The 137,727-nt window shown below is 48.8% G+C and overlaps 3 protein-coding genes across 7 annotated transcripts; 2 read left to right on the top strand and 1 right to left on the bottom strand.

Moving 5' to 3' along the window:
* Window positions 1-18,198: 18,198 nt before the first annotated feature.
* Window positions 18,199-30,991, top strand: NATD1 (N-acetyltransferase domain containing 1). Of its 2 annotated transcripts, XM_064582167.1 has the most exons (4): window positions 18,199-18,424; window positions 20,865-20,994; window positions 25,901-26,019; window positions 27,894-30,991. In XM_064582167.1, the coding sequence occupies exons 1-3, from the start codon at window positions 18,319-18,321 to the stop codon at window positions 26,016-26,018; spliced, it is 354 nt and encodes a 117-aa protein (XP_064438237.1). In that variant the 5' UTR covers window positions 18,199-18,318; the 3' UTR covers window position 26,019; window positions 27,894-30,991. The 2 variants fall into 2 exon arrangements, with proteins under 2 accessions (XP_064438237.1, XP_045745646.1); XM_045889690.3 differs by lacking the exon at window positions 20,865-20,994 and having other exon boundaries at window positions 18,216-18,424.
* Window positions 30,992-38,323: 7,332 nt separating this feature from the next.
* Window positions 38,324-58,290, top strand: TMEM11 (transmembrane protein 11). Its single transcript, XM_045889689.3, has 2 exons — window positions 38,324-45,029; window positions 57,404-58,290. Exons 1-2 carry the CDS (start codon window positions 44,824-44,826, stop codon window positions 57,918-57,920), a joined length of 723 nt encoding a protein of 240 aa, XP_045745645.1. The 5' UTR covers window positions 38,324-44,823; the 3' UTR covers window positions 57,921-58,290.
* Window positions 44,945-129,816, bottom strand: DHRS7B (dehydrogenase/reductase 7B). Of its 4 annotated transcripts, XM_045889685.3 has the most exons (9): window positions 94,923-95,488; window positions 92,882-93,025; window positions 89,307-89,485; window positions 84,025-84,134; window positions 75,917-76,133; window positions 75,216-75,308; window positions 64,461-64,613; window positions 60,006-62,794; window positions 44,945-50,817 (listed from the first exon to the last, which is right to left on the bottom strand). In XM_045889685.3, exons 2-8 carry the CDS (start codon window positions 93,001-93,003, stop codon window positions 62,589-62,591), a joined length of 1,080 nt encoding a protein of 359 aa, XP_045745641.1. In that variant the 5' UTR covers window positions 93,004-93,025; window positions 94,923-95,488; the 3' UTR covers window positions 44,945-50,817; window positions 60,006-62,588. The 4 variants fall into 4 exon arrangements, with proteins under 4 accessions (XP_045745641.1, XP_054366982.1, XP_045745642.1 ...); XM_054511007.2 differs by lacking the exons at window positions 92,882-93,025; window positions 94,923-95,488 and adding an exon at window positions 129,680-129,816; XM_045889686.3 differs by lacking the exon at window positions 92,882-93,025 and having other exon boundaries at window positions 94,923-95,487.
* Between the last annotated feature and the right edge of the window lie 7,911 nt (window positions 129,817-137,727).

Genomic DNA, 137,727 nt, shown 5'->3' with positions numbered 1-137,727 from the left:
CCATTTCTGGCATGGTGGCTGGACGCGAGCGGGTCACTTTATGGCGTCCTGGGCAGAATCAGCCCCGCTCTCTACTCCTCCCCCTCTTCTCTTTGCTTCCTGCCCCCAGTTCCTCCACCCAGTTCCTCCACCCTGCAGCCCGAGAGAGCCTTCCAAAATACAGAGCGGGCCGTGTTCCAAACCCTGCCAGGGCTCCCTAAGTGGGGAACTTCCCCAGGCGTCATCCCACCGCAGCCACTCCCAGCCCAAGCTTTCCTCCCTGAACCTTTGTTTGCAAAGGCTGTGCCCTCAGCCAGGAAGGCCCTCCCTGCCTTCTCCACCTGACTCAGTCCTACCCCCCTTCAAGGCCCAGGTCTGAAATCAAGTGGGGAGGTTTTCCCTGACACAAAGCCCCAGCATCTCCAGCCCAGCCCTCTCCTCGAGGACCCCGGCTCTGCCTGCCGGCTGCACCCACATCTGCCTCCTCTCTGACCTTGTGCTCCGCCAAAGCAGGACCAGCTGGACGCGGAGCTCTGAGCAGGGGGAAGGCACTCGGGAAGAGCGTGGCAGCAGGTGGGAGCCTCCTCCTCAGGATCAGGCTCCGAAGTTGTGGTGTGCGGAGGAGAAAACCGAGAGGGAAAGCAGGGGCTCGCCTGCCTTATTTACATTGTCACCACTCTCAAGTATCAGAGGGCGAATCCATCCAAGCTAGATGACTCTGCCAGCGATTTTTGGAGCCCCTACTATGTGCTAATCCCTCAAAACACATCCTCTTGTGGACTCACTGTGGTGCAAGGTGCATGCGGACAGTGACTGCTTTGTCATTGCAGTGTCCCCTGCGCCCAGCAGGCGCTCAGTAAACAACTGTGGATTGGAGAAAGGCTCCGAACAGCCCAGCAAGAGGCATGTTATTATCACCACGTCCATTTACCAGAGGAGAAAACTGAGGCCCAGACAGATGTCTAAAGCAGCTAGTCATGGCAGAGCTATTGTTGAAACTGTCAGATGGAGACGGTTTTCTCCGCCTTTTTCTGCTGAGCTTCCATTAAATGGTGTGCAACATCCTTCTCCTGAGCAAAACAAATTGTCCCTGAGCTCCCGCCACTGCTTTCTGGAACAATGCCAAGCTCTTGCTTCTGACGGAGCCCTTGGGTCTGTCCAGCCCAATATTCTGCAGGGATGTGCTCAGAAACCCTGAGGCTGTCCCAGGAACACGTCCAGGGGCCCAGTCCAGAGCCCGCCTGTCCCCAGGTCCTCACACATGGCCTTGCCTGCCCAGGAGGCAGGGACCGGTGTTGACTGACATGTGTCACACTCCAAGGCTGAGCTTCGCGTGACCGGTTGAGGTCAGTGTGGTCAGACCTTCATCTGACAGACAAGGAAACTGAGGTCCAAGACATATTCTCACTGCCAGGAAGAATGAAACCAGACTTTTAACCCACATCATCAGAACAGGCTACTATGTATCAGGTATTTTCCTAGAAGGCTCATGCTTGTTATCCAGAAGCCAGGACCTCAGAGTTGTCCTTATCACCCTGGTATGGTGTTTGTGCCAAGTGCAATAACAGGGACCAACAAGTTGCCCAACTAGACCAAGGAAAAGAGAGGCAGAACTGCATCGCGATCGGGCTGATTCCATGGCCAGAGCACACCCCAATACCTGCCCACAAAGAGCTGTTTTCGGATCTAAACGTGGCCTGGCTTCCCCAGGAAGTAGCTGAGTGACTTGAGCCAACCACTTGTCTCAGCCAGGCCTTGGAGCTTAGCACACCCGTGCCCTTCCATGCTTCGGTAACCTTTCAGCCATCCCCAAGCCTCAGTTTCCATCCTTCCCATGACAGGGGTCTCATTCCCTCACTAGAAGTGTCTTCCATTCCCAAGTGACCATTACCAGCTTCTTTCTGAAGTTGTGCTGAAGTTTGCCTCTTGGAGATCCCAAGCTCAAATCCATCCATCCATTCAACATATATTTCCTTAGCATCTTCTTTTGCCTGACACCGTATTAAGTACTGAGGAACAAGGTCCCCGCCTTCATGGAGCAAACCTCTGGTAGAGGCTGAGAGGGAAGGCAATATGTCAACGAAGTAAATACATAAAATAATTTCAAAAAGGGAGGGCTGTGAACAAAAGTAAAGTACGGTGATGTGGCAGAGAGGCACCATTAGACAGGGTAGTCAAGGAGGGTTCCTGGAGGAGGTATCTTCTGAGCTCAGACTTGGGTGAAAAAAAAGAGCCATGTGAAACTGGAGGTAGGAGCTGACTTCAAATAGTCCATGGTACCCAGTAGGTGCTCAGAGGAAAAGGCGAACGGGATTCTAGTTAACCATGAACCAAATGTGGATACTTTTCTCCCTTCCCTCCCCAAACACCTCTAAAATGACAATAAAATAAAATAAATCTTTGGGGCACAAACTCACAAGGACAAGGCGACAATGACAGGAGAAGAGGAATCCACCACATTTCTGAAGCTAGCAAATAAAAAATAGTAACCAACTTGGAGAGTGGAGGAAGGTGAAAGCAGGTCTGGAGGAGGAGGGGACCAACCCCAGGCCAGACTACCGACCTGACAGACCCTTAGAAACACTCAGCCTGGGAGGCACCAGGTCCCTCTGGAGGAGGAGGGGCAGTGGGCATGGAAACAAAACGAGCTAAGAGTTTGTAAAAGGAGCATGAGTTATGCCTCCCAACTTCCCAGAGACATAAGTCATGAGCTTCCAGCTTGAAAGGATCCCCTGAGTGCCCACCTTGACACAAAAAGGACAAAGGTCAATTGTTAACTCCCAGCAAAACAATTCACACAAAATAGAGAATGTAGTCATGAAATACTGCTCAGCTCAGCTGGGAACAGTATTTCCATAATCACAATACTGTAAACACCAAAGACTGATGTAGCCACACAGTTTGAGGACATGAGATTGGGCACCTGGGGGAGGAGAGGCACAGGGATTGCAGGTAAGAGAACCAAATCCTCATCTTCCCCCCTAGGAAGCTATCAGATACTGTCCACAATTGAAAAGAAAGACAGAAATGGCCATCTAAGCATGTGATGGAGAAATAAGGAAGGAAGAGCTAAAGGGGTTGCAGGCAGTCATACTAGATTATCAACTGCGGGGAGGGGGGGGACACTTGCTCTGTTGGGGACATCACGGCGTCCCCATTGCCCAGAACAGAGCCCGGCACACACCGGATGCTCAATTCCTGTTTATCCGGGGGTGGGACCAGGCAGCTGCTGGGTTGTCCTTGTTCTTCTTGCGGGGCTGGTCATGCTGTTTGCCTTTCCACACTGTGCACATGCATTGCTTTAAGAAGAACTAAAAGTCGACTTGAGGGGAAAATAGACAGGCCGGGCATCTAGAGCATAGTTCCAGCAGGAGGGGAGGAGAGGAGAGGAAGGACATGAGGTTAGGAAGGCCACAATGGAATCGGTGTAGAGGACCTTCAGTCACTCCAGACACTCTGGCCTGCCCGCCACACCCTACCCCCCCCCGCCCCCCCGCCGAAAAGCCACAGGCCCCTCCGCAGAGCCGGGTGCTTGCAGACCCCACCTGGGCCTCCGTGGCCGTGCTGCAGCCACGCCCACCGCTGAAGAGCCCGGCGCCGCCGTTCTTCCCGCGGCCTGCCTTCAGTGAGTCGGGGCAGCCCTTCTGCTGGGCTGTGCCCTGGTCTGCGGCCCAGGGTGGGCTGGGGCACCAGGGGCTGGTGGAGGCGGCTCTGCCCCGGAGGGAAGAGTCACATTGGAGAGACCCCGGGCCAGGGTCCACTGCAGGGCTGGCCAGAAAGGGACACAGGTGCCCAGCCGGGGGGGCCCTGGGCAGGAGAGGCCAATGTGTGGTGTCTGGCTGCCGGCCCAGGCCTTGACCAAGGGCCACTCTGAGGGACCCGCTGTGGGGAAACTGGGACAGTGCTGCCGTCCAGCCCGAAGCCAGGCCCAAGATCTGTCCCGGCCAGCCCCCCGCGTGGTGCTGAGCGGTGCCCCTCTCCTCGCACAGAGAGGCCTCAAGGGAAGTCCGGCCCAGCTGTGCCCCGTCCAGGCCCAGAGCCAGGGCACTGCCTGCAGCCCTGCGCTGGGGAAGCTCCCTGGGTGAAAGGCCCTTGGCTACAGCCCCGAGCCTGCTCTGCTCAGAGTCAAAGGCTCAGCCATCCCATCCTTTGAAATGTTCTGTGTCCGGACCCTTTTCAGCAACCACAGATCTTCCTGGTATAAGGGGAGAAAGGGTGTTCAGGTAATCCATCTTGGGAAAACTTGTCATTTGGAGGGTTGCAAACGTTCTTGGGTGGAAAGAAGAATCTGTCCTGGGGGGAGGCCCCAGCGAAGGACCGAGATTGATTCAGACATCTGGTGGGCAGGCAGACACGATGCCCCCAGCATGCTTAGACAAGTGGCTTGCTTTGCCTTCCTCCTAGGGAGAGGTTTCCACTGCCCTGGCTCCGGAGGTTATTGCTTGTGCTTGGGGATGAGAGAGCCAAGAAGTAGCCGGAAGGAGGTTCTGTCTTGCACACTCAGAGGTGCCCCCCACCCGCCCCCCACCACAAGGTGGTGTCCTGTGAATGACTCAGATCTGGGGCCGCTGCAGAGGGTGCTGCGGTGATGACCTTGTCCTTAGGGGCTGTGCAGGGCAGGGAAGGAGGGCCCCGAGCCACATGCCCCAAATATGGCCTCTTCTGGTGTGGTAGGAGCCCTCCCTTCTCCCAGCTGGTCTCCGCCTTGCTTGAGCCATCGCGAAAGTTTGCTAACAGTTGCCGCCTGCACCAAGCTGCTCAGAGGGAATGTAGGAAATACTCCCAGCAGGTCCGCCAGGATGATGTCTGGGCGAAGAGATCACGAGGAATGTGTTTGTCTTCTTTATGCTTTTCCGTCAAACGTTTCTGTAAGAACCATGTGTTATTTTTAATATATATTAAATATGTAGTTGTTTGATCTGTTAATAAAGCCAATAAATATAATTAACGTTTTTTGATTTTTTAAACATTTTTTTAGAGAGAGCATGTGCAAGCAGGGGGGAGGGTGGGGGGCAGAAGGAGAAGGGGAGAGAATCTTAAGCAGGCTCCACGGCCAGTGTGGAGCCCGACGTGGGGCTTGATCTCACAACCGTGAGAGCGTGACCTGAGCCGAACTCAAGAGTCGGACACTTAACCTACTGAGCCACTCAGGGTGCCCCTATTTGATATTGTAAAGTAAACAAACAAACTGTCATCATTTTTAACTCTGCCTGTTCTTTACAGCTCAATCCTGCCTCTTCCATGCAGTCTTCCTCAAATATCCAAGCTGAGAGCCCCACAGGACTTGACACCCTCTAGTGACTCAAAACTCCAGACTCCGGGGTGTCAGGGGCTGGGTGTGTGCAGTGCTTTGGGGGAGGCAGAGGGTCACACCCAAAGTTCCCTGGCTCTAATCCAGCCCGGTTGTTTCACAGAGGAGGTGTAAACAGCGCCTCTAGGGTCTGACCCGGGCCCAGTTTCAAGCCGGCGCTGTCTCCCCAGCCCCCTGTCCCTCCTACGCCCCAACAGATACGTATTGAGAAAGCAATGATGGTCACAGACAGGGAAAGTCACAACCCACCCCCCCCCACATATTTCCTGCTGAGTTTCGGACCCCCCTAAACTCAGCGGTGACAATTCACTATTTTATCGTGCTCACAGCCGGGGTGGCCTGGCTCTGACCCATGACATCTGGGGCCTCAGTTGCAGTCACGGGGAAGCCCCCTCAATTCGGTGTTGGGCCCCGGGGCCAGGAGGGCCACAGGGCTGGGTGCAGCTGGCTCTGTGGACTGGAGCACGTACACACAGCCTCTGCCGCTTGCCTGGGCTCCCTCAGCCTGGCAGACGGAGAACCAGGTGGAAGTCACATGGCCCTTTCCGATGCAGTGTCAGAAGTCACACAGTATCACTTCTGCCTTACTCGATTGGTCAAAGCAGCCCACCCAGTTTCAAGGACAGGAGACACAGACTCTGCCTCACAACAGGAAGAATGTTCGAGAACTTGCAGCCATTTCTTTAAAAGCTCCACAGCCCTTCGGCAGTTTTCCCGTGGACAGTGACCCTTCGAAGAGACGCCCCCCATACTTCCCAGGGTGTCAGCATCTCTTAGGGCAGGGCCCCTGCCAGGGACTTCCTCCTCCAGTGAGGAGGCCGCGACCAGTCCAGATGGGACAGGACTGAGGAACTTGGTCGCAGGATCTGAGAAAGATTCGGAGGCCTTCGTGGCTGGCGGGAAGGGGGTGGAGGCCGAGGGAGGAGGCTGGAGTGATGAGGTTTCAAGCCTCCTATGGGTTCAGGAGAAGGGTGCCAATCACAAAGATAAAACTGGGCCAGGCAGTAGGTGTGGGAAGACACGATAATGAGCTTGGTGGGGAACATGTTGAGTGGAAGGGTTGAATAGCCCTCTCATCTTTCTAAGCCGAGTGCCACGCCGCCTCCCCCAAGAAGCTTTCCCTGCTGCTCCTGATGGAGTTAGTGCTCCCCACTCTGGGTTCCTGACAACCCTGTGCTGCCCTCGTCATGATAGAATGGAGCCCACCAGCCCGGACCTACTGCGTCTTTGGGTCCCCAGCCTCACCCAAGGGCAAGAGAAAGGCACCTCCAGGCTGAGCGGCCTCTCAGCGGGGGGAAAAACCACACATGGCCCAGATCCCTCAAAGGGCTGCCAAGAGCCTCTGGGATGGAATTCTGGCTCCTCCGTTTACCAGAGCATGAGGCCAGGCGAGTTAGGGGATTTTGTAACTGCTCCGAGAGCCTCAGTTTCCTCCTGTGTAAAGAGGAGGGTTTACCGGTACTCACTTTAAAAAGTCGGGGGGGGTGGTACTAGAATGCACTTAGCACATAGTCAGAGCTCAACCAGGGCTTGGCCATGAAATCAGCCCACTCCTGAGGCCTGTGGGCAGGAGAAGGCCTCAGGACCCGGGCTGACTCAGTGGCCCCCTGGGTCTTGAGCTGGATGTGTGGGTTCCCCTGAAGGATGTGCTTCAGCCAGGCCCTTCCCTCGGGGGCACCCAGTCTGATCCAAAGACAAACAAGTGATGGGCAGTGGAAGGTGCCTCCCAGGACCTGGCGGGGAGCCCAATGTAGAGACGGGCGGGGCCCATCCCCGACCTCAAAGTCACTCCTTAGAGTAACACCTCAGGTGCTGGAATCAGAGGTGGCTTCCCAGAGGAAAAAATTTCAGTTCCATAATCAAAAGTGATGAGGTATGAGAGTGACAAGCGTCTCCATTCCTGTCCCCCAGCCACCGGGACTCAGCCCCTCAAGAGTCCTAGCAGGGACAAGGCAACATCGGCTTTTTCTCACCACCCTGCACATATCTTCGAGACTTAACACCCCCTTAGACCCTGCGTGCCCTTCTGTCTCAGCCCACGGAGGGCACCCTCATCCTTTCTGCAGCTGCAAAGAATCCGAGTGACTCTCCCATCATGCATTTAGCAGGTTCCCTGCTGAGAGGCATTTGGGTGCCCTCCGGAATTTCCCATCTACAACCAATATCCTGGGGCAAACTCCTTTCCCACCGTGCAGGGGGATCTGAGGAAGGGAGTGTCCCAGAAGGGGGATGGCAGGGGCGAACGGCACGCGCATCCTAACATAGCCAGGTCCTGCCACAGGGCCCTCCCCGCGCTGGGGCCCCTGCAGGGTGTCTGAGCCAGCCTGTTCCCGCCAGGAAGGTTTTAATGAGCTAGGGCGATGCTTGGGAGGGGGAGGCAGTCGGAGAAGCAGCACGCATGGAGAAGGGTACGGAGATGGAGCGGCAGTGAGCTTGAAGGGAGAGGGGAAGGGGCCTGTGACAGGTGCAGTGGGGATGGCCGGACGGACTGCCCAGCGGTACTGTGGTGGTCAGTGGGGACGCACACACACCGGGCCTGGGAGCACGGACAGCTGGCCACACAGCATGGGCAGGTCCCACGGAAGGGACAAAGCCTGCGCTGCCACTCCTGTATCGAGTGAGTCACTGGGTCTCTCCAAGCCTCAGCTTCCTCATCTGTAAAATGGGACAATAACAGCTACTCCCGCGAGTGGCATAACTCCTGCGGGCCCAGTGCTTGGCACCGACGAGGCGCTCCGTAAACAGTCGCTCTTTGCCTCCGATTGTTGTCCGCTCAGCCTGGCAGAGTGCGCGAGCCGGGCGGGTGGTCGGTGAGCGTGTGTGCATGAGCCCAGGGTGCGCAGGAGAACCTGCCGTTCTCCCTCGGTGCCACCCTTTCTGGGCTGGGGGACTCTGGGTGGCCATATGGGCTCTCCAAGCCTCGGTCGTCTGTTCTGGCAAACGGAAATCAGATCCTGGATGTTGTGCTGAGGCTCAAAGGAGGGAGCACGTCCATGCATGCCCAGCACCCCGGAGTCAGGGCTGTGGGCCGGGAGATGGGGAGGGGTGTGGCTTTGCCCTGCAGGCAGGGCAGGGAGGGCGAGCTCATCTCCGAGGTCTCCTCTGGGCCACCCTCCCCTCCCAGCAGCAGCCCCAGCCAAGCAGCCTAGGCCAGCTGGTTGGTTTTGATAAGTGAATATTATAAACAACAAACAACACAGAGATGTTCTGGGCTCCAGAGGAGCCTGTGTCTCCCTCAGAGAGTCCCTCAGGGGGACCTGAGTGTTGGGCTTAGAGGCCCAGGGGAGCCTCCCTTGGCAGACTGGCCTAAGAGGCATGAGGTTTTGTTCTATCCACAAGGACCAAATAGAGTAATAAAGCAAGAGTAGCAATAAGAATAATAATGATAAAAGCACCCACTTATTGAACATTTATGGTGTTATTGAATCCTCAGAACAAGCCCAAGAGAAAATATTTGCAAAACACATCTCTGATAAAGGGCTTGTACCCAGAATATACAACGCAAAAATAAGAAAACAAACAACCCAATAAAAAATATGCAGAAGATCTGAACAGACACCTCACCAAATAAGATATACAAATGACAAATAAGCACGTGAAAAGATGATCAGCATCATGAGTCATTAGGGGAATGCAAAATAAAACCACAACGAGGTTTACTACACACCTATTAGAACGACTAAAATTTAAAAGACTGACAATTCCAAGTGTTGGCCAGGAGGTGTAGAAACCTTGCTGGTGGGTATGCAAAATGGTATGACCACTCTACGAAAGAGCTTGGCAGACTTATAAATTAAATATACACCTATCTATGAGCCATTCCACTCCCAAGACAAATAAAAACCTGTGTTTACACACACACACACAACGTCTGTGTAGGGGCACCTGGGTGGCTCGGTCAGTTAAGTGTCTGACTGTTGATCTCAGCTCAGGTCATGACCTCGAGGTTGTGAGTTTCAGCCCCATGTTGGGCTCCATGCTGGGCATGGATCCTACTTTAAGAAAAAGAAAAAAAAACCTGTATGCAAATATTAATAGTAGCTTTTTTCATGATAACTAAAACAGGGAAAGAACGCAAATGTCCATGAACTTGTGAATGGAAATACAAATTACGGTACATCTGTCCGTGGAATACTACTCAGCAATGAAAAAGGACTGAGCAACACCATGGGCGACTCTCAAGAGCATTATGTTGAGTCAAAGAAGCCACACTAAAAAGGTGACATCAGGTATGATTCCATTTGTGTGCCGTCCAGAAAAGTCAAAACTACAGTGACACAAACAGATCACTGTGTGCCAGGGACTTGGGGTGGGAGGATTAACTGCAAAAGGGCATAAGGAAAATTGGGGAGTGAAGGAAATACTCTATAGGATGCTTGTGATGCTGGTTACGGAGCTGTATACTTGGGTCAAAAGTCATCAAAGTCACACTTACCATGTGAATGTTATGGTATGTAAACTATACCTTAAAAGCTTGGTGGGGGGCACCTGGGTTGCTCAGTCAGTTGAGTGGCTGTCTTCAGCTCGGGTCATGATCTGGGGGTTCTGAGATCGAGCTCTGCATTGGGCTCCTTGCTCGGCGGGGAGTCTGCTTCTCCCTCTCCCTCTGCCTGCAGCTCCCCCTGCTTCTGCTCAGTCTCTCTGTCTGTCAAATAAATAAAATCTTAAAATAAAAAAATAAAGCTTAGGGAGGAGGAGGGAAGCCAGGTCAATAAAACACTAAGACCTGAGCCGCACAGTGCGGGGTGGGGGTGGAGGGAGGGCTGGGGGGACCTGATGCTCAGAAGGGTGATGTCATGGGTCCAAGCCTTGTGCCAACCCTGAGAAGAGGAGACACACAGAGAGCCAGGGCGAGGCCTGGGGGGCAATAGCAGCTAAGTGGGTCTGGGATTGGGGAAGAGAAGGGCTGGAGTCGGGGAGCAATGGGTCTTTGGGGCAGGCTGGGTGGGTGTAACAGCTGGAGATTCTGAATTTCAGGGACTGCAGGGACAGAGGGACATGTGACGGTGCCAACCGTTCACAGGGCAGCAGATCAGGAGCCTTCTCACCCATCACCTCATTAATTCTTCACCCCAAACTATATCTCAGAGAGGTTAGGTCAGCCTCCCAGGTCACACAGCAAAGCTGGTGGCAGAGCCTGGCGTGGTGACTCCAAAGCCAGTGTTCTCGCTCTAGGTATAGAGGGAAGACAGGAATCCCTGAGGACCCGCTTCCCTCCCCAACTTGATGTGCAACTCAGTCAAGTCACTTCCCCTCTCTAGGCCTCAGTTTCCACCTCTGTAAAATGGGACTCTAACAGAACCATTCTCATAGAGCTCTAGTGGGGGAGAAAGAAAAGACCAAGGGACAGGAAGTGCCCTGTCGCCACCAACCCAAGCGCCCACTCTCACACAAAGGTGAGGAAAAGGAGTTAGGAAGGTAAATCAGCAGTAAAACAAACAAACAAACAAAAAACAAAGGAAGCTCCTTCCTTCTCCCTGGGCCTCATTTTCCCCATTTGGCATGGGAGTTAATTGAGCTACATGATAGGTGGCAAACAGGGGGCCATTTCAAGCACCCACATACATTTTTTTTACCCCCAATTTTTATTATGAAAAATTTCAAGCACACAAGAAGTTGAAGGCTGGGATGGCCATTGTTAATGCTTAGCCCGCATGTTTTCCTCTCTTTCCTCCTCTCTCTCCCTCCCACATGTAGGTATACACTGTTTCCTGAATCATTTGAGGGTAAGTTACTGCCATCATAACCTTTCGCTCCTAAACCCTTCAGCGTGAAGAACAGGAACATTCTCACTTGTAACCACAATATGATTATCACATCAAAGAAAAAACTGTGACTCCATCTAATACACGATCCATGTTCCAGTTACCCCATTGTCTCCGAAATATCTCTTATGGCTGGATTTTTTGTTTGAACCAGGATCTAGCCCAGAATCGCTTACTCTATTTGGTTTGGTCTCTTCTTTTCCCTTAATTGTTTTATTCTGAAAAAGTCTACATCTCCAGAAAAAAAAAAAACAAAGAAACGGCCGGAGCTGCACGATGAATGTGCACTTGACCTTCACCCGGATGCATTGCTCGTTAAGCTCTCCAGACCCTCTCTCTCCCCGCCAACCATTTAAGAGTTAGCAGCAGACACACATAGTTGTGTTTTCTAACCAGTTGCCGTCATTTATACATAAGAGGACCTCACTGTATTATTTGATCTCCAGCTCTTACTGAAAAACCAGGACAGGGCGCCTGGGTGGCTCAGTCGTTAAGCGTCTGCCTTCGGCTCAGGTCATGATCCCAGGGTCCTGGGATCGAGCCCCGCATCGGGCTCCCTGCTCGGCGGGAAGCCTGCTTCTCCCTCTCCCACTCCCCCTGCTTGTGTTCCTGTTCTCGCTATCTCTCTCTCTGTCAAATAAATAAATAAAATCTTAAAAAAAAAAAAAAAAGAAAAACCAGGACAGGTGCCCCACGTGGGACAGTCAGCCGAGCCAGAGCGAAGAGCAGCCGCGCCTCTGCAGGGGGCAGGGCGTCCGCACTGTGCCACAGTCCACACTGCTCCCTTTTGTCTGACACGCAGCCCCGCTCCCTCCATCACGTAGCCTGCCTGGGCCCCGAGGCCACTGCACTTTCGAACCCGATCTACTCCAGATGATTTCTGAGAGACTCGGTCTTCTCGGGAGGGAGCCATCCTTGCCCTTGGGAAGGTCCTATCGGACCCATCTGGTGGCTTGTCCTCTGCTTGGGGAGTCAGACTCTGGACTCAGCCTTCCCTGGGTTTGAATCCCAGCTCACTCCCTACCACTGCGAAGCCTACGGACAGCTCTCAGCCTCTCCAAAGCCCGGTGCCCTCATGGGTATGATCCCTGCTGCCCCGGGTGAGGGTGAGGATTTAAGGGGATCACACACGTGCAGCACTCAGCACAGCACCTGGCATTGAAGAGCGCTCCAGAGATGCTGCGGGGAGCAGAAGTGTTTTTGTGAAGATAGTTGCAACGGTAGGCAAAAACATCTGTACAAACATTTTCGTCGATGCAGTGAAAAATTGGAAGTTGTCCTAAATGCCCAACAACAGGGAACTGGTTAATTACTGTCTCCATAAGATGGAAGAATCAGCAGTGGACACAAAGATGCTATATTTAGAAATGACCCAAATAGCCATCAGTAAAGGACTGTGTCTAAAAGAATGGTTAGGGTCTCGTCATCTGCTAGTGACATCATGAGATGCCATCAATGGAAGACTGCACAGCTGTGGAGTGGGGACACCAAGCTGAGCCAGCATAGCTGGCCTCGGGGACATCCCAGCAGGTGATACGCCACACTTCAGGGTTCTATGCTAATTTGGATTAAAAATGGGAAGAAAGAGGGCGCCTGGGTGGCTCAGTTGGTTGGGCGACTGCCTTCGGCTCGGGTCATGATCCTGGAGTCCCTGGATCGAGTCCCGTGTCGGGCTCCCTGCTCGGCGGGGAGTCTGCTTCTCCCTCTGACCCTCCCCCCTCTCATGCTCTCTCTCTCTCATTCTCTCTCTCAAATAAATAAATAAAATCTTTGGGGCGCCTGGGTGGCTCAGTTGGTTAAGCGACTGCCTTCGGCTCAGGTCGTGATCCTGGAGTCCCGGGATTGAGTCCCGCATCGGGCTCCCTGCTCGGCAGGGAGCCTGCTTCTCCCTCTGACCCTCCCCCTCTCATGTGCTCTCTCTCATTCTCTCTCTCTGAAATAAATAAATAAAATCTTTTTTAAAAAAATGGGAAGAAAGAGTATCTACTTGTATGTACTCAGGTGTATGTGTGTAAAGTCTGGACAAATTCGTAAGGAACAAGTAAAACTGCCTGTGTGTGTGAGGCGGAGAATTGGGAGCTTGGAAAACACAAGCATCGGGTAGAGGGTTCCTGGTTGCCTGGATGTATTTTGCTTTAGTTTTTCACACATGTGAACATACTGCCTAGTCAAGAAGTAAACGTAAATACGTTTTAGGGTGCCTGGGTGGCTCAATCGGTTAAGCGTCTGTCTTCGGCTCGGATCGTGATCCCGGGGTCCTGGGATCGAGTCCTGCATGGGGCTCCCTGCTCGGCAGGGAGTCTGCTTCTCCCTCTCCCTTTCCCCTTCACCCCAACTCGTGCTCTCTACTTGCTCTCTCTCTCTCTCAGATAAATAAATAAAACCTTTGGGGGAAAAAAGTTCTTAAAAATGAGCTGTGGTTTCCATATATTAACAAAGGAAAATGCTCACAGTATATTGTTAAAAGGAAAAAAACCCACTACGAAACAGTGAATATGATTTGATTACATTTGTGTTAGAAAACAGTCTGTGTACAGAGCTCCAGGCGAGCAGGAGTTTCATCTGCCTTATTCATGACTGGTTCGCAGAATCCAGAACACACAGCAGTGGCTCAATAAACATTGAATGAGCAAGTGAATGAATGAGTGAGTGAAGGCCGGACGTCTAGGACACACAGCCAACCCGCGAACAGTGGTAGACTTTGGAGATAGGTTTCTGAGGGGCTTTTATCCTGTTGATTTTTTTTTGTTTATCCTGAAACTTTTAAATGAGCACCCTTTGTGGGAAGAAGGGAAAGGCAGGAAAGAAGAACAGTAAAGGCATTAAAAGGAAAAGTGAAGGCTCTGTCCATGGGCGTGGGGGCAGCTGGGGTCCAGATGAGGTAAGAGGGTGGGGGCTCACTGGGAAGAATGTCGGGCTGGTGAGCAGGGCAGGCTTCCCACCCACCACGCCCATGCTCGTTCCACACAGGCCTGGCAGAGCTGAGGTCCTGGGGGGTCAGCTAGGGCTGCAAGAGGGAAGGCGAGGCCCAGAGAAGACCCCTTCTGGCCTGGGGTCTCACAGCAGGGCCAGGATGGACGAGCCAGGCCTGCTTGGGTCTCAGCAGGAAATCGGGATGCTTGGTGAGGTTCTGCAAACCCCTTAACTCCATTTCACAGGTAAAGAAACTGAGGCCCAGGGGTATAGAGCTAGAGGGGCTAAGAGCACAGGTCTGGAGACAGACTGGCTTAGATTCTAAATCCGTCACTTTCCTCCCCAGGGAGCCTCCTCCTCACGAAGCTTCAGGTCCCCTGTCCTATCTCATGCATTTCTGCGACAACTGCAGAGCCCAGGACAACAGGCATTGTCCATTGTTGTCCCTGCTTGTTTGGAGCGGTTGCAGGAGTCCCCTGCTTCTCGGCTTTCCTTTCCACTAAGGAGGCAGAGGGATCCTCACAGCCGAGGTCATTACACAGTTCCGTGCAATGCTATGGAACCACAGATAGGAGCCGACTGCAAGCACCCTGGGCACATCACAAAGACCCCGTGCTGATGGAAGGAGGCAGACACAGATAGCCACATGCTGCATGACTCCATTTCTAGGACATGCTGGAAAAGGCGAGACAAATCAGAGGTGGGATGGGGGAGGGTTAAAAGGGGCTCAAGGGACTTGGGGGGAGTGGATGATAAAACTCTCGTAACTTGGTTGTGGGGCTAGCCACAGGAGGGTATACATTTGTCAAAGCTATGTGCTGAAAGAGGTCATTTTTACTGTATGCAAGCATGACCTGAAATGTTTAAAATTTTTTTAAAAACCGCCAAATGAAAAGTTCAACCATGATGGGTACATTGGGCTTCATTTTACTATTCAATGTATTTATATATACTGTATATTTGAAATTTTCCAATATTAAAAAGAAAAAACAAAAACGTAAGATTGCATCTGTGATCTGCTCAAAACCTTCCCATAGCTCCCTCCTGGCTCAGAGTCAAAGCCAAAGGCCCCACTGTGGCCAGCGAGGACCCTCAATCTATCCCCCGGGCCCCTCAGTCTCACCCCTCTCCCCAGCTCACTATGCGTCAGCCCCACTAGCCTCGGTGTGTTCTTTAAACAACCACAGGGCCTTTGTACTGGCTGTTGTCTCTGCCTCGACCGCTTTTCCCCCCACAACATCTCCTGACTCACTTTCTTACCTCCTTCAAATCTTTCATTAAAAGACCCCAAGTCAGTTAAGGTGTGTCCTGGCCACCCTGGCTGAAAGTTCTTCCAGAAGCATGCCCCACATTCCCCCTGGCTGAATCTCTGGGGCATTTGTCTCCATCAGATGGACCATGTGTGGTCTTTCTTTGCTTATTGTCTCTCTCTCTGCTAGAATGTAAGCTCCTGAAGGACAAGGAGCTTGGTCTGTTTTGTTGTGTCCCCTTAGAATAGTGCCAGGCACACAGTAGGTGCTCACTACATATTTCCTAAATGAATTACTAATGGACTGAATGAATGATATCCTTAGAGATAGGACCTGGTCTCCATGTGGCCCCACCAGGTCCCAGCCATAGGGGCTTTGAGCACCCAGGGCTCACCTACCCAGTTTTGCTTTCTAACTTCTGGGGTCACACAGTCATTCAGCAACCCATGTGCAAGGTCTCCTTCATGGCCAGCATGCTCTGGGGTGAAAAGATAAAGCAAATCCATTTAGCTTGGTGTATATTAATTGCTCACTGTACCTTTTTTTGATCTACTGCCTTGTTTCACAAAGGGTTCTTGCAAGTTTTAAAAACCTCAGCAAGCTAATAGACATTAAAGGCTAGGAGAGAAAGAAAGGAGTCAAAAACAGGGAGGATCCTGGGCTCTTCCGCTAGGCCTGGTGTGCACTGGACTCTGCCAGGGACTCATTCAGAGAGGAATCTCCCCCGGACCCAGGTTGATTGGGAAGCATCAATGAGGGCTTCCTGGAGGTGGTGATGTTTGAGCAACAACACAAGCAAAGGGTCAGAGTGGGAAACAGAATGGCCTGTTCATGGACTTTCCAGAAGCAAGTTCTTTGGAGACAAAGAAGTCACCTGAGACATATACGAGGTCACATCTTGCTTGCTTAGGATTGTAGCCAGCTGTGACTCAGCTGAGGTCAAGGCCCCCTCTGACCCCTTGTACATAATTCTGTCTCCTTGTACATAATAACACCCTCCTCAGCTTGTTTTTGTTTCCAAACTCAATGATATAATGCACTCTTGTTAAAAAGAAATTCTGCTAGGATATTCTCAGTAAATATATCTGACAAAGGACTCACTACCAAGCCATGAAGGAAAAAAAAAAAGCCTATAATAAATCAAAAAGAAGAAAAATGAATGGGCAAAATGCTTAAACAGGTTCTCCATAAAATCGGATATGCATATGGCTAAGAATCATTTGAAAAAGGCTCAACATCATCAGTCATCAGGAAAACACAAATTTAAGCCACCAAAAGACTCCCTCACACTCATCAGAATGGCTAAAGTTGAAAGGAGGACAACACCAAATGGAACTCTCAAATTTATTCTTAGAATCATAAAATGGTGCAGCCATTTTGGAAAAAGATCTGGCAATTTCTCATAATTTGGTCTCATAAAAGGTCTGGCAAATTCTCTTACACCTTCTGTAAGACCCAGCATTCTTGGTAGCCAGCCAACAGGAATGCTACAGTAGGGACACCAAAAGAGGGTTCAAGAATGTGTTCAAAAGAGGTGTTCAAGATTTACTCGTAATAGTCAAAACCTGAAAGCAACACAAATGCCCACCAACAGGTGGGTGGATAAATAAATTATGGTGGGACGCTGGGCTGGCTCAGTCCATAAAGCATGTGACTCGTGATCTCAGGGTCTTGAGTTCAAGCCCCACGTTGGGTGTGGAGCCTGCTTAAACAAATTAAATAAATAAGAATAATAAAATAATTATGGTATACGCAGACAATGGAATACCATTCAGCAATGAAAAAGATACAACATGGATGAATCTCATAGATAAAAATGTTGAACAAAAGCTGAACACTAGAAAGTGCATACTATATGATTCTGTTTATGTGAAGTTTTAGGAAAGTCAAATTAGTTAAGGACAGCGGTTACCTCCAAGGGTGGGGCACGGACTGAAGGGAATGAGGGAACCTCAAGCGTTCTCTACTGTGATTTGGGTAGCGGTCACGTGGGAATGAAGCTCAAGCTCACATCTTAATACACAGACTAGGAAAAGGTAACCTGTAGTCATGTGTTTGGTAAGCAGTAATGGGTGGGAGGGAGATGTGAACCAGATGAGGGAAGGGGCAAGTCAGGTCATGTCCCCTTTCGGAAAAGACGTCTGCCAACATCACCACTACCAACCCCCACAGTCCTGGGAGTCCTAGAGTAAGTCCCTGCCCCTTTTCTGGGACTCAATTTCCCCATCTGTGGAGTGGATCCAGGGACCTTCAAGGCTTCTTCCTACACTTCCGCCTCTTTTGAGGTGAGCTGGCATGTCACCCCTATCCCAAACAAGGCTTCTCAGGATTATTCCTCCTCACCAGCCACACCTGCATACAGGTGGGATCCTCAACACCAATCCTCCCTTTGCTGCTTTCGAATCACAGCTGTGTGCCTTGGGCCTCTGTTCCTCATCCGTATAATAAAGTCAAGCATACCTATTTCTCAGCCTTGTGATAAGAATTTTCACTGAGTTCAGTGAGTCCTTACTGAGCGCTCCCGGTAGCTTACCAGGGCTTTGCTTTGCACACGCTGTGCACACAGCAAGTGCTTAATAAATGGTGGCTTCGAGGGGATGATTAGAATTCCCTATAGGTCGTTACATCTTTTTGAGAAGGGGTCCGTGTGGGGGGCCTAAAGTTGCTTGTGGGTCAGTCAAACGCAAGAGGGAAAAGTGTCCCAGGCGCGGATGCGGCTCGCCTTGTTTTGTTTGGAGCGGCGAGCGGAGCGCGGCCAGGGAGGCGCACGGCCCCTTTAAGAGTCGAATGGAATGTATCAAAACAAAAAGGTCGTGCGCCCACTGGCTGCGCGCCGCACGTGACCTCACAGCTGATTTCCTGGCCCCCCCTCCTTTTTTTTTTGTTGCTGCCGCCGCCGCGGCCGCCGCCGAGTGTCAGTTTCTGCGCCGCCGCCTGCGGTCTCCCGGCCGCGGGCTGCCGGCCGCCCCGCGTCCCCGTCCCCGCCGCCACCGCCGCCGCCGCCGCGGGCCCGCGCCCCTCTCCGCGCGCCCGGCCCCCACCGAGCCGGCGCGGGCCGCGGGTCCCCAGCGGCCGCTGCCCGGCGCTGCCCGGCGCGCAGATGGCGCACTCGGCGGCCGCCGTGCCGCTGGGCGCGCTGGAGCAGGGCTGCCCCATCCGCGTGGAGCACGACCGCCGGCGCCGCCAGTTCACCGTCCGGCTCAACGGTAACGCGGCGTCCGGCCCGCCCCCGCCTTTTGTCTGCGAGCGAGCGGGGCCCGCCGAGGCCGCCCCCTCGCTGGGCGCGCGCCCCCGGCCCGCAGCCCGGGAGGGGATCGCGAGCGCGCGCCGCGGGGTGGCCTCCGGGCGGCCGCCGCTCCGGGGCCGCTCCGCCCAGCGCTCGCGGGCTAGGTGGGGGCGCGGCCGAGTCGCGGGGCTGGGAGGAGCGGGCGGCCCGGGAGAGGCGCGCCCACGCGGAGCACCCGGGGCAGGCGGCCGGAGGAGCTCCCGGGAAGGCAGAGGTAGAAGTAGGGCCAGCTCGGGTCCTCTGCCGCCGGCACCCGGCTTCAAGCCCCAGGGGACCCGCACCTGCTCAGGCGCGGCAGTTTTCCGGTGTTGGACACCTCCTGCGGGCTGCGGTCGGAGACCCTGGAGAGTGGGTCAACCAGCGGTGACCTCCGCCCTTTCCCCGGGTGCTGAGTGGCTTCTTGCCGCCCCCCCGCGAACTTTAGCTTTTCTGCACGGAGGTGGTTGGGGGAATCTTCTGGGCAGACCCGGGCTGAGGGAGACAGGGGTGTCTGCCTCAGTGGGGACTATGGACGGGAAGGTGTCACCATCAGCCCTGTGGGCTCTGAGCCTTTGGCCAGGTTGCCTCACCTCTGTGTGCCCCAGTTTCTCCATCTCGGCAATGGGAGTAACACCAGTGCACACCTGTCCCTTGGTTGTAGGGGTGAAATGCTGTCCTGAGAGTAAAGGAGGCTTAGGACAGCTCGGGCAACACATAGCAAATGCCGCTCAACATGGACCAGTGGTGGTTTTTAAAACCAGAAAGCAGTCAAGTCTTCATTTCCTGTAAAGCAAGTTTCCACCACTTACTCACCCATCCCCCCTCCACCCGAAGAGGTCTGGGGGATAGAAAATAGAGTTTTAAAATCCAGGATCATGACCTCCCTGTGCACCCCCTCTCTGCGTTAATAACTTCTTCTTCCCTCCCAGCTGGGCCCCCCGTAGCAGTGTCCAAGCCAGAAGGGCCCTCAGAGGCCATCGTGCCCATTTCTGAGAAGGGAAGGCAGAGCCTCCGAAAAGGGAGAGGCTTGCCTGAGGTCAGGCAGTGAGTTTAGGGCAGAGCTGGGATAAGATCCTACCTGGTCTGACCCCCGGAACCGGGCTTGTCCAGCCTGCCCTGGGACGCAGTCAGGAGGGGCTGGGGTTGGGGCATGGACGTTTCTCAGGCCCCACCACATCCCTGTGATGGGGGCATTTTCACCCCACATTACAGATGAGTACACTGAGGTTTGAACCAGAGGGAAGGAGTGACTTGCCCTGTATCACAAAGTGCCAGACCTCGACCCTGGGCCCAAATGACCTTACACGGGGTTCTTCCCGTGTGGATGTAAGTTCTTCCACCAGCATGGCGCTCACCATGGCCCAGCCGACCTTGACACTCAGGGCTGGCCATTCTTGTGTGGAGGGTCCTTGTGGTTTTTCAGATCTTCTTTTCTGAGGTTCCAGAGAGGTCTCTGGTTCTCTTGGGGGGGTGGGGGGCTCAAGAGGCTCCTCTGTACATTCACAGAGACAGAAGAAAAAGGGAATGTTTGGGGTTTTCCTTTTTTTCTTTTTTTTTTTGGCGAATCAGTACAGCCAAGGGACAGCAGCCCTCTAGAGCTGGCTGTGGTCGAGGCTGGATGTGCCTCGCCATATTTCTAAACTTGTCTTCTTGCCTTCCCCAAATGGCTAACTGTAAAATGGCCTGGGGATCCCCCAGCCAAGCCCAGGGAGGAGTGGGAGGCCGCCAGCTTCTCTCCAGCCTGGAAGGTGGGGGCTGGGTGTGTATACGGGGAGTGGGGGGGAGCTGCTCGGTGTCAGGGCCCCGTCCTGCCTCAGCTCGGGATGGGAAGAGCGTGTCCTAGAGTCTCCCGAACCGCAGGGCAGGCCCTGGAGACTAGCTCATTGTACCCACTGAGAGAGGTGACCACTTCGGCTGAGAGCCAGAGCAGCCCCAGGTCCTGGGGCAGGCTCTGGGGCGTCCCCCTGGCAGGGCTGTGCTGATAAGCTTCCAGCAAACTCTGGTTGTGCACGAGGGCAGGCTTGGAGCATCTGCCCTGAAGCCCTTGTGTCCCAGGCAGGCTGTGGGCATGTGAGGGTGGGCTCAGGGGAAACTGCTCTTCCTGTTCTACAGATGAGGATCCCAAGACACAGGGAAGTGACGCAGTTGCTCAGGGTCTTGGACCTTGGAGGTGGAAGAACTGGGATTCATTCCACAAGTCCTTGTTGAGCACCTGCTGTGTGCCAAGCGTTGCCGTAGGAGCTGAGTACTCGTGGGACTGACAGTCTAGAGGGGTGGCGGGCACTAACTGAAGGGTGAAGCGTGCTGGAACGCAGGGCCTGGTGAGAGTAAGGCAGGGCAGCAGAAAGGCGTGCCGGGAAAGGGCTGCTGTTTCCCATCAGGTGTCCGGGAGGCCGCTCTGGGAAGGTGCCAGTTAAAGAAAGACCTAAAGGAGGCAAGGAAGGAAGAGCTCCAGCGGGAAGAGCGTTCCAAGAGGAAGAAGCAGCAGGAGCAAAGGGCCTGCGCTGCCTGGTGTGTATCCAGAGCAAGAGAGTGGAGTAATGGAGAAGGGAGATCGGAGGAATAGCAGCAGATAAGGTCAAGAGGTCGTGGGGGGCCAGTGGTACGGGGGCCACAGAAGCCATAGTGAGGACTTGGCTTTGACTCCCAGTGAGGTAGGTGCCTGGGAAGGTCCTGAGCAGAGGCTGGGTGGGATGTCCCAGGCTCCTTCCGGCTGCTCCCAGGGGAGCAGACTGTGTGGCACAAGACAGAAGTGGGGAGGTAGCTACTGCATTAGTCCAGACGTCATGAGCACGGCTGGACAGATGCAGAAGGAAGCGTGGCTGGCTCTTACTGACATGGAGTGTGAGACGATGCTGGAGCCCAGGCCTGGCGCCCACATCCACGTTCTGAAACACTAGCTTGTGCATCAGCATTCCATAGGGGGGGAAACCAGGGCACACAGCCAGTAGGCATCTAAGCCAGAACTGAGCCCCCACCCCTGGGAGGTCCCTTCCTTGGCCTTTCCTCTCCCCTCCCAGCCAGGGCTGACTGTCCCACGTGCTGCAGGGAGGAGGGTCATCGGGGGGGATGGGGGGTCCTAGGATCCTGTGCTTTCCACATCCTTCCTGACCCCTATTTTACAGATGGGAAGACTGAGGCCCCAGAGAGTTAGTAAGTACCTCTGGCCTCCGTCGGCACCCCCAAAGGCAGCAGGACTGAAAGCGAAGCAGCCAGTCTCGTGGCATTCAGATCCCAATCCTGGGTATGAGGCCCGTACATGACCCCATGTTGCCACCCCACCGTGTCCCATGATACCCACCTAGAGCAGTGTTCCTGAGCAGGGAGGGCGGGAGAGGATGCGTGGTGTGGCGAGGGGCCCAGCCCGGTGTGTGGATGGACTTGCCTGGGTAATCGCCAGGCTCTGCCCTCAGGGCCTCCTGGCCGTGCTGGGTTGTGCCCCTTGCACTTCTCTAGGCCCCAGCCCCTTTGTCGGCGTCCCCTCCGAGCTGCTCATGTATCGCCCCTCCCAGAGGCCCGGGTTCTGGCTTAGCCTCTGCCTGGGGGTTTGGACCCACTGGCCCTCCTCTCAGGGTGGGTTTGGCCAGAGCGGTGATCATGTCCCTCTGCAAAGATCCCACATCTCCCACCCAGATTCCCAGCTCCTCTCTCCCCACCTGCCAGGGCCAACAATTTCTCAGTGACCCCTTCTCCTGATAAGTTCCCGGGGACTTGGGTCCTGAGTTGGGGCCAGTGGAGGGTCCCAGAATGGAGAAACCCAGGGCAGAGTCCCCACGAGCAGAGCAGCTTTCACTTTTCTCAAAACTAGTTACAGTTCATGATTTCGACGTGACTCTGAGGTCCGGGAGGGTGGTAGCGATTGTCCCAGGACAGGTGAGGGATTGGACACAGGTATCAGCACTGGCCTGAGGTCACCTGGCAGAGCCGGGACTGGAACTCGGGGCCCCGCCCTGCCCTGGGCTTGTTCCTGGGGCCCCCAGTGGCAAGGACTGACTCCCTTGCCAGTGAGGCTTGGAGTTTCTGGCAGCGCATGGAACCCGGCCCAGATAAGGGTCTGGGGCCGGAGCAGGCGACCCGGACAGCTCGGCAAAGGCTGGGGGGGTCAAGAGCTGGTGTGTGTGAGAAACAGCAAGGCCAGTGTGGCTGGACCAGGGCCCCGACAGGGATCCAGCGGGTGGATGCAGGGAAGCCAGCAAGGCAGCCGGAAGGGGGTGCCGGTGGAGATGCGAGTGGTGGCCTGATTCCAGGCACGTTTTGAAGGTTATGTCCATGGACCTGCTGAAGGGTCAGATCAGAGTCCGAGAGGAAGGCAAGGCCTGGAGGACCTTGAGGATCTTGCCCTGAGTCACGGGAGGCTGGCCATTTCCTGGGGCTCTCCAGGCCGGTTTGGGGGGGTGGGGGTGGATTGGACCGTGTCAGGTGTGGGTGGTTGGGACGGGGTGACGTTTGCTGCCCCTCTAGGGCTGAGGTGGGTGCCCAGCCATAGGACAGGTCTGCTTCCTCCCCAGGTCGGGTGCTGTGGCTGGGTCAGCAGGAGGGTTCACTACAGAGCTTTTCCCCTCACATGTAGCCCATGTCCACCCCGGTGACCCCAGATGCCTTTTTGTACCTCTTTCAGCCAGCAAACTCTAAGTGAGCTCAGCCCCGCATGCTGCCAGGCTGTGTGACTGCCTCTTGGAGCCTCAGTTTCCCCATCTGTACACAGGGCTGTAAGACTCTTCTGCACTTTGTAAGATTGTGGTGAGGAATAGTGTGTGGAGAGAGCCGAACACAGGACTGCCCATGGCGGGGCCCCTCAGGTGTGAGCCGCCTGTCATCTCCCCAGAGGCCAGCCAGAGAAAGCCAGGGCCCTGCGTGGCTTCATACTGCTCTCCCTCCCTCATTCGGGTTCAGCTCCTCCCACTCACTGATGCTCCAACATCCCGCCTCAGGGCCTTTGCACATGCTGTTCTGGGCACCTGGACAGCTCATCCCCCACATCCCCCTTTGGATCGGATCTTTCACCTCCCCCAGGTCTTTGCTCAAAAGAGGCCTCCCTGTGGACTCCATTTTTTTTTTTTAAAGATTTTTTATTTACTTATTAGAATAAGAGAGAGCACATGAGGGGGGGAGGGTCAGAGAGAGAAGCAGACTCCCCTCTGAGCAGGGAGCCCGATGTGGGACTCGATCCCGGGACTCCAGGATCATGACCTGAGCCGAAGGCAGTCACTTAACCAACTGAGCCACCCAGGCGCCCCCTGTAGACTCCATTTAAGATGGCAGCCCTCCTGCCTTCTCTGCTGTATTCCAGCTTATCACCTTCGAGTTCTACTATTATGATGGTACTGTTTACCTGTCTTTCTCCATGAGGGAAGGTGTAGTCAGTTTCCTTCACAGCTGCAGGCACAGCACTCAAAACCCCGCCTAACACATAGTAGGCCCTCTCTGAGTTTTGGGGTCCTTAAATGGTCAGGGCAGGCACGCAGCAGTCCTTCAGTGACCGGTGACCAGCCCAGGCCCAAAATAGCCTCCTGATCTCTGCTCTCCTGTACTGGGTGAGCTGAACTGACTTCCCGGTACAGATGCGGGAGCCAAGAGCCAAGTCCCATGCCACACAGCAGGGGCAGGTGGGGTGGAGGCCCCGTTGGACCCTGGCCGCAGCTCGGCCCGCAGAGCCACAGAGGGGACGTGAGGAGGAGACGTAGGGGATCTGGAAGTGTGGGGAGGAGGCGGGACTGGGGCCACCCTCACTGGGGCCAAGAAGGAGAAAGGGCGTTCCAGGCAGAAGGAACTGCGGAGGCAAAGGCCTGGAGGCAGGGGAGAGGAGGCGTGTTGAGGTGGGGCAGAAAGAGAATGGGGCTGAGGGTCAGGAGGCCCGGGTACCGCCGGCCTCACCTGGGACTCCCTGTGGCCCTTGGATCTCTGGAGCTCAGCTTCCCCATCTGGAAATGGGAAGATGAATTGTAGCCTCCTCCTGGAGCTTTGGGGAGAAACAGAAAGCCTGCCACATGGGATCAGAGCCTGTTGCCGTGTCCAGTTTGCTGTGAGACCCTGGTCTGGTCATTGGTATCTCTTGGCCTGTCAGCCTTCCACACTCGCTCTGGGCTGGGAGCCCAGGCAGCATTGAGGAGCGAATTCTCTAGGATGCTTTAAAGTTACAACACACGAAAGACTATTTGCTTTTAAAAATTACAGAAAGACGCTTGGCATTGATATGTTTTCTTTTAGGGCCAGTGAATTGTGTTTTCTAACCTCAGGGCCTTCCCATCGAGCCTGTCCTCTGCCTTTCCCTCCCTCAGCCACCCCTCAACTCCGATGTTTTCTTGGAGGGATCTCCCCAGCCTGCCCCTGGTTAAATAGCCCCGGCTTGCCCCCAATCCACTTTATTTTTTCCCTTATACACTTACAGTGGCCTGAAATGATAAACCGTGGAGTTGTCCTCAACCCCTCTTTCTCTCACCACGTGCAGGTCACTGGCAAGTCCTGCCAGCTACACTTTCACAACACCGTCCAAGTCCAATGCCTTCCCGAACCCCACCGCCTCTGCCCACGCCTGGGTCCCCGCCATCGCTCACCTGGGCTAGTGCAGTAGCCGTCCCATTGGTCTCCCTGTGCCTGCCCTGGTCTGTTCTCGCGGCGCCCAGAGGGATCCCATGAAACCCTGAGTCACCTCCCGTCCCTCCCCTGCCAAGGACCCTCCTCCGGCCCCCAGCTCACAGTGACTTAAAGTCTCTGCAGCACCTGCTCCTGTCACCTCCCTGCCCTCCCCTTTGCCCACACTGCTCCAGCCACCCCAGCCTCCTCACTGGCCCTCCAGCACATCAGACCCACTCCTGCCTCAGAGCCTTTGCACTGGCTGTTCCCTCTGCTGAAACATGGTTCCCCCAGACATCGCATGGCCGACTCCCTCCGCTCCTTCCTGTTTCTACCCAGCACTCCCTCTGCCCCTGCCCCACCCCCTGCCCCGCTGCACATTAACTTGCTTTTCTTGTTTATCCTCTGTCTCCCCTTCTACTGAGTTCCACGAGGGCAGGGCTCTTTGTCTGGCTTGTTTGTAGCTGAGTCCCAGTACCAGAAACAGTGCCTGGGGCTCCGTAAACATCTGTTGAATGGAATGGTTGGATACAGGGGTGAAGGGACAGATGGACAGATAGGCTGGCTGGCTGGCTGGCTGGGCTTACAACAGCAGAGGCTCACGTGCTCCGTGTGTTCTAGGCACTGCTCTCAGCGTGTGTAGAGATGAGCTCACTTAGTCTTCCAAACACGATGAGGATGCTTTATTACATCCCCCAGTTTATGGATAAGGAAACTGAGGCACAGAGAGGTCATTCCGGGTCCAACTCCGGCACCCTGGCTCCGAACGCCCATCCCTCCATTTGCCTGATGTAAGCCCCGAGCGTGTCCGGGGCCTCACCTGTTCACCACCCTCCCTCTGCAGGATGTCACGACCGGGCTGTCCTGCTCTACGAGTATGTGGGCAAGCGGATCGTGGACCTACAGCACACCGAGGTCCCCGACGCCTACCGCGGCCGTGGCATCGCCAAGCACCTGGCTAAGGTAGGGTGCGGAGACGGGGCCGACCGGGCCTGCGTCGTGGCCAGAGGGCAGACGGTGCGCACCTTGCCAACAGGTTACAGCTGGGAGTGGACAGCGGGCCGGCAGCACACTCTGCCCTCCCCCGGCCCCTCTGGGGCGGGAGGCAGCAGGTCTGGGCCCAGGCCTTAGGGTTCTGTAGAGCTAAGCGTCCGGGGCCACGGACACCTGCTATATACGGCAGGAGCTCAGGGCCGGGGCCCCGGCACCTGGCACAGAAGTGATAGGTGCTCAGTAAACCCGTACTGAACGAGGAGATAAAGGAAAGTCCGGGAACGACGGCTTGCGTCCCATTCCGCCCCCAAGCCCTCCATCCCCAAAGCACCCCAGAGCCCAGGCCGGCTGGAGAGCAGGTGCGGCTTTAATTCGGGGAATTGCAGCCTGGAACAGAAAATGGCCTTCTGTTCGTGGCCCTGAGGGCTGCTCCAGGCCCCTGTTCTGCCCTCTGGCTGCTCTACCCACCTGCACGCCCACCTCGCGCCTCCGTTCCTCCTCTCCCCTGTCCCCTCCGCCCCATGTAGCTGCTGTCCCCCGGGGCCAGCGACTCGTGCCCGGGTCTTGCAGACACAGCTGTCTTCTTCCTTTAAACGGGCCCCGCCTCTGAGCTGCTCTGTGGGGCTTGTCCCGTGTTGCGCTGAGGAAACTCTGGGCGTTACTGACCTGGGCAGAGGGGAGGCGGGCCGTGGAGCTGGGTGCACCCCTCCCTGATGCTGCGGAGCCTTGGCCAGGCGTGGGATCTGCCGGCCGGCCGCGGCCGTGTCTCCCCTGAGCCCTGCCTGCCGAGGGCACGAAGGTGTTCACCGTGTGGCCTCCGAGGCCTTCTTGGGCCTTCCGTTTCTTTTTCTGCGAAATGGGAGAATAGACTGGAATCTTGTCTCTCGAGGGTCTCAGGTTGTGAGCCCTGAGATGGGGTGTGGACGGTGAGACGCGACAAGGCCTGCTCGGGCGAGTGGAGCTGGAGGTTCAAACTGGCCGGCATGTAAGCCCAGGGTCCTGGTAGGTGCTCAGTAAATGCTGCTCCCCCCCATCAGACCAGCCAGTCCCACCAGGCTGTCCTCCACTTCGTTTCAGCACACACTTATTAAACGCCAGCTGTGTGCAGCACATTCTGCAAGGCACCGGGGGCAGGAGGTACCCCGGGCGCGCCCTCGCTCTCGGTCTCCTGAGCTCCTTGGGGAGATCAGCCAGAGCTACGACGAAGGCCACAGGCTGCCACCCTCATTGCTTCCCTCCCCGCCCCCCTCCCCCTCCCCCGATGGGCTTCGGAAGCCCACTAAGAGCTGAGCGTGACCTCTGCGAGGTGCAGGGAGCCCTGGGGCTCCTGGTTAGGTTCCAGGGGGTAAGGTTCCAGGACGAGGCATCAAAGGAGTGGCCGCGTGAAGATGACGGAAAGAGCTGCAGGCCTGGCGAGCACAGAGGCCCCGAGATCGATGGGGCGGGTGCGCTGGCTGCCAGGCCTCGCGGCTGGGCTGGGGGACCGGCAAGACGCGGCGCGGGGTCGGGCGTTCTCTGGCTTAGGGCCTGCTTGGCGCCCTTCAAGACGCACGGAGCCGTGCGCACGTTGCTGCTGGGCTCACTGGGCTGCCCTCCCAAGGCCTCTGCATCCGATCCCGGCTGAGCCTCTTCGGGGTCATGTGGCCTCGGGCAGTCTGCCCAAGCTTTGGGCCTCGGTTTCCCCTGCTGCAAAAGAAGGGTGGCGGCAGGGGCCTCCAGCTCCCGCCCTCGTCCCGTGGCCTCGTCCCGTGGCCTCCAGCTCCCGCCCTCGGAGGGCAGCGCCCGGGAGAGCGTGGGGGCCGGGCTGCGGGCACTGACCACTTCTCTCTCTGCCCGGCCGCCAGGCTGCTCTGGACTTTGTAGTGGAGGAGGACCTGAAGGCCCATCTCACGTGCTGGTACATCCAGAAGTACGTCAAGGAGAACCCCCTGCCACAGTACCTGGAGCGCCTCCAGCCGTAGCCCCGGCCCCGCGGGGCAGGAGCCCTCCGTGCCAGACCTCTCCTCGCGGCCTTCGCCCCGGCCCTCCACGTGCTCTCAGGAAACCTGCTCCCCGCAGGGGACGGACTCAGAGTTATTTTTGTAAGGACGCTCCTCGGTGGCCCCCGGAGGCTGCCGGCCGACGATGGGCAGTGGTCCAGCTACCGTGGTGACGGGGAGGCCGGGCAGCCGAGGTCCCGGCGGTGGTCACTCTGCAGACGCTGGCTGGCTCCTCACAGGGCCACCCCCGCCTGTCGTGGGTGGGCCGGCGGGGGCCTGCGGCCAGGACTGCAAGGTGGCCAGGGCTGTCCCTGGGGCCAGTCTGGGTCCCACCTGCTGCTCACTGCTCTGTGATCGGCAGGAGGGCTGATTTGGGGCCCCCGCTGCCACCACCTAGGCTGTGTCCTTTGTGCGGACGAGAAGGGGATTCCCTGAGTGGAGAGGAGCAGTTAGAAACCTGGCGTGCCAGCCTCCGGGGCCGTGGCACCGAGCCTTCTCTTCCTCCAGCTCCTGCCCCCCCGGCGCCGGGGGGCACGGGCCAAGGCGAGGGGCACCGCTCCTTCACGGGCAAGGTGCGCGGGGCGTGCACTGGGCACCCGCCGCGGCTCGCCCGGCGCTCTGTGCAGGGCTGTGTACCTTGGAGTGGCTGCTGTTCTCTCCTTGGTACCTGTTCCCTTAATTCCTTGCCCCCTCGTCTGTCAGCTCGGCAGGAAATCGAGGTCCCGGTCCCCCGTGGCCGCCCTCCCTGTTTGCCCGGTCTGCCTGGAGCCAGCCCCAGGCGCGGCCCGAGCACCAAGCACCAGGAACCCCCCTTTCGCCGGCCTCTTGGCCGCCCTGTGGGTGCGGTTTCTCACAGAGGACCCTTTGGAGCTCAGGTGGGAGGGAGGCACACTGTCCTCACAAAAGCGTCCTCACCACCCGAAGGGAAGAAACATTTCTGTGGAGGGATTTCCTTTGTGGACATTGGACATCGGAGCATCTTTCTCTTTCGTGGCAAGCTTCTGGCTGGGCATGTTCTCTTGCCTGCCTGGGATCCCAGGGTCCCTCCCAGACCAACTCTCCTGCTAATGGCCTGGGAGGTGCACACCAGCACCCTTTCTTCCGTAGGCTTTGTGAGCTGGTGAGGGCTCGGGGTCCTGACCTCCTGTGCCCTCCTCCCCACAAGGGTCAAATCCATGCCCGCCTCTCTATGGGGCTGGAGGGTGACCCTGGAGTCAGAGTCCCTTTGGGGCTGAGACATCGGTTAACAGCACCTCCCCAGGGGTCCCGTGTCCCCTCCAGGCCTCTGGCTGGTGGCGGGCTTGGGGAGGTGTGTGTGCTGGGGAGCCTGGTGGCCACGGTGATCCCTCACTTTCTCTGACTCGCTGTAGCAGACCTCGGCCTGTGGTTGCCTTCACACTCACCTCTTCGCTCCCGCTCTCGGCTCCCGCCGAGCTCACCGCGACAAGCGACGACGACAAGCGACGCAGCTCAGGGGCTTCCCCCCCCCCCCGCCCCCGCAGACATTTGCACACACCCCTTCCCACCCAGTGGCAGGAGCATCTAGATCAGGAAATGCACAAAGGCCGGGCAGCCTGCCCACGGGGGGTCCCTGAGCCCCAGAGAGGCACGATCCTCAGCATCCCCCACCGCCTCCCATGTGCTCACTCCCAGCCCCACTCTGGCCTCTAAGAATTCCCCTCCCTGAGGACTGAGGGCACTCCTCACCTTTCCCCCCATGTTCCTCAGTGCTGTTGGCAAAGGGCTGTTGTGAGGAGCCGGAGAAGCCTCTGGGCCTCTGCTCTGCTGGTGGTCCGCGCCCAGGAAGAACTCTGGCAGGAAGTAGGATCAGTTGCTGAGTCCCCTCCCAGGCTGGGGGTGTCCCACCCCTGGCGCAGCTCAAGGAAAGAGTGGGTTGTAGGCCCAAGAGTGGACAGATGGGCCAGTCCGGGCCTTCTCCCTCTGACTCCTGGGGCAGGTGGGTTATGGTCCCCTTCCCCTCCCTCTCCCCACCCACACATGCCTTCCCAAGGTCAAACACAGACTCAGGCATGAAAACTGCCCAGTAGCTGAGAAAACGGGGGCTGTTTCCCTCCATGGTGTACAGGGTGAGGTGAACCAGCTCCAGGAGGGGACTTGGGCCCAAGGCCCTCCCAGTCCAGCCATGGCAGGGAGCCCTCCAGCAGTAGCACACGGGACCCCGGGGAGGTCCCTGGGGCCAGCAGGGCGAACGGGAGCAGAGAGCCAGGTGGCGCTGAGAGGGCAGCCCTGTCGCAGTCCTCCTTGGGCCCCAGCCGGAACCTTGTTCTTAACTGCAGGTGACATGCCACACTTGGGCAGCATACACACAAAACAGTACTTGAACCAGGAGACATGCAGGGCTTCGGGGGACTTAGATCAGCCCCGGGCCCAGGAACAGCTTGTCCCCAGTTCCTGTAGGAGTGACCTGGAGCCTCCTCACGTCCAGCTGCCTTAATATACCGCTGCCCCCACCACAGCGTCCAGCCCGCCCTCAGTCTTCAGCAGAGCCTCAAGACGGCAGCGGCCTGCCCGCCGAGGCTGGGACCCTGGTCTGCAGCAGACACAGGCCCAGAGCCCCAAGCCCAGCCCCCCTGGTGCTACTCTGGTGCTCCAGTGTTGCCCGCACCCATCCGGCCTGCTCCAGGAGCCCTTCCCCGGCGGGCAGGTCACGAGGGCCACTTCCACCTGCAGGGGCAGGGGGACGCTTGGGGATCTGACCCTGGCCCCCCCTTCCAGCAGATTGCCCCAAAGGCCCTGCGCTCTCCTGCCATGTCTTGCTGGGGGGGGGGGGGTTCTTTTTCTTGCCCGGTCAAAATAGCTGGTAACTCATGTGCCTTTCCTACTCAGGACCTGTTCCAGGTGGTGTCTGGGCCAAGGCCCGTCTCCAGACCTGCTCCCTTTGTTATTTTTCAAACTCCTGAACAGATTGCATGACATACGTTTCAATAAAAGGTGTGACCGAGTGCGCGGGCTCCAGGAGTGCTTCTAGAAGCCGCACGGTGGGCACTCGGGCCGGGGGGCTGTTCTCCCCCACACCGTCCTGCTCCATCTCCACGGCAGTCTGATCATTGGCCCCCCTTTTACTGAGGAGGAAGGACGTTCAGGAGCCATGGGGTGTGAGGAAGGAGGGGGAAAGGCAGGCTTGGCAGGCGCTCTCCATTCTTCTGTCCCCGGTCCCTGGTGTTCAGCCTCGTGTTTAATGGGCAGCGAGGCCCCTGTTTTCCGGTGGAGAAGGCGAGGCTCTGACAGGCACCCGGGGCCTGGCTAAGGTCTCCCAGCAAGACCACAGTGGCATCAGGATCTGGGGACTTTGCTTTCCTTTCACATGTCACAGCTCCGCTTCCCGGGGCCGCGGCCACGCTCTCGGCGCTGGGCCCGCGGAGCAGCCCGACGGGGTTTGCCAGGAAGAGGCTGTGATGTCCCCTCACGTGTCCTCAGCTACTGCTCTTGGACATGTCCCTCTCCCCACTAAAGAGCCTTCCTTTGGGGCTTCTGGTCCCGTGGGGGGAGGCAGGCTCCTATGCAGGCCCCTGGGGGAAGCCAGGTGCTGTGCTCGAGGGCCACGTGGCCAAGTCCTGTGTCTGTCCCACTCCCTGCCCCCCACCCCGCTGCCCAGGGAGGGAGGGACCCCTGAATAGGAGTTTTCCTAGTTCCCACTCGGGATTACAGTGCTACCCCGAACAGAAGAAGAAGAGGAAGGCCCTTCAAAAATCTTGTCCAGCCTGTCATGGCAGGTGCCGTGAGAGCCCAGTTCTTAGGCCTATTTTACAGATGAGGAAACTGAGGCCCAAAATGGGGGAGTCACTAGGCTGCAGCCCACATAGCTAGACAGCAAGAGCAGCAGGATCCACACCCGGTCCCCGCCCTCTTTGTAAGATGATGCTGGGCTCGGGGTTCCTAGGTCTTAATGTCTACCCTAGGTGACAGTCTCCGAGAGCAATACACACCTAACCCTTCTGGCAACCTCCCTGCTCATTTGGAAGGTTGAGGTGCGTTCTGTCTTGAGCTACAAGCTACACAGCTAAGCAGGGGGGCCCGCTGGGCACGCGAGGACGACTTCATGCGGGGATTAGGAGGGAGCATCCAACCATTCAGTCGCTCCCGTTGCTCCTTCCTCGGGGCAGGCTTCTCGGATTTGCTCAAGTCCACACAAACGTCCCGTCTACTATTCTCAGGGTCCCGCTTCTTCCCAGTCAGCGCCCTAAGCTCCCCATCGGCGTCCGGCGAGGCTGTGAAGGGACGTCACGCTGCCCCCAGCAGATCCAGCTCCGGGCTCCGTGGGCCCTTGTGTCATCCTGCAACTACAGGACGTTAGAGCGAGGCGTTCCCGGCTGCCCAGGACGCTCTGCGGTCTTGTGGCCGCGCCTGGAGCCGAGTCTACCCCCTTCTGTCTGCTGACCCCGCTGCAGCCCCCGCATCCAGCCCACCCCGGGGCATTTGTAGCGGTCGTCCCCGTCCCGGTGACTGGGGACAGCAGCCGGCGGGTCTCCAAGCCCGGCCTTCAGGAGGCGCCTCCACCCCTCACCGAAACCAGCTGAGAGGTCAAGTAGCAGCTTGGAGCTTCCAGGGTCCCCTTCCCCCACGGGGGCAGTGAGGTCATGACTGTGCCCCAGTCCAGTCCGGTTACACAAGCCAGCCCGGGTTCCCGTGTTCGAGGGATCGTTCCTCGGAGGCCAAAGCTCCGACCAAGAACAACATCAGTCCGTGTAGGGTGAAAGCGGAGACTGCATCAGGTGCGGCAAACACAGGGGATTGAGTGCAGGGGACTGGCGACCACACTGTTGGAAGGATGAGCGGAGCCAGCGCGAGAAGATGACCGGAATGTTAGTAGTGTGGGAGGCTGCGGTGCCATGAGCTGGGGCTCGAGGTGTCCCTGAAAGCCGCCATCGCTGGGCTGCTGCTAGGACTTCGCTACCTGAACAAAACCCCGGAGTGGGTGCCCACCCATCGCTGCCACCGCTGTTAAAAACACCCCAGATCCAGAAACACCGTCACCGTCTTCTAGGCTCGTGCCAGTGCCCCCTTGGGCAGAAATGAACAGGCCGCCCCCTGCCGAGGGCTCTGGGAGGTGTGGCCTGCAGGTGTGGTCCAGGGGGGGCAGGGATGTGGATGCCCCCAGACGAGTAGCCGGGATAAAATATCCTGGCCAGCGAGGGGCAGGGCATCTGATAGCGTGCCGATCCATCTACACCAATGGCTGAAGCCAGCATGATCCAGAATGACAGCTCCCAATGCCAGGCCGACTCCGCATGGCTGTTAGAACGGCAACTCACATTTGGCGCGTCATGGTGCCATGAGCTTGTCGTAGGTGACAGGGGACACTTGTAGGCTGTGGCTCGGGTTTGGGTGGGAGATCTGTGGGTGAGATTCAGCAATCCTCTGAATTAGGGAGAGGGTGAAACACACGAGATCAGAGGAGGATCCTTCCAAGAGGTTTCTTTCTTAAGGCACTTGACAGTGAAGTCACAGGTTAGATGTGGAAAGACGCTGAGACTGGACAGGAATAAGCCTCTCCGTGGTCATTCTGGAATCTAGAATAAGTCAGGGAAAAGAGAATTTACCAGTGTTTGATCTGTTAAGACAAAAAGGTTAACTAAAAGTATGAACTAGGTCAGAAAATCAGGTCCGTTCTTTCAAATTTCCCAAGTTGAATTGCCTGTGAAGAGAGAGCCTTCCTCCTTGCACATGTGGAGACCCTGCAGTTCGGAAGCCCATCCCATTCCCACGTGGAGTAGCTATTATGTATTCAGTGAGGATCTGAGGGTGAGTAAGGCAGATGGGGCTCCATCTTCAGGGGACCCCGCAGGGCAGGGTAGGAGTGGAAAGCACACACCCGGTAAGAAGACTCTGACAGGGCTGCTGGTGTTCGCAGGCAAGGCGCCCACGCCAATGCAGAGGGCCCCGGAAGGCTCTCTTGAGGAAGGAATATCTAGGTCGAAAGCTAAAAGATAGGTGGGCATTGTGAAGGGCTCAGCCTACAGGCCCCGTAGCAGGTGGTCCCCACGGTCTCACGACCCCATCTCCTCATCAGCAACACAAGCCTCCCTGCGGGTCCTCATACCCGCAAAGTCACTCCCACCTCAGGGCCTTTGCACATGCACTTCCAGCTGCTCAGAATGCTCTTCTCCCCGCCATCCTTGGGTCTTCCTCCCTGGCCTCCTTGAGGTCTGTGCCCAACTGTCACCTCCTCAGTGAGGCCTCCTTTCCCAGATCCTACGCCGCCTTTAAGCTGCTACCCACCCCTCCTGATTCCCTTATTCTGCTCCGGTTTTGCTAATCGTTGCTTTCTTCTTACATTATGTATAACCGGTTTATTTTAGCTTGTTTATTATTTGTTGTCTGCATCTCACTCCGAGGATACAAGCCCCATGAGAACAGTAGTTTGTTTGTGTTCCATTTTGCTCACTTTGATATCCCCAGACCGGAGCAGGGCCTGACACAGATTTAACGCTCAACAGTGTTTGTTGGATGGAGGGAGGGACCGGTGGACTGATAGATGAACGGAAAGAAAGCTCTGGGTAGATTAAGCACGAGCAAAGGCCCAGCAGTGAGGTAGCTGACGGCATCTTTTGAGGTTGCACGTGTCCGGAGGTGAGGGAGGCAGGAAATGAGCCTGGAGAGGAGGTGGCACCAGAGGATGGACAGCACAGCGGAAAGGTGGAGACTCACGTCGTGCGGGGGCAAAACGCCGTGACCACCGGCCCCCGCCAGGCCCTGGAGGGCAGAGCAGGCTGCTCCTGAGCCTGTGGCTTTCAGGGGCACTCAGGCGATCGAAGCCCATACTGATGTGTGCGGGGGGGGTCCTTCAGTTTGCAGCGAGGCGTGAGGACGAGGTGCGTGTGAGAGGACCGTCTGCCAATGGAGGGCAGGTGCGGGAAAGGGCTGGAGGCCCCGCCGTGTTTGAAGAGACACCTGCTAATGGCCGCAAAGAGCAGGGAATCGAACCGACAGCGTCCGAGGCAGCCGCGACCTGACGGTCTCTCAGTTCTGTAGACAAAGCCTCGGCCGCCCACAAGATCCCATGCAGTGTTCCCTGGGCCCGCCAGCTCCCTGTCTGAGCTGCTCCGGAGGTTAAGCTTCGGTAAACTGAGGCAGAGACAGACACATGATGAGAAAGCAAAGAAATGGAGCTGCTTTTTCTTTTTTTTTGGAAAGCTACGTTAGGAAAGAGCGACGGGCACAGTCCTCTGGATCTTCCTGAAAGGAGAGCTCCCTCAGTCTTGGAGGGAACTGTACTGCCAATGAGGAATGTGCCTAGGGCTTGGCCCCCGAGGCCACGGCCATGGGCGAGGCTGCAGAAAGCGTGCAGACCCCTCCTCAGACCCCTCCTCAGAGGTGGCCACGGAGAAAACAGGACGGGGAGGGTCCTCCCCAAGAGCGGAGTCGGGGCCAAGCCAGGGCGGGGGTCCCCACGACGCCTGCCCCTCGGGATCCCGTTGTGGCTGGCCTGGGGCTGCCACGGGACGTGCCGGGACGTGCCGTCTCCTGCTCTCCCTTTTTCGGCTGAGAGCTTCACCTGCGTCGATCGCGTCCCTGTCCTACCATCTCGTTCTGGGTCGGAGTGCGCAGTAAGTTGGATTTTACTTCTAGATCCCAGGCCGGTGGAGAACATGCTGCATCTCTAAGAGACTGGAGGCCTCAAACGGAAATGGGGTGTGGTGTGGGCGTGTCCCTCGGGCGGAGGGTACGAGTGAAGAAAGGGGAGCACTGCCATTGGGTGGCCAGGGGACAAATTGTTGCAGGGACTCGGTAAGTCACCTACACTCCATTCCCTGCCCTTCCTGGACAGACAGACGCATCTCCCAGGCTCCCTGGTCGTTAATTGCCAGCAAAAGTGGACGGAGGCTTTCCGAAGGTGGTGCCTCCCCTCCCCCATCTCCCCTTCCCCTTCAGGAAGTGGCGGACTCCTGGGAGGGAGCGCCCAGCATTACAGCTGATCTCTGAGGCATGGTTCAGTCTATTTGTTAGACTAACAACAGCTTAACAAACACATAGGCCTGGTCAGGCAACTAGATTCGATTGCTGAGGCTTCTGGGGACTCATCGAACGCTTGTAAGCAGGGAAGTGGCACATTCATATTTGTTTTAAAGGAATTATGGTGGCTGGAGTGTGGAGAAAGGATTGCAAGGTGAAGTTTGGGGGTGGGAAGGCAGCTTAGCTCAGGGCAGATCCTCAGTGTCCTGGATCACAACGGGGCAGTAAGATGGAGAAATGGGTAGGTTTGAGGTGTCCCCGAGTCCACAGCTGACAAGTGGCAGGGTCAGGACTCCAACTGGGGTCTGTCTGGGTGGAAGAGCGCCCTATGTGTTGAGGGGTGTGTGTATAAACATGGTCCCCAGATTCCATCTCCACTACAGCCAGCCCAGGGCAGGGCCCAGCCTCCCTCCCTCACCTGACCTTCTGGTCTCCCGACCTCTCTTATGCCCTGTGGGCTGCTCTCCACACAGTAGCCAGGAAGATCTTCCTAAAACCCCAATCAGACCATGTCCAGTGCCCTCCCACTGAACTAAGGGTACAATCTGAGGGACCTGAAGCAGCCCCTGCTCACCCGTGTCCCTCAGGTTCACCACAGTTCAGCGGCACTGACCTCGTTCCTTTACTTCAAATCCTTCAAGCTTGTTGCTGCCCCAGGGCCTTTGCACTTCTGTTCCCTTTACCTGAAACTTTCTTCCTCCAAATATTACCATAATTTCACCTTCCTTGTCATTTAGATCTGTTTTAATTACACATGTGTTCAGCTGCTGGGAAAGCCCAACTCACAGTGGCATTTCATTTATGGTATGTATTACAAAGTCTGGAGGATGAAGGCCCAGGCTCTTTTCATCCTCCTCTGCATCTCCCTACTATGTTGGCTTTTGCCCTCCTGCTTGTTGCTTCATGGTCACAAAATGGCTCCTGTACCTCCAGGTATCACAGCCATATTCTAGGCAAGAGGAAAGGTGGATGCTGCCTTTCCTGACGTCCCCATCTAATGTTGCCTCCCTGGGCACTCTTTACCTCATGCCCCATCTTATTCTGAACCTATATTACTCCTTGGACTTTTCTTACTTGTTTCCTTGTTTGTTGACCAACTCTTGCCACTGAAACAAAAGCCCCAAAGCAGGACCACACCTGTCGTGTTCATTGCTGAGGCACCGTGTCGGGGATGTATGGATATTTGCTGAAGGAATGAACAATGGAGTCTCCTAGCTGGCTTGGTGCCAGAGTCAGGACTCCAACTCAGACCTCCCGCCTCATGGGCCTGGACATTTCACAGAGTCCCTGGGACCCTCTGTGTGAGGAATCCAGGGAGTTGTGAGGAGCCCCCCGCCCATGTGCAGGTGTGGGCATATGAACAAGGAGCCTGTGTTTGCCGGCCTGGATGGAGAGAATCACCCCTGCCCCCCACTGGGTTTTGGGGAGTGCTCCTTACTCAGAGTGTGGGGCAGTCTTTCCTCAGAGGCCAGCCAGCCAGTGAGACGATTCTGGGCCCTCTAGAGCCCAGAGTTAAAGGGCAACCCCTCACCTCGGGGGCAAGTGTCTCCCTTTTCCTGGGAGCTTTAGGGGAGCGACAATATCTTGCTAGAATTTAATAATCTTTTTTTGTTCTTATTGTATTTATTTTTGCAGAATCGTGCATGTGATACAGGCATTCCATTCAGATAGTCAATATAGAGTTTCTCTCTCTCTTTTTTTTAAAGGATTTTTATTTATTTATTTATTTAAAGATTTTTTATTTATTCATTTGAGAGAGCGAGAATGAGAGAGAGTACATGAGGGGGGGAGGGTCAGAGGGAGAAGCAGGCTCCTCGCTGAGCAGGGAGCCCGATGGGGGACTCGATCCCGGGACTCCAGGATCATGACCTGAGCCGAAGGCAGTCGCTCAACCAACTGAGCCACCCAGGCGCCCAAGGATTTTATTTATTTTGACAGAGAGACAGCAAGAGCAGGAACACAAGCAAGGCAAGTGGGAAAGGGAGAAGCAGGCTTCCCACCAAGCAGGGAGCCCGATGCGGGACTCGATCCCAGGACCCTGGGATCATGACTTGAGCCAAAGGCAGACGCTTAACAACTGAGCCATCCAGGCGCCCCTAGAGTTTCTCTTTTAAATAACTATATTTCAGGGTTCGAAGAGTGACCCCATTCAAAGAGCAATATTAAGAGTGGACTAAGGATCTGGCACAAATGTCAATCATCACCTCTACCTAGTTCTAAAACATTCTCTCCATCCCCAGAAGAAACCTGGTACCCATCAGCAGTCCCTCCCCACTCCCTCTCCTGACACCCCCCCCCCCCCCCGCCCCTCACACACAACTACTAATCCACTTTCTGTCTAGATTTGCCTATGTGGGCATTTCATATACATGTGACCAGCTTCTTTCATGCAGCATATTTTCAAAGTCCATCCATGTTGTACCATATGTCAGTACTTCATTTTTTATGGCCAAGTGATAGTTCACTGTGGGGATGGACCTTGTTTTGTTTATCTGCTCATCTGCAGATGGACTTTTGGGTTGTTCGAACTTTTGGTGATTGTGAATACTGCTGTCGAGAGCATGGGCGTACAAACATCTTGTTTTGTTTTTGTTTTCAGATTTTATTTATTTATTTGAGTGAGCGAGAGAGAGAGAGAGAAAGAGAGAGAGAGCACCAGCAGGAGGAGGGGCAGAGGGAGAGGGAGAAGCAGACTCCCCACCGAGCAGGGAGCCCGATGCGGGGCTCGATCCCAGGACCCCGGGATCATGACCTGAGCCGAAGGCAGACGCCCAACTGACTGAGCCACCCAGGCGCCCGACAAGCATCTGTCTAAATATGACATTTGCGGGTCACCTCTGTGCTTCGGCCAGGTACTTCTGATTCCACTCCCTGTGATGGCTGGCCTTCCAGTTCTTCTTTCAACCCCTAGGAATCTGGTGGCCCATCCTCTTGGTGGGGTCCCCCTTCTCTCTCCAGGCATCCCCTGGGGCAGGACAGGACTTAAAATAGCGTCAGAGCCCTTCTGCCATTTCCCCCTGCCCAGGCGGGGAATGTAACTGGCCTAGCACAAGCCGGTCCCTCTCTCCGTGTGCGGCCCCCTTGGTTGCCAGCAAAGCCTCTCCCCTTCAAAGGGCTTTACATGCAGCCGTCCACCGGCCCACAGCGTCCCAGCCCAGGGGACCCAGAGCAAGTGGCGTCAGCCCACATGTCCTTGTCTCGAAGCAATATTCCCTCTGCTCTCCAGCTTCTTTTAGGCTGGATGTTGGCAGTGCTCACCACAGGGCACGGAACCTTGCAACATTTGGTGGCCTCAGTCCAAACATGTTCTGGGCAGAGTCATGTCCCCCCGCCCCAAATTCGTATGTTGAAGTTTAGGACCTCAGAATGTGGCTGTATTTGGAGGGAGTCTTTAAAGTGAGCAGGGTAGAGGCGCCTGGGTGGCTCAGTCGGTTGAGCATCTGTCTTCGGCTCAGGTCATGCCCCAGGTGGGATCAAGTCCCACACGGGGCTCCCTGCTCAGCGGGGAGTCTGCTTCTCCCTCTGCTCCTCCCCCGTGCTTCTGCGCTTTCTCTCTGACAAATAAAAAAAAACCTGAAAAAAAATAAAGTGAGTAGGGTGAAATGAGGTCAGATGGGAGGGCCCTGATCCAGTCTGACTGGTGAGTTCATAAGAAGAGGAAATCTGGACACGCAGGAGACACAGGGAGACGTGTGAGGACACAGCGAGAATGTGGCCTGCTACAAGTCAAGGAGAGAGGCCTCAGAAGAAGGCAGCCCCGCTGGCACCTTGATCTCGAACTTCTAGCTCCCAGAATCATGGAAAAAGAACTGTCTGTGGTTTAAGGCCCCCAGTCTGTAGCACTTTGTTATGGCAGCCCTAGCAATGACTATAGGGTAGTTTCAATGTCCTGTGAACATCTGAGATCGCCACTTCCCCTGAGGTCCCCCGGCCCCTGCTTGAGAAGTCAACCTGTGAGTAGATGTCTCACCTACTTCACGCTCCCCAGGAGGCACCTGCTCTCACATGAACTATAACAAGGCACTGTTATCATCAGACCATCTTGGCCCAGTTTGTCCAGGAGCTCCTCATATTAACACCGGAACTCCCGTGTCACCCTCCAGTACCCCTGCTCTGTTTGGCCCAGCCCTGAGTGAGAAGCGGGCCAGGCGGGCTAACGGAGGCAGGGGCCTTGGGCTCGTCCTCCTCTATCAACCTGTGCTGGGTTGTGGGAAGGAGCAGGGTCTGGGTGACACATGGCCGAGTAACACCTCCCACAAAGCGACTGCTGCGCGGCGTCGCTCGCATGCTGATGGCCACCGGTCTCCACCGAGGAGGACGCTGAGATCAACTAGGGGCAACATGTGCCTCTTCCACACTCAGGCCGTGGACCTGGGGCAACTGGTGTGCGATAAAAGAGGCATGAGCCTGCGGTTCCCCAGGAGTATGGGCTGTGCACACACCAGGGCCCTTTCCGTGTCCGAGGTGGGATGCTGATAGGAGGGAGGATTGAGGCTCCCCAGGAACATCCTGGAAGGACACTGGGTTGCTTGCGGCTGGGCTCACGACTGGGCTTGGGCACCACGGAGCACTGGGAGGCCAGCTTCTGTCTCTCCAAGTGCAGAGCATCTGCCAATACAGGCTTTTAGGAAGGGCTTGTTTCAGGTGTCTACCGCTGTGGAACAAGCCACCTCAAAACACGGTCGCAGAAAAGAAGGGCCGTGTCTGTCTGCTCATGGAGTCCGTGGGTCAGGAACCTAGACGGGGCACAGCACATCTGCCCCCAACGTCTGGGGCCTCAGTGGGGGCGTCGTGAAGACTGTGCTGGTGGAGCTGTGGGGAAACAGCCCCTGCTGGTGGGAGTGGAGGGTGCTCGGGCCATTGTTACCAAGGCGACCAGTGCCCACGCCCTCTGACCCAGCAAGTCGTCTTTAGGAAATCATTGCACGGGCACCGGGAAGTTGTGCAAGCACACGGATCGCAGGCCTCTTCGAACAGTAAAACGCTACTGGGAGGCTGCCTGATAAAACCATGGCATCTCTGAGCACGGCATGGCGCGTGCTATTAGATCCGGTGTCTGCCCAGAGTCGTCTCCAGGATACGGGGAAGTGGACACAAGTCACACGGCCTGAGCACAGGATGCCCCCTCGGGGTGACAGGAGACAGCTGTTGGTAGTAGATGGATACGTTTGCCTACGTCGGAGTATCTGTACAAGACACGTAAGAGAGGAACAAGCCACAGCTCCAGCAGGTGTGAAGGACTAGGTCATGGCAAGAGCAGGGTCCGAGAAACCTACCATCACTGCATTTGAATCTGACGCCGTGTGAATACAGTATCCACTCAGAATTAAATTTCTATTTTTAAGATGCTCACTTCTGATGCTCTGAGTCCTAAGTCCAGAGCGTCATGTGAAGACAGTCTACCAGGATGTCTCTGCTGGCTTCCCGGGTGCTGGGAGGCCTGCGAGCACACATACGTCGTGGCCCGTGCTCACCGCAGGCGTGCGTGGTCGCCGTGTGACAATGCGTCTGCCCTGTTCATCCCACCCTGCAAAGCACACTTCGCAGACGCCCCTGTCGGCGACTCGGCCGACAGCCAGCACGGGCAGGGGCTCGGGGGACGGCAGCGAGGGAGAAGCCATCCCGCCCAGGGCGCTGTGGCGCCTCAGGCCGCCGTGGTGACAGGAGCAGCCCCAGGGCTGTGACGCTCAGCTCCTGCTCCAGCAAGTGGGAATCACGGTTCTGGGAAACACGAGCTTTTCTTTTGCTCCCCCCGTCTCAGGGGCCACAGCTGCTCCCGCCGGTTACTAGTCTGTGGGCGTCCTCATTGTCCCCTTGCTTCTCCTGCCCTCCCAACACCTCTGTAAACTCCTTCTGCCTGAAATACCTACAGCAGCTTTGCCCCCGAACTAGACGCTGACTAACACACAGAGAAAGTTACACCCATTTTACAGAGGCGAAAATGGCAGCTCAAAGACAGGAAGTGACTTAGCCGAAGGCAAACCCACTACCTCTCGTCCCTCGCCATGCTCCAGTGAGCCCCGTCCCATTTCTGGAACACATCAAGCTCGCTCACACTCCAGAGCCTCCACGCGGATTCTCTCGGGGCAGAACATTCTGTCTCCAGCTCTACCTGACCACACTCTCTCCACTCAGGTCCCAGGCAAATGTTACCTCTTCAAAGAGATCTCCTCTCACCCCCCCATAGTCTCCAAGTCACTCTACTACATCATCCTGCTTCTTGTCTTCTTAGAAATCCTCTGAAAATATGTGCTTGGTTGTGATCGCACTAGACTGAAAAGCCCATGAGACCAGGAACAGTGTTCATCTTACTAAATGCTGTGTCTCTGGTGCCTAAGAGGGTGACACAGAGTGCACTCAATACTTATTTGCTAAGAATGAATGAATGAAAAGGGTGCTCAATGATTTTTGAGCACCAGCTAGGACCCACCTTTCCCGCTTTCTGTCTGTGAGCAGTTCAAGGGTTTCTTCAGGAGGCTTCACTGCCTGGGAGGCCACAGGACTTCCAACTTCCACCATTCAGGCTGTGCCCTCAATGGGTGCTCAGTTACTACAGGCTGAGTGAACTAACCTGCCTATAAACCTTCCAGAAGACGCCTGGGCAGTAAGAGTGGTCCAGAGGCAACACTGCGGGGTGAGGGGGCTGTGTCTCAGCTCATGTCAGCCGACTGGAAGCAGATGGCCTGCTAGAAGGTAAGTGCAAGAGCCGGGGAGGCGGGACGATCAGCCTAGGTGCACAGCTGTTTGCCTACTTACATTTCCTCTGTGCATTACACATTGGCCTGGGACCTGTCCTCGTTGATGAAGACAATGGCATTTCCAGCCTCCTCCCGAGAGGCGCCACAGCATAGTGTAATCTCTGCAACCAGACAGCTTCGGTTCAGTCCCCGGCACCACTCCTGACCGGCAGGGTGACCTGGGAAAGTCACTCAGGTCCTCTGTGACTCGGTTTCCTCATTTACACAGTAACAATGTTGATAATAACCGCATCGCTTTCCCGTTGTTGTTGTGGAGATCAATGGTTAAGTCACTTAACAGATTTAGAACAGGGCTTGGCGTGACATCACCATCGGCTGTTACCTGTGTAACATGTATGTGCAAGTTCCATACATGAATCATCTTATGTAATGCTCAGAGCAGTCCTTCGAGGAGAGATACTAATATCACCCCCACTCTACAAACAAGGCAACTGAGAAACAGGTTATAGAAGCAGCCCTAGATGCAGAGTGTGGAGCCAGTCTTCACACCCAGCTGTTCTAGAATCCCTAGAGACCCTCTCCACCACCACCCTGGTCCAGAGAGAACGGATCTGTCTGTAGGTAATGACGAGGCAGCGTGATCATCGTTCAGAGGTCTCTAGCCACGTGTCACATACACGCTGGCACTGCGAGGCCGTGTTGTGTGACCTGAGCGGGCACTTCTGAGGTACCAGACAGGCCTGAAGTCTAAAGGATAGCTGGCTGCGAGAGAAAGACATTTTACGGAAAGCACGCATTCGCTCTCCTGGCAAGTTCCAGGCAGGAAAGAGAGGCAGTAGAAGCTGGCGAGATAGACAAACTCCCAACTATGGAGGGGCTTCTAGATTGTGCTGAGGAGCTTGAAGTTCATCATATAGGTAATGAGGGACTGTAAGAGGACTTCAGGCATTTAAATCTATGGTAGAACGTGAGCTGGAAGGAGATACGGAGGCATCCTCAATGCTAAGAGTGCCATCTACACCTGACAGCCCCGTGCCCGGGCGTGCTGAGCTCCGCCAGACTTTTTCCTTTCTCGGAATCTGGAACAGATTTTGACATACAAGAGTTGCTCAAATATTTATGGAACCAACTAACGTGTCCTAACGTTGCCTGTGGAAAACTGGAGAGAGACGACAAGTTCCAACACTGTGAACGCTCCTCCTCCAAGTAGCCCAGAGGTCCGTTGGAGTAGCGTCCATGAATCACTGGGTCGGGTTTCGTCCATCCTGACTCTTCGCGGCAGCGTCCAGGCAGGGAAATGCCACGTCCCGGGCAGGGCTCCCGCCAGGCGGGGTGATTTACCTTGCATATACCCTCAAAGACACCGAAATAGAAGATTGATCATATTCACGTCCCCGCACCAAGGCAGGAGTGGGCTGTGCGGTGGAGAGCAAAGGGCCTAAGTGGCCCTATCTCAGATGGGCTTTTCTCTATAAAGGACCCTGTTTCTTTCATAGCGATGATCACTTTTGGTTCTTTCTCTTCTTTGCTTTGAGACTCTCGATTCCAACAGTCTGTAAGCAGGGACTTTCGTGGCAGAAGGGACCGCGTCTGTCTTGGCCCCACAGCATCCCTGGAGTCCAGGGAAGTCGGGGGAATGCGGCGGGAGTAGCGAGGGCCTCTGAGAAAGGCCGGTGGCGCCTCCGGCCCCTCGGTGACCTGAGTGGGGAGAGGCGGCTGGGAAGGGCGGGTCGGGCCGCCTTCGCGGAGGGCGAGACCCAGCCGGCGGCTGCACAGGCCGGCGGCGGGACGGGCGCGAGGGCGGCGAGCGCGGGTAGGACCGGGAAGCGGCGGGCGGGCCCCACAGAAAGCGCGGCGCCCCTCGGCGACTGCAGCGGGCAGCGGCGGGACGCCTCCCGCGCGGTGCTCTGGGAGTTGTAGGCACTTTCTTTCCACGCTCCAGCTCTTTGCTCCTGAAGCCCAAGGCGCCTGTGACTCCTAGGCTGCGAACTCTGGGAATTTTAATTTCTAAAAAGGTGCTCTGAATAGGACTCTGCCCAGGTTGCCTCCTTCGCTCCGCCCGGTTTGAGGACTACATTTCCCAGGCGACCTCAAAGAGGCGGAGCTTCCGGCGCGCGCGATGCATGGTGGACATTGTAGTCCTGGGGGGCTCGATTTCCACCTCCCGTACAGTCCGGAGCTCTGGCCCGGACTACATTTCCCTTCCGTCCGCCCACGATCCCGAGGCCGCCTTGGCGCGAGACATTTGCGAGCTGAGTGTCTCCAAGATGGCCGCTTGGGGAAGGAGGCGTCTTGGCCCGGGCAGCAGTGGCGGCAGCGCCCGTGAGAGGTGAGATCCGGGGGCCTGTTGCTTTCCCAGGGCGAGTGGCTCCGGAGCCTGGAGGCCAGTGAGGCCTCCTGGGGCTGCAGCGCTGTCCCTGCCTTCGTCCCCGGGCTCCCCTTTCCGCCCACCCGCCCTCCTCGTAGCCCTGCGGGGTACGAGGGGTTCCTGTCCCGGCCGATCCAGGATCTGGGTGGGAGCCGGCACCCGCTCTAGCCCGGCTGAAGCGGCCTCCGCGGAAGGCTCAGGGGAGGTGACGATGGCGGGGCCGGGCGAGGTGGGCCGCGGCCAGAGAGGGGCCGGGCCGGGCCCGGGCCGCGCGGGAAGGACCGGGAGCCCCGCGCAGGCCCAAGGGACCCGCCTAGCATCCGGCGGCCGAAGCTCCCGTCCCGCCTGGCCACGAGCGTGGCATCTCGGCCGCGACCCCTGACGTGGTGAGGAATGGCTCCCGGGAGGGAGAAGGAAGGGAAGCCTTCACCGAGTGGGCCAGCTGCGGGCGGGAAGGGCAGTGCGGTCTGCACGTTTATCAGGCTGGCTTTAACCTTCCCCAGTTTGTCTCCCGGGCCGAGAGCCGGCCGCTTCCTCGAACCCTCGATTCTTGCGACTTTTCGAGGGTTCTCTGCAAGCGCCCCTGCCGTGGAAGTCCTTTAAAGTGACCTTTCCTAATGAATGATGTGTGGGTAGGGAGCTAGGGGCTTGTTTCTTCCGAGGTGGATCTCGATTTGGAGAACTGATTTCTAGAAGATGAGATTGGAATGGTTTTTGTGTTTCGTGTTGAATTTACAGTTTTTGCTTCAGGAAAGCAGTTTCAGCTAGTAGAAGCCACTAGAAGCTGTTCAGCTACTAGAAATTTGGGGAAGGATTTGTATTGGTGGAGTCACCTGGATTCAGCTGCTTTGTCCATTGTGCTGTGGCTTGGTTTGTATAGCCGAGGTCAGCAAGAAAGTTTGTTGTTTGCGTTTTTTTTTTGTCTCTTTGGAGAAGCTTATTACCCAGAAGAGTTCTCTTTCTCTCTCTTCCCCCCCCCCCCTTTCTCTTAACTATCCTCATTATTCGTTTTCTTTGATTCCATCACATACTTGTTGCTGTTGCATGCAGATGGTTTTTTCAGCTCAGAAGATCCTTCCTGTTTGGTAGTTGTGATAGACCAGCTTGCATTTTATTCTTAAGCTCAGAGTTATCCAACGTTGTCTGTTCTGCACTTCCTCTTGTGTGGAAAAGCAGTGAATGGCAAGCAGATAATTTTTGTTTTTCCAACTCCCATGTGCTACTTCTTAGATCAGACCATAGGAAGAAGTTAAAGAAGTGACCTTGATGGTTTCCAGATGGCCTGTAAACCTGCAGACGTTTTCAAATCTTTAATGCGACCATTAATCCTGTTTAGAAAAGCCGGAGTAGCCGGGAGAAAGGCATTTCTCCTTACTGGATAAAAACAGCTGGAAGAGCCAAATAGGAATGCCCCAGACACCATACAAGGGTTGTGCCAGCACGAGTTAAGCTTTTATTGATCTAAGAAATCAGATACTGGGGGTCTTATCTCCTTGGTTGGAGACAGGCATTAATTCAAAACTGAGTCTGCAAACTAGCAGCCCATAGGCTGAATCCAGCCCTTGACTGTTGATCCTCAGGTTTTAAAAAGAATTTAAATCAGTTGCCAATACTTATAAGTTGAAAGATTTCACATAAAACTGTCCTTGAAAAGCTGAGTAGTGGCCGACTTTTCTGGGTCAGGGCAAGTGCTCTCTAGTTCATTACTCACCTGACAGCTTGACTCATTGCGGTTACCTGCCTAGTCTCCCTAGGTGTGCAGGTTGCAACCTTTGGCCTAGAACTGAAGGCTCTGCTCACAAATGCAGATGCTGTATGTCAGCCAGGAATGGGGCATCAAATTTTGTGACTCGGGTGGCCCCACTTCTCCCAGATACTGTGGTGTGTGGCTGGGGGAGACCCTTTCTGTTTGCCTTTGCTGGGAGGCCCTAGCCAGGCTCTGTTGGAGGAGTCATCTGTCTGAGCCCGGTTTCCCTAAGATCCTCCCATGCTGAGCAGGGGATGGAAACATAACCCACTGCTGGGCCAGCTAGCTAACTTCTGGGCACACCTCCATTCCTGCTCAGTGGGTGGAAAGACTGTTTGGGTGGGGCAGGCTGGATTAATTGATTGCCCAGCACCGTAGATTAAGAGGCCCAAGCATATTATTGGCTCTTATGACTGAAATAGGCTGTTTATAGCTCTCTTAAATGAGTTTGTTCCATGTCACATTTGTGCTGACTCAGATCTCAGCTTCACATTGGAAGACCACTTTCCAGAATTGCTTGACACACCCAGCTGGAGTCTGCTTTATGCTGAAAGCGAAGGACACATTGCCTGGTTTGGGGCAGGAGCTGGAGCAGAGCAACACTTTGGGCAAGCTTTCCAGATTTGCCAGTGGCTGTAAACTCCAAGGCATGACTTGTATTTAAAGGCCCAGCCCAGGGCCATACCACCCACTGGCATTACTGACCCCAGCTGTGTATTAATGGTGGTCCACTTTAGAATACACAAGGTGTGAATTCTTTACCTGGTTCTTGAGTCTAGAGCTGTGTTCATTCTGTAGCCACTAGTCACATGTGGCAATTAAATTTAAATTAATTAAACACAGGGGCCCCTGGCTGGCTCAGTCAGTAGAGCGTACAACTCCTGACCTCAGGGTTGTGAGTTCGAGCCCCGCGCTGGGTGTAGAGAGTACTTAAAAAAAAAAAAAATTAAAAAATTAAATAAAAATAAATAAGATGAAAAATTTCAGGTCCTCAGTCACACTAGTCACGTTTTGCTCAGTGGCCACGTGGGACTCGGGGCTACCACGTTGCGTAGGGCAGCTCTGGAACACCTCCATCACTGCAGAATGTTCTAGTGATGCGACAACACTGGTCTAGACTACAAGAGGAGAGGGGTGGAAATAGCAAAATGCCAGCTGCTTGCATGTTGATTTTTCTCTCCACTCCATTAAATCCAGGGACTCACCAGTGTTTGTCATGAAGAACATCAGACTCTGAGCTGTAACCTGAATTCTTGTGCAGAATTCAGCACACTGGCAGCGAGCACACGAAACAGATTGCCGCTTGTCCCGTCGGCGTCTTTGAGACACACTTGCCCATCTAGGAAGGCGCAGTGCAGGTATCTGTGTGTTCTGCCACTTGGGTGCCACCCCGGACCAGCTCACAGACAGTCCCGCCTGTCCTGCTTGGGCTGCTTGTCTTCACTCCCTCAGGGCCTCCGAGCGTGCTTGTTGGAATGTGAGTATAGCCACGTACTCCCAGCGCCCGCTCTTCTCAGCATGTGAAGATCTGCTTGATCTCATTCTGATCATGATGCAAGGCAGCAGCGCTGTTTACAGACCTGGGGTGTTCAGAGGGCCGGGCATGCTGGCCTAAATGCTCAGGTGTTTGGGAGAAGTCACTTCTTGCGGCCCTCCCCTCCCCTGGCTTGTGTGGCCGACTGCCCGTGCTTTTAGGCAGCCGGGTCCGTGGGATTATGTCCACGTCTTTCTGTACCATGTACCTTCTTTCCCAGGACTTGGTCCTCCTTTTTTGACAGCGTTGCTTGAATATGAGAATTGAAGAGATGTGGTCCTGGATGGCTGGTAGAGAGTTTAGGTCCCAGTCCAGCTGAACAGATGGGCCACAAGCCATGTGGGCAGTTGGCTCACATTCCGGGAGTGACATTCTCCTCATTTTGATCTCTTCTTTTCCTTCTAGAGCTGAGGACCCTAAGTGGTCTGGGGTGTTTTTTTTCCTCTTGGAAAACTGCCTTTCCAGCTCTAGTAGGTGGTAAAAACGTTTCTTTCGTCCTGGCCTGGATGAGCCACACAGGTAGAGCTTCTGCACCCGGGTCTGTGGGCGTGTGGGTCCTCCCCAGCTGGCTACCAGAAGGTGGAGTCGTGCACACTTAGGCCACATGTTCTGATCCCGGAAATTGGATATTGCAACTTAAGGTCATCTGTGGTGTTCATCCTCTTAAGGCACGATTTTCCATTTTCCTGGATTGACTGGAGCAGTCTGGTTCCAGCCGCACTACCTTGTGCCTCGGGGGTTTAGTCCTTTAGGCCCCGTTTCAGCTCCATCCCAACTTCCTGAAGAAGGGCGGGATGCTCTTGTATGCGGGGAGGGGAGCAGGAGGCCGAGGCCAGGCCTGAGCTGGGCTTCTCATCCGGGGCCTCGGTGAGCAGGGGCAGTGGGAGGAGGTGGGAGGTCCTCCACGGACCGAACCCTTGGGCACCTCCCAGCTGCCACTGTGTTCGTCCCTGCCAGCAGCAGCGTTATGGGCCGCAGAGTTCTTGGGAGAGCCAGTAATCGCTTAGTAGAGTCGTAGGAGTCCTTTAGCTCAGGGCTGTTCGGTAGGATTTTCTGCCATTAAGAGAAATGCTCTGTCTCTGTGCTGTCCGTTGGGGTAGCCGTTAGCCGCAGGTGGCCGTGGAGTGTTCGAGGTGTGGCCCCTGTGTCTGAGGAACTGGAGTTGTTACTTGACAGTTTTAGATAATTTAAATAGATACAGCTGCGTGGGCCTTACACCGGGGTATGCGTTGCGGCTGTCCCTTGGGCTGGCCTAGCCGACCCCATTCCACCCTCGCTGTGGCACTCACTCGGGGAGACCTAGGGCCTTTGCCCTGCTGGACCCGAGGCAGCGTGGCTTCGAGCAGCAAGGGCTTTTGCCCTTGGCCACAAAGCCAGCGAGTCATCGAGAGGGAAGTACAATCCAGGCCTCCGGACTCCCGCACTCGGTGCACTGTGTTCTCATTCCCACGGCAGGGCGCAGTGCACCTCCCAGAGCACCGGGGAGAAGCGTGTGCTCTCGTGCGGGGCTTTCTCTGAATCAGACGAACCTGCCAGGGGCCTGTGGAAGTTCCTTGGCCTGTTTGGAGTCATCCTCAACATCTGGGGCTACGTGCCTGTGCCTTTCTGTCCGAAGGGGCCTTTCAATCCACAACATAGATTCCTCCTGCTTTCTTTGGCAATTTTTGGTTAGCCAAAAGTGGATTCTAGATCTGGGGGGTAGAGGTAAAGTTCAGCACCTCACAGAGCACAGGTAATGGAGTGGCCACATGCTTAGTAGGTGGAAAGCAACCTGACATATGGACCTAGTTTAATTTTTCACCCACCTGTTCTCTTAATTACCATAATTGTTTTTCCCCTGCCACTCATTTCGAATGTGCTTCCGCTGATGTCTGCTGGTAAGGTGTCCCATTCAGGCCCGGTGCTGGGGTTGCTGTGGTGAAAACCCAGTCTGCCTCCACAGAGCTCCGAACTGACATCCGTTGTGTTTCAGACGGGAGCTCGCAGCCCGGGCCTGCCTGGGAGCCCAGGACCTGCTCCAGGAAGTGGGCCCAAAGCAAGGCCTTCTGCTACAGTTAGATTAGCCTCTTCCGGTTCTGCCAGGACCAGAAAGTGATGGTGGCCTGCCCGGCCCCTTGGCCAGTGCTTGCTTGAGCCGACAGGGAAATGGAATTTTCCTCCTGCTCACTGGCAGGATGGCAGGGGGCTGAGACCAGCAGGCTACGTCAGCCACGGGATGCTGCCTGTGCCCAGACTCGCGGCGGTGGGCTCATTCCCTGGCAGCACGGGCTTCTCCGCAAGCACGGAATTGGGCTCCCTCCGCTCACCTCGGCCATAGACGGTCCACGGCTGTGGGGTCTTGTCACCCCGAGGGATACGGGGCTGTCAAGCAAGAGTTTTCTTTTTTTCAAGAAAAAGTTGGCCATTAATTTTTCCATTATGAAAGAAGCACATGTGTATTTGTTTTCTTCTTTGAGAAAGACAGAAACCTATGAAGGAAAATAAAATTTTAGTCAGCTGTTAGGCCACCATCCGAAGAAAGCCATTGTTGACTTTTCTTTATGGATAGCATCTTTGATACTTCCCTCCAGATGTTTTGTGTTGGATTTTAAAAAACTGTATGTTACACACATCAAAAGTATGTTCCTAACGTGAAAAGTCATAAGCTTACTGCCATGTGTCTGGCCCCTGAAAACATTACCCCCCATGAAAGATGCCAGTCACAAAAGGCCGCAGACATGATAGCGTTTATATGGAAATGTCCATATAGGTGAGTCCGTCGAGCCAGTAAGTAGACTGGTGCTTGCCAGGGGCTGGGGAGGCCTGGGGGAGGTGGGAAGCGATGGGGTTTCTTTTTGGGGTGATGGGGATACTCCAGAATTGCTCGTGGTGCTTGCTGCACAATGCAGCGAAGGCGCTGAGCCACTGAATTGTCCACTCCAAGTGGGTGAGTTGTGCGGCATGTGACTTCTATCCATAAAAAGTACAAATCGAAACCACAGTGAGCTCTCACCTCACACCCATCAGGATGGCTACAATTACAAACAAAACAGAAAATTATAAGCATTCCTGAGGTGGAGCGGTTGGACCCCGCATGCCCTTTGGGTGGGAACGTAAAGGGGTGCAGCCGTGGGCAGTGTGGCGGTTCCGCAGCCGTCGGGAAGTGGAATCACCACGCGATCCAACAGTTCTGCCTCTAGACACGTATCCAGAAGAATTAAAAGCAGAGACCTGAGCAGATCATTTTATACTGTGTTCACAGAAACAGGATTCCCAGTAGCTAGAAGGTGGAAGTAGCCCAAGGGTGATGGATGAACAAGTATAGAGACGTACAATGGACTAGTCTTTATTCATCCTTGAAAAGAAAGGAAATTCTGACTCACGCTGTAGAACGTGGGTGAACCTTGAAAACATCACATCGAGTAAGCCAGTTGCAGGACAAATACGGTACGACTTCACTTAGTGTGGTACCTAAGGTTGTCCAGCTCAGAGACACAAAGTCGGGGGGTGGGGAGTGGGGGCTGTTGCTTCACGGGGGCAGAGTTGCCATTTTGCCAGCGGAAGGCATCTCGGAGATTGGTTGCACGGCAGCGGCAAGGTGCTGAACGCTGCTGAACTGTGCACTGAACAAACGGTCAGGACGGTACGTTTTATGTGGGTTTCACCGTGATTTGGAGACACAGTAAACCCGTGTGTTCACCGCTCACTAGCGTCACCCTGGCCCACGCGTCCCTACCGGCAGGCAGAGGCCCCCTCGCTCATGACTCGTCATTTCCTTGCTGTTCTTCACAGTTAGCACACGTGAGGACGTTCCTCGGTAGCAGCGTGTCCTTCGGTTCTGTGTGCTGCACACGCGTGTGAGTGTGCGTCTCCATGTTACCGGCTTCCTCCTCCACCTTACGAGGGAGGGATTCCGCTGTGCCTCCTTTCTCGCTCTGACGGAGGAACCGCCCGAGGTAGCCAGCTCTTCGCGTCAGTGCTGCTCGGAACGTTTGTGCACAGCTCTGACTTCTGGGGCGGGATCTCCAGACTTTGGGGATCCCGTGTGTGAGACTACTTTTGTCATTCCGGATTCCTCGAGACCAGCTTCCTGATGGCATAGGGGACCATGGGGCCACATGCTGGGCAGGCTGCCAGGGGCAGAGGGGGTGCCCACATCCGGGGAGCGGGGTTCATCCGGCTGCTTCTTCACTGTGGCCACCTTTCCACCGGAAAGCCCGTGTTCGCAGGGGATTCCTCTGATGACCGTTGCCTGACGACCTCCGGAGTGGATTCAGAGGAGAGGGGTGGGTCTCAGGCCCACTCTGGTTGAAGGCAGAGGGAGGGAGGCCAATTCAGGAGCCCCAGTGACAAGTGCCCACGACCCTGAGGCAGCGTCCACAGCAGCCCCTCCGGCTCAGATGAGAGAGCATCAGCTCTGCCCCACAGGCTACTTAAGGGCCCCCCAGGCAAACTGACCTCAGCATGGGCAGAGGGAGTTGAGCATGAGCCTGTACCGTAAGTCCCACGGATCGTGCTAAATTCGACTCAGAAGTTATGTGGTAGAAGAGCTCCCTTTTCTTCTCGGAGCCAGTCCTTTCCTCTCCCCAGTGATGGTCATAATTCTCAGGTCTTTGTACATCCAGGAATGTTCTGTGTGTTTAAAAGCAAACATACACCTTTTTTTTTTTAAGATTTTATTTATTTATTCGAGAGAGAGAGTGAGAGAGCACAAGCCGGGGAGGGGGGAGCAGAGGCCCTGCTGAGCAGGGAGCCCGATGCGGGGCTTGATCCTGTGACTCCAGGGTCATGACCTGAGCTCAAGCAGACGCTTAACCGACTGAGCCACCCAGGCACCCCTAAAAGCAAACCTAGCTTTTGAAAAGTACACTAAAGATAACGTACTATAATCACTGTTCTGTACTTGCCTTTGTCACTTTATTTCTTGGATACTTTTCCATCAGTTCTCTTTCTCATTTTACATGAACTTTTTTTTTTAAGGTTTATTTATTTGAGAGAGAGAGCGCCAAGTTGGGGGGAGGAGCAGAGGGAGAGGAGGTAAGGAGGCTGTGCACTGAGCACAGAGCCCGACTCACGGCTTGATCCCAGGACCCTGAGATCACCACCAAGAGCCAGACGCTCAACCAAGTGCACCACTAGCCACCCCTACATGAACTCTGTTATGGACTCTTGAAAAGCAAAAATAGAGTCTCTTAGGAAGCTCCAAAGACTCCAGTTACCTTTTTTGTTTTTTTTTAATCTGCATTTGTGTGCCAGGGCTCAAGTTAGGGGTTGGCTGGTGATGGTCTAAAATTGTTCAAGGCCACTGGGTCCTTCCTTAGTTGGGGGACGTGTGACCCGGAAACAAAAGCAGGCCACACGTGAGTGGGCACTGGAGTAGCCAGGTGGCGGGAGACACGGCTCTGTCTTGGGAATACTCGGCCACCAGGTTTGTGAAGTAACAGCCCATGACAACCATGCGGACTGAATCCAGTGGTCCAGGCAGCTATTAAAACCTGTAATTGCAGGGACAGGAACCCCAACTGCCACAGCCCAGGCGGGAGGAGTAGACGCTGAGTGCTTGATGGGTGGCCTCTTAACAGGTGGGGCCTCCGATTGCACGCGCGCGTGTGTGTGTGTGCGCGCGCACATGCGTTTTGAGCCTTTGTGTGTCCTGTGTGTAGCGTATGGAATCCTGGAAAGGGCCCGACCTCAGATTACGTGGTTTGGCAGTGACACGAGACTGCGTGCGCGGACTTTGGGAGTTGTGCCTCGGCTTCAAGAGCAGGATCCGTGCGCGTCGGGGCCGGGAGCGCGGCTCTGCCGGCTGGGCGGGCTTCAGAGGCGGGCTTGTCTGAAGGCGCCCGGAAGGGACTTCGGTGCGGCGGGTGGATGGAGACGGGTAGCAGTGGGGTGACCCGCCCCCAGGAAGCTGTTGCGGCTTCAGGAAGCTGTGGCACGCTTTCGCAAGGCTGGGTGTGCGTACTGGATGAGCACCCTCGTGTGCACTGTGGCGGTCATGACTGCCCGCGGCCAGAACGCAGACGGTGACCCGCTGTCCGTCCCTGTGCTGTCGGGCCTGACGCTGGGCACGGGACGACAGCAGTGAGGCAGGAACCTGGAGGCTTGAGGAGGCCCATGGGCGGCGTGGCTGTGGATGCCAGCTGGGCTTACAGAAGAGAGGGCAGCAGGGGGCTCGGGGACGGCGAGGTGGGATCTGCCCACGCATGTGCTTCCAGAACAGAGCGGCCGGTTCCAGGTGCTGGGGTTTCACCTGGCGTTTTCTTACTGGGCCTCACGACGTTCAGGGTGGCTCCGATCTGCTGGGCGCAGAGGGCACTCTATGCTAAGGTAGATTTGGGCTTTGGGCAGGAACATTCTGTGATCCCAACCTTGACACCTACGTTTTGCTTTGAATGTTCTGGGGGGACTTCGTGGCCAGAAAGGCATCCCTGGCCTCGCTTTGGTAGTCGGTGGGGACGCGCACTGACTTGGAAGCGCCTCGTCTTCACATCTTGAGAACACAAGGGAAGTCGGGGCTGCCTGGGAGCGAGTCCTCTCCCTGGTCCTGCGCACATGGGGCCAGTCAGCCCATGGCCAGTGACTTCCATTTCTGCTGTGACTTTTCCAGCCAGCGTGAGACCCTGCCTGGGAGTAAGAACTGAAACAAGCTCCATCTCCCCTCCCTGAATTCAAACCAAATGCAGGCCTTGAAAGGGAAAACCCTCCTTTTCCCGTTGCATCAACTTCCGGTGGATTCCTCCGGAAGCAGCTCATTAAGTCCTCCTGGAGAGGCGGCCCCGACTACTGGCTCCCTACTGGCTCAGCGTAGCTGCCCTGGCAATGTCCCACGTTTAGGAGGCGCCTGTCCGACCCCCAGGGAACGACTTCTCCCCAGTGCACACCGTTTAATTAGGGCCTGTGCTTTAATTAGGAGGCTCCCCTGCGCCCACCTTAATTACAGTTACTTTTTCAGAATAAAGAGTTGCCTCTGCCCAAGTCCCAGCCAGTGCCTCCTGCTAAAGTCCTTCCCACCTGGGAATGGAGGCCCCTCCCCCTGCACTTGGGGGCACATTACCAGTGACCTTCCGATGATGCGACCACGGGGAAAGTATTTGAGCAGTTGTTTTTCTAACAGAGTGAAACGCTCTGCCTCTTAGGTTTGCTTATTTGTTGGCTGCAGGTAGTTTTTATCGTGTTGAATCCTGCCTGGGAGTGATAACTGGAAGGAGTGCTCGGATCACGTGTCCTTCCTCCTTGAAGTATACCCCCAGCAATGCAGTTTTCACCACACTTCACGTGTCGTTTCGCCTTTGAAGGAGGGCTAGGACCTAGAGGTTCTGGGGTGACCTTGTTTTAAAAGCCTTCACTTGGCCTTAATGTGCACAGGCCCTGACGAGGAAGCTCTGAGCCCGGCTCCCCTGTTGCTTTCCTCGGAGTGGCTGCTGGGTGTGCGTGCCCGGGATGTGGGCAGCTGGTGGCCTTGTGTCCTTGAGCACTTAGGGCTGTGCTTACTCGGACAATCAGAGCTCAGGTGGATGGGCTGCGATCACCTTTGTATGGCTCAGTACACTTGCCCGGAGCCCCAGCCAGAGGGGCGTGGGCTTGGGTGCGGGGAGCAGTGAGCACCAGAGCGAGACGGGGGCCCCTGGACCACCTCTCCTTTGTAATGGTCTGAGCAGCCCAGGGACCAGGGGCTGCTGAAGGGAAGGGGCTGTTTTTCACCGAAGCATGTGGAGGGTGCTCTGCACTGCCTGGTAAGAGGGTTAAGTGACTTGATCCAGCTTCAGGAGCTGTGTGTAGCAGTGTCCCCCTCGGAGGCTGGTATAAAGAAGGCTTTTTACTGGATGAACTGAGAACACAAAACTAGAAGAAACTGTACACGCTGGACAGCGGTATGGAAATTCAGAAAGATCTGGACAGGCTGAAACAAGCCAAATGGAAATGACAAGGCGTGTACAGGTCTATATTTAGGTTTGCCCATCAGGGGTGTGGAAAGATTCTGCTTTGGATGCGAAGTTTGCACCGGAGAGAGGTCAACAGAATCCCGAAACAGCCTAAAATGCCCCCGGGCCCATGGTTCACAGCCAGCTCTGTGGCCTGGATTCACGGCTGAGCCGTCCCTGAGCCTCCAGATCTGTGTTCCGCCAATGACGGTCAGGTCACCCATCCCTAGTCCCACAGGGAAGTTGGATCAGCTCAGCCACTCAAAGTGGGGCTTTGTGAACAGTGTTTTTTATGTGAGTGAGAGGAGCTTTACTGGCAATAAATACAGAGTCGTGGAGGCACAGGGTCAGAATGGGTGGGAACCTCTGGGGGGCCCTTCATATATCCCCCTTAACACTGAATATCATTGTCACGGTTCTTGAGGCCTTGTCTTTTCCTAATTAAAGCAGAGGGCTTCTTTTTCTAAGCTGTGTGCTGGTGTTCTTGGGGCTGTCGGCCTCGGGTGCTTTGTGCAGTTCGTCCTCCCGTGATGGCCAGAGTTGTTTTGTTCTCAGTCATCCGAAGCGAAGATGACCCTGTCGGTCTGTTGTTCTGCAGCGCAGGGATGACGACTTTTGAACCTTGCAGAGGGCAGAGTGTTGGGCACTATCGGCCTTGGATCTGTTGGTTTCCATCGAAGAATCCTCCCCCTTGCGTCGCTCTGGTTAACCAAAGGCACGGTTCCTCCAGCCGACCTCGGGCCTCTGTGTGGGTGTGATTCCGGGCCGAAACATTCTGTCTTCCTTGGGGCTCCTCTGCACACTCAGCTCTGTCCGTGTGCAGCCTTGGGCTGACCGCCAGGCTGGTACACACTGCAGGTGGTCATGTCCTTAGAGATCTGGGTATTCCTCCTCCTGTGTCTCTCTACATTTCACTATTTTCTCTGAGGAAAAAAAAAAAATTCTTTAGTGACTACCTTGTGTATTGGGTTCCAAGGAAGATCAAAACATAAGCGAGACGTGGTGCGCTCACGAGCTTGGGCTCTCTGATGAGCCTGAGGCCCAGGCTTGGGCCACGGACTTGTCCCCAGCGTCTGAGCACAGAAGTGGGGTGGGCGCTGCTCAGCCTGACCGTCTCACTGTCTCCTCTTTCTCCCCCTCCCCCCCCAAGGGTGAGCTTGTCGGCCACAGACTGTTACATCGTGCACGAGATCTACAATGGGGAGAACGCCCAAGACCAGTTCGAGTACGAGCTGGAGCAGGCCCTGGAAGCCCAGTACAAGTACATCGTGATCGAGCCCACACGCATCGGCGACGAGACGGCCCGCTGGATCACCGTGGGCAACTGTCTGCACAAGACCACCGTGCTGGCGGGCACCGCGTGCCTCTTCACCCCGCTGGCCCTGCCCTTAGATTACTCCCACTATATCTCCCTGCCCGCCGGCGTGCTCAGCCTGGCCTGCTGCACCCTGTACGGAATCTCCTGGCAGTTTGACCCCTGCTGCAAGTACCAAGTGGAGTACGACGCCTATAAACTGTCCCGCCTGCCCCTGCACACACTCACTTCCTCCACCCCGGTGGTGCTGGTCCGGAAGGACGACTTGCACAGAAAGAGACTGCACAACACGATAGCCCTGGCCGCCCTGGTGTACTGTGTAAAGAAGATTTACGAACTCTATGCTGTATGATCTCAGTAGTGCAGGGAGAGAAGCAAATGACCCGGCCCACGAGACACACCCCGAGTATTCAGATGGCCCCAGTAACAGTTTTTGCTCTGTGAGGCGGCGGAACCTGGGAAGGGGTTTTGTTTAATATTTGTTATTTAAAAAAAAAATAACACAGATCACAGGTGTACTAAGGGTTTTTCAACTCATTACACTAAGATGTGGATTTCCAGAACCCACAGGGGGTCTGAGCGGGCGGTGGAATGTGGACAGCAGCAACGCTACTGAGGGGGTAGGAGTGCGCTTGTGGGGTGGGGGGGACGTCTTTAAGTCTGTTGTTTAACTGTACCATCCAGAGCCAACCAGAAGCTATTGACCATTAAAATTATGAGAATTTCAACTTCAGGTGTCTTGCTGTGTCCATGACCACCTGCAGCTGCTGCGGGCGGCTGCTTGCTCGTGGGAGCTGTGGGCACCATGCGAGCCCGCCGGCCCTGCTCCTTGCTGTGGCCTGGTGTCACCGTCCGCGGCAAGAACAGGCCTCTGTGAATGAGGCCTGCCCAGGCCCCTCCCAGAGCGCTCTCACCTCATGCCGGCCTCGTTTTCAAGGCGGGGACGTGGTGGGATCCGGTGACGAGCCCTAGAGGTCACTGGGTTTCCGTGTGGGGCCACGTGGAGAACAGGCCTGGGACCTCCTGTCCAGAGATTCTGATTTAGAAGGCCCCACGGGTGAACACTTGTATTTTTTCAAAGCATTGAAGCTGTTCCTGATGTGGACCCCGAGTTTGAGCCCAGGGCCCCTCCCAGCGGTCCCATTCCACAGGAGCCAGTCCCGCGCCCCTCCCTCACAGCAGAGGGCATGTCGCACCCCGTCCTCCATATCCCTCGAAGGTGTTGGGTAATTAAAAAAATCTTCCCTTCCATAAAGATGTCAGGTCCCCCGCCTTACGTGCAACCTTCCCGAGGCCTGCTCTCAGTCCTCCCTGAGGAGCTACATGGCACTTCCTTCTGAAGGGTCCATCTTCAAGAAGCAGTCTAGTTTTAAAGGCCACATCGGGAAGATCGGATACCAGAGAATGATGAAGGGGTACATGGGAAGGCGTCAAGGAGCTCAAGTGGGCGATTGGTCCGTTTATTATGAGGGGAGATCCAGAGCTTTTAAAAGACTTCACAATGGACTGTGGTCCATAGACTGTGAACTTTAATTCCAAGAGGCCTAGAAATACTAATCACTCAGGTGAATGCTGGGTGGCAAGATGGTGTTGGGGGCACACTATAGCTTACATGGCAGTCTGGCCATCGGCAACAATGCTCGATCGGTAGTGATCCCAGGCACAGGGTCTCGACGTGCAGAGCCCACAACCCCTCGGGTGTCTGACAGCTGGCTCCCAGGCCGGCCGGGCACGAATGGCAGGTGTCTTGTAATAAACGGCGCAGATTTGGAAAGGGAGCCCCATGCTCTGCCGGCAAGCCAGATTTCATGGGGGAGGTGGCTGGAAGCCGACAAGCAGTAGCCGTCTTGGTCGGGTCAGCTGAGCAGAAGTCCTCACCAGGAAGAGAAGCCAAGTGCAAGCAAGCTGGCTCCAGATGCGCTGAATACAGTGATTCTGGTCAGGTGGACTAGCCCAGATTCTGACATACCAGCGCAGTTCCGAGTGCCCTGCCAAGGTGAGGACTCAGGCCTGCCGCGGAGGGCAGAGCAGGACTTTGGTGCTCTAGGCCTCTCTACGCGAGCAGCGGCCCCGCTCGGCTGGGAAGGAGAGCGGCAGGAGCGCACCTCCGGCGCCTGGAAGGCTTCTCTGTTTCTGCCGCCTTCCTAATTACACGGCACCGTCGAGTGGGTTACGCTCCTCGTGACGTGCCGCAGGGCTCTGGACACGGCCTTAGGGAACTGCCAACTGGGAAACAGGCCGAGTCAGCTGGGCCTTGCCTGCGAAGTGCACACACCAGGCCTGTGTGTGTCCACGTGCGCCAATGCATCGCGCCAGTAACCCAGTTACAGGCATCTTGTTTGAACTGCCCACTCACCCCAATTTCAGAGACGAGCAAAGAGCCTTTAGGAAGGTCAGCTCGAGAAGTGCGGAGGGGCAGACCGCGGCGAACACTTACCGGCTCTCTCCGTAGCCTGTCCGCTCCCTCCCAAGCGTCCACGTCTGGTTCAGCAGCTGCGGGGCCCCACGAAGGAGGGAAGGGAAGTGGCGTCCCTGGTGCCTGCTGGTGGCAGCTGCGCGCTCCCTGTCCCGTCTGACCACTCGGGAGCCGCGCACAGATGTGCAGCGCTGCTGGCTGGAAACTCACGTGCGCGTGCTTCGGCCCTCGGCCCGGGAAACCCCAGGAGGCCCACAGAGCAGAGTGGAAAGTGCCTTTGAACTTTATGTGCGGGCAGAACCAATGCAGAGCTTTTCCAACCTACCCCCAATCCACGGTGGGGGAGGGGTGGAAAAACCCTTGAGGACAGAAAAGAGAAATGGCAACAGCACCACCCCTGCCCCTGGTGGCCGATGTTCATATTCAAACACTGGCTTGAAAGCAAGAGTGGGGTCCTGGCCGGGGCACAGTGTGTGTGTGTGGGGGGCTCGCCCTCCCGGGCGGGGAGCCCCACCTTCACGCCAGCGTGCCCTCCAGAGCACTGACGTCGCTGGCCCTCCTCAGTCCTCTCCCTCGTTTCCGAGGCCACAAAGAGCATCTGTGCGGCGGGAGCGCATCTTTACTACCTCTGCGGTATGGCCGACGTCCTCAGGAGCAGCCGGGCCTTGGACAGCGTCTGCCAGGCGGCCGGACGTAGCTAGCTTTTCATGATTGGTTGTGCTGCATTTGCTATTGATACGGTAGAATATAAAGTTTCTGAAGTAAGTTTAAGAAAGTGAGTGTGAGTCTTTAAAAATATGAGGTCAATAAACATCCAGTGGTTTGGAATCGGGCTCAGGGCTCGTGTGTGGGTTAAGAGACCCTTCGTGTCTGCTCCGAGCTCTGCGTACGGACCCGCGCCTGGGTCGGGGCTTGGTGGGCCCCCAAAGCAACGCCCTCCGCAGCGGAGTGGGTGCCATGTTTTGATGACGGACTGTGTGGCTGCTAAGCATGTGTTCTTTAGAGGACAGCAGGTCACACCAGTGTCCAGTTGCTGCCCGTTTTGTTTAACGGAGAGAAAAGGACAGCACCTGGGTCCGGGCCCCGCTGAAAGTGCCAGTCAGCTGAGTGCCCAAGGACAGATGTTCTCCCGTTCCCATTTGGACGCACGCCTTCCTCTGTCACTGCCTTTCCTGCGGACGTGCTGTGCACTTGACAATTTTATTCCCTCTCACGGTAGGCTTTAAAGTGGCCACTACGGCTGTCGTGGGTCCAGCTCTTCCCTGGCTCCAACAGCCCTGACGTGAACAGTAAGATCGTTCTCTCCCGCGTTAGGAGGAAGTAGATGGCTTCGGTGGAAAATGAAGAGCTGCCCCGGATGTCCGGGTGCACACTTCCACCACGGGCCCCTGCAATGTTCAGGCAGCGCTGGGAGCTGGGGAAGGTCACCAGAGCTAATGCCCCACTCCTTGTCCTCCTGCTCCCAGGAAACTCGAGAGCCTCAAACACTAACCATAGGTTGGCTTTGGCCATTTTTATTTCAGGGACAGCTGTTTAAGATACAAGCTCTGCAGGGCCAGAGTTAGGACACAGCGTAAGATGCCGCTATGACGTGCTAGGACATTTTTATTCCACATCGGGGAAGCCATACCATATACCCACAATTTCCACTTTCAGCCTAATAGGAAAAGTTTCATTCTAAACTTCAAGTATGACGTCGATTTACTCACTGAACTTCAACCATGTATTTTTAATAAATCAGAAAGGTGGAACCAAGCATCCCTTCTGGCTCCGCTCCAACAGGCACAGCTAACAAATGACTTCTGTCACCGGGGGCCACCTGCGGCCTCAGAACCCCCCCCCCAGCTGACCGGGCTTCGGAGTCTCACTTCCTAGAGATCTGCGGGACCATCCGGGTGGTTTTCCTCTCCCTTTTGGCTGCCGTGTCCTTGTACATTCATCTTCTGCTTGAAGTGGGGCCTGGTCTACACGGCTTCAGGTGAGAGTGCACAGGGAAACCGGGGAATTCCTTTTAGTTACTAAAGCCAGCATCACTTGGGTTACGTGGAAAGACGGAACACACAGGAGCCCATTTGTTGTGTTGGATGACGGACTGTAGGACCCTGACGGTGGATATGGATGACGGCTTCTTAAAAGGACAGCCTGCTCCCTTGAGTACTGCAGGTGACTCTGCCAAAACCATTAGTTTGTGATCCAGATCAGTCAAATATGAGAAGTGGGTCACATGATGTCAGGATGTCTTCCGTCTTCAAGACTGACACACTTTTTAGGAGCTGGCTGAGGCTGGAATTCAAAGGAGGCATGGTGCTGGCAGCCCTCGAGGACTACAACTCTTAACCGTTCATTCATTTATTTCAGAGTCTTAGTTTAAACCCAGCTCCACATTTGTTCCTTAAGGTTTACCCCTCACCCCTAAGAAGCTGGTTGCCCTTTTTGGTTCTCATTCTATTAGCAGGGGCCTAGCCAGGGATCTTCAGAAGTGTGTGTTCCATCTTTCCCACCCGTAAGACAAATATCCAGTAAGGTTTCAACAAATGCAGCCGCCCCTTATCGAGGAGCTGCACCCAGCCAGGTGCTGCTCCCTAGCCCAGATGGGATGCGCCACTAGGAGTTCTTGGACTTCCGCTCCTTTCTGGCCCTGGAGGCCATGAGGCTGAAGAAGAGCCCAGGAGCCAGAGTTCGCAGATAAATGGCCAAGGAAGGCAACAGGTCGGCCAGGATCACATCCTTCTTTTTCTTCCCCACGGCAGCCAGAACATCTCGGGCCACCTCCACAGGGCTTCGGCCTTGGGCCGTGGTCTTGTCCATAACTAAAATAAAGAAAACAAAAGAAAGTCATGAACTAGAAAGCAGAAGTCCCTCTCTCAAGGACTTGAGCGGACATGGACCAATGTCAGCTGGGTTTGCTAAATTTCCCACCATGAAGCTCTTTCCACCGTCTGTTGGGAGGCACGTGGTATGCCACCATCCCTGACTATTCTGTACTCCCAAGAAATGAGGAAGCCATCTGCAGTTCAGTGTGTGTGAGCGGGGAAAGGGAGAATGAGGGTGAGACGTGGGAACGAGGTAGATGAGGCCTCTCAGCGCTTAGGAACTGGTAGTCCATGACAAAGGCCAAAGGCCAGGCCGCATGGGGTCCCAAAGAGTGAGCCCTTCACACACAGTGATTCTGGACCTTGGGAATTGTCCATTGGCACCAACAACACAGGATGGTGTGGTGCTGAGTTGGTCTTGAGTAGCCTGGCCTGAGGTCTGCCAGACGGGGAATGGGAAAAGACTAGGAGTGCCCACCGCAGTGAGAGTGAAGTGACTCAGGAATAGATGGCACGGTTCCCCCGTCATGTGTTAACTGGACAAGCACCAGTAAGAAAGCCTTGGTTTGTTTGCGGTGTTACAGCTGCAGGGAGTTTAGGAGGTGTTTGGCTGGTTGACACCAACATTCTCTCCTAGTAATCTGACAATTTTGCCCACAAAGTGGAACTAGATGGCGGGCGGAGAAGAGAGGCCACCAGCACAGGCCATTTGCGACCACCAGTTAGCTGTCCAAACTGCATGAGCTTCCTCACCAGTATCTGTTCTCATTGTGTTTCTGTAAACACAAAATAGGAAGTTTCTGACTGTTGATTATTTTTAAATGTCACAGACAGAATTGTTAAAAAAGGATTCTTCTAGGTATAAATAAGTGTGAACCTCTCTGACTCTATGCTTCTGTATGGTTCCTGCTGACCTGCTGAGTGAGCAGCTATCCAGGGCCTGCGCGGTCGTGGTTCAGGTCTGGCTGGGGTGGGGTGTAGGACCTGCAGGCCCCTGCTGAACACCAGAGCACAGGCCCAAGAGGGCACATCCAGGGAGGCAGGACATGACAGGTCACTTCTCAAGACGTGGGGCCATGCAAGCGTGGGGAAGCAGAGCCAGCCCATCAACAGCACGTGTGGGCAGCGGTCCTGGGAGGCTGGGGCCAGGCCGTTCAGCCCACTGGTGCTGACTGCGTGTCAGCTCACCATGCCTTTGGCTGAAGCAAGCTGGAGACTGAGACCTGCACCCCCAGCCTCACCCCAGAAGGCTGCACTCTTTCCTTTGAGCACCCTGAAATCAGTCATTTCTCAAGCACACTGAGGGGGGAATACTTTGGGCCAAGCAACCCCTACTTTCCATGAAGTTAATCCACTTTAATTTTACTTTAATTTACTTTAATTTGGAAGCTTGGCCTTCCAACTCCTTCAAAGGACTCAAAGTCCTGGCCACCAGGGACCCTGTTCCGACAGCTGCGATGGTGATGCTCAGGCTAAGGATGGCTCAAGGTAAATGACCACTAATCAACAGTATGTATTAACCAATACCCACACATCAAGGTTTTTGGTTTGAAAAATTACATTCCAAATGAAAATAACCAAAGAATCACCAGGGAAGAGAAGCACATCTCACTGTGGCCAACCAACAGCTTCTCATGGAACAAAAGAGAAACCAGGGCCTCACCTCCGTATGTGGACCCGTCGGCAGTGACGGCATTGAGAGAGAGGTTGGTGTGGATGTAGCCAGGGCTGATGACAGTCACCTCGATCTCATACTGCTCCATCTCGGCACGAAGACAGTCAAAGAATGCCTGGGTTGCATGTTTGGAGGCTGCATCTGCAAAGGTTCATGGCCAGACACACAGGTGAGGGAGAGGGCCTGGGACAGACAGGCCCACAGATTCATTCCCATTCATTCTCTTTGATTTAAAAACTGATACTACAATTTAAGATTACAGTATTACAGCAGTGTTCATTTCCTGAGTTAGGGAAGCGCATTGTATCCTTGTTCTCAGGAAATACCCTGAACTGTGTAGGAGTAAAGGCGTGTCATGTCTCCAACCTTCTTTCAAGTGGGTCAGGACAAAAACCTAGAAATTTTATATACACACACATGTGCATACATACACACAACACACACAGACTAGGATAAAGCAAATACGGTCAAATGTTAACAACTGGGGAATCTGTATGAAGGGGGCCATGGGAGTTCTTTGTAATGTTCCTCTGACTTTTAAATAAAAAAAATTTTTTTAAAGATGTATTTATTTATTTTAGAGAGAGTGCAAGAGTGTGAGGGGGGGGCAGGGCAGAAGGCGACGGAGAGAACCTCAAGCAGACTCCCCGCTGAGCACGGAGCCCAACGCAGGGCTTGACCTCCGCCCCATGAGATCACAACCTGAGCAGAAATCACAAGTCAGACATTCAACCAACTGAGCCACCCAGATGCCCTGAAATCTGCAGTTATTCTAACGTTAAGAGTTTAAAAAAAAAACCAAAAAAAATTAATGCCTACTAGGTAAAACATTTACACAGGACAGAGGATATGAAGTAAAAAATGAAGGTCTTCCTTCTGTCTTCCAGTTCCATTCTCCAGAGGTCACCTATGCTTTCGGTTTCTCAGGATTTACTTTTTATATATCCTATGTTCATATAAAGAATTTTGTGAGCTCATACCGTTTATATTATTCCTGCAAGTAGCTCTCTTCACCCAGTGGCGCAGAGCGAGCAGTCTCTGTGCCGCCCATGCAGGCCCACCATGCTTCCACGGGTCACGGGACCACAGAAGCGGCCCAGCCACGGGACTTTGTGGGTGGTTTCCAGGTTTGTCACTGAAGTAGCGCTACCAGGGGGCATCCCCGCAGGCCTGGGAGTGTGCGTATGAAATCCATGCCTGGCTTTCTTATGTATTTGGTCTGACAAACCTCCATGGAGGGGCTCTCCATTGGGAAAAGCTACCGAGTGTGCTCCCCCCGGAGCCACCGAGCCACAGCTGCTCTTCAGCCATGGCTCCAAACATGCTGACAGGTGCTCTGCGAGGGGACAGAGTGACCCGACAATGACATTCTTGGAAAACACAGGGCATCTCCACCGAAAATCAGTTTCCTCCCATTCAGACTTCTAAATGTTTTAGTCTTAGGAAAGGAGACTCCATCAGCCAAGAAAACAGGAAGGGAAGAAGCAAGGAAGTGTCCCAGCGAGTCGCATGAGAAATTCCAGGGTCGGAACTCACTGCAGCAGCTTGAGTCCAGCAGCTTCGCTGTGGGCCAGGTTGCTGGGGGCTGACGGCGTAGTTTGTGGGTAGGCAGGTGGAGAGCTTCTCCTATCAGTTGTGATCCCAGGGGTGTAGCCTAAGCCGAGGACTGAGAAGAGTCATCCTGGGGGTCCCCCAGAATAGAAGGCCACACCCGGCTGACTGGTCTCACGGAGTCTCAGGCTGTAGGTCCTCAGCCAGGCTCTGCTGACCTACACCCTCACCACGGCTGGCAGCAGGGAGCCCGCCGAGCCACAGGGCACGGGGCTCGACACACCACCCGGATCATCTCACTTGGTTCTCACAACAGCAGTGGGAGGCCAGGGAGCTGCTCTCCCATTTCACAGACGAGAACACCGCTGCTCACCAGGATCAACCAACACGCCCAGGCGTGCTGCCACATTCGGTCTGCTTGTTAGGGAGTGCCCGGACCAACTATGTGTGATCTACTTACGGGCACAGGCCGAGCGGAGAACAGAATTCAGAGATTGAATCAAAGCAAAGGCTGGAAGTTTGCCTTTATCCTGATTTACCCATTATCAACATTTCACCTCACTTGCGTTCTCATTTGTGATTCTATCCATTCCTGGACCACTAGAGCTGCCTTTGATAGTTGTCCTGTGCTGTCAGAGCTGAAACAGAACGCCGGCAAACAGGAACATAACCAGCATAGACACAAATATGGCTAGGGTGCTTCCCAATTCACAAAGGACTTTCCATCTCCACATGTCTCATTTCATCTTTAACACATCTCCGTGGAGCGTGTATGAGAGCTGTCAGTCTCTTAACAAGCAAGGAAATGGGGGGGGAGTAGTCAGACAAGTTAGATTACTTGTCCAAGGACATGCAACTAGAGCCACAAGGCAGAGCAGAGGGTCCTCTCTTGACAGAAAGAGGATGTCTTTGTGAAAGTTCCAGTTCAGCCGCGCCGTGTCATCCAGCTGGATGGCTGCTACTGTCCTTTCAAAATGCTGACCCAGCTCTGCTCTCCCTTCCCTCGCTGCCAAGTCTGCAGCTGCATGAGGCAGAGGCCAGCACTTGGGAGGTGGTGAGAGCAGATGAGGCTGCTACAGGTCAGTCTTGCAGAGGGTGGAGCGAAGAACGGAACTACCGGGGCAGTTTGTGAAATCACCTTTACACTCTGTTAACACCCCCGTTTGTTTGCTGGTACAAGACGAAGGCAGACAGATGGGTGAAATGAGATCTCAAACGTTTGGTGCACGCACACACATGGAGGTGAGAGTGTGAACTGGAAGTCAATCTGGCAGTTCTATTTTTCGGTCCGACTTACTATTTCCACTTTTTGGAGACCCTCCCATGAGTGACCAGAGATGGGAGTATTTAAGGATATTCTGGGTAGCACATCATTGCTACTGGGCAAGAACTGAAGGGAAAGTAATCCTCGTGTGTCCAGGAAAGTGGCTAAATCACTCACGTCACATCCATTCAATGAGTTACTACATACCCACTTAAGAGGATCAAGTGAACTGCGTATGCTGATATGGAAAGTTGTATCGTCTGGAAAACTACATCAAAACCTAATGATGTAAGATGGCGGAGGAGTAGGAGACCTGGATTTCGTCTCTTCTCAGGAATTCAGCTGGATAAGGATCAAACCATTCTGAACACCTACAAACTCAACAGGAGATCGAAGAAAAGAAGAGCAACAACTCTCTCATCAGAAAAGCGACCACTTTCTGGAAGGTAGGACGTGAGGAGAAGTGAATCCGAGGCGATATTCGGGAGGATAGACGGCGGGGGAGGGGCCTCCGGCGGCCGCTTCTGGCAAGTGATAGAGCCCTGGGGCCCAAAATCGGAACTTTTAAAAGTCTGCTCCGCCGAGGGACGTCACTCTGGTGGCTAAGAGGGGGGTGGAACCCTCCGGGACAGTGTGGTCTCAGGACCCTTGGGGTCACAGAAAGACCGGGGGTGCCTGAGTGCGGCAGAGCTCCCAGGTAACAGAGCAGGGAAGCCGGCTGCAGAGGCGGAGCCCAGGCGCGGGCTCTCAGCTCGGGGTGGCCATAAACCGTGATCCGCGGCCCAGTCGGGCCCCTGCTCCTCCAGCAGGGACCCCACAAGTGGCAGATCCAGGGAGATTCACCTTCCTCCCCCGGGAGGAGCCGCGCGGGAGTGCACTGCAGGGATCTGGTGGGTTTGGAGACTCCACCCGGGCTCGGGTGCCGGAGACAGAGGTGCGCGGTCACAGGCCAGGCGAGCACGGGGTGCGGCCGGAGAGCGGGGAGACGGGAGTGACTGACTGCTTTTCTCTGGGGGCTCACTGAGGAGCGGGGCCCGAGTTCTCGGCTCCTCCGGGGCGGAGATTGGGAGGCCGCCATTTTCACTCTCCGCCTCCAAAGCTGTACGGAAAGCTCGCAGGGAACAAAAGCCCCGGAGAGCAAACCCGAGCAGGTTACTCAGCCGGGAGGGGGCAAGGGCGGGGCACTTCCGCCTCCGGCAGAGACATTTGGAAACCACGGCAACAGGCCCCTCCCCAGAAGATCAGCGAGAACAGCCAGCCAAGACCAAGTTCACCGATCAATGAGAATGGCAGAACTCCACTGCTAGGGGACTACTGCACATAGAATTCACAGCTTTTTTACCATGATTCTTTAGTCTTTCAAAGTTAATTTTTTTAACTGTTTTTTTTTTTTTGAGTTTTTCTTTTTCCCTTTTTCAACCAACATCTTATCAATCCCTTTTTTTAAAAAAACATTTTTATTTTTCATTTTTAGAGTCATATTCTATCCCTTCATAGTAGTTACCCGTATTTTTGGCATATATATATGTTGTTCTCTCTTTAAAATTTTGAGATAGTTTCTTCTAACAGATTAAAATATACCCTAAATCTCTACTATATGGTTTTTTCTACTCCCCTGCCTGATGACATTCTCTCCCTTTTTTTTTCTTTTTTCTTTTTTTAAATCCTCTTCTTTTTTCAAACAACTTCTTATCAATTCCTTTTATAAAATTTTTTATAATTTCCATCTTTACAGTCATATTCCATCCCTTCATCATATCAACCCTTATTTTTGTACATATATAAATTTTTCTTTCTTTAAAATTTTGGGAGGCACTTTCTTCTAACAGACCAAAATACACCCCAAATCTAGTGTGTGGCACTGATCTATATACCACCCTGATCATATTTGATCACATTCTGGTTTTTTTTGTTGTCGTTGTTTTGTTTTGTTTGTTTTTGTCTGTTTTTATCTTTATCTTTTTCTTTTTTTTTTCTTTTTCTCTTTTCTCTCTTTCCGTTTCTTTTTCCACTGCTTTAGGTCTTTTCTGATTTGTTTAGAGTATATTTTCTGGGGACGTGGTTACTCTGCTAGCATTTTGTTCTCTCATTAATCTATTCTCCTCTGCACAAAATGACAAGACGGAAAAAATCACCTCAACAAAAAGAACAAGACGTAGTACTGACTACCAGGGACCTACTCAATACGGACATTAGTACAATGTCAGATCTAGAGTTCAGAATCATCACTTTAAAGATACTAGCTGGGCTTGAAAAAAATATGGAAGTTATTAGAGAAACCCTTTCTGGAGAAGTAAAAGAGCTAAAATCTAACCAAGTAGAAATCAAAAAGGCTATTAATGAGGTGCAATCAAAAATGGGGGCGCTAACTGCTAGGATAAATGAGGCAGAAGAGAGAATCAGTAATATAGAAGACCAAATGATGGAAAATAAAGAGGCTGAGAAAAAGAGAGAGAAACAACTACTGGATCACGAGGGCAGAATTCGAGAGATAAGTGATACCATAAGACGAAACAACATTAGAATAATTGGGATCCCAGAAGAAGAAGAAAGAGAGAGAGGGGCAGAAGGTATAATGGAGCAAATTATAGCAGAGAACTTCCCTAATTTGGGGAAGGAAACAGGCATCAAAATCCAGGAAGCACAGAGAACCCCTCTCAAAATCAATAAAAATAGGTCAACACCCCGACATCTAATAGTAAAACTTACGAGTCTCATAGACAAAGAGAAAATCCTGAAAGCAGCTCGGGAGAAGAGATATGTAACCTACAATGGTAGAAACATTAGACTGGCAACAGACCTATCCACAGAGACCTGGCAGGCCAGAAAGGACTGGCAGGATATATTCAGAGCACTAAATGAGAAAAATATGCAGCCAAGAATACTATATCCAACTAGGCTGTCATTGAACATTGAAGGAGAGATAAAAAGCTTCCAGGAAGCTTCCAGGAATTTGCGAACACAAAACCAGCCCTACAAGAAATCTTGAAAGGGGTCCTCTAAGCAAAGAGAGACCCTAAAAGCAACATAGACCAGAAAGGAACACAGACAATATACGGTAACAGTCACCTTACAGGCAATACAATGGCACTAAATTCCTGTCTTTCAATAGTTACCCTGAATGTAAATGGGCTAAATGCTCCAATCAAAAGACACAGGCTATCAGACTGGATTAAAAAACAAGACCCATCGATATGCTGTCTTCAAGAGACTCATTTGAGAACCAAAGACACCCCCAGATTGAAAGTGAGGGGGTGGAAAACCATTTACCATGCTAATGGACACCAAAAGAAAGCTGGGGTGGCAATCCTTATATCAGACAAATTAGATTTTAAACCAAAGACTGTAATAAGAGATGAGGAAGGACATTATATCCTACTTAAAGGGTCTATCCAACAAGAAGATCTAACAATTGTAAATATCTATGCCCCTAACATGGGAGCAGCCAATTATATAAGGCAATTAATAACAAAAGCAAAGAAACACATCGACAACAATACAATAATAGTGGGGGACTTTAACACCCCCCTCACTGAAATGGACAGATCATCTAAGCAAAAGATCAACAAGGAAATAAAGACTTTAAATGACACACTGGACCAAATGGACTTCACAGACATATTCAGAACATTCCATCCCAAAGCAACGGAATACACATTCTTCTCTAGTGCCCATGGAACATTCTCCAGAATCGATCACATCCTAGGTCATAAATCAGGTCTCAACTGGTACCAAAAGATTGGGATCATTCCCTGCCTATTTTCAGACCACAATGCTTTGAAACTAGAACTCAATCACAAGAGGAAAGTCGGAAAGAACTCAAATACATGGAGGCTAAAGAGCATCCTACTGAAGAATGAATGGGTCAACCAGGAAATTAAAGAAGAATTAAAAAAATACATGGAAACCAATGAAAATGAAAACACAACTATTCAAAATCTTTGGGATGCAGCAAAGGCAGTCCTAAGAGGAAAGTATATAGCAATAAAAGCCTTTCTCAAGAAACAAGAAAGGTCTCAGGTATACAACCTAACCCTCCACCTAAAGGAGCTGGAGAAAGAACAGCAAATAAAGCCTAAACCCAGCAGGAGAAGAGAAATAATAAAGATCAGAGCAGAAATCAATAAAATAGAAACTAAAAGAACAGTAGAACAGATCAATGAAACTAGGAGCTGGTTCTTTGAAAGAATTACCAAGATTGATAAACCCCTGGCCAGACTTATCAAAAAGAAAAGAGAAATGACCCAAATCAACAAAATCATGAATGAAAGAGGAGAGATCACAACCAACACCAAAGAAATACAAACAATTATAAGAACGTATTATGAGCAACTCTATGCCAGCAAATTAGATAACCTGGAAGAGATGGATGCATTCCTAGAGATGTATCAACTACCAAAACTGAACCAGGAAGAAAGAGAAAATCTGAACAGACCTATAACCACTAAGGAAATTGAAGCAGTCATCAAAAATCTCCCAAAAAACAAAAGCCCAGGGCCAGATGGCTTCCCAGGGGAATTCTACCAAACATTTAAAGAAGAATTAATACCTATTCTTCTGAAACTGTTCCAAAAAATAGGAATGGAAGGAACACTTCCAAACTCATTTTATGAGGCCAGCATTACCTTGATCCCAAAACCAGACAAAGACCCCATCAAAAAGGAGAATTACAGACCAATATCCCTGATGAACATGGATGCAAAAATTCTCACCAAAATACTAGCCAATAGGATCCAACAGTACATTAAAAGGATTATTCACCACGACCAAGTGGGATTTATCCCTGGGCTGCAAGGTTGGTTCAACATCCGCAAATCAATCAATGTGATACAATACATTAACAAAAGAAAGAACAAGAATCATATGATCCTCTCAATAGATGCAGAAAAAGCTTTTGACAAAGTACAGCATCCTTTCTTGATCAAAACTCTTCAGAGTATAGGGATAGAGGGTGCATACCTCAATATCATAAAAGCCATCTATGAAAAACCTACAGCAAATATCATTCTCAATGGGGAAAAACAGAGCTTTCCCCCTAAGGTCAGGAACGCGGCAGGGACGTCCACTATCACCACTGCTATTCAACATAGTATTGGAAGTCCTAGCCACAGCAATCAGACAACAAAAAGAAATCAAAGGCATCCAAATCGGCAAAGAAGAAGTCAAACTCTCACTGTTTGCAGATGATATGATACTTTATGTGGAAAACCCAAAAGACTCCATGCCAAAACTGTTAGAACTCATACAGGAATTCAGTAAAGTGGCAGGATATAAAATCAATGCACAGAAATCAGTAGCATTCCTATACACCAACAACAAGACAGAAGAAAGAGAAATTAAGGAGTCGATCCCATTTACAATTGCACCCAAAACCGTAAGATACCTAGGAATAAATCTAACCAAAGAGACAAAGGATCTGTACTCAGAAAACTATAAAATATTCATGAAAGAAATTGAGGAAGACACAAAGAAATGGAAAAACGTTCCATGCTCATGGATTGGAAGAACAAATATTGTGAAGATGTCAATGCTACCTAGAGCAATCTACACATTCAATGCAATCCCCATCAAAATACCATCCACTTTTTTCAAAGAAATGGAACAAATAATCCTAAAATTTATATGGAACCAGAAAAGACCCCGCATAGCCAGAGGAATGTTGAAAAAGAAGGGCAAAGCTGGTGGCATCACAATTCCGGACTTCCAGCTCTATTACAAAGCTGTCATCATCAAGACAGTATGGTACTGGCACAAAAACAGACACATAGATCAATGGAACAGAATAGAGAGCCCAGAAATGGACCCTCAACTCTATGGTCACCTCACCTTTGACAAAGCAGGAAAGAATGTCCAATGGAACAAAGACAGTCTCTTCAACAAATGGTGTTGGGAAAATTGGACAGCCACATGCAGAAGAATGAAACTGGACCATTTCCTTACACCACACACAAAAATAGACTCCAAATGGTTGAAAGACCTCAATGTGAGACAGGAGTCCATCAAAATCCTAAAGGAGAACACAGGCAGCAACCTCTTTGACCTCAGCCAAAGCAACTTCTTCCTAGAAACATCGCCAAAGGCAAGGGAAGCAAGGGCAAGAATGAACTATTGGGACTTCATCAAGATAAAAAGCTTTTGCAAAGCAAAGGAAACAGTCCACAAAACCAAAAGACAACCGACAGAATGGGAGAAGATATTTGCAAATGACATATCAGATAAAGGGCTAGTATCCAAAATCTATAAAGAACTCATCCAACTCAACACCCAAAGAACAAAGAATCCAATCAAGAAATGGGCAGAAGACATGAACAGACATTTTTCCAAAGAAGACATCCAAATGGCCAACAGACACATGAAAAAGTGCTCAATATCGCTCGGCATCAGGGAAATCCAAATCAAAACCTCAATGAGATATCACCTCACACCAGTCAGAATGGCTAAAATTAATAAGTCAGGAAACGACAGATGTTGGCGGGGATGCGGAGAAACGGGAACCCTCCTACACTGTTGGTGGGAATGCAAGCTGGTGCAGCCACTCTGGAAAACAGTATGGAGGTTCCTCAAAAAGTTGAAAATAGAGCTACCATATGATCCAGCAATTGCACTACTGGGTATTTACCCCAAAGGTACAAAAGTAGGGATCCGAAAGGGTACGTGCACCCCGATGTTTATAGCAGCAATGTCCACAACAGCCAAACTGTGGAAAGAGCCAAGATGTCCATCGACAGATGAATGGATAAAGAAGATGTGGTATATATACACAATGGAATATTATGCAGCCGTCAAAAGGAATGAGATCTTGCCATTTGCAACGACGTGGATGGAACTGGAGGGTATTATGTTGAGCGAAATAAGTCAAACAGAGAAAGACATGTATCATATGACCTCACTGATATGAGGAATTCTTAATCGCAGGAAACAAACTGAGGGTTGCTGGAGTGGGGGGTGGGGTGGGAGGGAGGGGGTGACTGGGTGATAGACACTGGGGAGGGTATGTGCTCTGGTAAGCGCTGTGAATTGTGCAAGACTGTTGAATCTCAGATCTCTACCTCTGAAACAAATAATGCAATATATGTTAAGAAAAAAAAGAAGAAGAAGAAGGTAGCAGGAGGGGAAAAACGAAGGGGGGAAATCGGAGGGGGAGATGAACCATGAGAGACGATGGACTCTGAAAAACAAACTGAGGGTTCTGGAGGGGAGGGGGGTGGGAGGATGGGTTAGCCTGGTGATGGGTATTGAGGAGGGTACATTCTGCATGGAGCACTGGGTGTTATGCACAAACAATGAATCATGAAACACTACATCTAAAACTAATGATGTAATGTATGGGGATTAACATAAGAATAAAAAAAACTAATGATGTAATGTATGGTGATTAACATAACAATAAAAAATTTTTAAAAAAGAAAGTTGTATCATTGAGTGGAATAAGCAAGCCACAAAACAGTGTGTATAATGTGATCCCACGTTTGAATGTTTGATCACAGGAAAGAGGCTGGGAGGCCTGTGCTGCACAGTGATGACGTGGAAGTGCCTGGGTGTCCACGGTGAAAAGCGGTAACGAGCTGGTGGGTGACGCACCTGTGGCACCTAGGCCCGGCCAGCCCCACACGCATGGCCCTCGCAGACTACCGCGGTGGTCCGGCGGCCCTCTGAGGCTGGGACTGGCCCGTCTCCCTCCTGCAGATGAAGACTGGGGTACAGAGCAGGAGGGACCTTTGCACAAGGTCACGTAGAGGGGTAAGGAGTAGAGCTGGGATTTGAACCCAGGCATTCTGCTCAGGAGAGCGCATTCTCGTCAGGCCCCCTCACACCCTGTGTTGAATGTCTCTCTAATGGCTGAATTCTGCATACTAAACATGCTATTTTTATAATCCTGAGAAAACAATAAGGAAGAGCACACGAGGGAGGGAGCAGGGAGTACTCACATGCTGATCGGAAAGGAATGCTGATTTTGCCCTGGATGCTGCTGATCACAACAATGTGGCCTTGTCGTCTTTTGATCATGGAGGGCAGGAGCGCTAGAGACAGACAGCGGAGCTTTAGAGACGACTTTTCTTGTGGTCACAGCAGCTAACGCTGACAGGAGGTGACCTCGCTTATTATATGCACTTAGAGCCAGGGAGGTGACGGGGAAAGCTCCGCAGGGAGCACCACGCTGGTTGGAAGTCTCAGGCCTCCTGCACCCAGCAGACCACCAGCAGGAGGGAGGAGGCCAGCAGAACAGTGGGCAGGAGGCAAGGAGGGAGGCAGGCAGAAGCCCAGTCCCTAGGAACAGTCAGCTCAGTCCCCTTCTCTAGGGAGAGCCTCTCCCCTTGAGTGATATCTGCGGCTGGGCACAAAAATGTCCCCACTTTGTATGGGCTTCCAAACACCGTGAAAAGGAAATGGATGCAATGCTGTGCAGATAAGCTGTCACTGAGGAGAACACCCTGGTTTAAGGCTAGAAAGCAGATAAAAAAAATGCAAAGGAAAGCCTGGAGAAAACAAACCGCCAAGCTGTAATGCCAACACCTATTCCAGGGTAAAACAGACAGCGACGGGCAACGTCTGGCTAAAAAGCAATCGAGTAAAGTACGAAGGGTGCCAGCATACAGTGGTCTTTTTGCTTTTACTTCAGGACTACTACCTTTCGTTAGAGCAACTGGGCCAAAGTAGTTCGTCTCCATGACTTTCTTATCCACGTCCGTGGAGGTGTCCACGATGGCGCCGCGGTAGCTGATGCCGGCGTTGTTGAGGAGCACGTCCACATGGCCAAAGCGCTGCAGGATCTCCGCCGTTGCTGCGACAATGGCCCCGGGGTCGGCGAGGTCAAAGGTCACCGTGTAAGGCCGGTGTGTCTGCACCTGGTCAAAGAGGGCAGAAACCAGATGCACCTTCAGAGGGACAGGCATGTGAGCCATGTGTCCCTGCTCCGAGTGCCACGAGCAGCCCACTGGGCGTGACGTGACCCAGGCTCTAGCACCGCTCTTCTGAAGAAATGTGGCCCGGAGCTTCCTGCGTCTGGTGCTCACATCCGACCTGGGCAACTTCTCCCCTGAACTGAAAATGAGTCGTAGAGCCAGGCTCCCCTGCCTGCCTCGGGCCAGCACCATGCTGTATGTCGTCATGACACTAAACAATGCCCCTCCTGAGAGGGGCTATCCTTCTCTGGCTGTCCTTTTTGTTCATTTGTTCATGAAACTTTTTTATAGATATCTCCTGTGTGCCAGGCACTGCGGACAGGGCAGAAAGCAAGACAGACATGGTTCCTGTCTTCCAGAAGCATACCGTCCAGTGAGGAAGACAAATTCTGTAACTGTAAAGAATATCATGAAGAAGTATAAGATGCTAGAGAAATGAATAACTGAGCCATCTAACTTACAGGACTTCCCAATGGACATGAGTTTAACAAGAGATTAAAAGGAGGGGTGGGGATGTGAAATCAGAGAAGACGGCAGAGTTGGAAGTGCCAGGAATCTGTCTTTCCACCTGGATGTTGTACTGGCAGAAACTCTCTGGAGCGACAATTTTGGAACTCTGGAGTCTAACTGAATGCTTGCAGCTTGCAGGGCAGTGCTTCCCTGGCAAATTATAGATAATTTTGGTCCATTCTACCTATCACCTTGGTGGTAGGCTTCCATCCCCCATCCCTGCATCCCTGTGGCAGGCAGCTATAGGAAAACCCATACTTCTGGGGCAGCGTGAGGGAGCCAAAATAGGCAATAAGGACCTTGTCTTTTAAAAATCAGGGTTGTGTTCTGGTGATGGATCACTGAGGTGCGGCATGGAGGCAAGTTGAATTATTTTAACCACCACTGGCTAAAATGGTTTTCAATAGATTTAAAGGAGTTAACACCTGTTGTTTTGATATTCAAAAATATAAATAAATCCCCAGAAAACATACCTGAGGAAGCCCAGATGATGGACTTACCAAAGATTTTTAAAACAAAGGTCTTAAAAGATCCTCAAAGTGCTAAAGGAAGACATGGACAAAGGCAGAAAATTGATGTATAAACAAAATGAGTATCATTAAAGAAATGCCATCAAAGAAACCAATTATAAAAAAAATTCTGGAGCTCAAAGTACAACTTCCGAAATGGAAAATACACTACAAGTATACAAAGCACATTTGAGCGAAGCAGTGGAACGGAAGAAAGGACAACTGAAGTTACTGAGTCTGAGAACAAGAAAAAAGAATGAGGAAAAGTAAACAGAGCCTAAGGGATCTGTGGGACACCATCAAGTGGATCAATAAACACACTGTGGGAATCTGAGGAGAAGAGACAGAGAGACGGGTGGAAAGAATATCTGAAGAAATAATTGCTGAAAACTTCCCAAACTTTTTTTTTTTTTTAAAGATTTTATTTATTTATTTGACAGAGAGAGACACAGTGAGACAGGAACACAAGCAGGGGGAGTGGGAGAGGGAGAAGCAGACTTCCCACCGAGCAGGGAGCCCGATGTGGGGCTTGATCCCAGAACGCTGGGATCATGACCTGAGCCAAAGGCAGGCGCTTAACGAATGAGCCACCCAGGCGCCCCACTTCCCAAACTTTATGAAAGACATGAAAACTACACATTCAAGAAGCTCAACACCAAACTGGATAAATTCAGAGGCCCATACGGAGACACATTATAATCAGTCAAAAGACAAAAAAAAAAAAAAGAGAGAGAGAGAGAATCCTAAAAACATCAAGAGAGAACTACTCTAACATAAAAGGAATTCTCAGTAAGATGATGAGCTGATGTCTCATCAGAAACCTTGGAGGCCAGAAGACAGTGGGTTGATAAAAGGGTTGAAAGAAAAAAAAAAACTGTTAACCAAGAATTCTGTATCTGGCACAACTATCCTTCAAAAAATGAGGGAGAAATTAAGATTCCCAGATGAACAAAAGCTGAGGGAGCTAGTTACCAGTAGACCTGCTCTGCCAGAAGGGCTAAAGGGAGTCCTTCAGGTTTGAAATGAAAGTAAGCTGGACAGTATAACTTGAAGCCCATATGAAGAAGATATAAAGATCTCTGGTAAAGTAAATACACGGGCAAGTATAAAAGCTACTACTGTTGTAATTTTGGCTTGTAACTCCACTTTCTACTTTCACCTTATTTAAAAGACAAATGTGTTTGAAAACTATTATTAATCTGTTAACGGGCCAAGCACTGTATGAAGATGTAACCTGTGATGTGAATAACAGAAATGGGGGAGGACAGAGCCGTAAAGCAGAAATTTTGTATGCTACGGATCCCCTTAGAAACCACACAACAATAACTATAAAATATGCACATGAGGAAATGAGAAGGAAATCAAAAACATTTCACTACAAAAAAACCAACTGAACACAAAAGACAGTAATGTAGGAAATGAGGGACAAAAAAAAGCTATAAGGCACACAGAAAACAAACAGCCAAATGGCAGAAGTTCCTCCTTACTAATAATTACTTTAAATATAAATGATTTAAACTCTCTCATCAAAACACTGATAGCTGGAATATTTTTTCAAAATCCAACTATATGCTGTCTTTAAGAGACTCATTTTACATCCAAAGATACAATTAGGTTGAAAGTGAAAGGATGAAAAAAGGTTATTCCATGTAAATAATAACCAACAGAGAGCTGGAGTGGCTGTACTAATATCGGACAAAATAGGCTTTAAATCAGAAAAGGACAAAAGGACCAAAAAGGACATTATGTGCAGGCATACCTCAGAGACATTGTAGGTTTGGTTTCAGACCGCTACAGTACCGCAAATATCTCAATAAAGCAAGCCAGAGGAATTTTCTGGTTATCTTTACCCTATACTTACTCTATTACTTATATAGTCTATTACTTATATAGAAGTTATCTTTACCCTATCCTTAGTCTATTACTGTGCAATAGCATTATGTCTAACAAAACATACGTATCTTAATTTAACAATATTGCTATAAAGTGTGAACCAACATCTGAACTTTCAGTGAGTTGTAATCACTGATCACAGATCACCATAACAAATTAATAATGGAAAAGTTTGAAATATTATGAGAATTACCAGAATGTGACACAGAGACAGGACACAGAGACATGAGGTGGGCAAATGCTGTTGGAAAAATGGCACTGATAGACTAGATCAATACATGCTTGTCACAAAACCTTCAATTTGTAAAATACACCATATCGGCAAAGCACAATACAGTGAAACACAGTAAAATAAGGTAAGCCTGTAATAATAAAAAGGTATTCATTATAGCAAAAAAAAAAAAGGTAGTTATTGTAAATATTTGTGTACCTAATAATAGACCCTTAAAATATATGAAGCAAAAATCAATAGAATTGAAGGGAGACATAGAAAGTTCTATAATAATATTGTGATATTTCCACGTTCCATTTTCAAGAGTGGACAGAACAACCAATCAGAAGATCAATTACAAAATAGATGACCTGAATACTATAAACCAACAGGACTGAACAGACGCATATAAAACATCCCACCCGACAACAGCACGACACACATTCTTCTCAAGCACACATGGAACATTCTCCAGGATAGACCACATGTTAGGCCACAAGACAAATGTTAACAGGCTGAAAAAGACAGATATCATTTAAAGCGTCTTCTTCAACCACAGTGTGATGAAGCTAGAAATCAGTAACAGAAGGTAAACTGGAAACCCAGTGGAAATTAAACAACACACTCTTAAAGAACCACTGACTCAAAAGAAATAACAAAGGAAATTAGAGACTAATTAGACACAAATGAAAATGAATACATAACATACCCAAAGTAATGGGATGCAGTGAAAGTAGTGGTAAGAGGGAAATTTATACTATGAATGCCTACATTTAAAAAAAAAAAAAGATCTCAAATCAATAACATAACTTTACACCTTAGGGAACTGGAACAGAGTAAAACTAACCTGAAAGCTAGCAGAGGAAGGAAATAAAGATTAGAGAGGAGATAAAAATAGAAAGTAGAAATAAAGAAAATCATGAAACCAAAAGTTGGTTCTTTGAAAAGATCGACAAATTGAGAAACCATTAGCTAGACAAAGAAAGAGAGGATAGAGCGGGTCCCTACCTAGACAAAAAAGGTTATAATACAATGAACAATTGTATGCCTACAAATAAGATGACCTAGAAGAATTGAACAAATTCCTTGAAACGCACAAATTACCTGACTCAAGAAGAAATAGAAAAATCTCAGCAGACACAGAACAGTTAGAGAGATTGAAGCAATAACCTAAAACCTCCCAACAAAGGAATGTCAGACAGCAAATGGCTTCACTGGTGAATTATTTTACCAAACTTTAAAGAAGAATTAAGACCAACACTTCTCATACTCTTCCAAAAAACTGAAGAAGGAGAGAACACTTCTTAACTCAATTCTGAGAGGCCAGCATTACTCTGATACCAAGTCCAGATAAAGACATCACAAGAAAATTACAGACCAATATCCTTTATGAATACAGATGTTAGAATCCTCAACAAAATACTAGCAAATCAAATTCAACATCATACTGAAAAGATTATTCACCATGAACAAGTGAGATTTATCCTAGGAATGCAGGGGTGGTTCAAATCAATCAGTATATCACATCAATAGAACAAAGGAAAAAATTACATCATCTCAATTGATGCAAAAAAGAGATTTGACAAATTCCAACCACCCTTTAATGATAAAAACCCAGAAAACCAGGAATGCAGGGGAAAGTCCACAACATGGTAAAGGATGTTTATGAAAAACCTACAGCTAATATATGTTCAATGGTGTAAGATAGGAAGTGTTCCCCCTATGACCAAGAACCAGACAAGGATGCTTGCTTTCATGTAGGTATTCAACACAGCACTAGGGTTGTAATCAGAGCACTTACACAAGAACAAGAAATAAAAGGCACCCATATTGGACAGGAAAAGGTACAACTTTTCACAGATGGCAGGATCCCATATATAGGAAATCCCGAGGGATCCAGAGAAAGCCACAGAGCTAATGTAAGTCAGCTTAGCAGAGTTGCAGTTACCAGAACAACACACACACACCAGCTATGTCTCTATACACCAGCAATGAATAATGTGAAAAGGAAATGAGGAAAGCAAAATTTAGTTAGGAATAAATCGAACTAAAAAGGTCAAATTTTTGTATGCTAAACACTACAAAACATTGCTGATAGAAATGAAAGAAAACCTAAATACATGCAAAGACATCTCACGTTCACGGACTGGAAGACTTAACACTGTTAAGTAGTCAATACTACCCAAAGTAATCTACAGATTCAATGCTAGCCCTATCAAAATAATTGCATGTTTTGGAGGAAATAGGAAAAAAAATCCTAAAATCCATATGGAATCTCAAAGGTCCCCGCATAACCAAAACAATACTGAAAAAAAAAAAAAAAAGGAACACGGCTGGAAGAGTCACACTTCCTGATCTCAAAACTTACTGCAAAGCTACAGCAGTGTGGGAATGGCATAAAGACAGACACACAGACCAATGAAATAGGATGGACAGCCCAGAAATAAATGCTCGCATACACGGCCAAATGACTGTTGACAGGAGTGCCAAGACCATTCAAGCAGGAAAGAACAATCTTTTCAACAACTGATGGGTGCTGGGAAAACTGGATATATACATGCAAAAGAATGAAGTTGTGGGGCGCCTGGGTGGCTCAGTTATTAAGCGTCTGCCTTCGGCTAAGGTCATGACCCCAGGGTCCTGGGATCAAGCCCCACATCGGGCTCCCTGCTCGGCGGGAAGCCTGCTTCTCCCTCTCCCACTCCCCCTGCTTGTGTTCCCTCTCTCGCTGTCTCTCTCTCTGTCAAATAAATAAAAATCTTAAAAAAAAAAAAAATGAAGTTGAAACCTTACCTAACACCGTATACAAAAATTAAATCAAGTGGATCAAAGACCTAAATGTTGGGAGTTAAAATTACACTTTTAGAATAAAACATTGGGGAAAATCTTCATAACATCAGATGTGGCAACAACCTCATGGATATGACTCCACAAGTACAGTCAACAAAAATAAACTGGGCTTCATCAAAAATAAAAACTTTTCAGTGGCTCAGTTGGTTGGGCATCTGACTCTTGATTTTGGCTCAGGTCATGATCTCGGGGTTGAGAGATCGAGCCCTGGGTCAAGCTCTGCACTCAGCATGGAGTCTGCTAGAGACTCTTTCCCTCGCTCTCCTTCTGCCCCTCCACCTGCTCGTGTGTGCGCGTGCTCTGTCTCTCAAATGAATAATAAAATTTTACATGTGCTCTCTCAAATGAATAATAAAATCTTTATTGAAAAAAAATAAAACTTGGGGCGCCGGGGTGGCTCAGTCGCTTAAGCGTCTGCCTTCAGCTCAGGTCATGATCCCGGGGTCCTGGGATCGAGCCCCGCATCAGGTTCCCTGCTCAGTGAGGAGTCTGCTTCTCCCTCTCCCCCTGCTTGTGCTCTCTCTCTCTCAAATAAATAAATAAATAATCTAAAAAAAAAGTAAAACTTTTCTGCATCAAAGGATACTGTCAACAAAGTGGAAAGACAATCTATTGAATGAGAAAAAATATTTGCAAATATCACAGATCTGATAAAGGATTACTATCCAGAATATATACACAACTAAACTCAACAACAAAAACAAACAACCTGATTTAAAAAGACAGGAGAAGGACTTGAAAAAACATTCCTCCAAAGAAGACATCTAAATGGTCAGTAAGCACATGAAGAGATGCTCAACATCATTTGTAATTAGAGAAATGCAACTCAGAACCACAATGAGATACCATATTATATCTCCTAGGATGGGTACAATTAAAAAACAAAGAGAAAAGAACAAGTGTTGGCAAGACTGTGGAGAAAAAAAAACCCTTGTGTGGTGCTGGTGGGAATGTAAAATGGTAGAGCTGCTGAGGAAAACAGATGACGATTCTTCAAAAGGTTATACATAAAACTACCCCATGACCCAGCCATTCCACTCCTAGCTGTATATTCAAAAAAACTGAAAGCAGGGACTCAAACAGATAATGTGTACAACTATGTTCACTGCAGCATTATTCACAATAGCCAAAAGATGGAAACTCTAGTGTACGTCAACAAAGTAATGGATAAATCAAAATGTGGTATATAAGTACACTGGAATAAAACTCCACCATAAAATGGAATGGAAGTTTGATACATGCTACAATATAGATGAACCCTGAAGACACAGTGCGTGGTGAAACAGCCAGACATAGAGGGACAAATATTATATTGTCCACTTATATAAGGTATCTAGAATAGGCAAATACATAGAAAGACAGTAGAATAGACACTTTTCCAGGCACTGGGGAGAGGGGAGGAAGACTGAATTATTGTTAATAGGTACAGAATTTTTGTTGGGGATGATAAGTATAGAAAGTGGTGATAGTTGTATACATTCTGAATGTGTTTAATGCCACTGAGTTGTACACCAAGAAATGGTTAAATTGATTAATACTATGATACGTATATTTTATTTATATATATATCTTTATATGCATGTAAGTACTATGTTATGTATATTTTTCCACAATTAAAATTTTAGAAGTCATGGCCAACCTCCCCCCATCTCCCCACCATAGAGAGATGAATAGGTATCAGCCAGGTAAAGGGGGAGTGGAAGCATTCACGGAGGGAATGGCCTAAACTCAGTGGCAGAGCTGGGATCTGAACCGTGCGACAGTTCACCCTCCTCAGGCAATGGAGACCTGCTATCTCCTCAGATGCCTGCAGATGATAGCCTGCACCTCTGGCCCACGGAAAACACACCCCTGGGCTCACCTTGGTGGCCAGAGAAGCAGCAAGTTCTTCGGTGAGCTCTTCCAGGGCCTCCCGGTTTCGGCCGCAGAGCACCAGCTTAGCACCCGCAGTGTAGAAGACTCTGGCGCATTCTAAGGGAGGGAGAAAGAACCTTGACAGCTGAGGAAATTCAATGCCTTTCTTCCCTAGTGCAGGTCAGTCCAAACTCACTCCGTGTTTCAGAGCATGAACTTGTTTCTTCATGCACTGCACACATGTGTATTTGCCCCTGCTGTGGATGAGGCGTGGAGCTAGGAGTTAAGGCCCCAGGGATGAATGAGCCCCGCTGCTGCCCTAGGAGAGCTCACATCGATGGTATGGCAGACACCAAGGCAAGAGGAAGGCCAGGAACAGTGGACAGATTTGTTAGGTACCGTGCTCAGAACTTTCCATAACGATCTTTAGCTCTGAACAACCCTGGGGGCATTACCCCCTTTCTCACAGCTGAGGAAGCTCAGAAAGGTCAAGCGATGTGCTCAACAATCAGGCAGCACCAGCCATTTGTGAGGCTGTGGTCTGCCGAGGTCTGTGTTCTGGCACAATCTAGGCTGTTTCCCAAGTCACTACAACACAGCAGGTATAGATCTACAGGGCATGCTTACATGGTCTGTACAAGCCCAGGGGGCACAGGACTCTGTTGAGAAAGGATGGGGGGGCCTGAGGGGCTGAAATTTCTCTGGAAAGTGCTCAAGGAAGGCTAAGGGAGCAGAGTTTGCAAAGCAACCGGGGGGCCACGGACAGATACATCTGGGACACAGAGCAGAGAGTCTGCCAGCCTTGCCCCAGGCTGGGAAATGACAAACAAATGTGAAGAGCTGAGGCGTGTGGAGTGTCGACAGCTGCGAAGGCCCAGTACGGGAGGATGCAGTTTAAAAGGCTCCCTCCCACTGGGTGAGAAGGAAGGGGACTGGTGGAGATCAGGCTCTGCTGAACCCACTCCAACATTCCAGGTGACATCAACTGAGACCGGGGTACCTCCTATTAGTCAGTGTTCTTTTGGTGGCAAGAAAAGAGACCCAACTCCCACTGGGACAAAGCAAAAAGAGATTTATCCGGAGGATGCTGGGATTGCTCCAGAATTAAGGGAAAAGAGCTGAGTGGCCAAGACTCAGGAGGGACAGGAGTGGTGGCCGCCCAGGGCCACTGGCAGCAGGACCCAGGCTCTCTCAGGGCTGGCAGGGCCTTTTCTCCACTTCGTCTCCCCGGCCTGGCTTCCCTCCAAGATGAGAATGGGGCTGCAGGCAGCTCTGAGTCACATCAACACAGCTCCCCCACCAGACAGGAGAGGGGTCTCTGACTCAGGCAAGCTCTGCTGCCGAAATCCCAGGAAGGGTGGGCCGGCATCTCGAGGACGACGCCAGCAAGGGTCACAGGCAAATCCCTGGGAGGGGAGACCTCCAGAACCGGGGCTAACCTGTGGGGGAGACGGAGGTGAGGGCCTTTTGCTTCTTGCTTGCTCTGAGCCCAGACACGGCCTGACTGAATGCTCGGTGCCCTGAAAACATACAGCTTGTGAAAAGCAGTGCAGCCCAGTGGTCAGGGGACTGGACTTGAACTCGACCGCCCACGTCCAGTGCCGGCCTTGGTCACTTCCTGGTTCTGTGATCATGGGTAAGTTATAACCTCTGTGTGTCTCACTTACCTCTTCTATAGAATGCAGGTAAAAACAGCACTGGGACTGAATGACTAGAAGTCAATACAATACAGTAGAGAAAAAGCACTACAGAAAAAAGCACCACAGAAGTGCTCACTGTTTTCATGTTTCTAAGCTGCCTTTTTAAAACGTTCTAACAACTGACTATTGGTGAAAACTGAAACCCGAGGGTTTAAAGAGGCACTGCCTATCCACACCTTTGGGCTGGTCTCCCTCAAACACCCACGGGCAGGTCCACACAGACCCCTCCGCCCCCAGCTGACCAGGCAGCCAGAGTACCCCCACCTCGTCCAGGGCCGAATCTCAGAGGCTCAGAGTCGGGTGGTGTCTCGTACCCCGACTCAGAGAAAGGACAGGCTTGCCCTGGGAGCCGTGAGGCCAGTGGTTGAAGGATCAAGCCTGTCACTTCCCTGCTGGGAGCGGAGGACGGTGTAGGGTCCAGGCAGGGTGTACTGGTCTGACAGCCCTTCCCCCACAAAAGTGCCAAAAGCTAGAAGGGTTCAAAACAGGAGGGGAGAACAAACTCCAGCATCCTTCAGGAAACCACAAAGTTCTTTGACGTCTGGATTGTCTCATGGTGCAAAGCCTTGTCTGTTCACTCTACGGCTCCTCCTTTAGTTCCTCTTACAGCTTTCACATACCATCCCCGGACCAGCACCTCTTGGCGTGTCTCCAGGCGGAATTTTCGGGAAGGATGTGCTCAGTGGACTAAATCAAGACATTTTCAGGTGTGGTGTATCACCTTCCTTGAAGATTTGGCTGGTTCGTTCTCTGGCTCATCCTGACAGAAGGCACAAGCCCAGAAAGAGCTGCAGCCCCTGCTCTGCTTGTCCCTGCACGGTCCAGTTGGGGTGTCAGCCCCTGCGCAGCCCGCCTTGCTGTGCTTCCTCAGCCGGCAGCAAACGCCTCGCAGGGATGGGGGTGGCGGCTGCACTCAAAGCCAGATGCCCGCATTCCTGAGGCTAGAGCTGCTCCTGTGGTTTACTGACTCATTCCCAAAGAGAGGAATCTCAGGCACGGCTGGCTTCCTCACCCCATTTCATCCTGATGTGACTGACACAACGGACATTTTGTGAGGTGTCACCAAGCAGTGCAGACACACAGAACCAAAGGTGGGGAGAGGCACATTAGTACCCAAACAACTTCTGGAAGGCAGTCACGTACATTCTGCTTAAGCTTTGCTTCCCAGCACAGCCAAACAGGGAGGAAATTGAAGTCCGTGTAGGGAATGACAGAAATGAAAACAACAGATTGCAAGGATTCCATTTTCGTTTCTTGAGAAAGCTGACACAGGGAGGCAGGAGGGTCAAGGGAAAAAGGAGAACAGTCCCAAAGTACCATTTATCCAGCTACGGCTGCCAGATGATTTCCCACCACTGCTGGCACTCCTGGCCTGTTCAGTCAAGAGAGTTATTCACGACCTCAGGGCTCAAGCTGGCTAAAGTGGTTATCCAGAACATTCTGTCCCTCTAGTCAATGGTCTTACTGTTTTATAAGGATAAGCTCGTGTAGCTTAAATATACAAAACAGGAGACAAAACAGGAGAAATACACAAAGCTGTCTGAAGATTTATCACATAATCCAGGCTTTCAGACCGGCTGACAGGGCAGGCAGAGCAGAGCCACCAAGGGCAACTCACGCTCTTCCTCCTCCAAAAGCTGAGGGGCAGCAGCGCCTCCTTGGTGGCCACCCACAGGGGCGTCTGTCCTTGAGACGGGTGGTAAAGAATCCACTCCTGTTCTATCTGGCCGGAGGGGGAAGAGATCCATGGACTCTTGTCTTTCAGATGTGAAATGGGGCAGCGTATAAGCAGAGTGATTTGGAATCTGGGAAATGGCTGACCTAATATATGATAGAAATACACACACACACACACACACACACAGGTTTTGATTTTTTTTCAATTATATTGTCTATTCCCGTCACAGTCTTGGTTTCCGGAAGAAGAGATATGGAATGACCAAGAGGACAGTGTCTTTCTCCAATATTCACATATTAGAGCACGTGCAAGTCACCATCCCAGCCAGCTCTCAAATACTCTTCAAGGACTTAAAAAAAAAAAAAAAGCTTCTCTCTGAGATCAAGAGAAGTGGCTGCTGACTACCCTATATATAGTAGCTGAGTAAGGTCAGAGGACTGACAGTGGCAAAGGGCCTGGAGGCAGCTGTCCCCACGCAGGTCTGGGTATCTAATGACAGGCCCAGGGTTCACCCGCAGAGACCTCACCTAAAACATCAGAGCGGCGTATACAAATGAATCCATGCTTTCCCAGGCTCCCCCCAGCTGACTGCAAGCCACTTCCTCTGCAGACAAGGCCCCATCTGCTCCTTTATGTTCCTCCAACACCCAACTTCTTCCCAGTCCTGCATGACCACGCTGCTCCCTATTCTGGGCTTGTCTGCAATGCCCTCCTTGCTGGCCCATGCTTTCCTGTCCCTGGCTGTCTCCCCCGCAGGGGAGACAAGACAGAGTCCTGCAGTCAGACCTGGGGTTTGAATCTAGAAGTCCTAGGGCAAATCTCTGCATCTTAGCTGTGAGCATTCGGTGAACTCAAGTGCGAGGCAGCACGTGCCCCTCCCGGGCCTGGATGGGAACACCCATTACGGAAATGTCAGTATCCTGAGATAAGTCCTGGCTGCTCTCCATCGGACTGTGAACTCCCTGAGGGAAGGGGCCCTGTCTTTCCTTGGTTTGTCCCAGCACTTGGCCCAGAGCCTCCCAAATGGGAGACGCTTCATCAGCGCTGGCTGTGCTTCTCCCAACCAAAAGATGCAGCAGGGATGGGTCTACCACAGTCCTGGGTGCCTCTCCGCCTTCTTCCATGGCACCGAGCGCTGCTGTGGTTGGTACGTGTGCAGATGCTGAGGAGGAGGAAGCGACACGCGACATGCCTGAGTTTGCCAAAGTCCGTGTACATGTGTGGAAGCGAAATGACAGCAGCTCTGCAAACTCATCTGTGAGGCCGGGGGTGGTGACTGACTCTGGGCCTGTGTCCCAGCATACAATGCCTGGCCCCCAGAGGCTCACCGTGTGCAGCAACTCAGATGGAACTCCCTGGAAGAACCGAGTATCTGAAGTACCACGTGTTCTGTTCCCGACCCTGCCCAGGCCATGCTCAAGGTACAGCTGGAGGCGCAACCCCAGGGAGAGGAAGGGGAGGGGAAGGGGACCCCAAGGCTGTGAACTGGGGACGCTCGCTGAAGCCAGGAAAACGCATGCTTCGTCTGGCCCTCACAGACGTAACAGTGTTTTTTAAGTCAGTTGCCGTATCTGACAATTGGAAGCCTTCACATAAAAACCCCAATTTCCACAACTAGCTGGAGCGGAGTAAGGCGGCCCCCTTAGATGAGACACGGAGTCTCCAGTTTGCCAGAGTCTTCCTCATGGCTTTCGCCTCCCAACACTGATGCTGATCAAAGTCAGGGGCCATTTCTCATCGCACTTAAGCTCTCGCCTTTTGCACGTGGACCAGGGACAGTGACATGCTCTCATTCCCAAGTCACCGAGCCCGCTTCACTTACTTGCACCCTTGTCGCGGAGGAGCTGCTCCCCTTGCCTCGGGCAGGTGCCCTGCCCCCCGCCCCCCGCCAGCACTGCCCCCAGGACCCACCTCGCCCCAGGCCTGAGGTAGCACCCGTGATGACCACCACGGCGTTCCGCAGGTAGGCGTTCGTGCGCATCCGCTGCAGCAGCTTGAAGAGGCTGAAGACGCCCACACAGCCAAACAGCAGGGGCAGGATGGCCGTGGAGGTAATAAAGTCCATGAGCCTCACCTTCAGCAGACTCTTCCTGAAGGAACCCAAATCAAATGAAGTTGTGACAAAACAGGAAAACTCAAGGCACTTGCCAGCCCTCCTCCCCCTAGACTGATACAGAGCGCAGATCTCTCTTGGGTGGATTTCAGCTCTGAGCCCAGCAACTATCTTCCTAAGGCCCTGGGCTCCATGCCGACTGCTCAGCACCGTGGACTTGCTTTCTCTCATCTGACCGACACGAGCAGACAGCAAAGCCACAGGCCTTGCGATGCCTCTCAGAGGCGCACAGCGACCCCAGGACAAGCTGAAAGAGTCCTTCAGCGCGGGACCCAGTTACCCATGAGTGTGACGGGAGGCTCTGGCAATATCCACACTCACCTGATTCTCCTTCCGAAACCTATTTAGGGGGACTTAGCTACACCCATTATCATTCTCAACCCCTATTTGTGAAACTAGAAAACATTTTTAAAAAGGAAAAAGAACACCATACCAATCCTTCTACTCCTCCCTAAGCACATGGATGTTTCTGGGTGGGGTGTGCCCTGGATGGTGTCTGCGAAGGCCCACACATGTCCTCCTGGCCACAGGCCTCACAGACACCCAGAGGGAAGCTGCCTTTTGCCACAGACTCAGGCCGGGAAGCAGGATGCCCTGCCACGCACTGTGGCGTGTTCTCACTCAGCATTCGCCAGGGAGCCATGGTCAGCCACATGAAATCAGGAGGCTACAGGAGCTTCTCTGCAACACTGGCAGTCAATTCTTAGGATCCATTCCTTCCGTGACTGCCCAAATTTCCTTACTCCTCCAAGCTTCTCGGATTCCTTGTCACTCACCCATGCCCCCGTGCCCAAAACAAGCTAAGAGAGAAGGGAGACACAGGATTAAAGGAAGCTCAAGGATGAGCCAGTGAGGAGCAGCACTTTGAAAGAAATGCCCTGTAAGGCGTTTGACAAGTGGGCTGAGTCTACTACACAAAAGGCCCGCCACCCATAATCCTCCTCCAGAACTAAGATATTATGAGCATAGTAATCCTGTTCGGAAAGGAAGAGGCTGGAAACCAAGAGCGGAGCTCCTGCAAACCAGCCTAAAGCTTTCAATTCTTCATCAGATTGGGAGTAACTATGTAAAACCCTCACTCACCTGCTGAATGTCCCATGTCCTCAACTCCATATATTTAAAAAAATATTTCTGCTTCCATTCCCAAGGCAACATCAACTCTGTGGGCACCACGAAGCCAGGACCCCACTGAAGCCCAACACAGATCCACTGACATGCTGAGCTGCTTTGATCCTGCACCTCAGGGTCAGGGTGAACTGTCCTGATCTAGGTTACACTGCTTGACTGCAAAAGGTTCTGCTCATATTTGAACTGCCAACTCAACTGGTTTAGTATTTAGTTTATTTTTTCATCTGCCTTTCTAAATATATCCAATTTCTTGGTCACCATAAAAAAATTAACATTCTTAGACAAACATCTGAAAAAATGACTGTTTCCCATCAACCTCACTTAATCCACTTCTGAAAAGTCCCCAACGACTGTCTGCTAAGTGGTTACATTTCCCTCTCACCCTCCATGGTGCCAAGCCTACGCTCGGATGAGCTGGCAATTAAAGTGGCTTCTAAGGTGCCAAGCTCTTTTTTTTTTTTTTTTAAAGATTTTATTTATTTATCAGAGAGCGCGAGAGAGAGAGCACAAGCGGGGGAACAGCAAGCAGAGGGAGAGGGAGAAGCAGGCTCTCTGCTGAGCAGGGAGCCCGATGTGGGACTCGATCCCAGGACCCTGGGATCATGACCTGAGCCGAAGGCAGCCGCTTAACCGACTGAGCCACCCAGGCGCCCCTAAGGTGCCAAGCTCTTTACCCGGGTACTATTGGCACCACCCCTGGCCCACAACTGGAAGCTGAGGCCAGGTGTTCTAGCCTACAGTCGAGGCCCCTGAATCCCAGGGGAAATGCTAGAGCCCAAGGACCCTTTGGCACCTGGAAGGACTGAGAATGGTGTAGAGCAGGGACCGGTACCTCTGCAGTTCCGTGGGTCTGCATGTACTGCCTGGGGGCCTTCATAGGGCCCAGCCCCTGAAGACCATGGGTGTAGGCATATTTCCTAGGGGTGGGAGGGGTGAATTCGGGGGGGGCAGGAATGATGGCCAGTTTGTTAGTGCAGCTTTACCAGAAAATTACAGCAAGTGACAGAAACACAGGTAGGCCCCAAGGTAATCATAGCTCAGAACTTCCACGTAATGAACTTGGGGTTGGGGGTAGGGAGCTTTCAACCCAGCAGGATGGCTGTCTAGGAAGAGCTTTATCCCACTGCAATCCCTGATCCTTCTACCAGGCAGGTCCCAAGGTGGACCACCCTGCTTCGCTCAGAGTTACACAGGACCTGGCCAGTGCTCGGGATGACCAGGGAGTTGAAGAAGGGACTCATGAAGGGACAACAGGCCTCAACCCCTGGGTTGGAGGCACAGAGCTCCATTAGGTCAGCTGGGTGGAAACAGCTCTGCACAGTCCTCCATCGGCTCCCAGAGACCAGAGCCTTGTGGCTGCCCGTTTCAGCCTTCGGAACTCCACTGAAGGCTACAAGGGTGTCATGGACCAATATGCAGCCCACTGCCCCCCAAAATTCAGAGGTTGCAGAGACCACGTGGAAAACACTAGCTGTGGCAAAGTGATGGCAGTACAGGGGTTACAAGGATGACCCCTCGGGCCAGCCTGGCTGGGTTCGCATCATGGCTCAGCCACTTACTTACCAGCCTGGGTAAGGGACCTCCCCACTCTGGGCCTCAGTCTCCTCATCTGTAAAATGAGGGTATATGAGTGTCCACCTCACAGGTCTGTTATGAGGTCAGCTGAATTAATGCATGGAAATGTGTGCACAATCCCTAGAGAAGTGTAAGTGCTCAGTAAATGCAGTTGCCATTGGCATCAACATGACCCAGAACTAACTAAATTAAGCTCCTGGGCCAGGAATTAGTTTCACGGCAGTCAGATTTCCAAGGCTGTCTGAAAGAGTCCCTGGTTTATGAAAACTGGTTTCTTCCAAATGAAGGAAATTCACTAAACATAGAGCTTGCTGGAGTTAAATTTTTATACTTTCATAAACCCTTTGGTTTAATGACATTAACAAATAGGAAAAAAGGAACCCCGACTTTGTCAGAAGAAGTCAGGATCCCGTACGCCAAGGTGCGTACCAGAAAATGTAGCCACCATAACAGTCATCGAGGTCAACACAGCAAGGAGAGAGCAGACAAGGGCCCAAATGTCCCTGCTCCCCTTTTTTCACACCCAGAGAGGAGCAGGATGAAAACAAACCCACCTAGCAAGGTTCCCCCCATGAAGACAACGACAGCTGCCAACAAACTGCATTTTCATGCACCGTTTTACAACCCAAGCCAGCAATCTAGGACACGAAGAAAAGAGAGAACTACACACCGTCTTGTACACTTCTGGGATTCCTTGCGCACCTGACACAACATCGCATGCCAGCCTTGGTGTCCTGGCCCTGGGGACCACTTTGCCTGAGGCAAATATGGCACCAGGTTAATGGGATCCATCCTTGGCCCATGGGCCGGCTTTCTGTGGGGAGAGCGCACATCTGCATTCAGTCTGGCAAGTCGTTAACAGAATCAGAATGCAAAGTAAATTAGAAATCAGCACCAGTTGTGCCCAGCTAACTCAGGATGATGATGGTGGGAAAAGACATTCCAAAGCAAGCCATTTATTTGAGAGCAATACAGTATTCAGGGTAGGTATTCAGGCCACTTTCCTGACCAGGTGAAGTTAATCATATTGACAATCCCAACTTTCTGGGAGTTTCTCAAAATTCTGAAAGACCGACCCCCTTGATTGCACTCTGCAGTGCACGGAGCCGTACTGCCGGGCCCCTGGGCTGCTAGGTCCCTCCAGCCTCTGAGTGCTGGCTGGCCCGGGTCAGCTCCTCTGTGTCTCACCGTCAGCAGTGAGGGTGGCCACGAGAGCAAGACACGAAGGTAACTCAGCCCCAGCGCCTTGCTGTGGTGTCCGGGTGCATGCTCCAAGCAAAGAGAAGCTTCCAAGTGGAAGAAAGGAATTGTGTCCTGACTGGCCACATTTCCAGAGTAGGAAATACATCTCCTATGTAAAACAAGGTCAGAGGGGGTCAGTTTTCTTTGAAAATGGCATAGAAGAAGAACTTTAGTATGTTTACAAATTTTGCATTTTATACTGAAATGCTTAACTGCTAGTTTCAGACAGAATCGGGAAGGCAAGATTGACGGTATAAAAAAGAAGTGGGGGAAAAAAATCTAGCTCATGATTTCTAGCATTTGGAGATCAGCTCATACATAGAAGGGAGAGCCCAGCATCACTGTGAGCTCCAGTAGAAAGTAGAACAAGTCACAAAGAGAGAGTGAGGTCAGAAAAGGAAGAAGGCGAGATAGCCCCCCTCAAGTAGAAACCACAGATCACACAAGGTCTAGAAATGCGAGTGCACCGCCTAACAGAAAAGTAGGCACTCACGGTCCTGTCTACTCTCTTAATTGACAGGGAAGTGACCTGAAGCATGACCTTACGCTAATAAGCCACATCAACGGGTGTGAAGAAGTTAGAGAGTTCAGGTGTTCACACACTAAGTTCGTCTGCTTGTATTTTCATATACCACAGACTACGGAGCTCTAGACCTAAGTTAAAAGAGGATCAAGGGTAGAAAAGTCCCTTCATGGGTGTTACTTGGGCCTGGACAGCCAGAAAGTTCATGGGGTCTCCCTGCGACTTTGAAATTCAGCTATTCCCTTATTCCACTGAGAGCCTTTTAGCACCTCAAAGTGGAGACAAGACTATCTTCAAGAAATCAACTCTGAGCAGAAATGTCACTTTAATGTTATTTTATTCCTCATCCTTTAGCCAAAATTCTGATGGAATCTGTTCCTAAGATTCCTTTTTTTCTCTCAACCAATCATAAAAAAATAAAGTAAATGGAACCATCCGTAAAAACAGGTTGTTGGGAAGTTACTCAGAATCACACACAGAAATTAAACCATTAACAGCCAAACCCGAAAATCAACAGAGGGTAGCTGAAAGCCCTCCAAAGTTAAAGAATAAAAATGATTTCAGGCCTGAAAGAAGGATTAGGCATGAAATAATTTGTCATGTTATGCACAAGAAAATCAGGCTAAAGGGCAGAGAGGAGTTCCAACTGGAAGGCAGGTCGCTGAAATCATGCAGCAAGGAGTGGCTTAGTATCACCAAAAGCAGTTAGGATCCCGTTCTCATAAACCTACACCGCTCTTGTATTTCCTAAGTGACGACCAGCACTTAACAGCTGGTCTATGAAAGGTGACATAAGCTATGGGTCATGCTTATGACCCACATCTGAAAAGACCTATCTATTTTCAGAAAGTAAAAGCAGAGTAAACCTGCTCTCTTTGGGTCTTAAGCGTATGAGAAGCAGCAGCTAAGGGCCGTCTCTGACTGGAAAGAACGAACAATATCCTACCTCAGATGACAGCTACTTTGCCAGTGGCGGGTCCCGGTGCCAACGTCTTCTCTGGTCTCTTGACCTGGGGCAGAGTGACTACGGCCAGAGGACACCTTCAGGTCAGCAAGCCCTCCCTGGAGCGCCGGAGCAAGCCAGCGAGGAGCGGCCTGGACGGTGTATTTTGGGATGCCAGCCTTAGGGCCCCCGGTTTAAAGGAATACAGGCTGGCATAAGTAAAGATAAAACCAAAAGGAAGGCCCGAGACTGTTTCAGACCGGGCTCCTGAGAGTGCACTCCTGGGAAGAGCAACCACGCTGAAGCAAGCCTGCTCTCCAGTGAGACGCTGAGCACACAGCAGCCCCAGCCAGGGAGGGCGGGAAGAGAGGGGCCAGCACAGCTCCAGACCCTGCAGGGCAGGCACCTACACAGGAGCGGGGCACCAGAGCCGAATTGTTCACGACGGGCCAAAGTCCTAGCTCGGCTTCTAAGGACAGCACTTCGGATGTCTACCTAGCAGCCTGCCGCAGAAAAACGATTTTGGTGTCTAACATGCTTTATAAAACGAATTAAGTATTACTGGAGGTTGCAGGAGTGATCTCACCCTCTTTCCTAGAAAACACACAAGAGGCCCTGACTGAAACCAGAGAGCACACTCACTGTGCGGGTGAGGCAGAAAAAACACCAACGTGGCACTCGGGGGGCTGGGTTCGAGTCCACCATGTCGTGTGCTTGCTGTACGACATGCGCAAATTTACTCATGACCTGCAACTATGCGGACGATTATTCCAATAAGACACATAGGAAACACCCTGTACATTTTAACATCCTGAATAAACATGCTCCTGACTCCTAAACTCACGGAGTAAAGGTGGCCCCCAGAGAGGAGCTGGGAAAGGAACTAACCATGGCAGCCAGGCGGGCGGCGTTAAGGGCTGGTCATGTTTCAGTACATTTGGTAAAAAGACCAAACGTATGACTTTATAGCCACACCTCATATATCAAATGCCATCCAGTACCAGACTCTGCTAAGACTGAGATGTAAGGCAATGAATGAAGTAGACATGGTTTCTGACCTCGTGGAGCTCACAGCCTAGATGGGGAGACTGACAATAAACAAAGAAACACAAAAATTAAATGATTAGAACTGTGATAACGAAAGAAACAGTCATTGTGTGGTTTTAACACAGTGGGGGCCTGTCTAAAGGATAAGCCTCGCATGAAGCTTTAATTCAAAGTCAAAACAATTCAAACCACTATGCTGGCCACACAACACACAACACACAACACACAACACAACCTGGCCCAGGGCAGCTGCTAGTTTCTGACTCCTGAGTTTTACATTATTACCTTAAAAAATTACATATAATAATGAATATGACAGACAAGGTACCCAGCTAAATATAAAGTCAGGAATCCAGTGTGTTTATAATTTTTTTAAGATTTATTTATTTTATATTGAGAGAGAGAGAGAGAGAGAAAGCATGAGCAGGAGGGACAGAGGAAGAGGGAGAGAGAGAATCCCAAGCAGACTCCACACTGAGCACAGAGCCCAAAGTGGGGCTCAATCTCACAATCCTGAGATCACAACCTGAGTTGATACCAAGAGTTGGACACTTAACCAACTGTGCCACTAGGTGCCCCAAGAATCCAGTGTGTTTAAAAGGAGCTGGTAGGACCCAAGCCAGAGTATCTAATTGGAACTGTGCACAGGTATCAGCTTCATAAATAAGAAGAAAACACAGTAAACAATACTGTACTCCAACTTGGGCACAATTACTCACTATATCTGCTATAGTATAAATTCACTCCACAAACATTTACTGAGCACCTACTGTGTGTCAATTGTTCCAGGCTTTGTGGTACAATGAGCAAACGGGAAGTAAATTGTTGTCCTCATGGAGATGACATATCAATGGGAGAGACAAACAATAAAGAAGATAAGCAAATAAAATGTACATCAAAAGGATTCCAAGACAGTGGTGGAACAGGAGGCACCAGGAATCCATCTCCCTACCTACTCAGTAACTGCACTCGCGGAATCTGTCCCGTATAACTGTATATTTTAGAGCTCTGGAGTCTACTGAAGGCTTGCAAGTTCCCTGAGAAGGCCTAGCTGGCAAGTTGTGGTTAATTTCAGTCAATTTCAGCTGCAAACACAGTGCTGCACAACCTCCACCTCCACCTGAGGGGCATGCAGTTGTGCCCGCCATGCTGTAGCAACTTGCACAAGCTCGCTGGAATGAGGCAAAAAAGACCCTGTCCTCTCAATATCAGGGATTTGTGTCTGACTGCTGATTGCTGCTTCTGATCAGAGTGGTGCAGACAGAGGTGGGCAGCCATGTGGCTTGTAGCAAGCCTCTTCACCTCCAAATGAGGTGCCTGCCAGGGTACTTACAGGGCTCACAGCATTTTATCCTCCCTTCATTTCCCTCTTTTTCTCCTTTTAGGAGCCAGTAATTAAAGAGTAGTCCATTCAAAAGCAACTGAATACATGGGGAAAATTAGAAAGTGACCATGAATGTCCAGGAAAAGGCACATGCTCAGAAAAGACTTGAGAAGACCTTAATTAAGTTCATAGATCAGACTGATCCTAGGCACAAAGACAGCCTACAAAAATAAATATGCCAATTAATTAGTTAACAAAAACCAGCAAACACTAGGGAATGGAGAAAATCTGATTCCAGACTTACCATATTATATTAAAATGTCCAGTTTTCAACAAAAAAGTCAAAAGGCATACAAAGAAATAGGAAACCATGGCCCATTCAAAGAAACTGTCCCTGTGAAAGAACTACAGATTTGCCTGACAAGATATTAAAACAACTGTCTAAAGCTGCTCAAAAAACTAAAGAAAGACCTAGAGAAAATCAAGCAAATACTGTATAAAAAGAATGGAAATACCAATAATGAGACAGAAAACCTAAAAAGAAAGCAAAAGGAAACACTGGAGTTGAAAAGAATAACAGAAATGAAAAATTCACTAGGGCAATTCAAAAGCAGATTTGAGCATGCAGATGATAGATTCAGCAAACCTCAAGATAGGACAATGGAAAGTACTGAATCTAAGAAATAGGGAAAAAGACCGAATGAAAGTGAACAGAATGTAAGGGACCCACAAGACACATCAAGCCGACCAGCATATATTGTAGAAGCTTCAAAAACAGGAGAGAGAGAGAGGCAGAGAGAATATTTGAAGAATTAGTGGCTGAAAGATTCTCAACTTTGCTGAAAGACATGAATATAAATACCCCAAAAAACTCAATGTACTCAGGTAACATGAACTCAGAGACCCATACCAAGACATATTATAATCAAACTTTCTAAAGGCAAATACAGAGAACCTTGAAAGCTGGAAAAGTGACTTGTCACACACGGGAGATCCTCAATAAGATTATCAACACATTTCTCATCACATATAAGGCAGTGGACAATATATTCAAAGTGCTAAAAGAAAAAACTGTCAACCAAAAATCTTGTATCTGGCAAAACTGTCCTTCAAAAGTGAGGGAAAAATTAAGACATTCCCAGATAAACAAAAGCTGAGATAGTTATCACTACATCTGCTCTGCAAGAAATGTCGGGGGGGGGGGCCTGGGTGGCTCAGTTGGTTAAGCGACTGCCTTCGGCTCAGGTCATGATCCTGGAGTCCCGCATCGGGCTCCCTGCTCGGCAGGGGGTCTGCTTCTCCCTCTGCCCTCTTCCCTCTCGTGCTCTCTGTCTCTCATTCTCTCTCTCTCAAATAAATAAAATCTTAAAAAAAAAAAAAAAAAAGAAATGTCATGGGAGTCCTACAAGGTAAAATGAAAAGACACTAGACAATACCTCCAAGCCATGTGGAGAAATAAAGATTTCAATAAAGGTAAATACATGCAAAAATATAAATACTAGAATTATTATAACAACAGTTTGTAACTCCACTTTCTGTTTTCTACATATTTAAAAGACTAACACATTTTAAAAAAACAATTTTTAGTTTAAAAGCTAATATTATTGTAACTGTGGTCTGTAACTCCAAATCTTGTTTCCTACATAATTTTTTTTTTTAAAGATTTTACTTATTTGACAGAGAGAGAGACAGCAAGAGAAGGTACTCAAGCAGGGGGAGTGGGAGAGGGAGAAACAGACTCCCTGCTGAGCAGGGAGCCTGACGTGGGACTCGATCCCAGGACCCCAGGATCATGACCTGAGCCGAAGGCAGACGCTTAACGACTGAGCCACCCAGGCACCCTACATAATTTTTTTTAAAGATTTTATTTATTTATTTGAGAGAGAGTGTGAAGTTAAGTTAGTATAAAGTCAAATTATAATGTTATAACATTAGGATGTTAAACAATCCTGATGGTAACCACAAAGAAAATAACTATAGAACACACACAAAAGAAAATGAAAAGAGAATCAAAACATTTCACTACAAAAAAATCAACTAGATGTAAAAGAAGACAATAATAAAGGAAATGGGTGGGAAGCAGAGAACAAATAGCCCAACTGTAGAAGTAAGTCCTTCCTTTCCTGTAATTACTTTAAACGTAAATGGATTAAACTCTCCAAAGGACAGAATTTGGCAGAATAGATAAAATCACATGATCAACTATATGCTGCCTACAAGAGACTCACTTGAGATCCAAAGACACAAACAGGTTGAAAGTGAAAGGATGGAAAAAGATACTCCATGCAAACAGTAAGAGAGAGCAGGGGTAGCTACACTAGTATCAGACAAAATGGACTTTAAATATATGAAGTAACAACTGACAGATTTGAAGGCAAAACAGTCCTATAAGAGTAGTTGGAGACTTCAATATTCCACTCATAAAAGAACAACCAAAATAAGGAAATAAAGGACTTAACACAATAAGCCAACTAGATCTAACAGACATATAAAACACTATCCAACAACAACAGCATACACATTGTTCTGAAGTACACATGGGACAATTTCCAGTATATACATATGTTAGGCCACAAATTCTCAAATTAGTCTCAATATTTAAAAGACAGATATCATATAAAGTACCTTCTGTGACCACAATAGGATATAGTTGAAAATCAATAACAAGAGATATTAGAAAATAGAGATAAATAAAAACAAAAATATAATACACCAAACTTATGATATATAACAAAAAGAGTGCTAAGAGGGAAATTCATAGCTATAAATATGTATATTATAAAACAAGAAAGATCTCAATGACGTAATTCCACAATTAAAAAAACTAGAAAAAGAACAAACTAAAGTCAAAGCTAGCAGAGGGATGCCTGGGTGGCTCAGTCAGTTAAGTGCCTGCCTTCACCTCAGGTCATGATCCCACAGTCCTGGGATGGAGTCCCACATCAGATGCCTTGCTCGGCAGTGGGCCTGCTTCTCCCTCTGCCTGTCGCTTCCCCTGCTTGTGCTCTCTCTCTCTGGCAAATAAATAAATAAAATCTATTTTTAAAAAAGATTAGAGCAGAGATAAATGAAACAATAGAAAATAGAAATCAATGAAACCAAAAGTTGATGCTTTGAAAAAGTCAACAAAATTGACAAACCTTTAGCTAGATGGACTAAAAAAAAGAGAGAGAAAAACAGACTCAAATTACTAAGTTCAGAAAAGAAAGTAAGGATGTTACTATTGATTCTACAGAAATAAAAAGGATTACGAGAGTACTATGAACATTATACACCAACAAATTGGATAACCTAGATGAAATCGACATATTCCTAGAAACACAAAACCTACCAAAACTTAATCACTAAGAAATAGAACATCTGCATAGACCAATAACTACTAAAGAGACTGAATCCATAATAAAAAATGTCAACAAAGAAAAAGCCACCTGGGTGGCTCAGTCAGTTGAGCATCCAACTCTTGATTTTGGCTCAGGTCATGATCTCAGGGTCATGAGATCGTGCCCCATGTCAGGTTCCACATTCAGTGTACAGCCTGCTTAAGATTCTCTCTCTCTCCCTTTACCTCTCCCTGCTGCTTGTGCATGCCCCCCCCCAAAAAAAAAGAAAAAGAAAAAAGTCCCAGATCCAATGGCTTTACTGGTGAATCCTACCAAACATTTAAAGAACTAATGCCACTCCTTCTTAAACTTTTCCAAAAAATTAGAGAATACTTCCTAACTCATTCAATGAGATCAGCACTACCCTGATACCAAGAAAAAAAAAACAAAAAAACAACTACAGACCAACGTCCCTTTTGAAAACTGATGCAAAAATCCTCAACAAAATAACAAACTGAACTCAGCAGCATATTTTAAAAAATGACCAAATGGGATATGTCCCTAAAATGCCAAGAATGGTTCAACATATTAAAATTGATCAACGTAATATGCCACACCAACTAGAGGAATAAAACCACATTACCATCTCAATTGACACAGAAAAGCACTTGACAAAATTTAACACCCTTTCATGATGAATACACTCAACAAAATAGGAATAGAAGGAAATTACCTCAAATTAATAAAAACTATATATGAAAAACCCACAGTGGGGCGCCTGGGTGGCTCAGTTGGTTAAGTGACTGCCTTCGGCTCAGGTCATGATCCTGGAGTCCCGGGATCGAGGTCCGCATCGGGCTCCCTGCTCGGCAGGGAGTCTGCTTCTCCCTCTGACCCTCCCCCGTCTCATGTGCTTGCTCTCTCTCATTCTCTCTCTGTCAAATAATAAATAAAATCTTTAAAAAAAAAAAAAAAGAAAAACCCACAGTGAACATCATATTCAATGGTAAAAGACTGTAAGCTTTTCCTCTAGGATCAAGAACAAAGCATGGATGCCCACTTCACCACATAGTATTGGAATGAGGCAAGAAATAAAAGGCATCTAAATTGGAAAGAAGTAAGTAAAATTATCTCCATTTGCAGATGATATGATCTTATACATAGGAAACCCTAAAGACTACACAAAAAGGTGTGAGAATAAATAAATACAGCAAAGTAGCAAAATACAAAGTCCACACACAAAAGTCAGTTGGTATTTCTATGTGCAAACAATGACCAATCTGAGAAGGAAATTACAAAAACAATTCCACTTACAATACAGCTGAAAAAAATTAAATACTTAATAACTTAACCAAGGAGGTAAAAACTTGTAAAATGAAAACTACAAAATACTCCTGAAAGAAATTAAACAAGACATAAGTAAATGGAAACACATCCCATATTCATGGAGTGGAACACTTAATATTATTAAAATGTCAATAGTACCCAAAGTGCTCTACAGATTCAATGCAATCCCTATCAAAATCCCAGGGACATTTTGCAGAAACAGAAAAACTCATCCTAAAATTCATATGGAATCTCAAATGTCTCCAAATAGCCAAAACAACCTTGAAAAGAACAAAGCTGGAAGACTCCTATTTCCCAATTTTGAAACTTACTCCAAAGCTACAGTAATCAAAACAGTGTGTTTTTGGCATAAAGACAGACATATAGACCAGTGGAACACAACAGTAAGTCCAGAAATAAACCCTTCCATATATGGTCAAATGATTTCTGACAAGGGAACCAAGATCATTCAATGGGGGAAAGGACAGTCTTTTCAACAGATGGTCCTGGATATCCACAGGCAAAAGAACAAAGCTGGACCCTTACCTTATACAAAAGTTAACTCAAAATGGGTCAAGGACCTAATTGTAAGACCTAAAACAATAAAACTCTTCGGAAAAAAACATAGGGCAAAAGCTTCACAACATTGGATTTAGCAACGATTTCTATGATATGACTCCAAAGGCACAGACAACAAAAGAAAAGCTAGACAAACTGAACTTCATGAAAATTTTAAGAATTTGTGCATTAAAGGACACTATCCACAGAATAAAAAGGCAACTTACAGAATAGGAGAAACTATTTTCAAATTATATATCTAATAAGGGATCAATATCCAGAATATATAGAAAACTCATAGAACTCAAAAACAAAACAAAACAAAAACAAACAACCTGACTCAAAAATGGGCAAAGGACTTGAATAGACATTTCTCAATAGGAGGTATACAAATGGCCAATAAGTACATGAAAAGATGCTCAATATTACTACCTACTAGTGAAATGCAAATGAAAACTATGAGATTCTACTTCACATCCTTTAGGATGACTACTACCACAAAAGCAAAAAATAACAAGTGTTTGGGAGGATGTAGAGAAGTTGAAGGCCTTGTGCACTGTGGGTGGGAATGTAAAATAGTAGAGATGCTGAAAAAACAGTATAAAAGTTCCTCAAAAAATCAAAAATAGAATTACCATATGATCTAGCAATTTCACTGCTGGATGTATACTCGAAAAAATGGAAAACAGGGTCTCAAAGAGATATGTGCACAACCATGCTCATAGAAGCATTATTCACCATAGATAAAACATGGAAGCAACCAAAGTGTCCATCAACCAATGAACGATAAGCAAAATATAGTATATATACAAAGGAATATTATTCAGCCTTAAAAAGGAAGGAAATTCTGCAATATGCTACAACATGGATGAACCTTGCAGACATTATGGGTAAGTGAAATAAGCCAGTCACAAGAGGACAAGTACTTTATAATTCCACTTATATGAGATACTTAGAGCAGTCAAATACTTAGAGACAAAAAGTAGAATTGCAGTTGCCAGGGGCTGGGGTGGAAGCAGGAAGGGATGGGAGTTATATTTTAATGGGTACAGAGTTCCAGTTTTGCAAGATAAAGAGTTTTGGAGATGGATGGTAGTGATGAAGGCACAACATTACGAATGTATCTAATACCACTGAGCTGTACACTTAAAAATGGTTAAATGGTAAACTTTGTGGGGCACCTGGCTGGCTCAGTCAGTGAAGCATGTGACTCTTGATCTCAGGGTTTTGAGTTCGAGCCCCATGTTGGGTGTAGAGATTACTTAAAAATAAAATCTTAAAAAAAAAAAGATGGTAAACTTTATTGTGTGTCTTTTATCACAAAAAGAAAAAACAAGTATGTCATTCACAAAGGATTAAACACTAAATGCTGCCCAATTTCATGTGGGCTCATGGTTGAAATCAGATTATCTGAAATTCTAACAAATGACTGTCTTAGTTTCCTCATAGATTTAGATAAATCATCTGCCCCTGTTCACTGTCTCTGTTAGACAATCTGCCTTACTGTAATTCATTTAGGATGATGCTTCACCCTGAATTCCAAGTTATTTTTAGAACTGAAAAACATTATTGTGAAATTTAACTAGGAAATGCCCTTTATTCTGAAGCAGTTTTTACAATGCTTGTACTTAAAACTTGTAGTGCACTGACTTTTATGCCAGAAAACATAAAGGAAGGAATTTCACAAACTGAAAGGGCAAAAGCAGAAGGAAAGCAGAATAACCTGAGAGGGGTTTTCCATCGCCAACTTCTAAGCTTTCATTTAAAAATAGCCTGGCGAGTGCCTGATCACTTTATTTTCAGTGTCCTAGCAAATTGCTCCCCGAGACATAGCTATGTCTCCTCAGGACAGGCCCACAGTAGGGAGTCAAAAAATTTTATTTCAACCACTCTTAGATTTCCCACTTTTCCCCAAACATATTTTTCCTCTTATTTCTCTCTCAGAGCCTTTCAGGCTTAAAAAATATATATTTGGCAAATTCCAGAATCTTTATTAAAAGGAAAAACACTGGGGCGCCTGGGTGGCTCAGTCGTTGGGCGTCTGCCTTCGGCTCGGGTCATGATCCGGGGTCCTGGGATCGAGCCCCGCGTCGGGCTCCCTGCTCGGCGGGAAGCCTGCTTCTCCCTCTCCCACTCCCCCTGCTTGTGTTCCCTCTCTCGCTGTGCCTCTCTGTCAAATAAATAAATAAAATCTTTAAAAAAAAAAAAAAAAAAGGACAAACACTTGCAAATGAAAACATCTTTTATACATTCACTGTATTTGTTGTCAGTGTGTAACAGCTTATAAGGACTATCTTTTACACTGCAATAAAATATACACTGTTACACAATGAAGCTTTTTTTTTTCTGGTGATACAAAAGTTAATAAGCTTAACCACAGAATGAGGTAAAAGCAAACACATTTTAGAGGCAATTTTAGGAGTCAAGAAATGAAAGATTAAAGTCTCTTTCCTTCCATGGCAAAATGCTGATGGCTGTTGAGGTTGGGTACAGGGTACATAGGGGTTCACTGTACTATTCAAGTTTTGTGTATCTTTGAGCATTTCCATAATTTCTACTTCACTCTCAACTGTGCTAAAAATGGAGTTGGAAAAGTAAACAATTAGCTACACTGAAAGTATCAACTTTGTAAAATAAAATTAGCTAATAAATACTACCAACTAGAACACCAAAAGGGACAAATGGACCAATGTTAAGTTACAGTGGCACCTCTGTGGGGCAGCATGGTGGGTGGGGTCTTGATTTGGACCTTTCCTGGGACTTGAGACCAGGTGGCTACCGAGTAAATCATCAGACTTTTCCAGGCCTCCCCTCCTGATGTGTTTTCCAAACGAGCTGGCTCCAAGCCCCATTACTCATCCGCGTCTAATCACTACCTACATTAGAAGCACCTGTTAAAATCCAGCTCCAGGGCTCCACCCAGTGAAGACCTTTGAAATCAGTAATACCAGAAAAGGTGAGACCTAGGAATCTGGACTCTTGATGCCCCCCTCCAATGATTTTTAAAAACTATTTTATTTATTTATTTGACAGAGAGAGCGAGAGAGCACAAGCAGGAACAGCAGAGGGAGAGGCAGGCCCCCACCAAGCAGGGAGCCCAATGCGGGGCTCGATCCCAGGACCCTGGGATCATAACCTGAGCCGAAGGCAGATGCTTAACCATCTGAGCCACCCAGGTGCCCCCCCTCCGATGATTTTAATAGATACTAAAGTTAGAAGCCCCTGAAGATCTCTGTAATTGTCTATCAAAAGAGATGTGCCCTCCGTTGGTTAAGCGACTGCCTTCGGCTCAGGTCACGATCCTGGAGTCCCGGGATCGAGTCCCACATCGGGCTCCCTGATCAGCAGGGAGTCTGCTTCTCCCTCTGACCCTCCCCCCTTCTCATGCTCTCTGTCTCTCATTCTCTCTCTCGCAAATAAATAAAATCTTTAAAAAAAAAAATTAAAAAAAAAAAAAAGAGATGTGCCACTCTGAGGGTAATAAGGGCTATCTGCCAACTTCCATTCACAGGGTCAGGGGTAACTGCTTTTTTTCTAGATTCCATCAACAAGAGTCCAGAAGAGGCCCTCCACTCCCACCCCTACCCCAATGCCCAACCCCGCCACCCCCATCTGCCCGGAAACCACTGGGACCAATCTCATCATAATTTTTATCTGTTTACATCAGTCACCACAGGAAGTCCAGGTCTCTTGAGACATCCCCAGGCTCCTAAAGCACTCTGCACACTCCCTTTTCTGACCCCACCTCCCACCCTTCCCCATATTAACCCGTGGTCCTCTTGGTCACTCATTGAGCAAAATCATGCATCTTCAATTCAAATCTTCTACTCTGGACAGCCCCTTCACCTTCCTGTTCCAACGATGTCTGGCTCCTCCTGAGGACAGATTTCCCTGCAGACCTCTGCAGTGGTGGCTGTTTTCTCCCCCATACCCCTCACAAACTCGCTCAAAGGTATGGTGGGGCTGTCTTTGCTCCTCACTATTCCTCCCTTTTTCCCTAAAACTGCCCAGCTGTGCCTCTTCCTTGTCAGAAGATGTCACACACTGCATTTTAAGCACCTGCTTTCCTCTTGGTCACCACCACCCCCACACCCCAGCATTACTTAAAAAGATTTTTAGCTACTCACTGTTACTCTCTCCAGCACATTTCCTGTCATCAGAATTCTTAGAGATTTTATATACACATGGGTGCTCCTACCTATGCCTTAGTTCTGTGACCTGTCCTCCATTATCTTGTCCTCCACCCTACTTTGGCCACTCCTCTAGTCAAACAGCAGCCCTTTATAATCTTCACTTCAAACACCCCGTTCTGGCTATTCTTTCTCCTTTGTGAATTTATTATCATACAGATTACATCTAAACATGTCAACCCAACAGTGTTAATAATTATTACTGCTTTAATACGGTCTTACGACTTTTACAAAAATTAAGAGAAAACATATTTACAGTCTTTTATAACTACCCACAAGTTAATCATTTCCAGGGCTCTTTATTTCCACCTGCAGATACAACATATAGTCTGGAGTCATTTCCTTTTGGCCTAAAAGATCCCTTAGTATTTCTTGAAAGATAAGTCTGTAATCAAGAGATTACCTCATCTTTGTTTGCGTGAGAATATATTTTACTTTCATTTTTAAAGGATGGTTTTATTTTTTTTATTTTTAAAGATTTTATTTATTTATTTCAACAGAGAGAGACACAGCGAGAGAGGGAACACAAGCAGGGGGGTGGGGGAGAGGGAGAAGCAGGCTTCCCGCAGAGCAGGGAGCCCGATGCGGGGCTCGATCCCAGGACCCTGGGATCATGACCTGAGCCGAAGGCAGATGCTTAACGACTGAGCCACTCAGGCGCCCCTAAAGGATGGTTTTAGATATAAAATTTAATATAGAATTTGGTGTTGACAGTTTTTTCGTTGAACATTGGAACTCCACTGTTCTGTGACAAGCATTCTTTTTTTCAATTATTAATACACTTTATTTTTTAGAGCTATTTTAGATTCACAGCAAACGTGAGCAGAAAGTACAGTTCTCTTTTTTTTTTTTTTAAATGTTTTATTTATTTATTCATGAGAGTCAGGGAGGCAGAGGCAGAGGGAGAAGCAGGCTCCCCGCCTAGCAGGGAGCCCGATGCGGGACTCGATCCCAGGACCCTGGGATCATGACCTGAGCCGAAGGCAGACGCTTAACCATCCGAGCCACCCAGGCGCCCGAAAGTACAGTTCTCTTATACCCCTTCTCCTTACAGGTGCACAACCCCCCGCACTATCACCATCCCCCATCATGGTGGTAAATGTTACAACTGATGAACCTGTGTTGACTCCTCATTTATGTTATGGTTTACTGATGGTGCACATTCCATGGGTTTTGAAAAATGTATAATGACATATGCCCACCACTATAGTATCATATAGAATAGTTTCACTGCCTTAAGTATTCTCTGGGCCTGTTGATTCATCCCTTCCTCCCCCCCCCACCCCAACTCCTGGCAACTACAGATATTTCTACTGTCTCCATAGTTTTGCCTTTTCCAGAATGTCAGGTAGTTGGAAGCACACAGTATGCAACCATTTTAGAGTGGCTTCTTTCACTTAGTAATATGCATTTAAGGTTCCTCCATGTCTCCTCATGGTTTCATAGCTCATTTCTTTTGCACATTGAATAACATTTTCTTGTACCACAAAAAAAATTACATAATATTCCTGGATATACCATAGTTTATTTGCCTACTGAAGGGCATCTTGATTGCTTGCAGGTAGTGGCAATTGTGAATAAATAAGCTAAAAACACCCATCTGCAGGTTTTTGTGTGGACATAAAAGTTCTCTATTTGGGTAAATACCAAGGAGTGCAATTGCTGGGTCATACGGTAAAAGTATGTTTAATTTTGTAAGAAACTGCCAAACTGTCTTCCAAAGCGGCTGTGACATTTTGCATTGCTACCAGCAATAAGTGAGAGTTCTTGTTGCTACACATCCTTGCCAGCATTTGGTGGTGTCAGTGTTCTGGACGTTGGCCATTTTAATAGGTGCGTATTGATATCTCACTGTTGTTTTAATTTGCCATTCTCCAGAGACACAGGATGTTGAACATCTTTTCATGTTTACTTACCATCTGCATATCTTCTTTGCTAAGGTGTCTGTCAGTCTTTTGCTCCAATTTTCAGCTGTTCATTTTCCTACTATTGAGTTTTAAATTAAGAGTTCTTTGTATATTTTGGATAGCAGTGTTTGATCAGATATGTCTTTTACAAATATTTTCTCCCAGTCTGTGGCTTATCTTCTCATTTTCTTGACCGTTTTTTCCAGAGCAGAAGTTTTTAATTCTAATGAAGTCTAGGTTATCAAGTATTTCTTTCATGGATCATGTCTTTGGTGTTGAATCTAAAAAGGCATCAGTATACCCCAAATTACCAAGGTTTTCTCCAACATTATATTCTTGTTTTATAGCTTTGTGTTTTACATTTAAGTCTGTGATCCAGTCTGAGTTAATTTTTGTAAAGGGTGTAAGATCTGTGTCTAGCTTCATTTTGGGGGCATGTGGGTGTACAGTTGTTCCAGCATCATTTGTTGAAAGAACTATCTTTGCTCCATTATATTGCCTTTGCTCCTTTGTCAACGATCAACTGACTAGAGCTTTGTGGGTCTATTTCTGGGCTCCCTATTCTGTTCCACTGATCTGTTTGTCTGTTCTTCCACAAATACCATATTGTCTTGATTAGTGTAGCTTTACAGTCAGTCTTGAAGTTGCATCTTCCAACTTTGTTCTTCAATTATCAAGTCAGCTATTCTGGGTCTTTTGCCTCTCCATATAAATTTTAGAACCAGTTTGTCAATATGCACAAAATAACTTGCTGAGATTTTTATTGAGATTATGTTGAAATCATAGATCAAGCTGAGGACCGACATCTTGACAATATTGAGTCATTCTATCCGTGAACATGGAATATCTCACTATTTAGTTCTTTTATTTCATATATTAGAGTTTTGTAGTTTTCCTCATATACATCTTGTACATATTTTATTAGACTATACTTAAGTACTTCATTTTTGTTGGGGGGGATGCTAACAGAAATAATACTGTCTTTAATTTCAAATTCCACTTGTTCATTGCTGGCATATAGGAAAATGATTGACTTTTATATACTAACTTTGTATCCTATACCCTAGCTATAATTGCTTATTAATTCCAGGAGTTTTTTTGCTGATTCTTTTGGGTTTTCCACATAGACACTCATGTCATCTGCAAAAAAAAAGACAGTTTTGTTTCTTCCTTCCCAAACGGTATACTTTTTGCTTCCCTTTCTCATTACATTAGTTAGGACTTCCAGTACTCTGTTGAAAAGCAGTGGTGAGAAGAGTATTGCCTTTTTCCTAATCTCAGTAGGGAAGCTTTGAGTTTCTCACTATTAAGCAGGTTGATGTTGGCTGTAGGTTTATTATAAATGTTCTTTTTCAAGTTGAGGAAGTTCTCTTCTATTACCAGTTTGCTGAGAGTTGGGGTTTTTTGTTGTTGTTGTTGTTTTTAATCATGAATGGGTACTGGATTTGGTCAACTGCTTTTTCTGCATCCACTGACATGGTCACATAATTTTTCTTCTTTAGTATGTTAATGTGATGGGTTATATTGATTTTTGAATGTTCAACCAGCCTTACACGCTGAGATAAATTCCACTTGGTCATGGTGTATAATTCAATTTATACAATGCTTGATTCGATTTGGTAATATTTTGTTGAGGAATTTTGCATATATGTTCATGAGAGATATGGGTCTGTAGTTTTATTTTCTTGTAATCTCTTTGTCCAGTTTTGGTATCAGGGGAATATTGGCCTCACAGAATAAGTAAGGAAGCATTCCCTCTACTTCCATCTTCTGGAAGAGATTATAGAGAATTGGCATAACTTCTTACTTAAATGTTTAGCAGAATTCACCAGTGAACTCATTCAGGTCTGGTGCTTTCTAATTTGGAACATTAATTATTAATCCCATTTCTTTCACAGATATAGGCCTATTCAGATTGTCTATTTCCTCTTGTATGAGTTTGACACATTGTGTCTTTCAAATAATTGGTCAATTTCATCTAGGTTATCAAAACTGTGGATACAGAATTGTTCATATTCCTTTAGTATCATGTCCATGGGATCTGTAGTGATGTCTCCTCTTTCTCTTTTGATATTAGCAATGTCTTTTTTTTTTTTTCCTTTTCTTAGTTAGCCTGGCTAGAGGCTTATCAATTTTATTTATCTCTTCAAAAAAATCAGCTTTTGGTTTTGATTTTACCGATTCTTATTTTTCAATTTCATTGATTTCTACTCTAATTATCATTATTATTCTGCTTACTTTTGATTTAATTTGTTCTTTTTCCTAAGATAGAAGCTTAAATTACTAATTTGGGATTTTTCTTTTTTTTCTAATATATGCATTCGATGCTATAAATTTCTAAGCATAGTTTTCACTACATTCCACACATTCTGATAAATTGGATTTTTATTTCCATTTAGTTCAAAATATTTTTAAATTTCAGATTTCTTCTTTGACCCCCGTGTTATTTAGAAGTGTGTTGTTTAATCTTCCACGTATTTTAGGCCATTTTCCAACTACCTTTCTGTTACTGACTTCTACTTTAATTCCAATGTGGCCCAAAAGCAGACAATATATGATTTTAATTCTTTTAAGTTTATTGTGTTTTATGGCCCAGAATATGATCTATCTTGGTGAATGTTCCATGTGAACTTGAGAATAATTTGTAATCTGCTGTTGTTGGATGAAATATTCTATAGATGTTAATTATATCCAGTTGATTGATGGTGCTGTTAACTTCAAATACGTTCTTACCGATTTTCTGCCTGGTGAATTATGTTCATTTCTGACAAAGAGGTATTAAGTCTCCAATTACAATAGTGGATTCATCTATTTGTCTTAGTGATTCTACCAGTTTTTTCCACATGTACCTTGACACACTGTAGTTAGGTGCATACACATTAAGGAATGTTATGTCTTTTGGGAGTATTTTTTACTCCCCTTATCATTATGTAATGCCCCTCTTTATTCCTGATCACTATCCTTACCCTGAAGTCTGCTCTAAAGTTAATATAGCTACTCCTGCTTTCTTTTCTTTTCTTTTTTTTTTAAGATTTATTTATTTATTTACTAGAGAGACAGAGAGCATGAGGGGGGGGAAGGGCAGAGGGAGAAGCAGACTCCCTGCTGAGCAGGGAGCCTGATGTGGGACTCGATCCTGGGACTCCAGGATCATGACCTGAGCCGAAGGCAGTTGCTTAACCAACTGAGCCACCCAGGCGCCCTCCTGCTTTCTTTTCATTAGTGCTGGCATGATATATCTTTCTCCACCCCTTTATTTTAATCTATATGTCTTTATATTTAAAATAGGTTTCGGGGCGCCTGCGTGGCTCAGTCGGTTAAGCGACTGCCTTCAGCTCAGGTCACGATCCTGGAGTCCCGGGATCGAGTCCCACATCGATCTCCCTGCTCGGCAGGGAGTCTGCTTCTCCCTCTGACCCTCCTCCCTCTCATGCTCTCTTTCATTCTCTCTCTCTCAAATAAATAAATAAAATCTTTAAAAAAAATAAATAAAATAAAATAAAATAGGTTTCTTGTAGACAACATATTGTTGGGTCTTGTTTTTTGATCCACTCTGAAAATTTCTTATAATTGGTATATATAGGCTGCTGACCTTTAGAGTGATTATTTATATACTTAGATTAATATCTACCATATTTGTTACTGTTTTCTCTTTGTTGTCATCATTCTTTGCTCCTATTTTTTGTCTTCCACACTTTTTCTACCTTCTGGAGTTTAACTGAGCATTTATATGATTCCATTCTCTCTTTCTTAGAATATCAATTATACTTCTTTTTAAACTTTTTTTAGTGGTTGCCTTACAGAATGCAGCATATTTATAACTAATCCAAGCCCACTTTCAATTAACACTATACCACTTCACAGATAATGCAAGTGACAAAATATTAATTCCTTTCTTCCATCTCTTATATCATTGCTGTCATTCATTTCACATATACATATGCATATACACACAAACTGATACATTTTTCCTATTATTATTCTGAGCAAACTGTTACCTGTTAGGCCAATTAAGAGGAAAATTAAAGTTTTTATTTTACGTTCACTAATGCTCTTTCTTCTTTTATGTAGTTACGAGTTTCTGACCTATACCATCTTCCTTCTCTGAAGAACTTTTAACATTTCTTGCAAGGCAAGTCTGACAACAAACTCCCTCAATTTTTGTTTGTCTGAGAAGTCTATTTCTCCTTCACTTTTGAAAGGTAACTTCCCAGGGTATAGAATTCTAGGCTTTTTGAGGCACCTGGCTGGCTCAGTTAGTGGAGCATGTGACTCTTGATCTCCAGGTTGTGAGTTTGAGACCCATGTTGGGTGCAGAGATTACTTAAAAAATAAATAAAAATTTAAAAATTTTGTTTAAATTTCTAGGCTTTTTTCTCTTAACATTTTGGAAGTTTCACACTATTCTGTTTTTGCTTACATGGTTTCTGAAGAGAAATCAGATATATTTCTTATCTTTGTTCCGCTATGGTAAGTTTTTTTGTGTGGGGGGTGGTTTTTTGCTTCTTCCAAGGTTTTTTTTCTTATTTTTGATTTTCTGAAGTTTAACAATAGTATGCCTAGGTGTTGTGAGATTATCTTGGCATTACCTTACTTGGTATTCCCTGAGCTTCCTGGATCTGTGGTTTGGTGTCTCCGATTAATTTGGGGACATTCTCTATCATTGTTGCTTCAAATATTGTTTCTGATTCTTTCTCTTTTCCTTCTGATATTCCCATTATGTATATAGTACATCTTTTGTAGTTATTTCACAGTTCTTATATATCTCTTTCTTTTTGCTTTTCAGTTTTGGGAAGAAAGGAACTAAAAGGAATAGAACAGAAAGTTCCTATTGTCATATGCTCAACTCAGAGATTCTTTCCTCAGCCATGCCCATCAGACATTCATTTCTCTTAGAGTGTTTTCTATCTCTAGCATTTCTTTTTTATTCTTTCCTAGATTTTCTCTCTGCTTATATTATCCATCTGTTCTTGCATGTTGTCTATTTTTTTCTTTTAAACTCCTTAGCATATTAATCATAGTTTTCAAATTATCAGTCTGATAATTCCAACTTTCCTGCCATATCTGACTCTGGTTCTAATGCTGTTCGGTCTCCTCAAACTTTATTTTTTGTCTTTCAGTATGTCTTGTACTGTTTTCTTGAAAGGCAGAAATCGGGATACCTGAGTAGCTCAGGTGGTTAAGCATCTGCCTTCAGCTCAGGTCATGATCCCAGGGTTCTGGGATTGACTCCTGCATCAGGCTCCTTGCTCAGTGGGGAGCCTGCTTCTCCCTCTGCCTGCTGCTCCCCCTGCTTGTGCTCTAGCTCTGACAAATAAATAAAATCTTAAAAAAAAAAAAAAGGCAGAAATGATGTACGGTTAAAAAGAACTGTAGTAAACAGGCTTTGAGAAATGAAGAGGCAGTAGAAGCATGCTATGGTCCAATGATTAGATCTAGTCTTTTGGTAAGCCTATCCCCCTAACTGTGAACTTCATCAGTGGTTCTCAGGGTTTTATCCCCCTCCTTAGCTAGGACAGGATGACTAGAGGGAGCTGGAGTTGAGTATATCCCCTTCCCTAAGTAAGTCCCCTAGATAAAATAGTTTCTCCTGAGGGCAGGTCTTGTTAAGAACAAAATGCTCTGCCATATTTCAAAAATTACTTTTCCCTCCCCATAATAGAAGCACAAGGGAATTTTTCTCCCAGTATTCACTGTGAGGGCCTGGTAGAGCTCCTGGAGTCAAAACTCACAAAACTGTGGGGCTCCCTTTACACTGGGTCACTCCAGAGTTTTTAACTCTCAGACTTGTCCACATTGAGCCTCCAGCAATTTGTCAATTACAGTTCAGGTTCTCCTGCAGCAGTATTGCTCCAACAAGTGTGATTCTCTGTATCCACCTGTTTTGCCAATTTTGGTGGCAAAAGTTTGCTCTGTGATCTCATGACTCTGATGGATCTAAGAGTTGGTTGATTTTTCCATTTGTTCTGCTTTTTACTTGTTAGGATGGAAGGGCAACTTCTCCCATCCAAGTACTAACCAGGCCCGGCCCTGCTTAGCTTCCGAGATCAGACGAGATCGGGCGCGTTCAGGGTGGTATGGCCGTAGACTGGAAGGGCAACTTCTAAGCTCCTTACATGCTGAATAAGAAACCAGAAGTTCCAACACCATTCTTTAAGATAAGAAGTTAAGCCATTAATCATATATGATTGTCCCCTGTGAGTAGTAATTTTTCTCTTATTGCTTTTAACTTTGATCTTTGGCTTTCAACAATTTTACTATGATGTATCTAGATGAGAATCTTTATGTTTACCCTACTTGGGGTTCACTGAGTTTCCTGGATATATATACTGATGTTTATAGTAGCCTGAATAAAATCCCCCAAAGATGTCCACATCCTAATCCCTGGAACCTATATTATTTTATTTATATGGTAAAAGGAACTTTACAGATGCAATTAATTAAGGATCTCAAGATGGGGAGATTATCCTGCATTATCTGGGCAGGCCCAATACAATCACAAGAGTCCTTATAAGAGGGAGGCAAGAGGGGGCACCTGGGTGGCTCAGTCGTTAAGCGTCTGCCTTCGGCTCAGGTCATGATCCCAGCGTCCTGGGATCGAGCCCCGCATCGGGCTCCCTGCTCCGCAGGAAGCCTGCTTCTCTCTCTCCCGTTCCCCCTGCTTGTGTTTCCTCTCTTGCTGTGTCTCTCCCTGTCAAATAAATAAATAAAATCTTTAAAAAAAAAAAAAAAGAGGGAGGCAAGAGGGATGAGTCATAGAGTAGATGTGACAACAGAGTAGAGGTTAGAGTAATATAAGGAAGGGACCCTGAGCTAATGAATGTTGATGGCCTATAGAAGTTGGAAAAGGCAAGTAAACAGATTCCCTCTAGAGCTTCCAGCAGGAATACAATCTCACTGATACCTTGATTTTAGGACTTCTGACCTTAAGAACTATAAGATAATAAATTTATGGAGTTTTAAGCTATTGCATTTGTGGTAACTTATAGCAGCAATAGGAAACTAATAGTGTTCTTTGTCAAATTTCGGGATTTGGGGACATTATTTCTTTTTTTTTTTAATATTTATTCATTTTAGAGAGAGTGAGTGCATGAGCGGGGGTGGAGGGGGGAGGTAGAGAGGCAAAGGGAGAGGGAGAAGCAGGTTCCCCACTGAGCAGAGAGCCTGACACAGGACTCCATCCCAGGACCCTGGGATCATGACCTAAGCCAAAGGCAGGGGCTTAACAACTGAGCCACCCAGGCACCCTGGGACACTATTTCTTTAAATACTTTTTCTGCTCCATTCTCTCTTCTGGGACTCCCAAATGATAGTACACTTGATATTGTCCCAAGGATTTCTGAGGTTCTATTATTCTGTCTTCAACCTTTGTTCTTTTTGCTATTTTCCCCTAGGTATGAGTCACAGTTTCCTGTTTTTCAACATTTCTTACACATTTTTTATTGAAAACTGGCTATTTTAGCTATTACACTGTAGCAACTCCAGATTCTCATTTTCTCCTCTGGAGACAGGTAGAGTAGCAGACTTTTAAAATTTGTTTAATAACTTGCCTATACTAAACCTATGGATTTTGGTTCACCCACAGTATGTGGCCAGAGGTCTCTGCTCAGTTTTTCTTTTTTTCTTATTTTTATTTTTATGCTTGGATTCCTACTGGTGGTTATCTGAATATCTTAATAGTCAACCATTATATGTCAGTATTTGTGCCCAAACATCTCAGACAAATACAGCTTCTACCCTTTGCAGATGGATCTATGTGTGGTATGGGAAGTACATTCAAAGTTCAAGCAATTTTCAAGTCTTCCTTAGCTTTTCCTTTTCATCAAGCTTTCTCATAACTCCTCTGTAGTTGCGCACTGTCATCCAGGGATCTGTGGATAGCTTGGGCCCTCTCTAGCAAACTACGCTCATACATGTAGCTTTCCAGTCATCCAGAGTACGTGGCAGTTTATCAAGCCTATCTATGGCTGTCTTATTTATAGGACCTGTCAAATTTCTAGTTTGTCTACTGGTTCACTGCTTGCCCAACCAGGGCCACAACCTAAGACTAAGAAAGCTGCTGGACATGGTTTTTGGTTTTCTCTCTGCTCCAAATAGCTAGCCCCAACAGTAAGACAGCTGGTCACCCGGTTGAACTACTACACTAACTGAGCTGGGGGTATGGGATGGGATGGGAGGAGCCCAGGCAGGAACACCACAGATTCCCATTGGTCTCACCTAATGTTTGATGCATTTTCTTTTTTTTCTTTTTTTTAAAAGATTTTATTTATTTACTTGACAGAGATAGAGACAGCAAGAGAGGGAATACAAGCAGGGGGAGTAGGAGAGGGAGAAGCAGGCTTCCCGATGAGCAGGGAGCCCGATTCGGGACTCAATCACAGGGTGGTCACGGGGCTCCATCCCATGACCCTGGGATCATGACCTGAGCCAAAGGCAGACGCTTAACGACTGAGCCACCCATGCACCCCTGTTCGATGCTTTTTCATGAATAAATGCTTTTCAAATTTGTTGTGTGCCTTTGGTCAATTTCCAGACCTTTGAAATGGTTGTTTTTGACAAATCTGTCCTGTTTTATAGTTAGTTTCTTGGGGAAATTTGCAACCTCTTTACCATACCAGAAGTCTTCCCACCTCATCCCAAGGACTTAATGGACTTTTTCCTACTGCTAGAAATTAAAACTGATAATAACTGATAATAGCACAAACCTAATCAAATGGAAATTCTCTCTCTCAAATCATCCTATCTGAATGCCTTCATAATCAAATACTGCATGTCAATTAGAAACTTTCAAAAGATGGCTTATAAGACGTGATGTGTGGCCGAGTTAAATTTAAAATGTTGGGGGAAAAAAAGCAACTACTATTAATTTCAAGTTTATGGGAAAAAAAAAAAAAGATACTAGATCACTGTGAAATTTGCTTCTTGTAAGAATTTACATTTCCTCACTTTATCCAGTATCTCTGGCCTGGTGTCAGTAGCTACAGTTGTCCAACCACATCTTTCTCCTGATACAGTTCAGAACCAAACTTTGTTTCTTACAATTCAGTAATCTTTATCCCAATAAATTTCTCTTTAAATTTCTTTTTTTTTAGATTTTTATTTATTTATTTGACAGAGAGAGAGAGAGCGAGAGCAGGAGCACAAGCGGGGGAGTGGAAAAGGGAGAAGCAGGCTTCCCGCTGAGCAGGGAGCCTGATGCGGGGCTCAATCCAAGGACCCTGGGATCAGGACTTGAGCCAAAGGTAGACGCTTAACGACTGAGCCACCCAGGTGCCCCAAATTTCTCTTGATTTTTACCTAAGATCAAGTTCCAGCTACCATTTTTCTATTAAGATATAAATGACAGGTATGATGATAATTTCAAATTACTGATATGATATAGCAAACCGCCTTCGGAACTAAGCAGACCTAGGTTCAAAAACACCAATAACGAGGGGCGCCTGGGTGGCTCAGTTGGTTGAGCGACTGCCTTCGGCTCGGGTCGTGATCCTGGAGTCCCGGGATCGAGTCCCGCATCGGGCTCCCTGCTCGGCGGGGAGTCTGCTTCTCCCTCTGACCCTCCTCCCTCTCATGCTCTCTGTCTCTCATTCTCTCTCTCTCAAATAAATAAATAAAATCTTAAAAAAAAAAAAAAACACCAATAACGAGACTAACTAGGTAAGTATCTCTAGACAAGTTACTTAATATTTCAGCCAGTTTCCTTATCTGCTTCACACAGTTGCAGGAAGGATTAGAAATGATAGCAATGATCTCTATAATTACTGGGTTATCTACTTAGAAAGTTGGTAGGTAATGTCAGAAGGGGTGAAAAGAAGAAATAAAGAAGGGATGCCTGGGTGGCTCATTTAAATGTCTGCCTTTGGCTCAGGTCATGATCCCAGGGTCCTGGGATGGAGTCCACATCGGGCTACTTGCTCAGCGGGGAGCCTGCTTCTCCCTCTGCCTGCCACTCCCCCTGTTTGTGCTCTCTTTGTCTCTGACAAATAAATAAATAAGATCTTTAAAAAAAAAAAAAGAAGAAGAAGGAACAAGGAAAATGGATAATCTTTCTTGCTATGTCTAGCACTCATGGGTGGCCAAATTAACTATTTAAATTTCATCTCTCCTTATCCACCAATTAACAATGAAGTGACCTTCTCTTTTTTTATCCCCCTTTTCATTAATTGAAACAGTTCTACACAGTACAATATTCTACCACACACAACACACTGAGGAACATAACAGACATTTTCCTACGAAGTTGCATTTACATTTTTTAAACAATTTTTTGGGGGGCATTACTGTCTGAGAAACACTGACTGGGGAAAATTAAGTACCACAGTTTTTAAATTTATGTATTGAATTTTAAAAATTCTCTATCTTTTCTTGGAATAGATTCCTTTGGAAACCTTATTACTGCTGAATCTGCTAAAATATAAGTTTATACAAATAAACTGTGGAAATATCAGGAAATCCACAAACCGCCCTAAGTCCATTTGAATACAACTTAGATTACCTACCTTTGCTAGAAAATCCGTCTGCAATGTGAATATTCACCTCTTAAACCTGAGTGAATTAGTACACCTGGATTTTCATAAGTCTAGATTCCTTAAACTGAGGCAGTCCAGCATTACAAATGAAATGGAAATCACTATAATTACTACATGGTGGAGCACTGGTGGAGTCAAAATGTTGCCATCATTTATTTCCTGTTCTATAATGGAACTTATCTCCCACTTTGGACCCCAGCTTCCCTACCTATAAAATAAGGACATAATCCTCATTCTACACACATCTCAAGACAGTTATGATAAGAGATAAAGAGATAACAGTTCCTCATATACTATAAAGTGATGAGTGGGGTCCATTGGAATTGCTTACCCGAGCTGCTAGAAACCTCCTCTGCTGTTGCAAGTTTACCTCATGTAAGTGTTTCTCAACCTAAAAATCAGATCAAGAAGAAAGCCCAGAACTGTCTGGTGCCTCATGTCAGAGCTTTTGGAACACCTGGTTGTACTTGATCTGTCCACATGTGGACTCTCTCTGGTGGCTTAAGCCCCTCAATTCTCTGCTTCCTGTGCCAGACACAAATACTGTTGGATGAATAATGAACAAATGGGCAGCATATGTGAAATGAAAAAACTGAACACCTGTAGAGCCTTGGGCTCCCTCGCGGTACTCCTATCTCCTAGTTCTCAGGAGCTGGAACTTCAGGCCCCAATCGCTATCCAAAGAGTCAGTGGAGAGCAAAAGCTGTAACACTTTTGTGCAACCTACTGGCTTGGGCCCTTGGGAGGTGCATGTACGGTATGCACAAAAAGAACCACTATTTGTCACAATTTGTAAATCTTCAGGTTAAGCAGAGAGAAAAAAGCTTGCCCTTTGTAAAGACCCAGCAACTGATAGGAAAAGAGGGACAATGCTGCTTTCAGAAGCTTTTCATACATTACAGAATGCTACAAGATATGTCACAATCCTTCATTCCCTTGAAAATGTGGCAGAAATTACTAGATATCCCAACTCCTGCACCAGAGTGCATTTCTATTTCTAATATAATTAATCTTTTACTTACTCTGTGACCGTTTCTAACACACATGACGAGTTTAATGGAGTGAAACAATATTACACAAATGTCCAAAATGTACTTTAAAAAAGTAACTTTTAGCTTGTTACCATATATGGCTACTGTGTAAAGAAAAATATTAATAACAATTACTAACTTTTTGTGTGTTTGCAACTTACTGGGCTACAGACTCCATACCCATGATCTCATTTCCTCCACATACCAATCCTATGAGGTAGGTATGATAGTAATTTCCATTTGCTAAATGAGAAAAGCACTTGAAGTCACATAGCTAGCAAGTGGTAGAACAGAGATTTGAACCAGGTATTCAGACTCTAAAGTCCACATTAAGTGCATTACACAGAGAATAAATAATAATATTAATAATCCTTTAGTTGGAGCCCTAAACAGGAAGAATTTTAATACTGTCTAGATGAATAGGTCCCCATATTCAGCTGCAATCACCCAAATAAAATACAAAGGCTTTTATGCAAGAATTGAATGTAAACAAGCTAACTGCTTAATAGGAACTCAGTACAATTTCCTTGGTTCAGTTAGCTAATGTTTTAAGCCAATCTGGACTATAATACCATACTCACAGAGAATTTTGAAGCAATAGTAGTTTCCTAATACACTTTCCAGTTTAACAACCGCTAAGTACTACTCCAGTAAACCTGGAAAATCTTACATAAACCTGGAAAATCTTACATCTCCCTTCCAAACAGTGCTCCCAGTACAAACAAGATCTTACTTGATAAAGTAAAGCTCTAGCTACAGCAAACAAGCTCAAACTACTGGTAAGCAATGTTCCATTAATTCAGCGGCTATCAGCAGACCTCTCCCTCCCACAAAGCAGATGAGTAGACAAGTCTCAGGTTACCGTGAATTTAAGGATTCGAGGGAGAGCTCAGTCAGAATCTAAAAGCATTTATTCAATTTCCTACCTTGGTGGGTGGCAAGAAGCTTCCAAGCTAAATTTACTTGCCATTCAACCTCAATTTCTATCCTCATGTTTGTAGCTTTCCAGAATAGATTAATGGAGAGCTCATTTCTGCATTAAAATCTTAACATTACCTACCAAAGAAAGGTCTCATCTGTGTATAACTGGGGTTAAAAACAAGGCAAAAGACCCAAAACAGAGTCACGTATGCTAAGCCCCACATCACCAAACCAAGTTTTAGTTTAATTACAGTCTCAGACTCTTCCGGGAGTGGAATCTTAAATCAATCAGGAATCACCTGGTCAGCATTAGTGAGGTAATCTGATAGACCCCTGCAATCCCCTAAAGGAAAGTGACCTTGCCAAAACCAATCCACTTTTTGCTAGTATAACTTCCTTGTTCCCACTCCCTTCTGCTTATAAAAGTTTTTCATTTTGTATAGCTCCTTGAAGCTCCTTTCTGTCTGCTAGATGGGACGCTGCCTGATTCATGAATCACTGAATAAAGCTAATAAAATCTTTAAATTTGGGGCGCCTGGGTGGCTCAGTCGTTAAGCGTCTGCCTTCGGCTCAGATCATGATCCCAGCGTCCTGGGATCGAGCCCCACACCGGGCTCCCTGCTCGGCGGGAAGCCTGCTTCTCCCTCTCCCACTCCCCCTGCTTGTGTTCCCTCTCTCGCTGTGTCTCTCTCTGTCAAATAAATAAATAAAATCTTTAAAAAAAATCTTTAAATTTTACTTATTTGAATTTTGTTTTTTAACATTGGGTAGGACTAAGAAATGACATTATTGACCTTAAGGAGGACAAGACAAACCTTAGAAGGGTTAACTATGAGAGACAAGAGTTTTGGCTGGAAACTACCAGGAGGACCCAGATCTACATTTTTCTTTAAATCAATGTACAAGAAATTATGGGCTGCATTTGACCATTTGAGGGCATCCTAACTATGCAAAACTACATGGAACTCACTTCAAAGTCTCTCAGAATCATCCCCATTGTGTGTGTGCTCCAGTCCAACATTTTACTGCACCATAAGTAAATTTTTAAAATTGACTTTTCTCTGTTGCCAAAAGGGAAAGAGATCTTTTTTCCTCTCTCCTTTTTCTTAGAGCATTTCTTTGAATAACCTAGTATTTATAAAACTTTCCTCTGTCCTTTGATATGTATGCAAATCTTTTTAAAGGTTAAATAAGCTAGCTGCAGGACTCAGGAAGGTTTTTTGAAGGTCCTAGAAGCCATCTCTTTTAAATGTAAATACCCAGGAAGACAGCGCCCCCTCTCCCAGTCACGGTAGGAGTTTAGCCCACACACCTCTATTCTCTGCACACCGAGATTAGAGAGGTTTTACTTTTCTTTCAGATAAAGGCAATTAATTAGTACAGATGGCCACCCCAATTACCAGGTGAATTTGGAGGAACTATGAAAGCATGTACATCAAATGGTGCTGTCAAGTGTTCTTACAAGATTACCATTAATCTTGAGACTGTGTATGTAATGAATTGTAAATGGTAGAATTTCGTTTTTGTTTTTGTAATCTCATTAGCAGAATACTTGTGATGTATCCCAGTCTGGGTTAATGCTTATTCAATAATAGAACTAGTTTCTTTCATTCCACATTTGTGGAGACCATTTCTAAGGTGGGCAGATCTTAACTTTCCCCAACATAAATGTGGAGGAATTTTACTCCCTGCTGGGCTACCTCACCGTCACTTTCCCCACTTTGATGGCTCCCTCAATACATGAAAAAAAAAAAAAATTCCTCGAAGACAAGAGTTTTTTTTAGGGACTTAGCCCATTACTGTCATCTGAGGGACAGATCCTCCTAGATCATTGCCTTTGTGACACCTCCACTTGGATTATTTCAAAGACATCTTGTTCGAAACTGAACTCATGTTCTTCCTCCGGGGTTTCCTATCACAGAAGCACAAGCCAGAAAATGAAGAATTGGCCCTAACACCTTCCTTTCCCTTCTCATCCCAGAGTGAAAATATTACCAAGCCCTGCTGATCTACCTCCTAAATAGCCCTCAGATCCATTGACTTTTGCCTCCACTGAGGAGCCAAAGTGATCTTTCAATAACACAGACCTGCTGATACTCTCGTGACTGAAATTCTTCAACGGCTTCCCACCATTCTTAGGATAAGCCTTAAATCCTTGGCATGACCTATGAGGGCTGCATGGTCTGACCCCAGCCTACCTTTTCAACCTCATCTCCCTGACTCTCTCCCTCCCTCACCGCCTTCCAGCTCCAAATGGGAGCTTAAGCTCAATGAGGACTGAGACCCTGACTATTTGCTCATGCTGTATCCCTAGCCCAGTGCCTAGCACATAATAAATGCTAAATAAATATATGTTGAAGAATAATGTTGACAAAACAACTGAAGCACCTTAGGGGCACGTGGGTGGCTCAGTCAGTTGGGCGTCCGACTCTCGATTTTGGTTCAGGTCATGATCTCAGGGTCATGGGATCTAACCCCACCTTGGGCTCCACGCTCAGCACAGGGTCTGCTGGTCTCTCTGCTCCTCCCTCTGCTCCATCCCCTGCTGGCGTTCTCTCTCCCTCTCAAGTAAGTAAATAAAATCTTTCTTAAAAAACCTGCAGCACCTTAAATGGAAGGCATATAAAACATTAAATTATGCATGGCGAAGGAACAGAACGTCCTTATATGTTTGTATCCTAGGTGGCTAACATAGGGTGTGGACCATAGTGGGGCTATAAAATGTTTGTTAAATCATTCTGCAAACCAGAGACAATATGATGAAACAAAATACTGGCACTGTCTATTTAGCTTTGTAGTACAAATTACCAATGCCAATTAAGTCTCCCATTTAGGTATTTATCTCTCGTCTCATCCCCAATCCCCATCCTGTGGGCAACCAGAGGTCTAACCACATGTTTGAAGAAGGAGGCTGGACTCTAATCAGAGCTGGAAAACAGATATGGTTTGTGGAGTTGATTATAAATTCTGAGAAGCAAATAAACCAAGGCTGGGGTAAGACCCCTATGTACATTTTGTGTTAGACTTGGGCAACATTTGCCATCCTTTGGCCACACAGTAACCATAAGACACAAGCTCCTCCTATGCTCGAGGCTTCACACATGCCCTTCCCTCCCCCTGGTAACTCTTCACCCTTCTCTTTGCCCAATTTAACTCCAGCTCAGTCCTTAAAGGTCTCAGATCTGAATATTTCCTCAGCAGAGCCTCCTCTGTCTCCCCTCACTCCCTCCCGCTGCCAAATGGCCCCATTATACATTCTCATAGCACCCTCTACCGTCCTCTATAGCAGGCACCACAACTGTAATTAATATTTAGTTTGTAATTCTTTTTCTGCCTATCTCCATTGTTAGACTTAGAAGCAACCTGACAACAGGGACTGTGTCTGTTTGGGCCATCACTGTATCCCCAACACCTAGCACATCGCTGGTAGAGAGTAGGTGTGTTCTGCTAAATGAAGGAATGAATGAAATACATAGATAAACACTAGCTTTTGGAGTACATAGAATTGGCCTGCCCTCACTAGCTCTGTGCCTTTGGATAAATTTCTTACCATCTCTGAGCCCATTTCTTCCCCTATAAAGATAACTATTCCTACTTTACAGAGTTATTGTGAGAATTGAATAATCCAATAAAATGCTTAACATAAAGTCTGGCACACAACACTCAATGAATGTTAACTATTTTTATTACGGAGAAAAAGAGGAATGTATGTTAGGGAAGATACATTCCATGCTCTTGACTAAACACAAACATAGCTCCCTTTATACAAACATACAGTTGCAAATCTGAATCAAGTATTTTAAGTACACTATAGGAAGTATTATCTAATAACCCTGAAGAAGAGAGCACAAGCAGTAATTTCTTTCACATCAGCTATAGCAACTTCTTTCAAGATATGTGTCCTATGGGGCGCCTGGTTGGCTCAGTTGGTTAAGTGTCTGCCTTTGAGTCAGATCATGATCCCAGGATCCTTGGATGGAGTCCCGCATCGGGCTCCCTGATCAGTGGGGAGTCTGCTTCTCCCTCTTCCTCTACCCCTCCCCCCTGGCTCATGTGTGCTCTCTTCTCTCAAATAAATAAAATCTTAAAAACAACAACAACAAAAAAGATGTGTCCTAAGGCAAGGAAAACAAAAGCAAAAATAAACTATAGGGACTACATCAAAATAAAAAACTTCTGCAGAGTGAAGGAAACAATCAAAACTAAAAGACAACCTACTGAATGGAAGAAGGTATTTACAAATGGCATATACAATAAAAGACTAGTAACCAAAATATATAAAGAACTTATAAAACTCAACACCCAAGAAACAAATAACCCAATTAAAAAATGGGCAGAAGACATGAACAGACATTTTCCAAAGATATACAGATGGCCAACAGCACATGAAAATATGCTCAACATCACTCATCATGAGGGAGACGGAAATCAAAACTGCAATGAGATAATCACCTCACACCTTTTAGAATGGCTAAAACCAAAAACACAAGAAACAAATGTTGGCGAGAATGTGAAGAGAAAGAACCCTCTTGCACTGTTGGTGGAAATGAAAACTGGTGCAGCCACTGTGGAAAACAGTATGGAGGTTCCTCAAAAAATTACAAATAGAACTACCCTATGATCCAGGAATCGCAATACTGGGTATTTACCCAAAGAATACGAAAACATTAATTTGAAAGGATATATGCACCCCAATGTTTACTGCAGCATTATTTACAATAGCCAAATTATGGAAGCAGCCCAAGTGTCCATCAACAGATGAATGAATAAAGAAGATGTGGTATATATATATACAATGCACTGTGTGTGTGTGTGTATGATACATTCTGTATATATATATGGATATTGTATAACATATATGCATATTGCATACATATATTGTATAATATGTATATATACATCTATTGTATAGTATGCTTATTGTATATATGTAATATATTGTGTGTGCATCTGTGTATATACATACATCTACGCAATGGATTGTACATATAAACTCAATTCAGCCATAAGTAAGAATGAAATCTTGCCATTTGCAACAACTTGGATGGAGCTAAAGAATAAATGCTAAGCTAAAGAATAAATGCTAAGCAAAATAAGTCAGAGAAAGACAAATACCGTAAGTTTTCACTCGTGTAATTTAAGAAACAAAACAAACGAACAAAGGAAAAAAAAAAGACAAACCAAAAAACATACTCTTAACTATAGAGAACAAACTGATGGTTACTAGAGGGAAGCAGGTGGGGAGATGGGTGAAATAGATGAAGGGGATTAAGAGAACACTTAATCTTGATGAGCACTGAGTAATATACTGAATTGCTACATCACTATATTGTACACCTGAAGCTAATATAACACTGTGTTAACTACACTGGAATTAAAATTTTAAAAAATAAGAAAAACATTTTTTTAGATTTTTTTTTTTATTTACTTATTTGAGAGAGAGAGTGAGTGAGAGAGAGCACAAGCAGGGTAAAGGGCAGAGGGAGAAGCAGACTCCCCACTGAGCAGGGAGCCCGATGTGGGACTCGATCCCAAGACTCTGGGATCATGACCTGAGTTGAAGGCAGACGACTAACCAACTGAGCCACCCAGGCGCCCAATAAGAAAAACATTTTTAAATAAAAATTAAAAGAACCCTCAAATAGATGTTTATAAATAGCCAAGAATCTTTTTGGATGTGAAGTGATCATGCATTTATGTGATTTGCACACTCTTGTATACAGTGTCAGGTTCTTTCAAAGCAAAGTACATTATCAATCCATTATTGCAAGGCAGCAGGGTTCCAGACCTGCACCTCAAAACCTAGGGACCTAAGTCCAGCTGTGCTGACCTTGGCCCAGGATATGCAGATAAAACAACAGGTTTTTGCCTTTAAGTGCCTTCCGTCCCAGTAGGAAACTCCATGCCTTAATGAGAAAAGGTCCCTTCATTCCAGTGTTCTCCAGCATCTGAGGATAACCTTTCTCTCCCTTCCTGGTGTATTCTACATTCCCCAAGATACCCCCCTTTAACACAGTTTCTGTTCTCTCTTACATTCTCCAAATTTAGACACATCATTCCACTTCTCTGAGCCTCAATTTATGGAACTAAAATAGTACTTCCCCGGGCACCTGGGTGGTTCAGTCAGTTAAGTATCTGACTCTTGATTTCGGCTCAGATCATGATCTCAGGGTTGTGGGATAGAGCCCTGTGTTGGGCTCTGCGCTGAGTGAGGAGTCTGCTGAAGATTCTCTTTCTCACTCCCCCTCTGCCCCCTGCCCAACCAAGCACAGGCGCTCTCTCTCTCTAAAATAAGTAAATAAATCTTTAAAAAATAAATAAGATAGTACTTCCCTCTTGGGTAAATGGCTCAGTATATGCCATAAAATTAACACATGGTAACTACTGTTTTAGTGTTTCTACCAGATCCCTAATCAATCTACAATCCAGAAAAAAATTACAACAAAGATCCTTTCCAATGGTATAAATTTTTTTTTCAACGTCTGTTTTCTACAATAAAAGAAACCTTGCACCCAGAAATAAAAGGAATGATCCTAAAGAAGCTTCAAATGTTGCAAAGGAGGGCACCTGGGTGGCTCAGTTGGTTAAGCATCTGCCTTGGGCTCAGGTCATGATCCCAGGGTCCTGGGATTGAGTCCCACACTGGGCTCCTTGCTAAGCAGGAAGTCTGCTTCTCCCGCTGCCTGCCACTTCCCCCTGCTTGTGCTCTCTCTCTCACACACACATAAATAAATAAAACCTTAAAAAAAAAAAAGTTGCAAAGGAAAATAATAGAACAAATTAGGTGGTCTTCTGTTTCCTGAAAAAAATTAACTCAGCAAAACATAATTTATCCATATCCATCTTTATTTTTTTTTTTTAAGATTTTATTTATTTATTTGACAGAGAAAGACACAGCGAGAGAGGGAACACAAGCAGGGGGAGCGGGAGAGAGAGAAGCAGACTCCCCGCCGAGCAGGCAGCCCGATGCGGGACTCGATCCCGGGACTCCAGGATCATGACCTGAGCCGAAGGCAGTCGCTTAACCAACTGAGCCACCCAGGCGCCCCTCCATATCCATCTTTATAATGCCTCCTTTTAAAGCGAGCCCTATTAGGACTACATAAACTACAGTCAACTGCTAATCTGGAAGCCTCACCACACTGTCTTTGGGGTTAATAGAAGGTCAGCCCAGAAAATCCCAGCAAGAAGAAGCACTCAGCCTTACTGGTCACTCCTGACCAAGGCTCAGTCATGGCCCTACTTCTTCCTCCCATCTCAGCTCCTTCCCATCATAAGCCTCAGGAGAAATAAAAAGCATCATTACCTTAGGAAAAGTTGAGAGACCCTCTGTATGTTCATAAGCTATATTATGACAAGGCTCCAAATTACCTTTTAAATGTAACTTCTTTCACAAGGACCTCTTCAAAGGCAACCCCTGTACTAGAATGAGTAGGTTTTACACAGAGGCCTAGTTCTAAAAGTCTGCCTCCCCCACGTATGTGTTGTGTGTCATCTCAGCTTTCATAACTCCACTGAACGCATATGATGATACCACCCACTTTACTCTTTTGTGGTGAAGAGTAAGAGAGAGATCTACAAGAGACACAGTCATAAGTCAGTTCCCCTCCCTATCCTTCTGAAGAATTAGATCATTTTTACTAATTGTATCTCTGGACCACCAAGCTAAGGATCCCTTGCTCCACCTGCCTCTCCTTTAGAAACCGGCTTCCTCTTTGTTCTCCTCACCACCAACCCCCCTCCCTCCACCTCCATACAGGTTGGAAGACGCGGAAAGCACTTCCTGGCAAGCCCACTACAAGAATCAAGTACCAGCTCACTAAACATAGGTGTATATGAAGCCCAGAAGTAACTTCTCAACTCTCAAATCACTATACCAGGGGAAATTAAAAGAGGATTCTACAGATACCTTTTATTGGGTAACTACTATGTGCCAGACACTGGGGGGGGGGGGTGCATTCTACAGGCAATCTCCTTGACGTTTCACAACCACTTCACGAATATGGGCGTCTTATTCTCAAAATTACTGCTGAGTACCTAGGCGCCAAGAATTTAAGACATTTGCCCACAGACGCACAGGCAGGAAGCGGCGGAGCAAGGACTGGAGGAGTAAGATATTCTCCTTTGCTAATCCTGGGTCTCTAACGCCAGGCTTTAACGCCACCAGCCTCTGGCGCTCGAGCCTGGGTCACGCCCGCTGCCGCCGGGCCTCCCGTCCCTGGGTGCGGAATCGGGGAAAGCGACAGGCCCCCGCCCGGGGCGCACCCCCAGCGCTCCGCGAAGCCTGGGCGTGTCCGCCCTTTCCGGCCGCTCACACCGCCACAGGGACGCCAGCGAAGGCGCCCGCTGCCCGAAGAGAAAGCGCCAGAGGCAAGACTCGAGCGTAAGCGCCGGAGCTGAATCTTCCCTCCCTGAATCAATTCCGGGAATTCAAGATTCCCTGAATCTTGCCCCTCAGGGTCCGCGGCCTCCGCTCGGCCTCTAAACCCGCTTCCCTCCCTTCGCCGGGGCCGGGAATGCACTCGAGTCGGGATGCAGCCGCGCGCCTCGTTCCGGGCCCGTCCCTCCGCCCCTCGCCGCCGAGGTCGCGGCCTCCCCAGCCCCTACCTGGTCGCTTCCGTGACCATGGTCAATCAACTTCGTCCTCCCGCCTCGGAAGTGACGCGAGACTTCGCTCGCCCCGCCAGCGAGGCTCCGTCCAATCCCGGTCCTTGGGCTGCGCGTGCGCGTCGGGCGTGCGTTCCTCGAGGTGCCGGAAGCATGCGCAGCAGCGCGAGGTTTGAAAGGCCAGCTCCTACCTGAGCGGCTTCCTTCCCTCTTTCGGAGGGAAATTCGGAAGGTCGTGGTTTGGGTTTCGTGCACTCTCTCGGTGGCGTGTTGGGGTGGGGGGAAGTGGTCGGTGCACTGGAGAATGTATGCTCCAGTTATCAAGACAGTATAAAGACATAATGAAAACAGCGGTATATAAGAAGATCAATGGAAAAGAAGAGGCTAGAAACAAATCCACAGGCATGTAGGCATATTTTTTCTCCACAAAGGAGCCACCATAAAGCAAGAGGAAAGTTATTTTCATTAAATAGAGCTAGATCAATTGAATGCCGATAGGGGTTGGGGGTGAGTAATGAGCCTTGACCCGTATCTCGTACAAAAAATCAATTCAGAAGTACACCTAAATGTGAAAGGTGCAACTCTAGAAAATAACAGCACAATATTGTGACCGTGGGTTAGGGAAGTGCTTTTTACCAGGGCACAGAAAGTACCAACCCTAAAGGGAAAGGGTGATAAATTGGGCATCCTTAAATTTAAGACATCGAAAGACAGAAGAGAGTACCGTGCAAGGAATAGAGTGGAGAAGATATTTGCAATACGTATATCTGAGAATAATTTTTATTCAGGATATATAAGTAATTCTTGCAAGTAAATTTTTTAAAAGATCTGGTGGTTGAAGTGGAACCATGGGAAGAGGATGTTGAAAGAGAAACTGAGGAGAAGTCTCATAGTTCAAAATTCAAGAGATGACAGGGCGCCTGGGTGGCTCAGTTGGTTAAGTGACTGCCTTCGGCTCAGGTCATGATCCTGGAGTCTCAGGATCGAGTCCCGCATCGGGCTTCCTGCTCGGCAGGGAGCCTGCTTCTCCCTCTGACCCTCCCCCCTCTCATGTGCTCTCTCTTTCTCATTCTCTCTCTCAAATAAATAAATAAATCTTTAAAAAAAAAATTCAAGAGATGACAAAAGTGTGTAAGTTGAAAAATCTCCCTTCCTGTTCTCCAGGTACCCAGTTCTCTCCCCGGTAGGCAACAAAGCTATTAGCTATGTTTGTCTTTCCAGAGCTATCTTATGCATAATCAAGCAATTACGTGTACATTCAGCATTCTCCCCGTTGTCCCTTGTTGTACAAACAGCATGCCGTAGCACTGCTCTGTACGTTGCTTTTAGTCACTTTAGTCACTTAATTTTCATGGAAATCCTCACAAGTACTCACAAAATCTAGAAAAAGGAAATTTTATTTCTAACTGTTAGTTATCTTTTCAAATAATATGTTTAATATGTTTTTCTTAGACATTTTCACAGGAGTTTGTATACCCTCCTGCCTCCTGTCCACTGTTCTGGAAACTCTAGACTCCTTTTTTTTAAGATTTTATTTATTTGAGAGAGACTGTGTGAGAGAGAGAAAAGAGAAAGCAGGAGCAGGGCAGAGGGAGAGGGACAAGACTCCCCACTGAGCGGGGAGCCTGATGCGGGGCTCATTCCCAGGACCCCAAGATCATGACCCAAGCTGAAGGCAGACACGTAATCAACTGAGCCACCCAGGCACCCTGAAACTCTAGACTCCTGCTTGCTAGTTCCCAAAGTGTGAATATCCCACTAACAAACCCACTATGATCCTGAGTCCTTACTGCAAGACTGAGCCAGTTTCCTAGGGTTAATTTTCTAAGCCTATCATCCATCCCTTTAGACAACATAAACTTCAGTCCTAGTCATTCTGGAAGCAAGAATAAATTCCAATGTTTTTATGACCAATTTGAGTTGGATCTTCTGTCAAATCCAAGTATAAGAACTCTAACTTCCCAGCTAGGATATTATACAAATAGACCCCATGGCTTTCAATGAAAACGGGACAGGGAACTTCCTAAGAAGACAGAAGAGACATGCTATTCCAATTGCTAAGTACAACTAAAAACCCTGGACAATATATATTTTTAAAAGCATAAGAAGTATCTGAAAAGTAGAGGGAAGGCACACTGGTTAGGGACCTTGGGACTGAAGGAACAACGTGGTGAGTTCCCTGGTTTTGGTTTTGGTTTTTATTCTTTGCCTCATTACCCCAAACTGGATACTAGAGGTGCAGGCAACCTAGAAATGCCAACATGCACAAAGTCCCCCCCAAAAAGCCCGCTGCTCTCTCTCTAACTAGAAAGACAAGGAAGAGGGCAGCCTTGGAAGACAGAAAACTTAAACAATGGCTCTACTCCAGCCAATAACCTGAAAAATACGTTAGCCCCACACTCACCCCTGCCAGCAAAGGCTAAGTGGAAAGCTTAGACTTTCCCTCAAGCCACATTATAAAGGGATCCGGCTACCCCTTTCTTCCCTCTGCTGATATAATGTCAGAAGAAGGCCAAGTAGAGAGCTGGGACTTTATTCCCATTGGGCAGAAGGCTCTCACCCATTATGGTGTTAGTGGAAACTGTGTGGGGAACCTGCACTTCCACCCCCACTTAATGGTAAGGAGGTACCCCCTCCCTCCTTTCTGAGGTGGTGTTAGAGGAACTAAATGAAGAGTTAGGACCTTTACCACTGCTCAGCAGCAACAGGGCCACCTCCCACCCCACATTCATGGAAGAGTTCAGCAATTCCATCAACCAACAGGACCTAATCAACATTTGTGGGACATCCCCCAACAACAACAGAAAACACATTCTTTTTAAGCACTCACAGAACATATGTCAAAAGAGACCATATTCTGGGCTAACCTCAAGTTTAAAAGAAGTGGAATTATATAGAGTGTGTACCAACTACAATGGAATCAAGCTAGATATCAAGAGAATACTAAGAGGAAAACCTCCAAAAACTTGGAAGCTAAACAACACACTTTTAAATAATCCATAGGTCAAAAAAGGTAGTCTCAAGAAATTTTTTAAAAATACATTGAATATAATGAAAATGAGAATATATCAAAACCTGTGGGACACAGCTAAGGTGCTGAAAGGGAAATTTACTTGCATTAGAAAAGAGAACAGTCTCAAACAAGCTAAAAATACATTAGAAAAAAAAAAAAGACCAAAACAAACAGAAGAAAATAATAAAGACACCAGAAATCAATGAAATTTTAAAACAAAATTTATGAAACAAAAAGCTGGTTCTTTCAAAAGATAAAATTGATAAACCTCCAGGAAGACTGACAAAAAAGAGGGAAGACACAGGGGCACCTGGGTGGCTCAGTCGTTAAGTGTCTGCCTTCGGCTCAGGTCATGATCCCAGGGTGCTGGGATCGAGCCCCACATTGGGCTCCCTGCTCAGCGGGGAGTCTGCTTCTCCCTCTCCCACTCCCCCTGCTTGTGTTCCCTCTCTCGCTGTGTCTCTCTGTCAAATAAATAAATAAAATTTTTTTAAAAAGAGGGAAGACACAAATGCCTAATATCAGTTATGAAATGGTGTTATCACTACAGACCCACAGACATCAGAAGGGAGTACTAAAGCAACTTAAACACATAGATTTGACAACTTAGATGAAATGGACCAGTTCCTTAAAAAGTACAAACTGCCACAACTTGCCCAATATAAAATAGAAAAGCAGAATAGCCTTTTAACTATTAAAGAAATAATTAAAAGCCTGCCAAAGATGAAATATTTGGGCCCTGATAGTTTAATTGGAGAGTTATACCAAACATTTAAAGAAGTAATACCAGTTCTACAAATCTCTTCCAGAAATTAGAAGAGGAGGGAACACTTCCTAACTCATTCTATGAAGTCAGTCTGCATTACCCTGATACCAAAACCAGACAGAGACAGTACCAAAAGAAAAAAGAAAAGAAAGAAACAAAGAATCCTATAGACCGGCATTCTTCATAAATCTAGAGGCAAACTTCTTAGTAAAATACTAGCAATTAGAATTCAGCAATATGTAAAAAGGATTATACACCATAACCTAGTGAAGTTTATCCCAGGAATGCAAGGCTGTTTCAATATTTGAAAAAAATCAAAGCAATCCATGATATTAAGAGACTAATGAAGAAAATAAAACATATGATCGTATCAGTTGGTGCAGAAAAAGATTTTGACAAAATCAAACACCCATTAATGATAAAAACATTCAACAGACTAGGAATAAAAGGGAACTTTCTCAACCTGATAAACAGCAGCTATGAAAAACCCACAGCTGTCCATATGGCTAATAGTGAAAGATGAAATGCTTTCCCTCTAAAATTGGACAAGGGAAGGATGTTCACTTTCACTGATGCTATTCAACCTAGTACTAGAAGTTCTAGCCAGTGCAATAAGGCAAGGCAAGGAAATAAAGGGCATACAGATTGGAAAAGAAAAAATTAAAGTGGATTTCTCATACATTGTTGGTGGGAATGTAAAACGGTACATCCACTCCTGAAAACAGTGTGATAGTTTCTCAACAGAAAACAAAAAAGCAAACAAAGAACCTAGTAATTGCATTTATCCCAAAGAAATAGGAACTTACAAAAAGATGAAAACCCAAGCGCAATTGTTCCTAGACACTTTACTTGTGGTGGACAAAAACTGGAGCCAACCAAAATATCTCTCATGGTTAAACAGTGGAACATCCATACCATGGAATACTAATAAAAAAGGAAAAGGCATGACTTATTGATTCATGCAATAGTTTGACTGAATCTCAGGAGCATTATGCTGAGTGAAAAAAGCCAACCTCAAAAGGTTACCTACTTAGGATTCCATTTATATAAGATTCTTAAAATGACAGATTAGGGGTTGCCATGGGTTTCCATGGGAGAAAGGGGAATGATTTTGACTATAAAGTGATAGTAGGAAGGAGATCTTTGTGGTGATACAATAATTCTGTATCTTGATTGTATCAGTGGTTACACAAATCTACACATATGACATGGAATTGCACATACGCAAACAAACACACATACATTGTTAGATTCCTGGCTTTGATACTGAAATACAATCATGCTCTATATTGCTCTATACTCCCTTTACAACTTCCTGTGAATCTAAAATTCATTCAAAATAAAGTTTAAAATTAAACACATATGACAAGTGTTGAATTTCTTAACATCTCCTTAAAATGAAAATAATAAAGTGTGAGACCAAAGGCAATAACACCTGTAAAGTGCCACATAAGTTAGTGCTCAATAAGTTGTAGTTGTTGTTTTGATTGCTGTTGGTGGTGGAATTATTGGTGCAAGAATACAAGGATACGTAACCATATTTTCCTCTGATGAGAGCGGAAAAAGGAAAAAAAAATGTTTCATTGGTAGTGACACAGATTTTGTATAGTTGTAAGGAGAAATTTTCTATTAGCGACAAGAATTCTAACATGACCCCATCCTCCCACCCCATGGATCTTTTTAATAAAATTGGTTTCCCTCTGATATGTGCTTCATATGATGCTACTTGGAGGCTGCGGGACGATGCAAAGGACCCCTCCATGCCTCCTCCACCACACGGAGCTGCAAGGAAAGACCACCGCCTTCCCGAAGCACGTGGAATCGAATCAGTAGTTTGCAATACTTGTATTTGCACTTGTCATATCCCCTCTTCATCTCGGAGATGTATTTGTGAGTATAAAGTTTATGCCAAAGATAGTAAATGGTCAGAAGGACAACTGGGAAGAGATAACAGAAGAAAGGCAATGCAGTTTTTAGAACATTGCCCGTGTGAGAGCAGAAAGCACAAAGCTAAGGGGCGCCTAGCTGGCTCAGTTGGTGGAGTTCACAATTCTTGATTTCAGGGTTATGATTTTGAGCCCCACGTTGGGTGTAGGGGTGTAGGGATTACTTAAAAATATATATTTTTTAAAAAAAGCACAAAGCTGAAACACACCCAACATGTTCTGTTATTTGTGGTTCCTGGGAAATGTTCAGCTTCCTGGCAGGAAGGGGAATTTTAGTACTACTCACTGAAACTTACGAGAAAAGCAAGTGCTTGGTCTTTACTGCACAGACATTGTGACTCTCAGAGAGCCTGTATTTCTTCCCTGGGGAGGATTTCTAAAACTTTTTAGGTAAAAATGTCCTGTAGGATCCTGTTGCCTAATCTAATAATATGTACACTGTATTTCTTCAAACTTTTAATCAGACATAATATTCGAGAGGAACACCCATAAAAGGTTAGGAGTGTCAGATGGAATAAACATTTTCGTAAGATTAACTTTTCCACAAGAAGCTGGTGGCATCTGGGGCTAAGACTGTGCTGTCCGGTACAGTCACCACTAGCTACATGTGGCTATTTAAATGTAAATTAATTAAAATAAAATTAAAAAATCAGTTCCTCAGTCACACCAGCTATATTTCAAGTGTTCATTACAGATAGAGAACATTTCTGCCATCTCAGAAAGTTCTATGGAACAGCGCTAGACGCGTCACAGCAAAGGTACACTAACTTTGATAAACGTTCGTTCCTTCTGCACCGCTATTCCTTTTTTTTTAGCTTGAATCTTTTAAAAAAATTTTTGTTATGTTAATCACCATACATTACATCCTTAGTTTTTTTTTTTTTAAGATTTTATTTATTTATTTGAGACAGAGAGAATGAGAGAGAGAGAGCACATGAGAGGGGGGAGGGTCAGAGGCAGAAGCAGGCTCCCTGCCGAGCAGGGAGCCTGATGCGGGACTCGATCCAGGGACTCCAGGATCATGACCTGAGCCGAAGGCAGTCGCCCAACCAACTGAGCCACCCAGGCGCCCCTACATCATTAGTTTTTGATGTAGTGTTCCATGATTCATTGTTTGTGCATAACACTCAGTGCTCCATGCAGAACGTGCCCTCTTTGATACCCATCACCAGGCTAACCCATCCTCCCACCCCCCTCCCCTCTAGATTTCCTACTCTATAATTCTACTCCTGTCAAAGACATCTGTGTGTCAAACAATGTGCTAATGTCAAATGGAAAAAAATTAACCTTCAGACACTGGGATTTGAACCTGAGGAGTCTGATTCCAGAGCACACCCCTGGAAATAGTTATAATTTTCCAGTGAGCCACCACAGCTCCACAGCTGGTTGTGGACGTCTTCTTCTGTAGTCCGGGGAGTAAGTTCTCGGACTCGGGGCCCCCGGGGGCAGAGAAGCAGCGCTCTGCAACGCACGCACACATCCTGCTTCAAAGCCAATTCCACTTCATGCTCACCGGAACTCTCTGGGTTTTGTTTGAATCAAAACATGTCAATTTAATGGTTGCTACGTGTCCATGCCGACTCAATAAGTGGTCTTACTTGCCTTTCTCTTCCATATTCAATCCCAGGGCTTGCATCTTCTGAAACCTCCTGGTGTGTTTAAAAAAATAAGAAAAAAACAAAAAAACAAAAAACAAAAAAATCCCCAAATGCGATAACAATACTTATGGAATACCTCTAAGGTTTCCATTTACCAAATCAATGATTTCAGCACGCAAATAAAATGTGATGTATTTGTGTTGTTTACAATTCCAGAATTCCTGCGGAGATCTAGTGACAGCTGCCCCAGGGGTGGGGAGGGGACAAGAGTGTAGATAGTATGAGAAGCGACATTTTTCTCCCTCCCGTCAGCGCCTCTCCGTGACTCCGTGGCCTCCCAGGGCAGTAAAGTCAGCAGTCTAAAACCGAGGACCCTGTCGAATGCGAAGCCGGGGACAAATGCCTTGCCCGCCGACAGCCCGCGGCTTTCCAGCCTCGCACGCGCGGGGAAGGCAGGGCTCGCAGAAGGGCGTGTTCCGAGCTCTTCCAGCAGGTGGCGCCCGCGAGCGGCGCGCGGCCCCCGAGGAGCCGTCTTGCGCGGGCTGCTCTCCCGGCTTCCATTTTCCCCCCTGACCAGGAGGCCTCTGTGTTGATTCCCCCGAGAGGAGGGACTTGTCTGTGCCTTTCTTACCTTCTTGCCGGCTCCCCTACCTCTTACGCTCCTCTCTGTAGAATTGTGGGTACACAACTCCTGTGAAGGGAGTGGGTAGCTTCCATGCCTTGTC

Source organism: Mirounga angustirostris, unplaced genomic scaffold (assembly GCF_029215605.1).
Source record: "Mirounga angustirostris isolate CCGP_5_RB_7025 unplaced genomic scaffold, mMirAng1.0.hap1 SCAF_17, whole genome shotgun sequence".
NCBI lineage: Eukaryota > Metazoa > Chordata > Mammalia > Carnivora > Phocidae > Mirounga > Mirounga angustirostris.
This window is presented reverse-complemented; position numbering and strand designations above follow the sequence as displayed.

Excerpts from the sequence above, each read along its gene's own strand:
- NATD1 (XM_064582167.1), top strand. The coding sequence starts at position 18,319 with ATGGCGCACTCGGCGGCCGCCGTGCCGCTGGGCGCGCTGGAGCAGGGC. Across the intron at positions 18,425-20,864 it reads GTTCACCGTCCGGCTCAACG|GTGTCCGGGAGGCCGCTCTG; the intron begins GTAACGCGGCGT and ends GTTTCCCATCAG. Across the intron at positions 20,995-25,900 it reads CAAAGGGCCTGCGCTGCCTG|GATGTCACGACCGGGCTGTC; the intron begins GTGTGTATCCAG and ends CTCCCTCTGCAG.
- TMEM11 (XM_045889689.3), top strand. The coding sequence starts at position 44,824 with ATGGTGGACATTGTAGTCCTGGGGGGCTCGATTTCCACCTCCCGTACA. Across the intron at positions 45,030-57,403 it reads GGCGGCAGCGCCCGTGAGAG|GGTGAGCTTGTCGGCCACAG; the intron begins GTGAGATCCGGG and ends TCCCCCCCCAAG.
- DHRS7B (XM_045889685.3), bottom strand. The coding sequence starts at position 93,003 with ATGGATCCCATTAACCTGGTGCCATATTTGCCTCAGGCAAAGTGGTCC. Across the intron at positions 75,309-75,916 it reads CCCAGTTGCTCTAACGAAAG|CGCTCCTGCCCTCCATGATC; the intron begins GTAGTAGTCCTG and ends GTCTGTCTCTAG. Across the intron at positions 62,795-64,460 it reads CGACGGGTCCACATACGGAG|TTATGGACAAGACCACGGCC; the intron begins GTGAGGCCCTGG and ends TCTTTATTTTAG.